This window comes from Macaca nemestrina, chromosome 16 (genome assembly GCF_043159975.1).
Source record: "Macaca nemestrina isolate mMacNem1 chromosome 16, mMacNem.hap1, whole genome shotgun sequence".
NCBI lineage: Eukaryota > Metazoa > Chordata > Mammalia > Primates > Cercopithecidae > Macaca > Macaca nemestrina.
The window spans coordinates 5,577,298-5,721,476 of record NC_092140.1 but is presented as its reverse complement, the minus strand read 5'-3'; the positions used below and the strand labels follow the sequence as shown (position 1 = coordinate 5,721,476).

Genomic DNA, 144,179 nt, shown 5'->3' with positions numbered 1-144,179 from the left:
TGAAGCTTAGTTTGACCAGATATGAAATTCTGGGTTGGAAATTCTTTTCTTTAAGAATATTGACTATTGGCCCCCAATCTCTTCTGGCTTGTAGGGTTTCTGCTGTTAGTTTGATGGACTTCCCTTTGTAGGTGACCTGATCTTTTTCTCTGGCTTCCCTTAACATTTTTTCCTTCATTTCCACCTTGGAGAATCTGATCATTAAGTGTCTTGGGGTTGATCTTCTTGTGGAGTATCTTACTGGAGTTCTCTGGATTTCCTGAATTTGAATATTGGCCTGTTGGGGAAGTTTCCTTGAATGATACCCTGAAGTATATTTTTCAACTTGCTTCCATTCTCCCTGTCTCTTTGAGGTACCACAATAAGTCGTAGACTCAGTCTTTTTACATAATCCCACAGTTCTTGGAGGTTTTGTTTGTTCCTTTTCATTCTTTCTTCCTTAATCTTGTCTGCCTGTCTTATTTCAGCAAGATAGTCTTTAAGCTCTGAGATTTTTGTCTCAATTTGGTCCATTTGGCTACTGACATTTGTGGTTGCATTGCGAAGCTCTTGTTTTTCTTGGCTCCATCAGGTCATTTATGTTCCTCTCTAAACTGGTTATTCTGGTTAACAGCTCCTGTAATGTTTTATCATGGTTCTTAGCTTCTTTGCATGGGCTAGAACATTCTCCTTTAGCTCAGCAAAGTTTGTTCTGAAGCCCACTTCTGTCAATTCATCCATCTCAACCTCCTCCCAATTCTGTGCCCCTGCTGGAGAGGTGTTGCAATCATTTAAAGAAGAAGAGGTACTCTGGCTTTTTGAGTTTTCAGCATTTTTTTGTTGATTCTTTCTCATCTTTGTGAGTTTACTTAACTTCAATCTTTGAGGCTGCTGACCTTTGGGTGGAGTTTTTCTGTGGGGACTTTTTTTTGTAGCTGCTGTTACTGCTTTCTGTTGTTTGTTTTTCTTTTAACAGTCAGGGTCCCTTTTCCAACAGTCTGAAGTGCTGGGGGTGCACTTCAGACCCTGTTCTCCTGGGTCCCTCTCACTCCTGGTGGTATCACCAGTGAAGACTGCAGAACAGCAAAGTTGGCCACCTGCTACTTTCTCTGGGATCTCTATCCCAGCGGAGCCCCAAACTGATGCCAGCAGGAACACTCCTATATAAGGCATCTGGTGACTCTGTTGGGGGATCTCACCCAGTCAGGAAGCACAGGATCAGGGACCTACTTAATGAGGTACTCTGGCAGCCCCTTGGTGGAGGGGGTGCACTGCTCTGGGGGGAATCCTACTTGGATGGACTGTCCAGATTCCTCAGATCCAGCAGGGGGAAAGACTAAATCTGCTGATCCAAGAAGACCACAGCTGCCCCTCTCCTCAGGGGCTCAGTCCCAGGGAGATCAGAGTTCGGCCCCCAAGTCCCTGTCTTGAGTTCCTAAAATTCCTGCAGGGAGGCTCCGCCCTGTGAGGAGGGATAGGTCAAGATTTGGCCTAAAGAGGCAGCCTGGCCACGATCTGCCACGGCTGCTGTGCTGCACTGTGGGTAATTCCTTATGGGTCCAAACTGTCCAGTTTCCCTGGCACCAGCAGGGGAAAAACAGCAGACTAGGGCTGCAGTGATGGCTGCTACCCTTGCCCACAGGAACTTGATAGTCTTAGGCAGTCTCCAGCCTAGTGGCCACGGAGAGTCTGCACAGCTCTGTGCTTGGGACCCAAGGCCCTGGTGGCCTGGGCTCATGAGGGGGATCTCCTGATCCACAGGTTGCAAAGATCCATACAGAAAGCATGATTTCCCAGGTGGGATAGCAAGATCTCTAACTGCCTTCCTTGGCTGGAGGTGGGAGCTCCCCTTGCCCTGGTGGCTCCCGGGTGGGCTGTCACACCACCCTGCTTTTCCTTCACCCAAGTGGACCGTCACACCACCCTACTTTTCCTTACTCTCTGCGGGTCGCACCAATCTTCTAGTCAGTCCCAGTGAGAGAACCTGGATGCCTCAGTTGCCAGTGCAGGATTCACTCACCATTTTCGTTCTGGGTGGGAGCCTCCAACCACAGCTTTTTCTAGCCAACCATCTTGGCCCCTCCCAGTAACTGTATTTACTATTTACATTGTGACACGCACAAAATGCACGTAACATCGAACTCCACCCTATAGCACTTTCTGGAGGTGAGGACCAGCCTCGGATATATGTGAACTAGGGAAGGCCACCCCTGCTTCTTCACTCTCACTTTGCCCTCTAAGTTGTGTTTTTATTCCACTCCAACTCATTCTCCCCACTTTGATAAAGAGAGGCTCAGCTGTGATAATGAAGAATCCCAAAAGGTTAATGGTGCCACACAACAAAAGCTTATTTATCAGTTTAAAAAAATGGCCTAAAATTGATATTCCCAGGCACCAGACATCTTTCCCTGATGTTAACTTAGGGTCCGGTTTCCTTGCATCTGTGGCTCCTCTAGGGAGCAGGAGAGAAAAGGAATCGAAAGTGAAGTCCGCTTCTAAAAGTCTTGGTTTGGAAATGCTACACACTCCCTCTGTTCACATTCTACTGGAAAGCTAGTGACATGGCCAAACCTGCAGGCTGAGGGGCTGGGAAGTGTAGACCATGGAGGGCAGCTGCCCCCAGCTACAACACTAAATGATGAATGGGTCATGAATGGCAGTGCAGCCAGCCATTCCTGCCACACCATCTGTTCATGCATCAAATCATCATAACGAAATATTAGAAGCTCAAAACTGTATATGATGGATTCCAAACTGGTAGTCACACTCTAAGTGTGAAATAAAAGTGTGAACATGCTAATAAAACCATAAAACCTTACAGTAGTTCACATTTAGTAATTGTATACAATAGAATTGCTTCGGTTTCCTATGTCAACAACTAGCTTATTCATCCTGTAATACTAAAGCTTAGAATATTAACACAGACACTTCAGGTTCCAAAGAAAATACCCCTTTCATCACAGTTATAGCCCAATTCTAATGAGCATGTAATTTTCTGTGATACAAGTGGGAGGAGAGTGCTATTGTGAGCCCTGAATGGGAAGCAAAGGTGGCCTTCAGATAATGCTGTTGCTCAGAACCACGTGCAAACATCCCAGCTCAGGGAGTCAAAACATCTTGGCCTACATTATACAAAAGGCAACAGAATGATAATCTCATATTGAACTACTCAGCTTTGAAGCTCATAACAAACAAGAACAAATTTCATTTGCTTTTGTGTCTTTCTTATTTTCATTCGTTGATATGAAAAACCTCACCTCAAATATGATTATTTAAAAGAAATGGAAAATTTTTAAAACACTAATTCCCCACAATGTGAATTTACAATCTGCACCTTATAAAACTCCATGATTAAATACCTTAAAAAGTCAGGCACACTGTGAATTTCAGTGGGCATCAGAGCTTTGTCTGATTTTTATTTGAATAACGGCAAGTTCTAAAGTCCAAGTAGTCTCAAGACTGCAATATTTATTATACAAAAGAACTTGTACAATATATTTTCCTTGAGTCATTTTTAAAAGTTTTAAAATACTTGCAAAATGTCTTTAACATCATATTTTAATGGCACTTTAAATATTTTCAGCAATAAAACAGGATCTAACTATGTGACATTTTCACTCTAAATATTCTGTGAGAAAGAACATTTTACTGGTACATGGTAATGTAAAACTGGAGTTTTCTCTTTCCTTATATCAGGGGTTAAAATTGTACATAATTGTACAGAGAACGTTTAAAAATACATAACCTTTGGACACAACCACTACTAAGGTCCCTTCCTCTGCTGCCTCCAAGTTGGGGAAGGAGAATAACACCGAGATCACACCAGAGCGGCAATGGGCAGCCGAGGAATGCTAAGCCGTGATCTACAGCCAGCACTCAATGGGGAGAGGAACCCACACTTTCCGAACATTGAGAGGGACCACAGCTGTAACTGTGAGGAAACAGAGGGAAGCCACGCAACTGAGCGAGAGTCTACCAACTGACCAGAACATCTAAGTGCCACCTACTGGATCACACCCGAAAGCTTCAACACCAAAAATAAACTAAGCATACACTACTCTGAAATCAAAGACAAGAAGTCAGCTTCAAATAAAGACTCTGTACATAGCCTCAGTCCTGTGAAAACATCTAGAAAACAAGTCTGTTGACTGCACTCAATCTACACTGCAGGTAAAGGAATGCCAATATGCAGAGATGAGAAAGAACCAACACAAGGACTACAGTAGCTCAAATGGCCAGAGTGCCACATGTCCTCCAAAGAACAAAACCAAGTCTCCAACAAGAGTTCTTACCCAGGCTGAGTGGGCTGGAATGACAGAAATAGAATTCATAACATGGATAGGGATGAAGCCCATTGAGATTACAGAGGATGGCAAAACTCAATCCAAGGAAAGTAAGAATCACAATTAAATGATAAAGGAGATGAAGGATGAAATAGCTGGTATAATAAAGAACCTAATGGATTTGATAGAGCTGAATAACACAATACAAGAATTTCACAATACAATCACAAGTATTAACAGCAGAATAAACCAAGATGAGAAAAAAAAAAAAACTCAGAACTTGAAGATTGGCTCTCTGAAATAAGACTGTCAGACAAAAATAAAGAAAAAATAATATAAAAGAATGAACAGAACCTCTGAGAAGTATGGGATAATGTAAAGAGGCCAAATTTATGAATCACTGGTATCCCTGAAAGGGAAGGGGAGAAAGCAAACAACTTGGAAAACATATTTCAGGATACCATCCATGAAAACTTCCTGAATTTTGCTAGGAGACCAACAGTCAAGTTTAGAAATAAAGAGAAATCCTGAAAGAGTCTATGCAAGATCATCCCTAAGACACGTATTGTCAGATATTTCAAGGTTAAAATGAAAGAATGTTAAAGGCAGCTACAGAGAGAGGGACAGTAACCTCCAAAGAGAATCCCTTTCATTTGAGAGGCTAACAGTGGACCTCTCAAATGAAACTCTATAAGCCAGAAAAAATTGGGGGCCATGTTCAATATTCTAAAACAAAAAAATCTTCAAGAATTTTATATTCAGCCAAACCAAGTTTCCTAAGTGAGGGATAAATAATAAGATTTTTTTCAGATAAGCAAATGTTGAGGAAGTTTGTTACCACAACACCTGCCCTACAAGAGTTCTTGAAAGGAGCACTAAACATAGAAAGGAAAAACTACTACCAGATACTACAAAAATGCACTTAAACACACAAACCAGTGTCACTAAACCACACAAACAAGCCAACATAATAACCAGGTCACAGCTCAATGACAGGAACAAATGCACACATATTAATACTAACCTTGAATATAAATGGGCTAAATGCCCTCACTTAAAAGGCACAGAGTGGCAAGCTAGATAAAAAAGCAAGCCCCAACAGTATGCTGTCTTCAAAAGACCCATCTCACATGTAATGATATTCACAGGCCCAAAATAAAGGGATGGAGGAAAATCTTCCAACAAAATGGAAGAGAGAAAAAAGCAGGAATTGAAATCCTTATTTCAGACAAAACAGACTTTACATTAATAAAAATTAGAAAAGACAAACAAGAGCATTACATAATGGTAAAGGGTTCAATGCAACAAGAAGACCTAACTATTCTAAATATATATGCACCCAACACAGGAGCATCCAGAAATAAAGCAAGTTCTTAGAGACCTACAAAAAGATATAGACTCACACACAATAAGAGTGAGAGACTTCAACACTCCACTGATAGTATTAGACCGATCGTCAAGGTAGAAAATAAACTGAGATATTCAGAACTTGAACTCAACATTGGAGTAAATGAATTTGATAGACCTCTGCAGATCTCTTCACCCAAAAACAACAGAATATACATTCTTTTCATCACCACATGAGATATACTCCAAAATCAACCACATAATTGGACCTAAAACAATCCTCAGCAAATGCAAAAACTCAAATCACATCAAACACGCTCTCAGACCACAGTGCAATAAAAATGGAAGTCAAGACCAAAAAAATTGCTCAAAACTATTCAATTACATGGAAATTAAACAACATACTCCTGCATGACTTTTGGGTAAATAATGAAACTAAGGAAGAAATCAAGATTTTTTTAAAAATGAATGAGAACAAAGATGCAACATACCAGAATCTCTGGGATACAGCTAAGACAATGTTAAGAGGGAAATTCATAGCAGTAAATACCCACATCAAAAAGGTAGAAAGATCTCAAATTAACAAGCTAACTCTACAACTTAAGAAATTAGAGAAGTACAAGCAAATCAACCCTAAAGCTAGCAGAAGACAAGAAATAACCAAAATCAGAGCTGAATTGAAGGAAATCAAGACATACAAAAACCATCAGAAAGATCAATGAATCCCGGAGTTGTTTTTTTAAATTAATAAGATAGATAGACTAGACTGCTAGTTACACTCATAAAGTAGAAAAGAGAGAAGATCCAAATAAACACAATTAGAAATGATGAAGGATACGTTTCCACTGACCGCACAGAATTAAAAATAACCATCAGAGACTACCACAAACACTTCTATGCACACAAACTAGAAAACCTAGAAGAAATGGATAAACTCCTGGACACATACACCCTCCCAAGAGTGAACAAAAAAGAAATTGATTCTCTGAACAGACCAATAATGAGCTTCAAACTCGAATCAGTAATATATAGCCTACCAAATGGTGCTGGGATAACTGGCTCTCCATAAGCAGAAGATTGAATCTGGACCCCTTCCTTACATCATCTACAAGAATCAACTCAAGATGAAATAAACACTTAAATGTAAAGCCCAAAACTATGAAAACCCAGAAAGACAACTAGTCAATACCATCCTGGACGTAGGAACAGGCCAAGATTTCATGACAAAGACACCAAAAACAATCACAACACAATAAAAAATTAACAGGTAGGATATAATTAAACTTAAGAGCTTCTGCACAGCAAAAGAAGCTATCAACAGAGTAAACAGACAACCTACAGAATGGGAGAAAATATTTGCAAATTATGCATCTGACAAAGGTCTGATATCCAGCATCTATAAAGAACTTAAACACATTTACAAGAGAAAAACAAATAATCCCATTAAAAAGTGGGCAAACGACATGAACAGACACTTTTCAAAAGAAAACGTACATGCAACCAACAAGCATATGAAAAAAAAGCTCAATATCACCGATCATTAGAGAAATGCAAATCAAAACCACAATGAAATACCATCTCACCACAGTCAGAATGGCTATCACTTAAAAGTCAAGAAACAATGATGCTGGTGAGGTTGCAGAGAAAAGGGAACTCTTATACACTGCTGATGGGAGTGTAAATTAGTTCAACCATTGTGGAAAGCAGGATGATGATTCCTCAAAGAGCTAAAAGCAGAACTACCATTTGATCCGGCAATCCTATTACTGCGTATACAGCCAGGAGAATATAAATTATTCTACCATAAAGACACATGCGTGTGAATGTTCATTGCAGCACTATTCACAATGGCAAAGACATGGAATCTACCTAAATGCCCATCAATGACAGATTGGATAAAGAAAATGAGGTACATATACATCATGGCATACTACATAGCCATAAAAAAGAATGAGATCATGTCATTTGGGGGAACATGGATGGAGTTGGAGGCTATTATCCTTAGCAAACTAAGGCAGGAACAGAAAACCAAATATTGCAAGTTCCCAGTTATAAGTGGCAGCTAAAGGATGAGACCTAATGAACACAAAGAAGGGAACAACTGACACTGGGGTCTACTTGAGGGTGGAGGGCAGAAGAATGGAGAGGAGCAGAAAAGATAACTATTGGGTACTTGACTTAATAATGGGTGATGAAATAATCTGCGCAACAAACCCCCACGACACGAGTTCACCTATGTGATAAATTTGCATATGTACCCCGAACCTAAAAGATTTTAAAGATGAAATAAATAAATATTTTTGAAAAATATATATATATCGCTCACTTTTAATTAACTGTTGTGAAGAAAAATCTCTTTGATGTTTTTAAAAATCTCTTCTGTGATTCACACTGAAACCACCGCCTTTGTGTTTCCTATAAACCTTATTACTTGATATCTTTATACCTCAATTTATGCAACTTATATAAGCCATACTTTCACAGATTATAATTATTTTTCCTGCTTGTTACTTTTCACTTACAAATGAGAACTGAATATTTAGTTCTCAGCACATGGAAATGTAACAAAAGTAAAACCTTTTTCTTGTAAATTACTGTGTTTTCATAGGAAAAGGGGCACTTCAGTGCAGCTTAGAGAAAGGAATAAAATACAAGGTTCATTTTGGGTGAATGGTGAATACAGATGTTGCTAGAAACAATAATATATCCAATGATATGGCAAAAATATAAGTTGAATTGTAACTTGGGCTTTCCCAGGCTATATGGAAGAACAACCCAAGACAGCAGGGCAAATACTCCTCTTTTCTGCCCCACAACCCTCATAGCCCTCAGAAAACAAGCCAAGATGGCTAGGGCATCCCTTTCCTTGGGGGAAGCCCATCTCCACTTAGCCTTGGGGAGCCTTCCTCACCCTGTGTTGTCAGTGGTGATGCTGTTGCTCCTACCTTCCAGTATGACCCTACTGCTAGTCTGTGATCTCACTCCAGCTTTCAATTTTCTCATTATTTGGTGAGTTCCACTCTTCCTGTCAGTCAGTGAACAACCAAACATCGACTGAGCTCTATGCCAATCACCAGGCTGTGGAAATGCAGTGAGAGGGAAATAAGGTGTGCCCGTTCTCACACACCTGTTCTCATTGGAGTAGGGAGCACCTTGTCTCCAACAGTTACAAATACATCATTGATGCCAATCATTCAGGTGGCCTGAATTCTTCTCTTCCCTACAGCCCCTCTCATAAAGACTCTGAATGGCCTGAAGCTGGATCACCTCCCAGGAGGTCACCAGATAATCTCCCTGCCATAGCTGAAGACCAACCTGTACCCCAGGGTCCATGCCACGCTCTCTACTCCTTTGTTCAGGGTGAGCTCTCCTCCCCCAGGAACCCATCGGGGAAACTGAGTTGCTTTGATCCTCGGTCCCATCCATGAGATTTAGCTTTGCTGAGTTATTGAGAGACAAACATATAACATCAATATTGAGGCCAGGTGCAGTGACTCAAGCCTGTAATGCCAGCACTTTGGGAGGCTGAGGCAGGTGGATAGCCTGAGGTCAGGAGCTCAAGACCAGCCTGGTCAACATGGTGAAACCTCGTCTCTACTAAAAATACAAAAATTAGCTGGGCATGGTGGTTCCCACCTGTAACCCCAGCTACTCAGGGTTACAAGTGATTCTCAGGCAGGAGAATCACTTGAACCCGGGAGGTGGAGGTTGCAGTGAGCTGAGATCATGCCATTGTACTCCAGCCTGGGCTACAGAACGAGACTCCATCTCCAAAACAAAAAAAAAAAGAAAAAGAAAAACAATATTGAAACAGCAAGACCAGAAGAAGGAATTTCATCCTCAGCCACGAGGTGACGACAGTGAGAAACTGTCAAAGAGAAGGCCTCTGCGCTTCCCCCACACCCCCACCGCCCTCCCATCTGTCACCAAAGTCACTTTCTTATGTTAATAAATTTAGGTATTCTTCTCTAGATGCCTTTTTCCACCACCAGAAACCAAAACTGGGTTAATTACTCCATATGTAATAATATTTATTTTGTATCTATTTCCCCACCAGCCTAAATTGTAAAAAACTGTATTTTCTAAGAACTGAAAAAATGGCTTTATATATTTTACTGACCTAATTAAGTCTAATGTAAATACATTTGTAATACATGCCGCAGTTTGAAAGTATGCTTTAGAATTCTTGAATGTTTGGGACTTGAAGAAACTCTGCCTGTAACGACTTAATATTGAAGGAAAACAAATTTATCTAAAAGTAGAAACTTTTATTGCCAAACAAGGAAGAGGAAAATGAATGTGAAGACTGTTCCTCCCACATTTGTTTATCAGCCTCCCACTGCTTCTAATAAAACTACCTAGACCAGGACTTCTCAAGGTCCACAGTGCTTAGGAATCACCAGAGGTCTTGTTAAAAGGAAGTTTCTGATGCACTGGGCCTGGAGCAGAGCCAGAGATCCTGTATTACTAACTAGCTCCCAGGTGAGGATAAGGGCACTGGACCACACACCACAACTTTAGCAGTAAGGACCTAGAGTACAATTATTTCCAGAATGTTAAGGACAAGAATAATCTGTGCCTATAAATTACTAGATGTCTGTTGGGCCCTGGTTGAATCTTAAGTAATTCTGAATTATACTTTGACCTAATATACTTAGCTGAGTTAGTATGTTGATTAATTTTTGTAAAAGCAGTCATTTCCTGAAATTAATGTTAGTTCTCTTCCTAAATTGATCCAAAGTATAATATTCTGATTATCTATTGTTGCATAACAAATGCTCCTAAAACTTAGTGGCTTCAAGCAACAATGCTTTTACTCTGTCACATGGTTCCATGGGCCAGAAATTCAGGCAGGCATTGACTGAGGTCACCCAGTGGTATGCAGCTGGCATCTCATCTGGTCTAGTGGGTCCCAGAGGGCTCATGTACCTGTCTGAAGAGTAGCGACTGGAAGATTGCACTCATCTGGGCCTCTCTTCATCCCACAATTATGGGGACTCACAAGATGGCCTCTCCATCAGGGCACTTGGATGTCTTACACAATGGTTCGGATCCTAATGAGATGTGAAGCCAGCTGGGCTTCTGGATCAGATGGGGACTTGGAGACCTTTTGTGTCTAGCTAAATGATTGTAAACACACCAATCAGCACTCTGTAAAATGGACCAATAAGCACTCTGTAAAATGGACCACTCACCGGAATGTGGACCGGGCCAAATAAGGGCATAAAAGCTGGCCACCCGAGCCAGCACTGGCAACCCGTTAGGGTACCCTTCCATGCTATGGCAGCTTTGTTCTTCCACTGTGGAAGCTTTGTTCTTTTGTTCTTCACAATAAATCTTGCCACTACTCATCTTTGGGTCTCCACTTCCTTTATGAGTTGTAACACTCACCACCAGGGTCTGCAGCTTCATTCCTTAAGTCAGCCAGACCACAAACCCACTGGGAGGAACAAACAACTACAGAGGCGCCATTTTTAAGAGCTGTAACACTCACTGTGAAGGTCTGCGGCTTCACTGCTGAAGTCAGGGAGATCACGAACCCACCAGAAGGAAGAAACTCCAGACACATCTGAAGGAACAAACTCTGGACACACCAGCTTTAAGAGCTGTAACACTCATCTCTACTTAAAAAACAAAAAAATACAAAAAACTAGCAGGGCGAGGTGGCATCTGTAGTCCCCAGCTACTCGGGAGGCTGAGGCAGGAGAATGGCGGGAACCCGGGAGGCGGGAACCCCGGAGGCGGAGCTTGCAGTGAGCCAAGACCGCGCCAGGGCACTCCAGCCCAGGCGACAGAGCCAGACTCCCTCTCAAAAAAAAAAAAAAAAAAAATACAAAAAACTAGCTGGGCGAGGTGGCGGGCATCTGTAGTCCCAGCTACTCGAGAGGCTGAGGCAGGAGAATGGCGGCAACCTGGGAGGCGGGAACCCGGGAGGCGGGAACCCGGGAGGCGGGAACCCGGGAGGCGGAGCTTGCAGTGAGCCAAGACCGCGCCACTGCACTCTAGCCCAGGCGACAGAGCCAGACTCCCTCTCAAAACAAACAAACAAACAAACAAACAAAAATACAAAAAACCAGCTGGGCGAGGTGGTGGGCATCTGTAGTCCCAGCTACTCGGGAGGCTGAGGCCCAAGAATGGCGGGAACCCGGGAGGCGGGAACCCGGGAGGCGGAGCTTGCAGTGAGCAAAGACCGCGCCAGGGCACTCCAGCCCGAGCGACAGAGCCAGACTCCGTCTCAAAACAAAACAAAACAAAAAAAAATACAAAAAACTAGCTGGGCGAGGTGGCGGGGATCTGTAGTCTCACCTACTCGGGAGGCTGAGGCAGGAGAATGGCGGGAACCCGGGAGGCGGGAACCCCGGAGGCGGAGCTTGCAGTGAGCCAAGACCGCGCCAGGGCACTCCAGCCCAGGCGACAGAGCCAGACTCCCTCTCAAAAAAAAAAAAAAAAAAAAAAAAAAACTAGCTGGGCGAGGTGGCGGGCATCTGTAGTCCCAGCTACTCGGGAGGCTGAGGCAGGAGAATGGCGGCAACCTGGGAGGCGGGAACCCGGGAGGCGAGCTTGCAGTGAGCCAAGACCTCGCCACTGCACTCTAGCCCGGGCGACAGAGCCAGACTCCCTCTCAAAAAAAACAAACAACAACAAAAAAAAAAATACAAAAAACCAGCTGGGCGAGGTGGTGGGCATCTGTAGTCCCAGCTACTCGGGATGCTGAGGCCCAAGAATGGCGGGAACCCGGGAGGCGGGAACCCGGGAGGCGGAGCTTGCAGTGAGCAAAGACCGCGCCAGGGCACTCCAGCCCGAGCGACAGAGCCAGACTCCGTCTCAAAACAAAACAAAACAAAAAAAAATACAAAAAACTAGCTGGGCGAGGTGGCGGGGATCTGTAGTCCCACCTACTCGGGAGGCTGAGGCAGGAGAATGGCGGGAACCCGGGAGGCGGAGCTTGCAGTGAGGTGAGACCGCGCCAGGGCACTCCAGCCCGGGCGACAGAGCCAGACTCCGTCTCAAAAAAAAACAAAAAAAAAATACAAAAAACTAGCTGGACGAGGTGGCGGGCATCTGTAGTCCCACCTACTCAGGAGGCTGAGGCAGGAGAATGGCGGGAACCCGGGAGGCGGAGCTTGCAGTGAGCCAAGACCCGCCAGGGCACTCCAGCCGCGGCGACCCAGCCAGACTCCGTCTCAAAAAAAAAAAAAAAAAAAAGCTGTAACACTCACCACGAGGGTCCACCGCTTCATTCTTGAAGTCAGCGAGACCAGGAACCCACCAGAAGGAATAAATTGCGGACACACTATGACCAAGCTGCTAGCCTTCTCACAGGTGAGCATAGAACTGAAATCATGTCCTTTGCAACATATTCTTAGTCAAAGCTATCATAGTCCAGCCAAGGTCCAGGGAAGGAGAGATGGACTTGGACTCTTCTCAACCGCAATGCCAAGGATGTGCAGCCGTCCTGAATCACCCACAGTGGTGGTAGGACAGCAAATCAGCTTCCCAGAACCTGCGCACATCTGGATACCTCTCGAGAAGAGAAGTAGCAAGGACTGGAATATTTATATTGATTGTTTTCCTTTAAAAATCTTCAAGTTGAATTTATTTCAATCTCTCTTCCTTTCACTTAGCTATTGTACTAATACTCTGAAACACGTTTGAGTTTGTAAATATGCTTGTTACTATTGAGAAATGTACATAATCTCTCAGGGTCTCAGGTTTCCTAGGTCTCTAGATTTTTTAATTTATTAAATTAAAAGTAAGAATATACCTGATTGCTAAGCCTCCCTAAAACTCCATGATTCCACCCAGGCGAAGTGGCTCATGCCTGTAATCCCAGCACTTTGGGAGGCCAAGGCGGGTGGATCATGAGGTCAGTAGATCAAGACCATCCTGGCTAACATGGTGAAACCCAGTCTCTACTAAAAATACAAAAAATTAGCTGGGAGTGGTGACACACGCCTGTAGTCCCAGCTACTTGGGAGGCTGATGCAGGATAATTGCTTGAACCAGGGAGGTGGAGGTTGCAGTGAACCCAGATTGTGCCACTGCACTCCAGTCTGGGCAACAGAGCCAGACTCCATCTCAAAAAAAAAAATCCATGATTCCAAGATGTTTAATCTATTCTATTATCTCTTGAGTAATAAATTTATAATTTTTAATATTAATATAGTTAATGTCTCAAAACTATACCAAAGAGTGTATATGTATATATACACATACAAATATATGTGTGCATGTATATGCTTATGTATACATATATAATTAGCAATTTATACCCTAACTTCCTGCCTCATCTTTATTTCCAGCAAGTTCCTCAAGAGATTCTGCATAATTTAATTGCTACTTATTTAAAGATTTACCACGATAATTATAGACATCCTTGCTCTTTCAAAATCCTTTAGATGTTTACAGAAACCTTATAGCTCATGGAAGCCCATGTAATTTATTTATATAACATAATTTTAAAGCTTATCTAAAACATTCCCAGTTCAAATTATTATTATTTTAAATCCTTTGACATTTTTGTATTTCCTAATAACATTCTCTTGCAGCTATAATTTCCAAGAAGTTAGAATCTCAGGACACAGCACCCACCTGAATCTTTGGATTCACCTGAGACCTAGGATTAGCAAGGAAAGGAAAAGTTTAGATTATCATAAAAATGTCATCAACATTTATAGGAGTGTTTTTAAAACTGCTAGTACATACTAACTTTTAAAAGAGGGTAAAATAACAAAAATCTGGTAGTAACTAAATGGTAACAGTCTCAAAAAGAAGAGGGCTAGGGTAAGGAAAGAACATTGTTAAGACACGTGCAGGGAAGGGCTGAGAATCCCAATGACAATAAAATAAGATGAGAGAGAAAAGCCTGTGTGCAGAAGGAAAGGAGAAAACACAGGGGTCTGAAGACGAGGGCTGAGCAGCCAGTGCCAGGCAGAGGCCCCAGGCGCCTTACAGGAAATGAAAAACAGGGCCTGAAACTTCAGTTAGGATTCCCACACAATTAGAGCTGCCAAAGTATCATCCATCCCTTTGAAAATGTAACATGGAATCATTCTTACATAAACATGGTTTTATTCCCAAATTTGGAAAGTACCTTTTGTGGGCTGAGTTGTGTATCTCCAAAATTCATATGTTGAACTTGACCCCCCTTCACACCTCAGAATGCATTTGAAGATAGAGTCTTTAAAGAGAGAGTGATGAGGTTAATATGAGTTAGTTAGGTTGGGCCCAACCCACTTGTAAGGACTTGTGTCCTTACAAGAAGGGGAAATGTGGACACAGAGACACCAGGATGCACGTGTAGAGGAAAGATCATGTGAGGACATGGTTAGAAGGCAGCCATCGGCAAGCCAAGGAGAGGTTTCAGGAGAAACCCAACCAGCCTATACCTAGGTCTCTGGCTGCTCTCCAGCCCCCAGAACCGTGAGAAAAGTTTCTGTGGTTAAGCCACTCAGTCTAGCATTTTTTTAGGGCACTAATACAGTAGCTTTGTATAATGCAAACACTATGAGTCTGAATGTCAATTCCCCCACATACTAACTAGGTTCTCTGGGGACAGATTTTCAAAAATAAACTTTTTAAAATTTTAGAAGTTTTTTTTTTTTTGAGACGGAGTCTCGCTCTGTCACCAGGCTGGAGTGCAGTGGTGCGATCTCGACTCTCTGCAACCTCTGCCTCCCAGGTTCAAGTGATTCTCCTGCCTCAGCCTCTCGAGTAGCTGGGACTACAGGTGCGCACCACCACGCTAATTTTTTGTATTTTAGTAGAGACAGGGTTTCACCGTGTTCACCAAGCTGGTCTTGCTCGCCTGGCCTCGTGATCTGCCCACCTCGGCCTCCCAAAGTGCTGGGATTACAGGGGTGAGCCACCGCACCTGGCCTAGAATAGTTTTATACTTACAGAAAAGGTGCAAAGACAGTAGAGTTCCCATAGCCCCATTCCCAGTATCCCCTACTATTAATGTTTTATATTAATATGGTACTATTGGAAATAGTATTGTCACAATTAACAAGCCAATATTGATGCATTGCTATCAACTAAAATTCATACTTCATTTGAATTTTCTTAGTTTTTCACCTAGGTAAATTTTCTGTTCTGGATCCCACCCAGAATGTCACATTACAGCTGTTCCTCGTGTCTCCTTACGCTCCTCTTGGCTATGACAGTTTCTCAGACTTCTCTTATTTTATGATGACCTTGACAGTTTTGAGACGTATTGGTCAGGTGTTTTGTAGAATGTCCCTCTATTTGGATTTGTCTCATGGTTTTTTCAAGATTACGCTTGGATTATGAATTTTGGGGGAGAAAAAAAACAGGAGTAGAGTGTTATTCTCACATATCATATCAAGGGTCCGTGCTATGAACACAGTTCATCACTGTTGAACTACTGTTGACCTTGACCATCGACCAAGGCAGAGTCTGCCAAATTTCTCTACCATAACATTAGTTATTTCCCACTTTCTTTTCTTTCTTTCTTTCTTTTTTTTTGTTTTTGAGATGGAGTTTCCCTCTGTCGCCCAGGCTGGAGTGCAATGGCACGATCTCGGATCACTGCAACCTCCACCTCCTGGGTTGAAGCAATTCTCTCACTTCAGCCTCCCGAGTAGCTGGGACTATACACCCGGCTAATTTTTGTATTTTTAGTAGAGATGGGATTTCACTATGTTGGCCAGACTGCTCTCGAACTCCTGACCTCAAGTGATCTGCCCGTCTTGGCCTCCCAAAGTGCTGGGGTTATAGGCATGAGCCACCACACCTGGCCTGTTTCCCATTTTCAATACAGTAAGGCAAGATTTTAACCTCCCCAAACTGCAATTCCTTCTTTTTGTAAAATAAAGATAAAACTACCTCAAAAAGTTTTGGGAGCAAAAATAAAGATAAAACTACCTCAAAAAGTTTTGGGAGCAATTCTACAAGCTGTTGTTCTTAAATAACTCTTCCCTGGATTGCTGAAGCCTTTAGTTAATTAACGGCATGCCAAAAAGGTTGATGTTGACAAGTTACCAGTGTTTACATAGCTTTGGGAGGGGAGGATGTTTGAGGTCTTTACTCAGCCTTTCTCAGTGATGTCACCTGATCTCATATCTAATTTTACATTCTTAATTTTTGAAAATTTTGTTATAGAAAGGCTGGGAAGTTGTATAAGTTTCAGGACTCACAAAAGTTTAACAGTCTGTGGTATCAAGCGGTTATTTTAAGTTCTTGACAGGTGTTAACACATTTAATCTTGACAACAGTCCCTTGAGGAAGATCCCATATTGTCACAATTTCACCTACTCGTACACCTAACCTCGGAGTTACTAACAGCCCCAAATCACACAGCTTTTTCTTAGTAAACTAATATCCCATTGTCACTCAGCCAGCAATATTACTCAGGCACGCTGGCTCCAGAGTCCAAGCATATAAACAACACTGCAACAACTTAAAATTGGTAGCAGGTGCATCCAGCTATTGCCAATACCCAGGCCCCACCCTAAACATGTTAAATCATTTAGTTTCTACAGTTTGTTTTTGGATATTTTCTAAAGTTAACTTTATTTCCTCCTCCACTTCTCCTTGTTAGCCCAGATATTTTTTTCCTTTGAAGTTAGACATTATTGACCTACCATGGAGCTTCTTTTTATCTAAATATTTATTAAAAATCAGCAGTCTCATAGAATATTTACTTACCAACCTGTTTTTGTGGAAACACTACTAAAACAAAAATACAAGCATAAAAGTTTAACAGAACAATAATATCTAGGCAATTTATTAATAGATATTTAATGTATACTATTATACTATAAGTTACAATTAAGGGAGAAAGCTAAAAATGTAGACAAAAGACTGAATTTCCCCCAAGAACTATTAAGACTATCTAGATAAAACAGAGAGTACCAAATTAAGTACCAAATTATATGTGTTATGCTAGACTCACAATAGGAGTTCCAAGAGGGGAAAGATTAGAGGGGTGAATGGAGCAGGTGAGACTAGGAATGAGCCATGCAAAATATTATGGACATTTGTAGGCAGAGAGGTGGGTCGGGGTGCTCCGGAATCTCTGTGAACATAGGCATTGATAAAAATGGTAATACATGTATATTTCCTGTATTTTTCCAGGAATGATTTATTGTAGACTGGTGAGAGACCTGGGCCAATGGAGAGCCTGATGATTAGAACAAGGATATCACGTTGAGAAATGGAAGCATAATTTGAGTGTTGAAGAGGAAGCAATGATGAATAGATAATGGGGATCATTAATGAGCATGAGGTGTCTTTCATTGCCAGGAAATGAGGTTCTCTGGTTTCTCAGCCCTAAGCCAGTTTTTAAAATTGTTCTGTCTGTCTCTTCTGATTTTTGTTTGTTGTTGTTAATAGGCACGGTCTTCAAGCAAGATTTATGATCTACATGGGGGTCAGGAATGCTAAACTGCACCAAATCATCAGGCTCATCCTAAAGGTTCCCTAGAGGAGACGGAAAACAGGTATCATATGATTTGGTTACAATGCATCTGATGTATGTTGCTACCTTCATGACTCATAGTTTCTATCATTTTCACAAGGAGCACCTGGTGAATGTTTACTTTTTGTCTCACTGTGTTCTGATATGTGGTGCTGCGAAATCAGTTATTTGTTTAAAGAAAGTAGGAAAAAGTATGTATTGTCTCATTCTCATGGAGTTCTTCTTTGTCGACCGGATCGCACCATCATTTTTATATTAGATTTTACAGCAGAGAAGAATAAGTGAAGCTCTGTGATATTCCAATTTCTGTTTGGTGTCAGCCATACTATCAATAAGTTACTAGATTATGCCTGACCACATACAATTAGAGAAAATATAACTCCTACTTTCTGGTTAATAAAAACATGAACTACATAAAGGAATTGTTAAAAAATTAAATCGCCAAAAATTAAACTTAATTTTTTAGTAAATTAACTTACTGAACCATTAAAATGAGCTAAGAGGAAAAAAGGATATATCTTAAGAATTCTACCTGGAGAACAAAATAAGATTTCTGATTTTGGTGTTTAGTTTCAGTACCCAGCATCATCTTTGAAGTTCATATCAGTTCCATTTATTTAGAACTTTTGCCTCTCTACAAAATTACTTGAAAAACTCAGAAAAACACAAAACAAAGAAAGCGCCCATAATTACATCACTTATATATAGTGTTCACATTTTGACACGATTACAGTTCTATTTTTCTATGCATTTAAAATATACTTTTAAATTACATACTATATCAGCTGCATTACATATATATATGTGACTACATCTTCCTCAATAGTTTCACAGGTATGTATCATATGAAGTGTTCTATTTTAATTAATTTGTTTAGATGGCCCCAGATTTTTTCCTAATGCAAATAATACTGTGATAAACATCCTTGCATATACTTCTTTCCGTATCTGTGGGATTTCATTTTAAAGAGTGGTGCTAACCAAGAACTAGATCACGAAAACTGCAATTCTCTCCCTCTTACTCGGTTCAAATAAATGAGTATAGTTAAAATGATGCATATCATCTCCACCTCTCCCATCAGGTATTCAGTAGTAACTGATAATTAGCAACTGCCTCTACAGTGACCTCATTTACATAATTAACAAAATCCAATAAGGCTGAAATTTATTGTCCTGTTCAGTGAATCATAATCTGGCAGCTGTTACTACCAAGGCAGGCATTTGTGCCTGGCTGTTCACAGATTGTCTGAAAAAGCATTTTGCTTGTGATATCCTCATGAACTTATTCTTAGGAGGCAATATGATAAGAAACACCTCACTAGATTTCTCTATTGAAAACAGTTCAAATTCATTTCACATTGGGGATTTCCATACGAAAAAAAAGACAACTCCTTCAATTAATAAATGAACGCTAAAGAAAACCAGTGTATTTGGAGAACTTCCATTTTGAGAGACACTCTAAAGGGGAAAGTATCTTACCCGAGTATCTCCTCTGTGACATTGATGAGAGAAAGATGACACTGCTGAGAGGAAACTGAACCCATTTGGCAAGTTCTTCAATTTCCCATCTCAGAGCCAATCTGGTGGATCCATTTTTCACACGCCAGGTCTTATCTTTTTATTTACATTTACAGTACAAGAACTAATGCCCAATTGTGTTCATTGTCAGTGCAGTAATAGCAAGAACAGAGAGCAGCGAATCTCTGTTGTGATTACACTAAGTTCTTAGAATTATTACTCATTCCTGAAAAATAAGACAAAACATAATTTGAATTTGACTTGTTCTGATGTCAAACATGAATGCCAGCTAAATGTAATCATTATAAAAACATGTCAAGAATATAGTCAAGTCTTCTTAATCTTGGCTGTTTCAGTTAGGTGACACACCTTCAACCCCAACAGAACTTCCAGGTGATTAAAATAGTTTTTTTGTTCATATTGTTTTTAATATTTTTAATAAACTTTTTTATTTTTAATTTCTACATATTAAAAAACCAAACTGATATAACTTCTCAATACTACAATTCATACAAAGATAACACTTTTATATTAGAAAGATGGTCACTGCACAAGTCACACAGGCAAGGGCAGTAATGTTTCCTGCACCTCTAAGCAGGCAACAGGACCTGTGTTTTGGAAACCTCAAAGGACAGCAGTGATTATAATTATTGGTGTAAATAGGTATTTCATTTGTTGGTCTTTTCTATTTTCAATAGATAATATATAAACATGGAACAAAATTTAGAGGGTACAAATGAGTGTGTAAAGAGAAAGGCTAAACCTCTTGTTCTCACCTCTGCCTCCCAAGATCCTCAGTTTCCTTCTTTGGAGGTGAAACTTTGACAGTTCCTGTGCACCTCTGAAGAGAGCTGATACCATGTGTGAGCACACTCGTTCATTCCTCTTTTATAAAACAGTGCAAATGGTGAAAGCCTCCACATAGTGTCTTACACCTTCTATTTTTTTCTACTTAATGTATCTTGAAGATCCTTTCATAGCAGTACACATCAAAATGCCTTATTCTTTTAAAATACAGTCATGTGTTGCTTAACGACAGGGATACATTCTGAGAAATGCACTGTTAGGCAATTTTGTCATTTTTGTGAATGCCATAAAGTGTATTACACAAACCCAGATGGTACAGCCTACTACATACCTAGGCCATTTGCTACAGCCTATTGCATTTAGGCTATAAACCTGTACAGCATGCTACTGTACTGAATACTGCAGGTAATTCCAACATAAAGGTATGCATTTGTGTATCTAAACATAGAAAGGGACAGTGAAACTAAAGTATTATAATCTCATGGGATCACTGTTGTACATGCAATTCTGTTGACTGAAATGTCATTATGCAACGCATGACTATGGTTGCATATTATTATTGCCTGATATATCATCATGTATTTAATAAAAATTCTGTTAGTTAACATTTAAATTAATTCCTCTTCAGCATTATAATTCTTCAGTAACTAACCTTGAAAATATCTGTTTGTACATGTGTAACTATATTTATGTGATAAATCTTTAGAAATTAAATTACTTCCTCCAAGCATAAATGTATTTTAAATTCTGATGATGGGCACTGCCGTGTGCCCCCCAATAGTGAATCAGAATCAACACATAATGTAAATATAAATGTTTCTGTCAAAAAAGGATGAGAGTATCTATTTTCTCACATCCTTACCAAACAAAGTATTATCAAAGTTTTGCTTTCCAAATTTGATAACAGTAAGAAAAATATGACTTTAGTTTGTCTTATTTTGTTATGGATGGTGTGGGTAACTTTTTATAAGTATTATAGTCATTTGTTTTCTTTAATCTATATTTTACGGTTTTGAATATTTTTATGTATACTTTTCTTTGTTGTTGTTTAGTTAATAGCCTTTCTTACAGATGCCCTTCCTGACATAAAGGAAATGTCATAAAGGAAAATGTCATTATTCTGCTATTTTAATACAAAATTTTTAATACAGAATTTTTCCTACTGCATCAACTCTTTTGATTTATTTATGGTGTTTACCACATAGCATTTTTGTGAAATTTATACATTAAATTCAGTCATCTTTTTTCCTCTGGGTTCTGTTTTTTGTTTTGTTTTATATATTTAATGCTTAAAATAGCCTTCCCTAAATTTATATTATTTGTATGACTTTGTTTTCTTTTAAATATCTGTTTTATCTAAAATGTACTTTGGTCTAAGCAATGAGAGAGGGTTCCAAATTTGCTGTCTGTTTTCTTGATGACTACAAAATTATCCTCAAACTACATATTAAATAATATGTGTTTTCCCCCATGACATGAAATGTTGCCTTCATCGTATACTGAAGCTCACACACAATTGGGTTTATTTCTGGAATTTCTAAGTCCTTGATCTGTTTGATCATGTAGCAAAACCACAGTGTTTTCCTTACTACAGCTTTATAGTTTACACTACCTTGCACTGTTTTCACTAATGGAAATCAATTTTGTAATCTGTGTAATATTCATTATTCATTAAAACAGACAGAGCAACTAGAATTACCAAAAAAACCTCCAATATGAACATTGTCAACAAAACTAGGAGGAAAGTCTCGCTACAAACTGTGGAATATAAGTGAATGGGGTTATGCCAATCAGAACAGCAAGAACTGTGTGGACATAGCAGCTGTATTACACAAAGAAGAAGGAAGACAAGGGGGACTTCTGATGGTTCTAACAAACTGGAAATTCAGAAATTACCAACACTCACTTTCAAAAAGAGGAGTCCCCACTGAGGGTGAAGAATCTGAAAACAGTGCTTAGAATTTGAAGGAAAATTTGAAAGCTTGAATGTCAGTGGAATGTTAGGGGCTGGGTTATGGAAGCCTAGGTCATTAGGGATCTCTGAAATTCTCAGAGAAGGACAGAGCCTCATACTGAGGGGGATCTGTGGAGGAACATGTCTCACATTTAACTGAACGGAAATGCTGGAAGTAAAGAAAACAGGAGGTGTCGTGATGGGGGAGACAAGAGGAGATGGATAGCTTAAAGTATTGGAGAGATGGCTACATAAAAAGGCTGCATTTTTAGTATGTTGCAGAAACAACAAGAGAGGAAACCCCACAAATATGAAGCTGGCAAGGTCACCCTGGCTCACCTCCAAATCTTGAACAACAGAAAATTCCTTCTAAACATACAGGAAAATCGATCTTACTTTACTATAATAGCACCATACAAGGTCTGCAGCCCAAATCCATACAAAGATGTTGGAAGAAAGATGAGGTAAAAAATATGAGTAACTATATTAGTCTGTTTTAATGCTGCTGATAAAGGCATACCCAAGGCTGAGTAATTTATAAACAAAAAGAGGTTTAATGGACTCACAGTTCCACATGGTTAGGGAGGCCTCACAATCACAGCAGAATGCAAAACGGATGTCTTACATGGCAGCAGACAAGCGAAAATGAGAACCAAGTGAAAGGGATTTCCCCTTATAAAACCATCAGATCTCGTGAGACTTATTCACTACCACAAACACAGTATGGGGGGACCACCCTCATGATTCAGTTATCTCCTACCAGGCACCTCCCACAACACATGGGAATTATGGGAGCTACAATTCAAGATGAGATTTGGGTGGGGGCATAGTCAAACCGTATCAGTGACATAAAAAATGAAGACACAGCTAAAGAATATAACCAAGAAAGAAAGAAAAACCTATAATCCATTATCTCAAAGAATGCCATAGTAAATTAAGAAAATAATTAAAGATATGCAGAAAAAGCAATATACATCAAAATTAGAAAACATCAGTAATGAGATATCTGAACAATAGGAGAACATTAAGAGAGAGTTGAGTATGCCCAGAAAATATTTTGAAATAAAAGAAAATGTTATTTCAGAAATTAAACCTAAACTGAAAGTAACATAAGAGCATAGAAATTATTGTAGGAGAAATGAAAATAGGAAATCAAAATTTGAAGAAAATGAACCATAAAGCAATGAAGTAAGAGATAAAAGGTATTCTAGAGAAAGTGAGAGAAATGGAAAATAAAGAGTAGTCAACATACATATAATGGGAGTCTCAAAGAAGAAAACTAAAGCAATATTGGAAAAAGTACTTAAGAATATAATCCAAGAAAGTATTTTGGATAATAAACGACTTGAACTTATATTTTAAAGAGGCATACAGTGTACCTGGAAGAACTAATTCTGAATGCTCAACACCAAAAACCATTCTAAGAAAATAACTGAAACATTTGAAAAATAAATTATTCTGGCATCTAGGGAAAATCCCTTCCTTAAAAGAAAAAGATACAAAGACTTTTGATAGCAATGCATTATGCCAGATGCAATGAAATAGTGAGTTAAGATATTTAAATGAAGAAAATGTGAGCCTTGGATTCCATTTCCTCTTAACTAAACTTTAGATATAAAAGTCATAGTAAAGCTATTATAAAAATGAAATAATTTGGGAAATTGTTTCCATAAGTATTACCTGATGAATCTGTAGAAAACAAGTGTCAGTCCGCCAAGAAATAATTATAGAAGTTTTGACACAAAAATATTCATTGAAACATTTTAAAACATGGACGTAAGAATGACAATACATATAATACTAGATACATACAATTATAAAAATGGAAAGAGAAGGGAAAGAATGTATAGAAAGTAGAAGGTCCTTCATTTTAGGGGCTAACTGAAAGTAAAGAATATTGAATCAAAATACAAGCCAGAGGAGACCAAAAAAAAAAAAAAAAAAGTCAGGGCTATATTTAATTACAATATAGCCCTAATAGAGAACTAAATAGCTAGTACATTTTAAAAATATAAGAGAAAAATAAAACATTAAAGGTGTTATTACATTTATTTGTAAAGTTCACTCATTGAAACCAAAACAAATATTTCCAATTGCCAAAAATAATTGTCGAGAGGCAGTTAAAACATGCAAAAACAAAATAAATCATTCTTTGAAAGGTTCAAACCACCTTAGACAAAATATTAAAATCCAACAATGCAGCAGGAGGCCTCTCTGATCCATCCTTATCAATTCCTCTCTATCCTTAAAGTACCAACTCAAGTGCCACTTTCTTTCCCGGATCATCTCAGAAAAAAGAATCTTCCAAATATGGACGCATCACATTTAATATCACTCTGCTTAGTTTCATATATGATCAAATATTGCAATCATATTTCTCCTTCTAAATTAAAAACTCTTCATGGATAAACATTTTCTAGTATCTGAACCCACACTGTGCCAAGCATCATGCCTTTGCACATAGAAGGTATATAATGAACCTATTCTGAGTTAATCTGTAAATGAAAGTGGGATTACATCACAACACTGAAACAGTGTAAATAAGCTAAGCTGATAGATGTAGAACTTTTCAGTGACTGGCCATAGAATTTAGAAGATCAAAAGCTGCCAGTTCCAGGTTGAGTCTGACCCAGAGTGAGAATTTCACTGATGGCTTTTGGCCAATCAGATGGTGCTTTTTCCAGACCCACCTGTGGTTGCCCATAGATCAGTCAGCACACACTTTCTCCATTTTGAGCATATAAAAACCCCAGACTCAGCCAAACTTAGAAACTCATTGGGATGACCTGCTTGTGGAAAGGAGCTACCAATTTTAGGTCTCCTGAGAGCTGTTTTGTTGCTCAATAAATCTCCTCTCTGCCTTGCTCACCCTCCAATCGTCCATGTTACCTCATTCTTCCTGGATGCAGGACAAGAACTTGAAACCTGCCAAATGGTGGGAGTGAAAGGTGCTGTAACTCATTCCTGGCTGGTCAGCTCACCAAGCTGCTGATATTAACATGCTCCTGGACTGCAGGAGTAAAGAGTGAGGACCTTTCTGGGGTCCCAGACCTCACGGTTCCCCAAGCCAGAATTGTTGTAGCACTATAGGCCTCCCACACTCCATTGGCTCCAGGCAGCCACCCCACACGATGGGAAGCAGCGGCAGGTCTGGCCAGCCCAGGAGCTATGGGCTTGGGTGGGGCAGTGGGAATGAAAGAGCTGCAACAGAAACAGGTTGAACCCCCACTGAAACACGCCCCTACCAATTGCCGCACTGTGGTCAGCAAGAAGGAGAGAAGAGCTGCAGCCTTTCTGGGGGCCCAAACCACAGGACTCCCTGAGCCTGGGCTGTAACATGCTATAACATCCTCTTTGGGGCTATGTGGTTCCTGACATCTCCAAGCTTTCAGGCGCCACTTTATTCACCAGTGCCTGCAGCAGAAGGCACTTGCAGTATGACTGGTTCAGCTGCAGCCTTACGTGGAGCCAGGTTGCTTGTGCCAGTGTCTAGAGCTGCCTGCCCCTCTGCAGCTGAAATGACTGGCTGTGCACAGTGGCCAGACCCTGTGCTCACTTACCCACACACCCCTTGCCACTCAACACCTGGCTTGCCCTTGGCAGGTGTGTGATCCAGGCCTGTCGTGCATGCTGAGCCCAGCCTGCCAAGCTGAGTGGGTAGAATGAGCCCAGTGGGCACAAGCAACACCCAAACAGAGGTGCCACCAGCCACAGAGGTTTCCAGCTGGCAAAGTGACACCCAAAGGATCATGTGACGCAATCAATAGAAAGGGGTATCTGGGTTAAGACAAACAGTTGTAGAGACCAGTGTTCTTATTACATAGATGAAGTCCCATAGATGTCTGCCCTTAGAGGCAATGGATGGCAAATGTTTCCTATTCAGACCTTTAAAAGGTGCTAGACTCTCAGCTAATCTCTTCAGAATGAGAAAGTAAAGGACTGGAAAGGGAAGGGGATTCACTATAGAATGTAAATTTCCTCCACAAGAGAGTTTTGCAGGGCCATTTCAAAATACATCAAAGAAATATATTTTGGGTAAAATTTCTTTCATGGTTTGCTATCTGTCATGTAATGCTATACTAGTGTCAGGATGCAATTTGGTATCTTATTGCTATGTATAATATGTTTTGTCAGTCTTAAGATCTCTGTTTTAATGTTAATGCTGGTCAATTCTGCCTGAATTCCAAAGGGAGGAGAGTATAATGAGGCATGTCTGAACCCCACTTCTCATCATGGCTTGAACTAGTTTTTCAAATTAACTTTGGAATGCCCTTAACTGAGAGGAGAGGTCCATTCAGTCAACTGGGGACTGAAATGTTAGTTTTGGTTTACATTGTCACCAACAAGTCCTTTGTCCAGATTGATACTGAGTTAAAAATAGGGCTGCAGGCATTTTAGCAGATCACAATGTAATTGCCATATGAATCTATAGGATTAAACTCTGCCCTAACAGGAAAATGTCATGATCATGAAGACCAAGAGCCATCTTAAAATGTAAAGATATTTATACAAAGTATAATATTATATTTACATGATATGATTTATACTTCATATCTAGAAAAAAATGTTATCATACCTAGTATCTTCTTTTAAGGTTTTTTTAAATCATTTTATTGTCTTAACAGACAGATACACTCCAAATAACATAGTGACTCATTGGCCAGAGAAAATCAGTTTGTAATATAAATAATATAAATGTATTTCTATAAATTATTTTTGCTTGTTTATAATTATTTAATTTTGTATTTTAGATTCTTGTTACCACCCTCTCTGACATATACTATTGCAAAATTGAAAGAAATCTACTCCAGTATGGCAAACATCCCAAATCAAAACCTATAGTTTTCTTGACCTTAATGAGCCAATTTATATACAGTCATATCCCAGCTATCTAAAATTGGCTTAGGTCCCTGATGTCTACCTTTCTCATTATAAATATTCTAACTTATCAAAAATAATTCAGCATTGCTCAGGTCTTTGAGACTTGGCTCTACTAGTGAACAAGTAGGGTCACAGTGCAGTTCTTCCAGAATGGTAATTAATAATAAGCAGTATTTACATAGGACTTTACATCTTCAAAGAAGTTTGCAAACACTAATTAACCTACATCCTAACTCCTTTGAAGGAAATAAGTAGGAATTAGCATTTGTTTTATGAATGGAACACTGATTTGCAATACAGCTGTAAATATGCATGGTCTAAAAGTATTACTAACAAGTAATATAATGTCTTTTCTCATGCATTGCAGAAGATTCTAGAATAAGTTTTCTCCACTTTAGTAATATTGGCATTTTAGTCTGGATAATTACTATTCGTGGGGGTTGTTCTGTTCATTGTAAGATATTTAATAGCATTCCTGGTCTCTGCTTACTAGACGCTAGTAGCACCATTCAGTCTTGACACCCCTCCAGGTGGCAACATCTGGATACTTTTTGATTGTCAGCTCCAGTTGTGAACCATTGTCTAGAAGAAAGAAGGGGTTTAGATCTTTGAGGCTATGAATAATTCTATGTGAATGAATCTTTTATGCTTCAGTGCCTCTTTTTGTTTACTGAATGTTTCATAAATATATTTGGAGTATGTCTACACAGTTTTTTCTCACCCCATTTCTTTTTGAAACTTTTCTTCTTTTGTTATCCATAGTATCACTGTTGTTTCTCAGAGATTAATACTGACATGTGTGAAATGATGTCCACTGCTGAAAACTTCTCTGCTTGAAAAAGAAAACACATGTGTAGCTCTGTGATAAAGAGTACAGACCCTAGAAATAACGAACCTGGATTTGAAATCTGGTTACTCTACTTGGGCAAGTTATACAATTTCCTATGGTTTAGTTTCCTCTTCTATAAAGTAGTAAAATAATGGTATCTATTTTATAGAGTTGTTTTTAGGACTAAATACACATGTGTGTGTATTAGGATGATGTTTAGAATGCTGTAGTGTATAATTAAATTTTGTACATGATGTGAGAAGGAAAAATAATAGATCCAGACATGATGCGATACATAGTAATAAAAGGAGGTGCGTTAGATAAAAAAATGCATTTGTCCTTTCTTGACTTGCTATGTTTTACCCTTTCCTCTATTTATTTATCCTGTTTCCTCTATTGAAATGCCTTCTTTGAGTGCATGCCATGGCAGTCCTCAAACTTCTAAAATCTATTATCTCTAAAGTCACAGATCATATGCCATTTTTGGTTCTTTTCTTTTCGTGAAGGAAAGCATATGTTTGCAGCTGAGTAGTTTTCTGAGACTGCTTCCCACCGGTAGAATTTTTATGGTCCCTCAGACTTCTTTTATTTTATAATGTCTCTGTTTCTTGTATTCCAAGCTGGTAGAGTTTATGCTAAAATAATTTTCTCAACAGTATTGACCCCTGAAGATTTTAATTGAGTTTATTCCACTAAACAAAAGCTACACAACAGATCAGTGCAATGTAAGTCTTCCTCCACTTCATCTTCCTGCAGAGATGGTGTATTAATCTGTTATCATGCTGCTAATAAAGACATACCCAAAACTGGGTATTTATTTTTAAGAGGGTTAATTGACTCACAGTTCCGCAGGGCTGGGGAGGCATCAGGAAACTCACAATCACGGAGGAAAGGGAAGCAAACACGTCCTTCTTCACATGGCAGCAGGAAGGAGAAGTGCCAAGCAAAAGGGGAAAAGTCCCTTATAAAACCATCAGATCTTGTGAGAACTCACTCACTATCATGAAAACAGCACGAGTGTACCCGCCTCCATGATTAAATTACCTCCCACCGGATCCCTCCCACAACATACTGGGATTATGAGAACTACAAGTTGAAATTTGGGTGGGGACACAGCCAAACCATATCAGATGGCTAAAAGACAACATGCTTAACCTTCCTATGGGCACCATAGCTTGCTCGTGAAGATCTAAAAGGATCTCTTGAAAGGACTCTGTGAAATTGAATTATCTGATCTTTAGGTATATCTGAGCTTTGAGCAAAGTTTGCATAATCATACCTTTGGAATTTTCTGCATACCATATTTTTGGAGCAATTTCTTAATTTCAGCAGTTTTTGCTTTCTGGAGATGCTGAGAATTTTCAAAATCATCAACTTCTAGTTCTTTTTTGTTTAAAAGACAAAAACAGATTTGTTTAAATCTTACCGTATTTTATAAGCAACAAGAAACCAGCACCTTGCTTGAAAATCTCTTTGGCTCTATAACTGAGTTTGTCACCTACAAGTTCTGATTTTTACATAATTACAGGAGACAATTTGCCTAAGGATTTTAGCACTATATAACAATGATCCCTCTTCCCCCACTTTCCAATAATATGTTCCTTGCTTCCTTTTGAGACTTTACTGCCAGTGACCTTGAAATCCAGGCTTCTAATAACAATCTGCTCAGTAACTTACACTTCTTGTGTTATTCACCTCAATTTTTCTTCTGACTCTACCGTTTACTCTTTTCCCAAGTCACTTTTTAGGTATTTGTTAAGCAGCACCCCACTTCTTGGACTAAAAATCTACATTAGTTTTCTACTGTTGCTTTCTCTTCTGAAGGATAAACTAGGGGACTATCACTTCCCTACTCTCATGACTGTTGCTTGAACAATTCTTAGAGGCCGTGAGATCCATGTTCTGTCACGTCTTCAAAGCCAGCAAGAGATGAGAAGAAAGTTACACCCAGCTAAGTCCCCAGACATAATAGAACCATGTAAGACATACCTACTGTGAACAAACTTAATACCTGACCATAATTAAAATGTCTTTTTATACCACTAAATTTTCAATCCACTTGCTGTGTAATAATAGTAACTGGAACAATATTCGTAAGTCCAATTTTTGTTTCTTTAATAAGTAAATTCAGTTGAATTCTCTTTAAATAAATTATTAAAGTAGCCATGATTTGTTGGAAAAATTATAAAATAGCATACTATATCCCCTTGCATATTTAAATATATGCTAAAAATTAACTATATGTTTCAGCGCCAAGAATATATTAAAATACTTTAATTTTCTGATTTTTAATTTTTGCAAATTGGACTTCCAAAAAGTCAAGTGGATTAGATTTTTGAAAATGGTCATGGATTTTCTCTAAGTGGCTAGAAAAAGAGAATGTTTGGAGTTCTTTGCAAACACAACTGTACAAATAAATACATTGAGGTTATGAATAGTGTTCTATTATTAACAAGTAAAAGGTAAACTGGATATGATTACCAACCTAGTTTCTCCTTTGTGTAACATTGCTTTTGGAACTGCTAGGAAAAATTTGATATGATATATAGGAATTTTGATCAGGTGAATAAAATTTATTAATCTGGTTACAATTATCTCGATATGTTTTTGTAATATTCTTATGTTCCTGCTCTTCATTAACTTGTGTTATCTTAATGTACCTTATTTTTCCTTCTTTTATTAAAGATACATTATGAGACAAATTAAGTTGTATATGATTAGGAATAAAAACAATTCAAAACTGAATAATGGCCATAACCTCTTTGTCAGCATGGGATGTTCTGCTGAATGATGAAATGATTCAGTAAATGAGTCATTCGCCACTTGTCATCCTCAACTATTACAAGTGCTTACTGAATTCCTACTCAGAGGCTTTCAACTTACTCAATTTTAAAGGAAACTTTAGTTATTTATCAATTTATATAAAAAGCCAAATATATTAAAATCATTACTAACTTTATATGGAAACATCTTTGTACACCTTGAGATTCCCAAACTATCTGTTGAAAAATGATGCTCTACCCCAAAGCCAGACACACTATAAATAGCTTGTTGTTACTTACGACTAAATTACATAACTCCCAGCATCCTCTACAGCTATTAACAATGCCAACTTTCCAGCAGAAAGGAAATAATTAACAGAATGAAATGGAAAAAAAATCAGTACACTTCTTTTGGTAATTTAGTTTCAGAAACCCCAAAAGTCTTGCTCCAATAATTGTAGAAACCCCTGTTAGAGTCATAAAGAAAAGAATGTACCTTACTGCCTTAAATTATATAGAGTATGAATTTCAGGAATTCATAGTGCTGAATGATATTTTTGTCCTTAAATACTCCCTTTTTTATTTAAATTATTTTTGTTTTTATTGCTTAAAAGCTTTTGAATTTCATATACCAATTTTTTATTGCCGCATTTAATCTATTAATACAGCCACATGCCATAATATATATTTAATATTGTATTATCCTCACATTTCTTAAAATACTGGAAATATTTTCTTGTTCTTCTAACTGCAATATTAATTAAAAATGCATTATTGGGATGTTTTATATATGTAACTATACAATCAATAGTTGTTTCAAATATTTAAATAATTTTTTGAAGTACAATTAACTCAGAGTAAGATGAGCAAATCACATGTTTAAGAGTCTCAAAGTAGGTATATCACTATAAAAATTGCCAGTTTTCCAAAGTGGCACCATTGCATGTTCCCACTAGCAACATATGAAAGTTCTGGTCGCTCCACATTCTATGCTATTTTTGATAGAGGGAGATATAAAGATTACTAAGCCCTAATAAATGATTTTGGAAGGCTTCCATGTTTTTTCTATGCTCCAAAATTTTTCAAATATCAAAGGAAGCATGTGTTCCATCTAAGACAACCTCTCCATGATGTCTATCAGTCAGAATCACTAATGCTTATTTGGTTCATCTAGCTGACTAGTTGGGTGGATTATCTTCTTCCTTCAATGTTCACTCCAAATACATAACTTCAGAACATGATTATCGTTTCTTCCTGGTGAACGCTATGTAAGTGCCTGTGTTCCTTTAATGGAACACCCAACAAGCTCTTAACATTTATGGGGTGTATCAGTGAAGAGGTCAAAGACTTTGTTAGAACATTATATATGTAATTTTAAGAGTGAAAAGCCAGAAAGTGAAACTAGAAGTTTAGACAATTCTTAGAAATGCTCATGTGTGAAAAGAAGCATCAGCCAAAAAATACGTGGTTTTGAAATGCTGAGGGCAATAGCCTCCAAAGAGGGAGAGTCAGAGAGAGAAGGAAACATGAATTTTTCTCTTTCCTCTCTTTTCCACTAAAATGTAAACTCAACGAAGGCAGGAATTTCTGCCCACTTTGATTACTGTTGTTTGTCCGGGACTAGGACAAAGCCTAGAATTCAAGAGGCACTCATATTTGTGTATCATTAAGTAACAGAAGGCACGGTGGGGACTCGGTCAATAAATACTGGGGAAGAAGATAACTTTTGAAGCTAACGGATAACTTTATGGCCTGAATGTGGTGGTCTCACAAGGTGTATACTTAACTCCAAACTCATCCAGTTGTATACTTCAAATATGTACTGCCTCTTGTATGTTTATCATACTTTAAGAAAATGGTCTAATAAACAACAAAAAAAATGAAATTAAAAAAAAAAAAAGCCCTACACGAGAGGCTAAAATATCTTGCTTACAATTCTTTATGCATTTATCTTGAGCACAGGATACAGTCCATATTCTGTAGTGTGGCATTTCAGACCTTTCAAAATCTACCCTAGCCTACTTTAACCTGTCTCTCTCCCTCACCCCGAAATCTCAATGCTTTACAAATATCTCCACACACTTTTGTATCCCCTATGGCTCTATTTATAATCTCTCCTCCGCCAGGAAAAACCTTCCATACCACTATGCCCGATGAAAACTCATTTTCCCCCAGTTACTCACTTACTAACCTGGGTGTGGGTAAGAATAGCAGGTAAAATCTAGAGTCCTTAGTATGTGCTGGGAGCTATGTTTCTGTCCTCAAACATTCTGGTAAGACAGGTGTCATTTGCATTTGAAACTTGAGAAACTAAGTTTCAAAGAAGTTGTGATTGCTCAAAATAACAGATAATTGGTGGCTGAACTGTAATTGAGCCCCGAATGACTTGATTCTAAAGCTTGTGCTCTTTCCCCTACACCATATGACTTTCCAGGACAATCCATCATTCCTTTAACTAGGAATACACTTACCTTTTGTATTCAAATTATCTTTATCTGTCAATACACTGTGAATTCTTTGAGGGCAGGGATTACTTTATGCCTCTTTTTACCCAAAGCCTACTAATGAGAGTAAGAACTTATTTTATTGAATTAAAGTGAATTGTAGTGTTGTTTATAGGATAGATTCTAGGGCTCAAAGAATTCCATGCTAAACATTTTAAACACAATATATTGTCCCAAAAGTGGGAATTCCAAGGGGCCAAAGCCACCCTGTTCACATAGATCCCAGATCAAACACATGAGTATAAGGCTGACTTTCAAAGAAGTTGCCATCAGCCTGAAATGAACTCCTTGAGGTTACTTCTAAGTCATCACAGATATAGAATAGGGTGGAGTTCTTGGTAAATCTGCTGTCTTGTTTTCTGGCAAGAAACCATAGCCTTGGAGAATTAAGAGCCAAGTGTGTTTTTCAGTTGGCTTCAGAATATTTATCCTGCAAATAGTTGACCTAGTGCCTTTATTCATGTACTTTATTCTAGTGGCGCCTGTAATCCCAGCTATTTGGGAGGCTGAGGTGGGAGAATAGCTTGAACTTAGGAGGTGGAGGCTGCAGTGAGCCAAGATCACACCACTGCACTCCAGCCTGGGCAACAGAGTGAGACTCTGTCGGGGAAAAAAAAAAAAAAAAAAGTAAAGGAAAAAAAAGGTGTAGGTGACACGGTGAAAAAGTGTAAAATTTGAACAATAATGGGCTACATTACAGGGCAATGAACTATTGCACAACAATTTAAAATGATGGAGCTATATTTTAGTGAATTGTAAATATTTTCAAAATTCATTGAGGAAAGCTGATTAAATGAAGCATACACTTTGCTTTATACATGTGTTACACTAAATATTTATTTTGTACGTTAAGTTTAAAATTTTTAATACAGCTCATTGGTAATGTGAAATACAAAGGCTTTTAAAGAGGAAATAGATTGGCACCAGTCAAAAATTTTACTGACACCGGGTCAGGCGCGGTGGCTCACAACTGTAATCCCAGCACCTTGGGAGGCTGAGGCGGGCGGATCACGAGGTCTGGAGATCGAGACCATCCTGGCTAATAGAGTGAAATCCCGTCTCTACTAAATACAAAAAATTAGCCGGGCATGGTGGCAGGCGCCTGTAGTCCCAGCTACTTGGGAGGCTGAGGCAGGAGAATGGTGTGAACCTGGGAGGCGGAAGTTGCAGTGAGCCGGGATTGGACCACTGCACTCCAGCCTGGGCAACAGAGCAAGACTCTGCCTCAAAAAAAAAAAAAAAAAATTTTCCTGACACCAGAAACTCTGTGTGATACAACTATTATGAATTGTTTTAAAAAGAATAGAACATAAGAAATTATTTTAATAGTACATTGAACATTTTATTTAAATTAAGAAGTATAACAAAATCACACACATTTGTTCCACGGTTTGGATAAAATTTCCAATTACTTTCAAATAATGCACACATAGTATCTCACGGATCAAATTTCATACATTTCAATATGGTCATGAGATAGATTGTATTCTAAAATTCAGTATATAAATCCATACATTATACTATATATATTGACTTTAAATAATCTAACTATAAAAGTCATTTTTAAAAGTCAAAGCAATTTATTTCTAATGAAAGTTACAATGTGCATACCATATTGACACCTATTCAATAGATAAAATCTACAAAAATCTCTTTTTTGTGAATACTATTTATACTGGAATGCAAATTCACATAAAAATACTTCCTTTAAAGCATGTTCTTTTTAACGCAAGAAATTAAATGTAAGCTACTTTTAAAATTGCAAGCTTTATTTTTAATCAAACCAATTCAATTTTAAGTTTTTAGATCATTAAGTCTCATACAACTTCCTCTAATTTACCTAAAACCATCATTCACAGGGTTTTATTATTACACTTGGCCTTAACCTTAAAAAACAATTTTGTTTACATTTCACATTTAAAAGGGACATTTTAAACCCTAAAAAGACATATTTTTACAAGTCCAATTATAACAATTCTACCCTATTTTCTTGCAATGCTTTTATTAGATAAAAACTATTATTAAAGTTTTGATTTTTTAGAAAATACTGTTTAGAAGGTTAATGCTTTTCATGACTTTAAAAGTTTCTAAATGTATCTTATTAGTATCTTGAAGTAAAAATTCTTATTTCTATATGGATATTATAAAACACCTCTTCTTTAGACTGTTTAATTATTTCACCTTAATCATAAAAAATGATCAACTACTACACTCTTAAGATAATTTTTCTTTCTTGGCTTTGGGCTTTTCAATCTTAAAAGTTAAAATTATTGTTTTCCTATATCTAATGATACTTTTTAGGCATAGATTTTTAAGATACAAAAATGCAATGTAGTTTAGTATTTTATCATTACCACCTTCTGCAATGAGTCTGCCAGATCAGAGGCTTTCCTCACTAGGAAACCTAGCTTTAAATCAAATACTGGTTTTCTTCTTGTAATTCACACCTATCTATTGAATCAGTTACCCAACTTTCTTTTAGGATTTTAAACTTTCTCTTAAAAGTTCTTCTAAAAGCTTTAAAATCTGCAACACGACTATGATCTTCCCCAATGATTACATGAGATACTCCCTCAGCTAAACAAGAAACTACCTTTGCTCCATGAAACCGAAGCTCCAAGGCTTTAATAGCTAACCTTGTCCCCTCAGTTTTGGTACTCAGGTCATTAATAACAACATACAAGTCCAAATAAACGGTGTGGCGTCGAAACATACTGAGAGGAGAGCAATCCCAGGAATATCGATATTCTAAATCAGCAATCAAAGAAGCCATTTCTTCAGAAGTCTGCTCGTAAGAATTTTTAATTCCTGAGAATACTTCCTTCAGTTGGTTCAAGTCTGTATCAACGAAATAACTATCACCATAGCAATCATATTCACGGGCAAAATGTTCTTTGGTTGATGGGCACATATGAATCATAAAGCGAGGCTGCCATGGCACAAAGCTTTTGGTCTTAAAACATTCTAAAAGCCATGCAGGCTTGACAACATCATGTTTATTTGACAAAATTATGTTTTTCACTCTGATGTTCTTAGACCCTGCAATTACACAGTATGTGTCTGGGCCTGGATTTTGCACTATATAACCACCAAGTTCTGCAATTCTGTTCTCCAGGTCAGGCTTTGGCTGGCTATCTGTTCCACTCATAACACAAAACTCCACATCTTCAAATATATTAGAAATTTTGTTAACGTTAGTAAGGTTAGGTGCTTTTAAGTGCTCAATAATTCCAATAACTTTCTTCATCTTTGGAGCAGCTTTTCGCTTTTTTTCTTGTGGTCCATCATCACCACCTACATAAAGGTGTTTAGATGCGAGCTTACCAGATGCTTTCCCCCTAAGTTGTTCTAGGTCGTCCAGGGTCATGCACTCATGCCACTCTTTGTCTTCTCTTATCTTCTCAATTCGTGGAAAACGCAAGGTGCAGCCAGTTTTATACATATCACTGGGTACGATCTCTGCTGCCTTAATCTGAACAATGACAGAATTACAAGGTTCAATGTACACTTCTGGCTTCTCTGTTCCACATAAAATGCTACTTGGTGGAGCTTTTTTATGAAAAGGCTTCCAATACTTGGCCAATTTCAAACCCAGATCATACAGTTCTTTCATGGTGCAGCCAGAGCCAACACGAGAGAGAGTATGAAACACAGATGGCTTCTCACCAGGAGGGGGCTTCTCTGCTACTGCACACAAAAAATGAGACATCATTCCACCCCGTGATCCTTTACCCCAATATCCTCCAACAATTAAAATGTCCAATTCATCCATTAGTCCAGTGACATACTCTGGTTTAATCTTTAACCACCCTTCACCTCTTTTGTCTGGCTTGTAGATGGATAGAGGTTGTTTTATCATGATTCCCTCTTCTCTTTTATCTATTGCTTCATTCAGTGCATCAATTACTTCATTCTTAGTATGAGCTTGTGTTTTCTGCACTACTTCTATTCTACCTGGAATTGGTGTAAAAATACTACTAAGAATTTCATACCTCTTTCTCAGAGTCTCATGCCCTAGTTTTTTATTATTAACCATCAATACATCAAAAACACAATAACAAGTTTGCAGATCAGAATCTTCTACCATTCTTTTAATATCAAACTTAATTCCCTTTTGCATGAAAGTTTGTGTATTAGGATTATAGGCCATCATCTCACCATCAAGAATACAGATTTGTATATCTGTTTTGAATGCATTATGAATGAATGGGGTAAGAGAACCTTCAGTAGGAGAAGCACCAAACTGATCAGTATAGTTATATCCATTTCGGGAGAAGTATTTATATACATCTCCATCTTTGTGCATTTGCATACGTTCACCATCTAGCTTGGTTTCTATGTAGAAACTCTGATGTTTCATATCCTTCTCAATGTGCTCAATATCTGCAATAGCAGCTAGCATTGGTTTAAAGGCAGAAAATAAAGTGATAGAAATATCACTGAGTCCTACAGAAGGATCATGCAGTTGCCTACAGACTTTTTCCAGATCTGTAGTGACATTATGCAACTCAACAGCATCATTATGAAAAACAGAAAAGATAGTTTGCTGACTAACACCAAGCTTTAAATCCTTTATGATCATCCGTATAAGCCACTTTTGCTCAAGTGCTGAACTCTGAGTTATAAGTTGAAGTAGGCTCTTTTTTATCAGGTCTTTTCTTTTAGCAGAATTATTGCTGGCAACTGAGTCTAAAAGGTCGTTTACTTGCTGTATAGTTAAACTTCCTTTCTGTAAACATCTTGGCTTCAACACAAAATATGCAATCAATGCAAAGTCTCCAGCATCTCCATGAGTTCCAGTGGGTGTTCTGTAGTTTAAAAGTTTGAGGGCATCTTTTCCATCTCTAGGTAAATTAAGCAACTCAATATAAAGCTTAGCAAGCATAGTTTCTTTAATTCCATAGGCCATTCTCTCTCTTTCTAGCTGAGGAAGAATTAGTCTCATTGCTGGATAAAAAGAGTCTGTGACATCTTTTTGGTTCTTATGAAGAGCATCATGAAATTTTCTCCAAGAATCTAAAAATTCCCTGAAGTGTCTGATTTTTTCTGCACGTCCTCTACTTTTCTGTATTCGTTCTAAAGTTGAACACAAATCTGCAAAAGGAACGTGAGATGCAACAGTTTGTGAAGTTGGTGAGGCAGCCATCAAATCGGTGATGAATCTTCTCGTTTAACTAGTAAAGCAAAAAGAGAATAACTTTAAGTAAAAGATAAGATTCAACTAAATATTTAATGTAAAGACCTTACAATGATCACCGAGATCACAATAAATGTTTATTGTTTGCTAAATAGATCAATGCTCTAAATGATGTATCTTTTCAACCTCTACATTTAATAACAACTATTTTGTTTCAACCCTAATTTGAAATTACTATGAAAAGTATCATCAGCTGTATAGCTATTTCCTGTATTTATAATACAGAAATCACTTCAATTTTCTCCTTAAATTCCAATTATTCTATATATTAATTATTTAGCACATAATACAAACAAATATTGCTAATAATGGTGACAAAAAACCTCATCAGGCTTAATTCACTTCACTTCTGAGCTTCTGAGGGAAGGCCCCTCACGTATTTCTCTTCTTTACCTGTCAGACTACCACATGGCACCAGAAATGAACTTCTTCAAACAGATGTTTATAACAAATCACTCGTTTGCTGAATTGAAATTTGACTTCCTAGAAATCCTAATCATAGGCAGGGCCCTTGACCAAAAAACAAAACAAAGGGAAACACAGGTACCCTCTTCTTCCAGCCAAGCAAAGCCTATGTCTATGTTTCCTTTCACTTCTTCACTGCTAGCTATGCCAAATCACACCAGCATTCAATCCCAACTCAAAATGCCCTACCCACAAAATCCTCACTTTATCTATTTTACCATAGTTACTGTCTTATAAGTATAAATTTATTAGTATGCTTATTTTTTTCATATTTCCAGGCCAGTTATTCCCTAAGTATTTAATGACTACATGTGAGATGTGCTACGTACACCGTGCCAGGGGAAAATACCGCAGGTTTCTGTTTTAAAAGAACATATATTCTGTAAAAAAAAAAAAAAAGAAAGAAAAAAAAGGTTGGAGGGAGTGCAATGGAAACTGAGTATAATAAAATGCCAAGTGCTCAAGTGCTTTAACAAAATAAAACAAACGTAAAATGTCCTGAGGGGAGAGCTTTTCCCTAAAGTGTCTGCTAAAGTCGGAGAAGAAATAATGGGCACCTTGCTGAACTAGGGCAAGAATATTTCCTAAAATTTCACAAGTGTAAATTTCTTTAGTTTTAAATATTCATACAAGTTCTACTGGAAGATAAATATATTAATTTTAATATGGTTTAAACTATGTAATGTTAAAATAACTTTTCCAAAAAAAGATTTCAAGTAAAATGTATGCTCCATAAATAGAAACTATGTTTTATCCTGTGGTTTCAGACACCTCCTGGCACACCATGTATCTCAGGCAGTGGAGTCAGAGTTTTACTGGGAGTGGGGAGATCTATTACAGCGCAGAGAACATGTGACTCCCCATCTTCCAATTCTCCATCACAGCAAACAAATAAGCCACACACACATGCACAAGGCTACATTATCTAGTATCCAGTAAAATAAATCAAATGGCTAATTACAATACTACATTTACTATACTGTCAGTCTCTAGAGGCTGGAAATTGTGCTGTAATTTGTGCTACTAGTGGCAGACATGTAGGAGGTTTGCTGAATGAATTACTGAACACCTAGAGTTGACTCCTGGATAAGCACACTAGGGAAAGCTATGGTCTGGTTACATACCACACACTCACACACACACGCAGATGCACAGTGGGTGAGATTCAGTTTGGTTAAAAATATTCAGTACCTCTGACTGCCCTGGCAATGGTTCACAACAGCCATTTGGTGGCCTATAGAGAAAAAAGCTGCACTTCTCAGTCTAATTTCTGACAAAAGAAACCCAACTTCTACTGAGTGGGTTAGATCAAGGGATAAACCTGTGAGAGACCACTTTTCTGAAACTTTTATCTTTGAATATACTGTTGTTTCCTCTCTCTGAATCTGGTTTGCATAACTGACTGTAACACCTGGTTATGTATGTTCACTGCCCTGTCTCTCAAAATATGCTCCCTCAAGGGAGTACATCATGGTACACAATGCTAGATTTACAATTTCTTTATAAACTATGTAAAATGAAGTAGGTTAATATTTCTTTAATGTTCAAATATTGGTATTTAGTTTCTACAGATATATCTATAGATTCTATATGGTCTCAAAGTTGAAGTTTCGCTCAACAAATCCCAGGCAAGGACTTAAATTACTTTATAATGACAAAATGTAGGTAATGGTGTGGATACACATGTATCCTAAAATGGCTACACAGATAACAAGGATTCCAAAAATGCTATAAACTAGCATAAGTATTTTTGCTCATTACAATGGCATACACAGTCAAAGATTAGGCCTTGCATTCATTTTTACATGCTAATTTTATTTTTTGGATTCTGAGGATTTTAGCTGATTCATTCCATTTGCAATAAGACAAATGAGGAGGTTCCTGGTTAGGGCTCAGGTTTTGGACTCTAATAAATCTGAGTTCAAATGTGGATAGTAACATTTAACAGCTGTGTGATACTGGGAAATTACTTAATTTCTCTAAGCTTCTGTTTCCTAAAGTATAAAATGGGGTTAAAAACTATGTAGAAATTAGAATGAAGATACAATCAGATAACCTACAAAATGTGCTTTAAAAAGTAGTAAGTCTTGATAATTTTAATACTATAATGCTTGCTGATCCAAGCAACATTTAAAATATAAATATTGTAAAATAGTAAGGAGATAAAAAGGTGGGAAGAAGCTTCACTCTTTAACAATAAGCAAAGCTTTCAGGAGAATGAATGCAAGCAATTAGTACACAATAATGATTCATCATTCATTCAGTTGCTGACTACATTGTCCTGAAGTGACACATGAAAACAAACCGGCAGGTTTTACTCAGAAGTAAGAGACTATGGAAGGTGATTAAGTGCTATGTTATTGCACTTTAAAAAGGCAGAGGAAAAAAAGGAGAAAGTGACTAATACAACTGAAGTATCCTTCACGCAACCCTTGACAAGCTGTGTTTCCCTAGGAAACAAAGGGTTTACAGTTGTCTATCTTCCACAGCACTTAGTGACAATTTGGGATAATCTCAGCAGAAAGAAATGAGCGGACAAAGAGGCTAGAAGGGCTCTGGGATCCCAAAAGTTAAAGAAAAACCAAGTGTAAGAAGAGAAATAAAGTAATTCCCTCCAAGCCTAAAGTCTCTCCCGCTCCAATGCCCCCTGTACCCCCTCGGAAAATGGAAAATCCCGAGGGAATCTACATCATTCCTCTGCCAGTTTCCCCTACTCTCCCCCAACACTTCAATGGATTCCCAGTGAATACCTGGTCTCCGGCAAGCTCCGTTACCTCTGTGAACCAGGGAATCCCAGCTGTAAAATGAGATCTGGATGGTTTCCTGCGGGATTGCCATGAGAAAGCATCAGCATGGAAGCAGGTAAAGCAGGCAACACAGTTTCAGGGAGTCAAAAATGGGAGAAATCGTCCCACGACCTGGGGCTTGGGTCTAGATAAGAGCACAGCATCAAGAGGCCAGGCTTCTAATGCGGAGCAGTCTATAGCGCCGTGAACTCGGCAACCCCCATCACCTGCCGCTGCACAAACGCCCTGCTTGCCGCTCCATAGACCGACCCCCGCCTCAAGCCCCTAGACCTCCTGCCTGACGACCCCCAGACACCCCGCCTGACGTCCCAGGCACCCCCCACCTGACCCCCAATCTGACGCCCCACATCCCCTTCACTTGACTCCCCACACAACCCCCGCCTGACGCCCCCCAGAAGCCCCGCCTGACACCCCCCACCTGGTCCCCCAGACCCCCAACCTGACGCCCTATACACCCCACTTGACTCCCCACACACCCCACACCTGCCACCCCACACAACCCCCGCGTGACGCGCCACAGACCACAAACTGACGCCCCACAGACCCCCTGCCTGACTCCCCACAGACCTCCCCCTCCTCCTGCCGCCACACACACCCCAAACCCCGCCCCGAACACCCCCCACCTGCCGCCCCACAGATCTCCCGCCTGACGCACCACAGACCCACAACCTGACACCCTACAGACTTGCCCCCGGTCTGCTGCCCCACAGCCTTTCCGCCGCCTGCTGGACCACACCCCCCGCTTGACTCCCTCCACACCCTCAACCTGCCACACCTCATCCCCCCACCCCCATGCCAACTCCCCCCTCAAGCCCCACCTGCCACCCCACACACTTCCCACCTAACGTCAAGCCTGAGCCTCAGCTGTTAAGCCGGAAGCTGGCGCCAGAAGATGCCGGTTCCGGCAGCTGCTGGCCGCGCAGGCGCAGGGCAGACCCGAGGCCGTGCCGTCACTGGGCTCTAGGACGCCGGCGCAGCCAGGCTCGCGATGGGAGGTGGGAGGGCCGGCAGCCTCACGGGGCAGGGGAGGCGGGACCTGAAGCATCCTGGTTAGGGTCTTGAGTACACACGGCTCCTATTGACCTCAGTAGCAGATGCTCTTTGCAAGCAGTTGATCCGCACGCCAGTGGATTTTGTCTTGAGGGAGACCTAAGATCACTTTGTGCCCTGGCTAGTGATAGCCTCTAATTCTTGTTCTCTGTACGTAAAACAGTGGTAACTATACTATTTCGCTGCTTGTGAAAGCTCCCAAGAGAGAACAGGGCATCCCACCTCAAAAAGTCGGTTGTTTCATTTAAACTTTTAAAAAATAGGCTTTTGCAAACTATATAGAGCTTTTTTTTTTTTTTCATGATGTTTGCTACTGATAACAATACATAATTTACAATACAGAATTAAACCGTTGCATGACCAGAAATTAACTACGGACTCTTCTAGAATCTGTTTAAGGATTAAAAATAAAGTTATTTACAAACCTTTATTGAGCACCTATTATTATATAGTAATGGTGCTAGATATTCAGGGTGGAGAGATTAAAAACAATCCCAGTTTTTATGTTCCAGGAGCTGTTAGTTTCCACCAAATTTTTTGCTGTGGTCCGTCCTCTTTCGCCATGGAGAAGTGAGAAGTTATTCATAAAGAGTGGTGGGAACAACTTTTAGAACTATTTTATTTTAGCATAAAATACTGCTTTACGATAAAACAAATTTTGCTGCAATGGGCCCTGATAAAACATATCAGAGCAGTTAAGTGCCTTAGAGGTGGTGTAATGTATAAAAACCTCGTTTTTCAAAACTGACACACTTAATTCAGTGCTAGTTTGTAGTGGAGCTAGAACTTCGGGTTCAGTTATTTACTTTGTATGTCTAATTGACCTAAGTAGCCTGAATATATAAACTCATCTGTGATGTTCTAAAGTCTCATGATACTGTTTTGTGAGTATCTACTCTTCAATTTAGTTATCAATTTATTTTGGAGGAAAAATGAATGGTGTTAAGGTAGAGGAGCCTCCATTTGCCCATCTTATGAGAGTGTACCTATTCGTGTACATCTGTACCTTGTTCAACCTCTACTGAGTTCCTACAATGTCAGAAGCTGGACTCTGTATTAGTTACATGAGAGGAATTATGAAACCAGGCAAACTCCAAATTGATTCAAAGCCCAGTCTCCATTTTATCATGTTATTTTAGTTGCTTGGTTCAAAGACAATCAAGGGTTTTTTTCACTAAGTATCTTCTAGAGTTGCCATGATTATTAATTTACTTATGTAGATGGTATACTTTAGTGCTTGGCACTTACTCGGTAATTGACATTAGGAAGCTATGAATCAAGAACCCAGCTTTGACCTGGAGCTCTCGATCTGGTAGCAAGACACCTATGTTCAACAAAACACCACCACAGGCCGGGTCGGTGGCTCATGCCTGTAATCCCAGCACTTTAAGAGGCTGAGGTGAGCGGATCACTTGAGGTCAGGAGTTCGACACTAGCCTGGCCAACATGGTGAACCCCCGTCTCTACTAAAAACACAATATTAGGCCGGGCGCGGTGGCTCACGCCTGTAATCCCAGCACTTTGGGAGGCCGAGGAGGGCGGATCACCTGAGGTCGGGAGTTCCAGATCAGCCTGGCCAACATGGTGAACCCCCGCCTCTACTAAAGAAAAATACAAAATTAGCCAGGCGTGGTGCACGTGCCTATCATCCCAGCTACTCAGAGGCTGAGGCAGGAGAATCGCTTGAACTCGGGAGGCGGAGGTTGCGGTGAGCCGAGATCTTGCCATTGCACTCCAGCCTGGGCAACAAGAGCGAAACTCCGTCTCAAAACAACAATAACAAAACAAAAACAAAAATTAGCCGCGCGTGGTGGCGGGCTCCTGTAATCCCAGCTACTTGAGGGGCTGAGGCGAGAGAATCGCTTGAACCTGGGAGGCGGAGGTTGCCGTGAGCCGAGATCACACCAGTGCACTCCAGCCTGGGCGACAAGAGCGAGGCTCCGTCTCAAAAGGGGGAAAAAAAAAGAAACCCACAAATTTATGAAATATCCTCTGTATATACAAAATAGGGGACACAGAATAAGGAAAGCCCAAGGGAGGGGGAGGCACACATCTGTAAACAAACAAGTGTATACACTTCAGTGCACAGGGGGGTTGACAGTGAAGCTAATGAAGCCGAAGTTTCAAAAGCCCATTTTTGTGGTGAACACTTCCAAGGCCTTGAGAGGGGCCCTAACGAGGTGTTCCCATGGTCGTGTACCTCAGTAAAATTTGCAAAAATAAGATAATTTTACATTATTTTTCTTTAAAAGGGCCCTCCAAACGGCACAAGTTTCAGGCCTCACAAAACCTGCATTCGCCCTTGACAGTCTCCACTCTGGTAGGGGTAAAAGGAGAAAAACAGAAGCGCTTTAAATCCTGGACCTCATTGCGACACCCTTAACAACCCTATTAGGCAGAACAAATTCCTCCGCAAACCTACGGTTTGCAGAGCGATGGTGGACTCCCGAGCTCATCGGGTCAGGCACCTCTTCACCGCGGAGGCCTGGGGTACGTAACTGGAGGGACTCCTGGTGCTCGGAGGAGGGTTGAAGGCCAAGATCCCCAGGTCGTGGAACAGGGAGCCGGGCCCACGCCGCCGAGGTATCTTTTCCGTCCCGGCCACCGTCGCGGGGGCTCCCCGGGCAGCGGCTTCTGCGCATGCTCGGGAGAGCGGGCAGGGTTCCCACTCCGGGAGCGGAGACGGAGGACAGGTTATGTGGGAGCCGGCGGGGGCATTTGCCGGCGACACCCGAGCGGGGGCCGGAAGTGGGGCTACAGCGCACCGCAGGAGCTCCGGGCTAGACCGTGGCGACGGCAGCGGCCCCTGGGCTGGAGGAGGATGATGAGGAGCGACGGAAGCGACGCGGGGGTACGCTGCTGCGCGGCGCCCGGTTTCGTGCCCGCGGCCGACTGCGCAGCCTGTCCGCGAGTCTGAGTAAGTGCGGCTTGGGGACCCCGAGCCCGCGGGGCCCGAGCGCCGGTCCGCGCCTTCTAGGAGGGTCGTGGGGAGCCGCCGGCTCCTCAAGGCAGGCGCGAAACCCTCCCGGGAGGCCGTGGGGGGAGCCCCGGGGCCAGTGCGGCTTCCCGGGGGGGTCGTGAGGGGGCCGAGCGCCGGGGGCTGTGGAGGACCAGCCCGGGGCGCCGTGCCGGTCCGGGCTGCAGCCCTGCCGGCCGCCCCTACTCCGCTCACCCCTCACCAGGGGCAGCAAACTGAAGCCACCTACCTGTTTTTGGAAACTAAGGTGCGCGCATTGCCAGAGGCTCGCCGGGTGTCGTTTTGTAATTGGAACCGAAAACGTATCTTAGTGTTCTGTGTCAATTGCATTTCCAGTAATGTGTACAAACCTGCGATCTTTAAAATCCAACCCTCGTCTCCCCCACAGACATGAAAAGTAAAATAGAATAATTCCAGCTACTAGGTTGGAGAAAGGGAGAGTCCCGATCTAATCACGCCAGTAACAGGTTTAGACCTGTGAATATCAGGGCAGGAAGTTCTGGGGTATTCAGGAAACATCAAAAAAGCACCCCATGCAATCGAAGTCAATTTTGCTGTAGATTTTAGTCAACATTTCAGTAAAATGAATTACTAGTATTACTGCCCAAGGTATCAAAACCAAAAAAAAGTCCATCCCCATTTAACAACTCTTATTTATGTTTACTATGTGATAGTAACTGGATAGAGAGAGATGAGTATATTGGCTTTGTGTGTTGGTATTGGATTTTCACTGATCTCTTTTGATGGGAGAGGGTTCGTGGATCAATACTTATTGGTATGCATGCTTAGGGAAATCACTCGTCTTTGACTAAAATATCAAATTTTATTTTACTGTGTAAGATTTCGTGATTGCCCATTTAGTGTTAACGCCATGATATCCTACCTAAGACATCAGCTGCTCAATTAAATAGTTGTTAATAGAGGCCCACTATGCATCAGGCACTGCTGCATACTAAAAATGTAGGCTTGGATAGGATGAGGTCTCTGTCATCAAGGAACTCACAGCCTGTGTAAGCAGGTTAATTACGCTGTAGTAGTAACTTCTGCCACGTAAGTTTGCACAAACTACAGAATATGGAATGGATGGCAGGAGGGAGTAGGGGTCCAAGGAAAGCTTTTTGAAGGATCTACTACCTGAGTTTGGTTTTAACAGAAAAAGAGTGCATTGCTCTGATTACTTCCTGTGTTCGGATACGGTAGCCTCTAGGGAATCATATCCATTATTTAATCCAGGACTAATAGGACTTCTAGTTGTCCTTACTTTCACATACTCTGCTATAGTAGATAATTAATTTAAATTTTGTCTCATAGAAGTAGCTGCACTTAACACACTGTTACATTTTATCTCAACAGTATTTCAATTTAATCTTTCATCCTCCTTTTACATATGAGGAAATATATATTTAGAGAGGCTAAGTGAGTTGGCAAAACCTACCTATCTATTAACAGACCATGACCCAAAACACTGTCTCCTTTCCATTGCACCACACTGCACTGCCTCCGATTGATAGTTAACTTGGAATGATGAAAGCAAGCCAGGTACCTACAGGTAGCTCTTGGCACACTGCCCTCTTCTTGGGCACATCAAAGGCCTCTTGGCATGTGAATAAGAGGGTTTACTAACCAAATTGCCTTGGGCTAACAATATAACTTAGTGATAGGTGCAGGAAGCTGTTGGACTAACATTTTCCCATGATCTGTCCTCATAACTTATCTCAGGGGAATCTATTTCTGTTTCTCTGTTCAATGTATTACTCAGATTTTGAAATCTTTCTAATCCTTGTTTAGTTGCGTCAGGAAAGTCTTAAGACCTTTAAACAGCCTTTTTTTGTGTGTGTGTAGACTTAAAAAACGCTCCAGTTCTTCTAATGAAGATAGTTTTCCTCAAATGACAGATTTTGTAATCCATTATTACATTTTATGTTTCTATTTCACACGGTGTTAACTTCTACAACAGTGCATTCTGCTGAAATCCCTTGCAAAGATGTAGTATTTCCAGTACATGGACTACAGGCATTGATGAGCTAGCCTGAGAATCTCGATACTTCTAGTAAGGCTTCTAGTTGTACTTACTTTCACATACTTAATGTTGCATAACACTGGTTTTATACAAAACAAATATTCTGAGTTTCATCCATCTAGTTTATAGGTAAAGTTTTAGAACATTGCCCATTTATAAATTGGAAACTTTGTGAATTTCATTATCAGTCTAACATCACTACAGTTTTAGGCTTGTGGATTTTTTTTAAACATTTCAGATATTTATAATCTCAGAACAAATTGTGGTTGGCTTCCATAGTAACAATAATCTCTCATTTTACTTCTGCCAGAGTTGACTCTATTTGCCAAGATTTTCAAGCACGAAAAAGCTACTAAGTTGCTGCCTGGTATAATTTTTGAGCTATTTGCTCATACAGATTTAAATCCTAGTTAAAAATGCTGTCTGAACTATCCAGATATTATCCAGCATCTCCATAGGCAGTTACTGTTCATTTGTCCCGTAGGACTATCAATACACACTTTTTCATTATTGATGGCATGTGGGTAACCATTAGGGAAATAGATAATTCATTCTGTGGTGTCTCCAACACCTTGATAGCAGCTATTTGTGTTTCCATTTTAGCTGTGCAGCTGGCATGGTTTCTTAACTTCCCAATGCTTAACAGAAGAGGAGAGAGATTGATGTAACAATACTGAATCTGAGTTCCACATTACTTCACATGTGATTGGAAGCTGTGATTCACCCAGAGTCATTAATGAGCACCATGGGGTGTGGGGTCCTCATTCTCTGCTGGGATGTGGATGTTGGCATTGACACATGAACTCGCTTTCCACTTTTTACAGTTTTCACTTGAACCTGCACATTGTTCTTTCCACTTGTAGGCATCTTTTTTTTTTTTAATGTATAAACTGTTTTTATTTTTAAACACGCTGTTCCCAAAATTATCAATTTAGGATGGACTTAAAGACCTTTAAAGAAGTAATAGTACATTTATGACTTAGGACTTTTTAATTGTATTTGAAATCGTTTAGCCTTTTGCCAAATTGTTTTTGGGAAATTCATTGTAATTCACCTATGGGTAATGCACTTTTTTGTATTTTTAAAAGACCATTTGCTAGTGGCAGAATCCGTAACTCGATATACAACATGCAATACAATGTACACTTTTTTTTTTTGAGACGGAGTCTCACTGCGTCACCCAGGTTGGAGTGTAGTGGCACGATCTCAGCTTGCTGCAACCCCGACTCCTGGGGTCAAGTGATTCTCGTGCCTCAGTCTCCCTAGTAGCTGGGATTACAGGCACGTGCCACCATGCCCGGCTAATTTTTTGTAATTTTTAGTAAAGACAGTGTTTTACCATGTTGCCCGTACTAGTCTCAAACTGCTGGGCTTAGTCGGTCCACCTGCCTTGGCTTCCTAAAGCGCTAGGATTACACGCATGAGCCACACGCCTGGCCCAATGTACACTTTTTAATTAAAAGTAATTAAAATAACTAGAATTTAATTTGTAGAGCAGTTCTGACCTTCATTAAAATATAATTTTTATTGTAAAATGTTATCTATGATATAGTAGATTTTGTCTAGTTTACTCTCCTACTGACCTTACGGCAATAATTAAAATGTATTACTATACTTTTGAATTCAGTTCTTGATATATTTAAGTTTTTATTTACTTTTAATTTTTGGAGAAAATATTACTGGGTAAAAACCTTAAATATATTTACGTATGTTATAATGCAGAAAGGGTTTAGATAAATGTAATATATCTTTCTTAATTTGAAGAGGGCAAGTCTTGGGGCATAAGGCAATAAAGTTATATGGTTAAATAGTGTGGAACAGTGGTTCTCAAGCTTTTTGGTCTCAGACCCCTTTACATTTTAGAAATGTAAAGATCCCAAAGATTTTTTTTTGTATGTATGTGGATTATATAGATATTTATTGTGTTAGAAATTAAACCTGGAAATTTAATAAAGTGTATACATTAAAACTGGAAGTTTTAATTCATTTAAAAATAGCAGTAGTAAGTTCATTACATACTCACATAAATAAAATTTTATATAAAACAATTTTAATTACAAAAAGTAGAGGTGTGGGATTATATTTTTGTAATTTAATTTCTGCCTCATAGAAGGCAGGCGGATTATTGGGCTCTTTAAGTGAAACATGAAGGAAGTGAGGCTCACACAAATTTGTCGTTGTAAAGGGAAGAGTATTGTAATAGAGAACTGTGGATACTCTTTGGTGTGACTGACTCCATCACTCAACAGGAGGCACTTCCTTAGAGGTCAGTTACATCATGCCATCTGAAACCTACATCAGAGAAATTTTTGTCCCTTGTTACATCAAAATCTATTGATTTGTAGTGAATTTTTTACTCATGTTTGCTTGATTTTGTGACACCATTCACTGGTCATTTGGAATATATTGGTTTATTGAGTTATGCAGATTCTTCCCAATATTAATAGATTACCACAGTGCCAGCAAAAAGGTCTTTTAAGTGTCGCGGAGCTATTGGCAACCTCATTCATTTTCTAGTAAATATCTGCCAAACCTCTAAGTCTAAACAGCCATAGTTTGTCAGTTGTCTTTTTAAATAAAAATGTTGTCACCTGAACAAAGCAGCTAGTTCAGCTCACAATTCAAATGTATTTCAATACATAGCACAAAATGCTTTATGTGCACTTCCAATTTTGTCACCCATTTATCACACAATGTGTTAAAAAGATGTGTACTTGTTAGTTGAGATAAAATAATTTTTACTACTTCTTTGACATTCTTAAGTGAACTGGATTATTCCCTCATTTACTGTGAGCTCATGGTGGTAAAGAATACAGTGACTCCAACATGTGAGGCCACTACCTTGATTCTTGTAAAGTCACCAGCAATTTTCCCCATCATTGCTTATGCACCAGTAGTGCACACGTCAAACAGTGAGAAAGGTAAATGACATTTTAGTATTATTATGAGCATAATATTGATCTTGTGGACCCCATTAGAGGGTCTTGGGGACTCTCAGGTTTCTGACCACCTTTTGAGAACCACTGGCATAGAAAGATCTCAGATTTAATAGAACCCTCAAAGTTCATCCAGTTTAACAGCTCTAAATTCCTCTATGCTATCCTTGCCAAGTATTTATTTAGATTATGCTGAATAGTTGCAGTTTCTGTGAATAATTGTGCTAAATGAATAAAAATAAGTGTCACAGACAGCTGTTTGATGGAAAGTAAAAGAGATTCTTAGTTCTGGAGTTATGCTTTGTCCTGCTTTTAAAACATTGCGTAAGTTTCACTTGGTTTCTCTAAGTAATCAACCTTGATGAAATCCAGAGACTACTAAAATTATGTTGTGAAGGAAAGATATAGCTAAGGTTTTGATTTTCCTTTGCTGTTTGTAAGGACAATTGTCATTTTTCTTTGATTTTTTTTTGTCTGCTCTATAATTAAATGAACTTATGTTAGATGTATGTAGTTATCTATATCCATATCTGTCTCCTGAGTAGCTCAAGAGTTGCTTGAACATTACTGAGTAGATCACAAGCTACTTGAGAGCAAGGGCTGTATAGTATACTAGGATGCATTGGAATCTGATGACCATCTCTTCTGGAAGAGGCTGGGAAATCAACTATAGGCCTGCTTCAGTGGTGCATGCTGGATTTTATAGCTTCCCTGGGAGCCTGCAGTGATATTCTGAGGACTCATTCCATTCATGGTGGGCATGACTTCAATATTGATCTCTTTTTTTAAAGCATCAGTTTATAAAATAATTATTTAAATTAAATAATTTTCCTTAAAAATGGAACCGTTTGTGATCCTCCAGGTACCTGTATGAACACAGGAGATGATTAGTAGACATCAGATAAGCGTGGCCATCACTCATGCCATTAGCTGACTTACCATTCAGCTAACACTGTTAGCCAGCAAGGTGGTGTGAGAGCGTTACAGTTCTAGACTGCTCTTATTTTTAGTCTCAAATTGTTTATTATATACCCATAATGGACTTAAATTTAGAGACAGTAAGTAGGGAGCACTAGAGGTGACTACAACAAGCCAATTAGGACCGTAAATCCTCAAGGTGAGCACCATATCTTAAACTGCCTCAGATGATCAAACTACTTATGTAGTATAGCAGGATGTCACTAATACGACAAAACCATTCTTTTAAAAGGAAAACAATCATATCTAATTTATACCGTACATGATAATAAAGATTAGTCATACTTTCAGTAGATTATTTTTTGAGACACACTCACTAATGTCAATGTGACACTTCAAACCACTTCATTTAGAAAGCACAAAAGTTATTTCTAAGGTTGATTTTTTTTTCATTCAAATACAAGACTGGTACAGGTTATAATAAACTGTAACACTTAAATCTTAGCTACATATCCTGGGTTTTTTAAAAATACATTTGTTTACACATCATGCTTTTTTGTGTGCATAATTAGCATAAAGCCTGCAAAACGTTGGGAAGGGAGCAGGATACGTTTAGTTTTGGATAAGTTTGAAATATCAGTGAAGCATCAGGTACATGAGGAACAGGTAAGTTAAGATTGTAGATGAAGAGTAGACTTGTAGATTGGGAATAATTCATACACAGGTGTGATAATTGGAGCCATGAAAAGGAATGAAATCAGTGAGGGAAAGAACATAATAACATAAAAGAGTGGAGAAGACCTTGGAAAATGTCTGCTTTTCGGGGTATAGGGCAGAGAGAAACAGCAATTTGGGTATAGAGGAGAAGCCAACAGCAGATGACACTTTGGGGGTCTGGTGTTGCAGTGTGGATTGAGAAAAATCCACTAGATTTATTTTAAAGTGAAGTTTGCATTTTATGAGAGATCATTATGAGAACTCAGCAAGTTCTCAGATAGTAAATGGTTAAGGAGTTACTGGGGGTGATTAAAACCACAGATTGGTGGGTTTTGGAAATGTTTGACATGTAATACCAGATCTGATAACACAGCAAACAGAAAATTGAGTAATGGGACTGTCATGTATTCATTTAAGATGTAGACACAAGGTTAAAAATACATACAATAATGATGTAAAAGAAGACTGGAAGATGAGAAGTTATTGATTATCTACATTTCTGTATTCTACGTAGAACAGATCTGATGGGCTCTCCCACTCAGCAGCCGTTCTAATTGATATAAGTTTGAGTGTATTACATGCATCCTTTTTTCTGATTTTTATGATGCTAAGATCTCAGCAAATGGATTTCACATGCAGAAGAACCTGACAAATAATACGTCTCTTCCGAAGACACATTTTATAAGTGTTTTACCACATAGGACATACTTGATTGCCTCACTCATTCTTCATGACTAGTAGCAGTGGTCTTGGGGTCAGCTGGACATTGATGCTTACAAGACCCAGTAGACCGTAGTGAACCGTACTATGCATCAGCCTCTCTGCTTTTTTGAAAACCCAACATGTCAGTGTTAGGTATATTGTTCCCAGATGATAGCTCAGGTCTAGTGGAAAATGACACAAGTGTGGGAGTGAGCGCCACCCCGGCTTAGCTGCTTCATGCTCCACAGGAAACAGTGTCTTTTTGTAACAGCATATGAGTATAGCATCCAGGACTAAGCAAATGGCAAGCCAATTACAAGTCATATTCGATTCAGAAAAGCCCCTGTTTATACTTCCCACTGGGCATGTTTAGCCCTGCTCACTGTCCTCTCAATCCAGATGTAGCTCATCAGTAGGAGCCATTTTTACTACACTGTTGCTTAGAAACACAACTGATATCCTACCTTTATCAGGTTTCCAGGGAAACAGTGCAGGAAGGTTAAGGAGAGGTCATTTTTTATCTGAAGAGGGAGAAAGGTTTTGTTAACCCTTTACTCACACTAATTTATTGACAAAATAAATAGAAAACATAATGCTGGCTGTAGGATCCATGCAGTCAACTTTAATTATTAGAGGCAGTGTTTGTTTTTAGTGACTGTCATAACATCTGGGTATGAAGTTGTTTTTACATCTCAGCAGATGGTGCATGGTAATTGTGCTTTGCTGATACTTTTCAGCAAATTCAGTAAATTAAAAATCCTTCCTGATATTGTTCACTTGTCCTGATTCCTTTAAGATCATCTTTGAGATGGAAATATCATACAGACTAGGGAACAGAGATTATTAGCAAGCGGGGTTAGGTAAAAATAAGGCAATCTGTGAGTGGAGTTCTTACTCTAAACCACCAATGTAAGAATATCTTAAAGAGAAAACACACCCATACCCACGCACTCCACCACCCCAGAGCAATTTTTATTAACCTGTTCTTAACAATGACTTCCATTTGATATTACTCAAGATGAATTGACTTTTATTCTGACTTCTGTAGTCCAAGAATTCATTGTAAGATTATGATTGTTTATCACAAAACAGTTTAGTTAATGTGACTTTTCAGGAATGTTTTGTGGCAAACTGTAAGTTTATCCCTTATTATTCCTAGCCAGTAAAAGACCCAAACAAATATGCCCCTTTTTCTGATGTTGTTTTAAACATATATGCCCACTGCTAAGAATACTTTTATTTTTTAAAATAAATTTAATAATTTGTATATGTAATTAGATTATTTAAAAAATGTTTTAGTCATAAGTATATGTAAAGTGCTGTACTAGACATTAGAGATACAATAGTGAAAAAAGAGAAATACACTTCCTAGCATTATAAATTTTAATTCAGTATTGTTTGCTAAAATTAGATGTTAGAGGCTACTAAAACGCAAATAACTTTTCAAAGTTCATAAGTTGAACATTTATGTAAATTGATACAAATGTAAATGTAAAATTCACATTTTAAATTATGCTTTATTCATATATTTGGAGCTATTTTATCTGGTTTTATAATAATTTTTTAAGTAAGAACTAATTTGAGCAGAACACATTAAGAAAGTAGAGCCAGAAATAGTAGTCACAAAAGCAAATACAGTTAACGTGTCTATAACATTTATGAATGATCTTATTATTAATCTTACTTGATACTAATGACCAGCCTTATAGGTAAGCATTTAAAAAACTCTCATTCTACTGAAAAGGCAGTTGAGACGAGATAGGTGATAAGTAGTTATTCAGGGAGGATATGATACTGTAATAAAACTTGCTACCACTGGGTGGCAGTGTTGATTTCTGGGAAATCAGAGAAAAATGGTTTATGTTCAAAAAGGTTCAGTTCATTTGAATAATAATTCAAATGTAATATGTAACAAACCTGCACGTTATGCACATGTACCCTAGAACTTAAAGTATAATGATAATAATAAATAAATAAATTTTAAAATAATAATAATAATTCAAATGTAAAAGTCTATGTTTAGTGAAATAATAGTAAAAAATCAAATTTGTTAAATCATCCAACTCATTATTTGTATAATCAGTCTATAACTTCTTTATAGCAGTTCGGTTAGTGAGAAAGAAGGAAATGTATTTTAAAAAATTCAGTAAATAAGCATAAGTAGATGAATAGTATATAAGAAAATTTGTAACATACCTCAATTCTTTTGCCTTTTTAAGACAACATGTATAAACCTTTTGAAAACAAAAATTCTCTTTTAATAGTTTTTCTTTACTTTCTTTGTATCAGTTACATATTTTAGTAATCTTTTTAAAAATTGTTCTCCAATGAGTCATTTTACTTTATTTATCTCTGGTTCTCAGAGGATTTCTGTGTATTTGTTTCACACTGAACCCTCAAGTATTTATTGCCTTATCAATACATTTTAGCAATCTATTGACCCCAGGATGTGAAACTTCAATAAAGAGTATATAAAAGATACTGCCAATCTCATGACACTAGGAATATGATATTTATTTTTAATTAGATATGAAAGATAAATCATTAATCATTTTCTTAAAAATAATACAACATTAGAATCTAGTGTTTAAGTAGATTATTTAAGTTTAGTATTAAAACTTCGAGGTAAAGGGGGGATACTTTTATTCTTTCTTTCCCTAGTTGTTTTTTTAAATTTTGTTTTGTTTTGCCCAACGCCTTATCCTAGTTTCTTTAGTTTTTGCTACAGTATATGAAAAAAATTGACAAAGTATATTAGATTGGTCTTGCTATGTTAGAATTTCTGAACTGCCTCTTCAGTTCAATTTGCCCTGGACATACCTAACCTAACAGTAAATGTACCACTTGTTTGCCTCCCAGCTCATCTACATTGAGAGCCAGATGATGGCCAGTCTACTTATGCCCCTGAGCTTGTTTTCTCATTTAAAAAAAAAAAAAATGACACTATTGCATCAACTTTTTTGGGGGTCAAATCAGTGAAAACATATAAATGAAGGTAGCTGGCCGTAAATAAGCACTTTTTAAAAATAAATTAATTTGAAGAATACTAGTGTTTCATAAATAGGACAGTGGAGGAATATGGTAAAACATATGAGAACAGAAAGGACAAGGGAAATTACAGCAGCTACTTTTGTGGATGGACTATACCTATTACCATATTTAACAATTACATGTGGCCTAGTACCATAGTTTATTATATTATTGATTTTTAAAAAATAATAGATACATGTTGAATTATTAATATTCTCCCTCTCTCTCTCTAGGATACTTACAGAGAGCTACAATGGAAAAGTCCTGGATGCTGTGGAACTTTGTTGAAAGATGGCTAATAGCCTTGGCTTCATGGTCTTGGGCTCTCTGCCGTATTTCTCTTTTACCTTTAATAGTGACTTTTCATCTGTATGGAGGCATTATCTTACTTTTGTTAATATTCATATCAATCGCAGGTATTCTGTATAAATTCCAGGATGTATTGCTTTATTTTCCAGAACAGCCATCCTCTTCACGTCTTTATGTTCCCATGCCCACTGGCATTCCACATGAAAATATTTTCATCAGAACCAAAGATGGAATACGTCTGAATCTTATTTTGATACGATACACTGGAGACAATTCACCCTATTCCCCAACTATAATTTATTTTCATGGGAATGCAGGCAACATAGGTCACAGGTTGCCAAATGCATTACTTATGTTGGTTAACCTCAAAGTTAACCTTTTGCTGGTTGATTATCGAGGATATGGAAAAAGTGAAGGAGAAGCAAGTGAAGAAGGACTCTACTTAGATTCTGAAGCTGTGTTAGACTATGTGATGACTAGACCTGACCTTGATAAAACAAAAATTTTTCTTTTTGGTCGTTCCTTGGGTGGAGCAGTGGCTATTCATTTGGCTTCTGAAAATTCACATAGGATTTCAGCCATTATGGTGGAGAACACATTTTTAAGCATACCACATATGGCCAGCACTTTATTTTCATTCTTTCCAATGCGTTACCTTCCTTTATGGTGCTACAAAAATAAATTTTTGTCCTACAGAAAAATCTCTCAGTGTAGAATGCCTTCTCTTTTCATCTCTGGACTCTCAGATCAATTAATTCCTCCAGTAATGATGAAACAACTTTATGAACTCTCCCCATCTCGGACTAAGAGATTAGCCATTTTTCCAGATGGGACTCACAATGATACATGGCAGTGCCAAGGCTATTTCACTGCACTGGAACAGTTCATCAAAGAAGTCGTAAAGAGCCATTCTCCTGAAGAAATGGCAAAAACTTCATCAAATGTAACAATTATATAATGTTTCCCTTTTTGATTATTGCATTGTATTTTGATTTGTGCAGAATGATAAAGAATGTTCCTTTTAGAAGTGTGTTATGTCTGTACTGTCTGAAGAGTGACATTAAACTTTGAAAGGACTTCACTGCTCCTTTATGATATTCCAAATAGTTTTTTACATTTGAAAAACTATAATTCTTGGGATTATTTCATACATTTTCATCAAAACTTTCAATGTGGTTATGTATTCATATCTTTAGTTTAATATGTCAGTATATTAGATATTGTTCAAAAGTTTCTTGTTGCTAAAGTGGTGTAATCTGTTACACAGATGAATAGCTAGATGTGGAAAGAGATATGTAAACAAGAAACCTTTGGGTATTATTTCTTAAGTAAATATTGGGACAATCATGGTAAGCAAACTTAGTTCTGTAACTGCATTTTTCACCTTAAAAGTTAAATGAAATGCATGATGGTATTTTATTCCTTGAATTATGCAATGCAGCATTTTACATGTAAATAGCACTGGTCATATACTGATGTATATGGTTATCTGGGTTATATCTATTTTTATGTAAACTCTATTTTGTTTTTGGCAAGAAGTGAAATTGAGACCTGTGTGCAGGTCGCCATTGAATTTTGCTCTGGTGAATGCTGAGATCCAGCTTTTTCTTACAAATAAATGGGACCCTGTTTTCCAATATAAATGTACCGTGTTTTTGTTAGGTACAGTCTGGATCATGGCATGTAGAAATAGAAATTTAGAATTTTACTGCAGCTTTGATGTGCATATTTCAACTTTTTAACATTTGTAACTTTGGTGGCAAAGAGAATTTTAGCTTCTATCGATTTTGTAAGTCTTCAGCTGAACCACTCATAGCAGTCATAATGAAGATTAGCACTAGTTAGAATTAAATGAGGAAGTCTTTTATCTTTACAGGATTGTACATACTACTTTTAAAAAATTCTCACATTTGATTTTAAGTCCCAGTACCTAGTTATATCTATCCTATCAAAGGCAAGATATCATTTATTGAACTTCTTGAAAATAAAAGTTACACAATCCAACAACAACAACAATAAAAAACAATGTTCTTGGTTTAATGTTGTGAAATAGAACTCCTACAATCAAAAGATAGTTTTAGGAAGTCTTATTTATTTATTTTAAAAGTTTTACATGTAGGAGTGTGGGAATGAAGGAATTCTGGAGCTTTTTGACACAAAACCTATTACCACATTTAGCAGTTAAATAGCTATAGGTGGGAAGTAGGATTTAGATGCATAGAAAAGTAAGAAAATCTTAGAAAAAAGTCCCTTAAAACTTGCAGGATATACCTTAATAAAAATACACGCTCTGAGTCATAATTGTGCCAAGTTATTTCATGCAGTCCTCAAAAATTAGATGTAATTGAGCTTTGTGTAATATTATGTCAGCTTTAACATATAATATTTTGAATATTTTAGCTGTATTTAGTGGCTTTCTGCAAGCAACTAGAACAGAGAAATAATGGGTCAATAATGTTGACCTCAATTTAAAACTTTCAATGGAGATAGGGCTAGAAATACTTTTGCCAAATAGCATTCTTACTCACTTTATGCCAGTGTTTAGAAAAAATAAATTATAGCAAGTATGATTTCTAAGAATAATGTTTTTCTATAAATTATTAATTGTAAAAAGTCTTGCTTTTTAAAACAAGTTGGTAATGCATATCATGGAAGGCATATTTTGTATGTATAAATTCACCACAATTAAAGGCTACTTTTCTTGTCGGTCCTTGCTATGTAGAATGACTATTCTAAATATAAATGTATTAAAAAGAAAATACAACAAAATGTATATTTAGACACGAGCTTACATGGCATACCTTATATTTGTATCATTCTTTAAAGTTTACAAAAAAACACCTTATGTTTTTATGTAATCAGTCATTACACTATGGAGAAATTTATCAGCTTTAGTTCTAAATATGCTGATGAGGTATAAAAGCTGTTTCTTCATCAGTATTTTGCTTTTATGCTGCTTTTTCTTTTTGATATTCCAGGTTTATAAACTATCTTTTTAAATTTTAAGCCAGGACTTCAAAAATTGTAGAGTACTTGTTTGCCGTCCCCTACCTTCATTGTCTTCGTAGGGTTAAGGAGCCTTTCTTTCTGCAGCTAAGGGCAGAGGCTGTGCCTGGGGCTGTACCACATCTTTCTCCACTAGCATCTGTATTTGAGACTGTTTCCTTAGATGAGTAAGAGGTGGAAAACAAACTTAGTATCAGGGTCCATGAAGCCCATGGCATCATTTTTGAAAATATTTCTAGTTTTGTAGCCAAAGCAATTGGTCCTGGTAAAATGAGACTTCTTCAGGAGTCACTCCCTCACTTTGGACCCATAGCTTAGTGAATGGAAGTATATGTACCTATCTTGTTTATTAACTTCTGACTTATTTATGCAAGAGCAGCTATAGGAGTTTACAAAAGAACTCTAAGTTATTAAGTTACTATAAATTTGGGGATCCTAGAGTGATCTTAAATATGGCAAGATACAGCTCATTTAGAATAAAATCTCACATTATTTTAAAGGGAACGATTGGGGGGGAAAAACTGGTGAAAAAAATATTTAAAAGGATCCTAAAAAGAATTCTGCAAAATAAGAGAAAAAATAATTTGTGACACGTAATAGAATACTAGTAGGATAGAAACAACTAGAAAGAAAAGTGTGACACAATTTTTACATTTAGATAGGGAAAATAATGAGATTGGTGAAAGGAAATAGTGCAAAACATTTGGACGCAAAGCATTTCTAACAAAAAGTGGCTGTGGCACTTGACATTGCAACTACCCTGTTACTGCAATGTTTTTGACTGTTAAAATTGATATTTTCATAAAAATGGTGTTCTGAATTTTGCTACAGGGCTGCTGAAATTTATGATTACCTGTAGACACTTGATAATTACATAGATTACAGCTTTGGTAATATGTCACTGGAGTAATTATGCTATAATATCTGTTGAGAATTCATACCATCTGATGCTTACATATTTCTTACATTTGTAAGATTCGGCTTGGTGGGAATAGGTTTGGGGGAATTAAAGAGTGAAGGCCATATTTCATTTTTTGTAAATTATCTTTCAAGCTCAGATAGCTTAAGAGCAGTTTAGATTAAGGAGACCCTTTTCTCCTTGAGGATAGGGATAGGTAAGGTAAACTGTAAAAAGAATGTCACAGAAGTCACTTTTTAATTTAAGTCACGATTGAGATACTGAAATCTTCCACTGATTCTTCTCCTTTCCCTTTTTCCTATTATGTTTGATAATTATATATATTTTTTAAAACTGTGAGAGGAAAAATTAGTCATAAGTAACCCTTTTGGATTATCCACTTAAATTTATGTATTTTCATATTACTCAGGTAAAGATGGAAATGACAGAGCACAGACATTTATTTTTTAAATTGATAGGGTAGAAAATGAAATGTACATCTGTTTATTCTTAATACTATATATATATACACACATCGTTTTAGCAAATTGGAAATAATATATTCATTTGTATGGCAAGACAAATGCAGTCATCTTAATACTAGTCTACACATTTTTGCCAAATGGCACAAATATACCTCCATTTATATTTTGTATCTTAAAATGTAGGTTAAACACAGGAGTATGTATGAGACACTTTTTTACAAAAAGTGCCGTATATACATATGTAACAGGTGAGTGTGTGTTTACCATAATTTATAATGATTTCTGTCAGTACAGCGTATATGGAAAATTCAAGTTGTTTTTAACATATTCAAGTATGTTCAGTATAAAATAAGTTAATCCCATTTCATAATGTAAATCATTTTTGTTATTTGCCATATTTTATTTGAAGTAATAAAATTTTATAACTCAAATTTGAATGTCATAGTACATTGTGTGCTAACCATGGCAAGCAAACATTTACATTTGTTTTTTACAATAAATTTCTTTTAAAATATACTTTCTATTTTTCTGTACTGACATATGCAATAAATTGGTACATTAAAAATTTGACTAATGTCTTCAGATAGTTTGTATTCAGTCTTTTAAAAATTGTTAATCTAGAATTTTATGGTAGGACATTAAAGTTTTCTCAATGGTTATGTAAAATTCCTTAATTTGTACTGAAATTAATGAATTTTATTCTAGTAATGGTATGGATAAAAAATAGAAGTTAGATTTATATTTCATTCCCCAGAGAGTATTATCCTCTTACATTTAATTTAGGCTCATATTAAAACTATACATGAACCACTGGTGAATGACTAATCCCTAATGCATTTCTTTAGTTAATTGAATCTAGGAATGAATACATTTTAACTTCATAATTATTATGTTACCTTCAGATTTCATAAAATGCTTTTTAAAAATATTCTGCTTTTTTTCCCCTCTTGTTTGTATTTTAGTTAATGGTTTTTAATGATCAAAAAGTGGCCTGATACTAAGCCTTTAGGGGCCTATACCTTGCTTTTCCTAACAAGAAATGTGCACGCTTGAATATATCAGAATGAGTTGGATAATAGGATGTGTATGATGAATCTTAAATGGTCCCCTGAAAGGGAAGATGAAGAATTCACATATTGGAGCCCATCTTTGTATGGGTAGATCTGGTGGGAGCTAGGGTCTCTCATGTACTACCCTGAAAGATCACCAACTTGAATCCCAGGGTGAAGTCGTTTTTAGATTACTGTTTCTTAATTTTGCAAGATAAGCTTTTTCACATTGCCATTTCACTCTCCAGCTCTTTCCTTACATTCCATTACATAACTAAAAAGCATGAACAATTAGATCTGGCTAGAGACTATAGCTCCTATTTCACTAAGGGCAGAGGAAGGTAAAGAAATTTTTTGAGGATCTTCAAATATAAGGCCCAGGTGTTGAATGTGTTAATTGAATCTTCACAACAAACCTTAGAGTGATTTGTAGTCCCATTTTATAAGAAATAGACTCAGAGTGGTTCAGTAACATGCGCAAGGTTACCTAGAGTGAACCAAGATGTCAGTCCAGGTCTCTGATTCTAAATCGAGGACAGCTATTCATTTGCTAATTTACCCAAACAATTTGAAAATTTTGTTCATGTTGGAATAGATTAGAAATGTTGAAATGGGTTACAAGTTGATCAGTTATTCAGGAATCCAAAAGAATTGACTGTGAATTGAAATAAGTATTATACAGTAACGTACATGTTTTCAAAGTCACTAAATGGGTGTTTCTGTAGGAAAATCTAGATGTTAGTCTCATAAGAGTTATCCTCTCAAAAAATCTTGAAGTTGTGCCGGGCGCGGTGGCTCAAGCCTGTAATCCCAGCACTTTGGGAGGCCGAGACGGGCGGATCACGAGGTCAGGAGATCGAGACCATCCTGGCTAACACGGTGAAACCCCGTCTCTACTAAAAATACAAAAAGAAATTAGCCGGGCGAGGTGGCGGGCGCCTGTAGTCCCAGCTACTCAGGAGGCTGAGGCAGGAGAATGGCGTAAATCCGGGAGGCGGAGCTTGCAGTGAGCCGAGATCCGGCCACTGCACTCCAGCCTGGGCGACAGAGCGAGACTCCGCCTCAAAAAAAAAAAAAAAAATCTTGAAGTTGTCTTTTTATTCCTGATATTTTGAAACACATCTTGCTGTTTTTCCAATAAGATTTATTTTCCCAACATTTCCACTACTACCATACCAGTCCCTCAAATTATTTCATAGTAGTCAACATTTTTATTGGGTGCTTTTTGTGTTCCAAGTATTGTTCTGAGTCCTTTTTGTCATTTATTCTTAATAACTGAATATGAACTGGATCATTGCCCTATTCTTTCTAACTTACCAGAAAAACTCTCTTATCATTCCCTATCCAGTGGTTTTCAGTGGCTGCATTTCTCAGTAGATCAAAGTCAGAGCTTTCATTCTGTAGGGTCCTTTACAAACTAAACCTTGTAAAAGGTATCTGTTCTTTCTCTTTCTTGAATCAAACTTACTCTTCTTCTGTTTGTTTATTTATATCTGGTGCTTTAACCTCTAGATCCAGTACCTCCCTCCCACCTCTCTATGTCCCTGAGTCCCTGACCGAATTTATGGTAGCTCTACCAATAGTTTTTTTTTTTTTTTTTTTTTTCTTTTTCTGAACACCCATTGCACTCAAAGCATTTTGTATTTTGATACTTGATTATATTCAATTCATTTCTTTATAATATATTGTCTTTTGATCTGACAGGAGTGTCATGTGATTCCTGTCTTACATAGCACCTGGCACAGTGCTGAGCATGTTGTAGTACTAAATACATTTTCTGTATAGAATGTGCACACTGATTATAAAGTTTGTCCAAACTTTTCCATCTTTAAGACGAAAAACACGAAGGCCATTACTTTAATACTTCACATTTCTTAAAGGTTTAGACTTAAAATAGCAACAAACCTGGAAGTTACACACGCACCCCAAAGTAATAAAGTAGAAACATTGGAAGTTACCCGTGTAATTACAGCAGTCTACAGAAAATAAGAGGGGCAATAATTGTGCAGGTTGTATGTTCCTTGAGGGCTCCATCTTAAGGAGAGCAGAAGAGACTGGTAACTAAGCTCAGGAAAGAGAGGAGCAAAGAGTACAGGTAGTGGATGTGGAACAGAGATCAGTGGAGATCAACAAGTGTGGCAGTATCAAGTAGATCTGGTGTTGGATAAGACAGGAAGAACCAGAAAGTCAGGTGGGCACATTAGTGGAAGGCCAAAGAAGCCCTTGTCATGGGACATCCAGTTTGGGTGATAGTCTCTGTGCCAGTTTTGATTTTTTTCCGTCGTTTTTTAACCCTGTAGCCATGGTTCCCTTATTAAAAATTCATCATCACGATTACTTTTAAAACAAATGAAATGACGCAGACACTTGAATTAATGTGACACTGGCATTTTTCTTAGTCTTTTGTTCTAGAGCATATTTCTTGAGGTATAAGTGAGTTCCAGGCTCCTCTGCAAAGAGCATGCACTCCTCAAAACACAGGACAGACTGCATAAGGGAGGATGTGGGAAGGGCAGAATCTCTGGAAACAGTAAATATTATGGACTATTTGTGCTCTCCCAAAATTCATGTGTGAGACCCTAATCCCCAAAGTGATGGTATTAGGAGGTGGGGATTTGCGAGGCAGTGACCTTATGAATGTGGAGAAATGAGGGCCCTCATGAAGAGAGCTACTCCTACCTCTCTCTGCCATGTGAGGATACAAGGAGATAGCTGTCTGCCAACCAGGAAGAGTGCCCTTACCAGACATAGGGTCTGCCAGCACCTTGACCTTGGACTTTCTAGCTTCCAGAAATGTGAGAAATACATTTCTGTTTAAGCCATTTAGTCTATGATACTTGTTACAGCAGCCCAAAGTGAGTAAGACAATAAACAGTTCTAATTCTTTCTTAAAAGTGGCCCTGGAGATGAATGAGAGCTGATTTAATAATTTTTCAAGGCTGCCATCCCTCCTAGTCTATTACTGTATTTCACCATTACCTGTATTTGAATATCCTGCCATTAGTCATTAACTAGTCATTAACACCTTGAGTTATAGACACACAGACACCAAGTATAGAGTTTCACCCAATAGATTATAAATTTTGTGAAGGTGGGCACAACACTCACTCCTCAATGGAGAGACCAATGCCTTTGACACATAGCTGACATTCAATAAACATTTAATGAATGAAAACATTCCTGCCATACAGAAAATCTTCCACTACCTAATGATATTGATGGAAAATATATTAACATTTAAATACATTTGCAGGCAGAGTCACTTTTTGCGAGAGTGGAAAGCTCTAGAACTTTCAGTAGTCTCCATTTGCATCACTGTGCACCCCACAAGCTTGTAAAGGCTGCAATATGCAGTTGGATTAATCTGGGCATTAAACTCAAGGTAATCATAAAGGTGGTAATGGAGTACAAGGTGATGGTTACACTTATCATTAAAACACAATCATGTAATTAAAATCATGTTAATTAAAACACAATCCTTAGAGGTTGGTTTACGTGACATTTTGTTTACTGGAATACAAGGTAGTTGGGGTAGGTGGCCAAAATAATGTTTTATGCTGTTTTGCACTTAAAAGAAAAACAATAGAAGGCTTTTTTGAAGGGAAGGAGAATGTAAATTTTTCCATGTGCAAATTTTACCTCATATTTGGAATATATATGTTTATAACAATTATTTGTGTTCCATTTTATAAGGGGAGTAGCTAATCTAAAATATAAACCATTTTTGTTCTAATAGTGCAGTTTATTTCCCTTATTAGAATAATTGATACTTAGAGCCTCAAATTCAAGAAAACATATTAATGAATAATTCATTGACTTCTAATTCTTATTTATGTGAGTAAAGCTGGAAGAGATAAAAGGCAAATCATGGGGAATTTTTCAGAAGAAGGTCAGTTTAGCAAAATGTACTATCTCCTAGTAAGAGATGGAAAAAAAATGCAAGGGAGTAGGAATACTGGAATGTGAGAAAAATATACGCTTAGATTACAATGTAGCTCAGAAAAGAGCACACTTTTTGATCTGCCTTGAGATTAAACAGTCCTATATCATTTTGTTGAATTTCCCTTTCTGCTTGAACCTCTCACTTCTTCCTCTGGAGGTATTAGTAGTCCCTCAATCCGGTCCCTTTTCTTTCTTTTTTCTCCATTCACATTTTTATTGTATTATTGTTTTCAATCACAAACTTACAGAAGGTTGGAAGTACAGTAAAATAATTATTTTTAAATCATTGAAAATAAGTCCCTGAACTAATGCACCATCACCTGTGAATATTTCCATGTGTATTTATTTAAAATATTCTACACATTCACAATGCAACCATTACAGTCAAGAAATTAACCAATAATTTACTACCACTGAATTCTCAGATCCCTTTCAAGTCTGGCTAATTATCTCAATAATGTCCTTTATATTAACAGAATTGAGTTTCAAACCACAAGTTGCATTTAGTTATGAAATCTCTTTAGTTTCTGTATTGGCTGGATAACGGCTCCAAAGTTAGCTGGTTCTAATCCCTGCAATCTGTACATGTTACCTTGTAAGGAAAAAGTTTTTGCAGATGTGATTAAATTAAGGTTCTTGACTTGGGAAGATTATCCTGGACTATCTGCGTAGGCTCTTAATCCAATCATAACTGCCATAAAAGAGAGGCAGAGGGAGATTTGACACACAAAGAGAGAAGGATATGTGAAGATGGGGGTGGAGACTGCAGTGACGAGACCATGAGACAAGGAGGCCTAGGAACACTAGCAGCCACAGAAACTAGAAGCAAGGGAAGACTCCTCCCCAGAAGCCTTTGGAGGGGGTGGTCCTGCTGGCGCTTAATTTCAGACTGGTGGCCTCCAGAATGATCAGAGAATGAATTCCCATTGTTTTAATCTTCCAAGATTTTGGTAATTTATTATGGCTTTCATAGGAAGATAATACAGATTTTGGTAGAGGAAATGGGGAAATAGCTTTGGAGTTAGATAGTGAATAAGGCTAGAAGAATTTTGAGAAATGTACTACAAAAAGTGTAGATTGCCTTAAAAAGACTGTTGGTAGCAATGTGGACATTAACTGGGCTTCTGGTGAGGATTCAGAAAGAAGTGAGGGGCATGGTAAGAGCACCTCGATCATCAGCATTTTGGAGAAAGCTGAGGCCTGTAGTCCGTCCGGTAACATTACATGGTTCCTTTTTAATATCACTGGACTCTTTCAGGAAAGGTGCTGTGCTTCTTAGGTCCAATAAGAGGAAGACGAGCTGAATATTAGATTAGAATTACCTTATTATAAGATGTCAACAAGTATACTTTACACATCAGAGGAGCCCTGAAATTAAAGAGCCTGCAGTCTAATCTTCACTGTTCCACATATAAAATGAGAAATTTAAATAGAATATGTGGTGAATCAGCCTTATATTTTCCTCCTTCCTTTCGGATTGTCAAAATAGTGATGCGGTTAACAATTTAATGTCAAGCTATATAAAATGTTTTATTTTTTGCCTACAAATGTGGTTTATATTTCTATCAAATGTCACAGTTTTCTCATAAAAAGTATCATTTTATTTAATGAGCTTGTAAATATGATTGAACTGCTATTGAAAGAGATTCTTCTATATAAAAAGTTGTGTGACCTTGGGATGATATATCACCTTTCAGGGCCTTGTGAAAAGTGGCTGTTTGGCTCAGTTGGTTCCAGTGGCCGCATCTAGCAAGGGCTTTCTTTTTTTTTTTTTTTGAGACGAAGTCTCCCTCTCTCCCCCAGGCTGGAGGTCAGTGGCACGATCTCGGCTCATTGCAAGCTCTGCCTCCCAGGTTCATGCCATTCTCCTGTCTCAGCCTCCCAAGTAGCTGGGACTACAGGCACCCGTCACCATGCCTGGCTAATTTCTTGTATTTTTAGTAGAGATGGGGTTTCACCATGTTAGCCAGGATGGTCTCCATCTCCTGACTTCATGATTTGCCTGCCTCGGCCTCCCAAAGTGCTGGGATTACAGGCGTGAGCCACCGCGCCCAGCCTAGCAAGGGCTTTCTGTGATTCTGAGTATATAGAAATCAAAAGCTATTCTAGATTTCCATAAGGTTGATCAAAACCAAAGGATGTTTTCTTTAAAATATATGAATTTACTTTGAAAAAGAATGCTCATTGTAGTACATTATGGATAAATGCAAATTCTACATTTGTTTACCTGGTTCTTTATCCAGTCATAAGGAAAAAAAGACAATTTGTCAGCAATGTTTAAATGTATGTGTCTTGAATCAATTTAAATGCTATAGATACTCTGGTTTTACAGTCATATTCTAGAGCAAAGTAAACACTTGGAAGATGGCTATGGCATGGGATAATTCCCTTTTTGTAAAACCAGTTTTTACATCAAACTGTTTTACATCAAACTGTCTCCGTCTCATCAGAGAAGTATCAAAAGAGATAGAAATTATTTTAAATAATGAACTAACTGGAAATTCTGATGTCGAAATGCACAGTCACTGAAATGAAAAATTCACTAGACAGGCTTAACAGCAGAATCAAACTGGCAGAAGTAATCAGCAAACTTGAATATCGACTTCATAAAGTTTACGTAAACTTGATCAAGACTAGGCAATCTGAAACACAGAGGGCAAAGAAGAATGAAGAAGAATAAGCAGAGCCTCAGAGAACTGCACCAACATATGCATAATGGTAGTGCCAGAAAGAGAGGAGAGAAAAGAGCAGAGAAAATATCCAAAGAAATAATGACCAAAAATTCCCCCAATTTGATAAAAAGCATCAATCTATACACCCAAGATCAAGGAACTCCAAGCAGGATGAGCACAAAGTGATCCATACCTAGAAACAGCATAGGAAAAGTGCTGAAAAACAAGAGAGAAAACATTGAATGCAGCAAGAGTAGAACAACTCATCATGTATAAGGAAATCCCCGATAAGATTAACAGCTGACTAATCTTCAGAATTGATTAGTGGAAGACAGAAAGTAATGGTATTAAATATTCCAAGTGCTGAAAGAGAGCTGTCAAACAAGATCTTATATTCAACAAAACTTTCAGAAATGAACATGAAGCAAAATATTCCTAGAAACAAAAACATAATTTTTGTGAGCAGACCCACCATGTGAGAAATACTAAAGGAAGTCATTCACACTGAAAGTAAGTAATCATACATGGTAATTTGAATCCACTCACAAAAAAACAAAAAGCACTGGTAAAGATAATTATGTAATTAGAAAAGACAGTATACATGCATATTTCTTCTCCTTTTCTTAAATTATGGAAATAACTTGCATAAAATATATATGCATAATTGTATTATTCAGTCTACAACAAATAAATATGTAATTTGATAATAAAAACAAAGGAAGTGGGTAGGAGCAAAGCTGCCATGGAATAATGAAATGATGTCAGATAGTAACTTGAATCCTCAGGGGAAAAAAGTGGACCTAAAATGGTAAGTAAGAAGACTATTATAACAAACTCTATAAATATACTTGCTTTGCTTTTATCCCTAAGTCTCCTTAGTAAATATAAAATTTTATAAAGTAAAATTATAAGAATTTATTTTGGTTTTGGTTTTATAACATGCATAGATGTTTATATGTATAACAGTATCAAAAGAGGAAAGAGGGTAGAGAGCTATATAGAAGTTACATTTCTGTATCTCACTGAAATTAAGTTAGTATAAATTTGAAGTAGATTGTGATAAACTATGATAAGTATAGTAAGTCTTAGAGAAACCAATAAGGAAATCACTTAAAAATATATTGTGAGGTCAGGTGTGGTAGCTCCTCTAACCCTTTGAGAGGCTAAGGCAAGACGGTGAATTGAGGCCAGGAGTTTGAGAAAAACTTGGGCAATAACAAGTCCCCATTTTCTACAAAAAAAAAAAAATTAAAATTTGCTAGGCGTGGTGGTAGTCCAAGCTACTCCTGTAATCCAACCTACTCAGGAGGCTGAAGCAAGAGGATGGCTTGAGCTCAGGAATTTGAGGCTGCAGTGAGCAATGATTGTGCCACTGTCCTCCAGCTTGGGCAACCCTGTTTAAATATATATGTATATTAATATAGTAAATATAGTGAAAAAATATATACATAGTGAAAAAAATATTAAAGGAATTGAATTAAATAATGCTACACTCAAAAACATTAATGCAAAGTAAAGCAACTAAAATGGCAGATATAAATATAACTATACCAAATGATAACATTAAATGCAAATGGATTAAATAGTCCAATTTAAAGTCAGAGATTGCTGACAATCAATTGGGGTGGGAAATAGGATTCAGCAATGTACTCTCTAGAGGACATACTTTATATTGAAAGATACAAATAAGTTTAAAGTAGAATAATGGTAAATGATATAACAAATGCAAACAGTAACTATAAGAAAACTTAAGTGGCTATATTTCTATCAGACACTGTGGTAGGATGACTGAATATTCCCCAGATGAGATGGAGAGATTTTGCTGGATTATCAAGTGAGTTTCATGTAGTAACAAGTCATTATGAGGGTACCAGGATGTCAAAGTGATAAGTTGGAGATATGACAACAGAAGCAAGAGATTGTAGAGATATGAGGAAGAAATTACAAACCAAGAAATGCAGGCAGTTACTAGAAGTTTAAAAAAGGCAAGTAAACTAATTCTCTCAGAGTTTGCAGGGGAACCAGCCTACCAACATCTTGAATTTAGCTCATGAAACTGATTTTTGATTTCCGACTGCAGACAAGTAAGAGAAGTAAGAGAATGAATTGATATTTTAAGCCACAAATCTTTAAAAATGTGTCATAATACCAATATAAAATTAAGACAGGCAGTTTAGATTGTAAAAATAAAATCTTACCAAAGATAAAGAGGATTATTTTATATTGATAAAGGGTCAATCCATCAGAAAGATATAACAATTGTAAACATGTACACCTAACCATAGAGCCCTATAATACACAAAAGAAAAACTGACAAAAGTGAAAGAAAAAAATAGACAATTCAACGTGTCATAGACTTCAGTACTACACATTCAATAATGGATAGAACAAATCAGCAGAAGACCAACAAGAAAATATAAAACTTATACAAACTATAAACTGAATAGACTTCACATACACAGATAGAATACTCTACACAAAAGCAGCAGAATACATATTCTTTTCAAGTGCACATGGAAGATCTTTCAGGATTCCATAGGCTAGGTTATAAAATCAATCTTAGAAAATTTAAAAGGATAGAAATAACAAAGCACATTCACCAAACAGAATAGGGTGAAACTAGAATTCAATGACAGAAAGAAATTTGAGAAACTCGCAAATATGTTGAAATTCAAGAACACACTGCTAAATAACCAGTGGGTAAAAGAAGAAATCACAAGGAGACTTAGAAAATGCTTTAAGATAAATGAAAATAAATATAAAACACACCAAAACTTAGTATGCAGCTAAAAACAGGCATACAGCTTAGTGGGAAATTTGTAAGTGTAAAATACTGTATTTTTAAAAAATTCTTTACTTGATAGACCAATATTCCATCTTGAGACACTAAAAGAAGAGCAAATTGAACACAAAGCAAGCAGATTAAAAATAATAAATATTAGTGTTCAAATTAATGAAATAAAGAATAGTAAAACAATAGATAAAAATCAGTGAAACAGAAAGTTGGTTCTTTGAAAAAGACCAATAAGATTGAAGAACCTTTTACTAGACTGATGAAACAAAGAGAGAGAGAGAGAGAAAGAGAAGAATTATGTTAATAACATCAAGAATGGAGGAGACATTACTGCTGAAATTAAAAGATTTAAAGAAATGTAGTAGTAACGACTTATCTGTGGGAGATATGTTCCAAAATCCCAAGTGGATGCTTGAAACCACAGATAATATTGAACTCTTTATGTACTGTATTTTTTCCTTATACGTACCTGTGATTTACCAATTTGGCTCAGCACGAGATTAACAATAACTAATAAAAACAGAATAATTATAGAAATACACTGTAACAAAAATATGCAAATATAGTCTGTTTCTCTCTCTCTCGAAATATCTTATTGTACTGTACTTGCCTTTATTCTTCTTGTGATAATGCAAGATGATGAGCTGCCTACCCACTGAGAGAAAACGAGGTGAATGACTTGTGTGTTGTGGTGTGGCACAGTGTTAGGCTACTACTGATCCTCTGGTAATGTTAGGAGGACCATGTGTTTTGGGTGATCTCAGATCATTGAGCCGTGATAATATCAATGGTTGGATGTTAGGATGATCTGATAAGCAAGACAACTACTAATTGACTAATGTGTGGGTATAATATGCAGCACAGGGGATGATTTATGTCCTAGGATCAACTAGGTGTGACACACATTTGTAGTCCCAGCCACTGGGGAGGCTCAGGTGGTAGAATCACTTGAGTCCAATAGTTCAAGGCTGCAGTGAGTTATGATTGCACCACTGCACTCCAGTGAGACCCTGTCTCTATTTAAAAAAAAAAGTGAGGCAGGATGACATGAGATTTTATCACACTACTTAGAATGGTGTGCAATTTAAAACTTATGAATTGTTTATTTCTGGCATTTAATATTTTTGGACTGCAGTTTACTGCAGGTAACTGGAACTATGGAAAGTGAAATGACAAGTAAGGGCAGGACTGCTGTACCATGAACAAACAACAAATTAGATAATTTAGATCAAGTGGGACAAAATGTATAGAAAGATACAAGCTCTCAAAACTGATGGAAGAAGAAATAAAAAATCAGAATAGACCTGAAACAAGTAAAGAGACTGAATAATCAAAATTCATCCAACAAGTAAAGAGACTGAATAATCAAAATCCATCCAACAAAGAAAATTCTAATTCCAGATCCTTCATTAGTGAATTGTTCCAAACCTTTAAAGAAGAATTAACAGCAATCCTACGCAAACTGTTCCAAAAAATAAAAGATGAGTGAACATATTCCAAGTTGTTCTATGAGGTTAGTGTTACTCTGATACCAAACCCAGACAAAGAAATTACAAGACAGAAAACTAAAGATCAAGCTACCCATATAAATATAGGTACAAAATCCTCATAACATATCAGCCAACTGAATCCAGCAATATATAAAAGAATCAATTGCCATGACCAAGTGGCATTTATTACAGGAATGCAAAGATGGTTTAAACTCTAAGTATTAACTAATGCAATACACCATATGTTTTAGTCCACTCTGGCTGACATGACAAAATACCACAGACTGATTCACTTAAAAAACAGACATTTATTTTCTCACAGTTCTGAAAGCTAAAAGTCCATGATCAAGGTGCCAACAAATTCAGTTTCTGATGAGGGCTCTCCTCCTGACTTGTAGTTGATCACCTTCTCACTGTATTCTCACATGACTTTTCCTCTGTGTATGCACAGAGAGAGAGAGAGAGAGAGATTTCTACTGTCTCTTCCTCTTAGAAGGACACCAGTACTGTGGGTTTACAACCCTACCCTTATGCCTTCATTAACCTTAATTACCTCCTTAAAGGCTCTATCTCCTTAAAAAAGAAAGAAAAAAAAAAAACAGTTTAAAAAAACTAGAAATAGACAGGAACTGACTCAATATCATAATAAGCATTTACAAAATACAGCCAACATCAGACCCAATGATGAAAGACTGAAATCTTCCCCCTAAGATCAGGAGCAAGACAAGAATATATACTCTTGTCACTTCTATTCCACATTTTACTTGAGGTTCTATTCTGGACAATTAGGAAAGAAAATAAAATAACAAAGCATATAGATAAGAAAGGAGGAAGTAAAACTATATTAGCAGATCACATGATCTTGTTCATAGAAGATCATAAAGAAATCCACTAAAAAACACTGGAGCTATCATGCATATTCAATATGGATGCAGGATTGAAGATCAAGATGGAAAATTAATTTTATTTCTATATATTATTAATAAAATCCAATATGATTGGAATTATTGAGAGTTGATTTGTGTATGACAAAAATGATATACTGAAATTCTAATTTCTGGAACCTATGCATGTGACCATATATGGAACTGGGGTCTTTGAAAATATAAAAATATAATTAAAATGTAAGTTAAGATCCTGCTGAAGAAGGATGAGCCCTTAATTCAATATAACTGGTGTCCTTATAAATAAGAGTAGAAGAGACATGGATATATACACACATAAACAGTGAAACACCACATGAAGACACATAGACACGTGCACACACACACACACACGATTGCCATGTGACAATGGAGGCAGAGATTGGAGTTGTGCAGCTTCACACCCAGGAACTCCAAACATTCCCATGAATCATTTAGAAACTACCAGCGAAAGTATGACCCTGTTTACACCTTGATTTCAGACTTCTGTTATTTAGGACTGTGAGAGAATAAATTTCTGTGGTTTTAAGTCTCTCAGTTTTGGTTGTTTATTATGGCAGCCCTAATACAGATAAGGGAAGACTACTGTACTCTCCAAAGATAGATCAACATGTTCCCCTATCAAAATCTAAGCTGGTGCTTTGTTATTTTTCTAGAAATGGACAAGCTGATCCTCAAATTTATACACAAATGCAAGGGACCCAGAATAGCCAGAATGATCTTAAAAAAGAATAACAAAATTAGAGATCTTATCTATGCTTATTTTGAAACCTACTGCAAAGCTACAATAATCAAGACATGCAGGCATAAGAATAGACATAAATCAATGGACTAGGGTTGAAATCCTACAAACAAACCTATATTTACATTCAGCTGATGTTCTGGCAAGAGTTCCAGGACAATTCAATGGGGAAAGGGAAGTCTTTGCAATAAATAGTGGTAATGTTAACATTCATGCAAAAGAATGAATCTATACTTCTACGTTATGCCATCCAAAAAAGTGAATCAAAATGGAGCAAAGACCTAAATTTAAAGCTAAAACGATGAAACTCTTTGAGGATAACATAGGCATCACTTTGTGACCTTAGGTTAGACAATGGTTTCTTTGATATCATGACAAAAACATAAGTGATGAAAACAAAACAAACAAAGAAAAACATAAATTGGACTTGATTTAAAAATTATGCTTCAAAGGACAGTATCAAAAGTGTGAAAAGACAACCTACAGTTTAGGAGAAAATGTGTGCAAATTATATATCTGATAAGAGACTTGTTTGTAGAATATATAAAGAGCACCTACAACTCAATAATATAAAGGCAAACACACCAATTTAAAAATGGACCAAGGATTTGAATACACATTATCCAAACAAGATCTACAGTTGGCCAGTAAACACACAGAAGATGTACAATGTCATCAGTCATAAGGAAATGAGAATCAAAACAATGAGATGCTGTTTTTATACCTATTGGGATGGCCATAATAAAAAAATGACCAGCAAAAAGCAACTGTCAGTGAAGAAGTGGACACATTTTGAACACTCATGCACTGCTGGTAAAAGTGTAAAATGGAGCAGCCACTTTGGAAAACAGTTTATCAGTTCATAAAATCTTAAAAATGCAGTTAACGTGTGACCCAGGATTTATACTCCAGAACTGCAACATATGTCCACACAAAAACTTATACCTGAATATTCATAGCAGCATTATTTGTAAGAGCAAAAAGTAGAAACAACCCAAATGCCCACTAACTGATAATTGGATAAATTAAATATGGTAGATTCATATGATGTAATGTTATTTAGCAATGAAAATGGAGTAATGATAGAGGCTGCAACATGCATGAACGTTTGAAACATTATGCCAGGTGAAAGAAGCCAGTCCCAAAAGACCCATACTGTATGATACCAATGATTCAAAATGTCCATAATAGGTGACTCTACTGAGACAGAAAGTAGATCAGTGGTTACTTAGAACTAGGGGCATCAGGAGAAATGAGGAATGACTGTTAATGGACAAAAAGTTTCTTTCTGGGGTGATGAGAATGTTCTAAAATGAACTGTTGTGATGGTTGCACAACTCTCTGAAAATACCAAATATTGAATTGTACCTTGAAAAGATTAAATGTATTGCATGTAAACTGTATTTCAATAAGGGTGTTATAATGAATGAGACCATTTAGGGATATTCTAGGTTAAAAAAAAGTTGAATTCAAATGATAGTAGTGGATCTGGAGAGGCGTAGAAAGATTCAAGATATACTTGGAATGTAACTGATTGGGAGTGGTGCAGGAAAGTATAAAATTAATGCTTCTATATTTCTGCCTAGGAGAACACAAGGATTTGGGAGAAAGATGAGAAGTTCAAGTCAGGTTTATGATGATTTTGAAGTGCCTATAAAACAAGGTATTGAACTTTTTTGTTATTTGAATGGTCAATTCTTGTCCTCTGCTTTGGCAATTATTCCACATAATGGGCCAGAGCCCATCTCCCACTATGGGATGCCCCTGTCACAGATAAGGCCCAAGTTTCATACATGACCTAGATTTTTTATTAACTTTCATTTCAGGTTCAGGGATAAATGTGCAGGTTTGTTATATAGGCAAATTGCATGTCACAAGGGTTTGATTTACAGATTATTTTGCTACCCAAATAATAAGTGTAGTGCCCAATAAGTAGTTTTTTGATCCTCACCCATCTCCCTCCCTTTACCATCAAGCAGGCCCAAGCACCTGTTGTTCCCTTCTTTGTGTGCACATGTACTCAGTTTTTAGCTCCCATTTATAAGTAAGAACATGTGGTATTTGGCTTTCTGTTTCTGTTCTAGTTGGCTTAGGATAATGGCCTCCAGCTCTATCCATGTTGCTACAAAGGATATCATCTCATTCTTCTTTATGGCTGCATAGTATTTCATAGTGTATATGTACCACATTTTCTTTATCCAGTCTATAGTTGATGGACATTTAGGTTGATTCCATGTCTTTGCTATTGTGAATACTGCTGTGATGAACATGCATGTGCATATCTCTTTATGGTAGAATGATTTATATTTCTTTGGGTATATACTGAATAATGGAATTGCTAGGTAGAATGGTAATTCTGCTTTGAGTTCTTTGAGAAATTGCCAAACTGTTTTCCACATTTGCTGAACTAATTTGAATTCCCACTAGCAGTGTATAAGTGTTCCCTTTTTTCCCACAACTTCACTAGCATCTGTTATTTTTTGACTTTTTAATGATAGCCATTCTGACTAGCATGAGAGAGTATCTCATTGTGGTTTTGACTTGCATTTTGCTAATGATTACTAATGTGGAGCATTTTTTTCATACGCTTGTTGGCTATGTATCTCTTCTCTTCCAGGGTTTTTATAATTTTAGGTTGTTCATTTAAGCCTTTAATCCATCTTGAATTAATTTTGGGTTATAGTGTAAGGAAGGGGTCCAGATTCAATATTCTGCATATGTCTAGTCAATTATCCCAGCACCATTCATTGAGTAGAGAGGCCTTTTTCCCATTGATTGTTTTGTTGACTGTCAAAAATCAGATGGTTTTCAGTGTGGGGCATTTTTTCTGGCCTCTCCATTGTGTTCCATTAGTCTATATGTCTGTTTTGCAACAGTACCATGCTGTTTTGGTTACTGTAGCCTTGTACTGTAGTTTGAAGCCAGGTAATGTGATGCCTCCTGCTTTGTTCTTTTTGCTTAGGATTGCCTTGGCTATTCAGGCTTTCTTTTGGTACCATATGAATTTTAAAACAATTTTTTTTCTAATTCCGTGAATAATTTCATTGGTAATTTGATAGGAATATCACTGAATCTGCAATTGCTTTGAGCAGTATGGCCATTTAAAAAATATTGATTCTTCCTATCCATGAGCATGGGAAGTTTTTTTATTTGTTTGTGTCATCTTCGATTTTTTGTGCAGTGTTTTGCATTTCTCATTGTAGAGATTTTTTTTTTCCTCCCTGGTTAGCTGTATTCCTAGGTATTTTATTCTTTTTGTGGGTAAAGTGAGTCAGATTACATTCTTGATTTAGCTCTCAGCTTAGATGTTGTTGGTGTATAGGAATGCAATTGATTTTTGTATGTTGGTTTTGTGTCCTGAAACTTCATGGAAGCGGTTTATCAGATCTCAGAGCTTTCACACAGAGACTGTGGGTTTTTCTAGGTATAGAATCATATTGTCTGAAAACAGGGATAGTTTGATTTCCTCTCTTCTTATTTGGATGCCTTTTATTTTTTTATTTCTCTTGCCTGATTGTTCTGGCCAGGACTTTCAGCACTGTATCAAATAGGAGTGGTGACAGAAAGTATCTTTGTCTTATTCTGATTTTTAAGGAGAATGCTTCTAGGTTTTTTTCATTCAGCATAATGTTGGCTGTGGGGTTGTCATAGATGGCCCTTATTATTTGAGGTATAGTCCTTCAGTACCTAATTTATTGAGAATTTTTAACATGAAGAGATGTTGAATTTTATCAAAAATCTTTTCTGCACCTATTGAGATAATTATGTAATTTTTGTTTTTAGTTCTTTTTATGTCATTAATCACATTTACTGATTTGCATATGCTGAACCAACATTGCATCCCAGGGATAAAGCCTACTTGATTGTCATGAATTAACTTTTTGATGTGCTGCTGGATATGGATTGCTAGTATTTTGTTGAAGATTGTTTCATTTATGTTCATTGAGTTTTCTCTTTTATATTAAATTTCTATTGTCTGAAGTTGTCTGTTTTTCATTGTGTCTCTGCCAGATTTGATGACAGCATGATTCTGGCCTCACAGAATGAATTAGAGAGGAGTCTCTTCTCCTCAAATTTTTGGAATACTTTGAGTAGGTATGGTTCCAACTCTTCTTTATACATCTGATAGTATTTGGCTCTGAACCTGCCTAGTCCAGGGCTTTCCTGATTGGCAGACTTATTACTGATTCAATTTCAGAACTTGTTATTGATATGTTCAGGGTTTCATCCCTCTTGGTTGAACCTTGGGAGGTGTATATTTCCAGAAGTTTATTGATTTCTTCTAGGTTTTCTAGTTTGTGTGCATAGAGATATCATAGTATACCCCGAGGGGTTTTTGTATGTCTTTGTGGTCAGTGGTAACATGTGCTTTGTCATTTCTGATTGTGTTTATTTGGTTTTTCTCTCTTTTTTCTTTATTATTCTAGCTAATGGTCTATCTTTCTCATTACTTCTTTCAAAGAACAAATTCCTGGATTCATTGGTCTTTTTTTTTTTCACATCTCAATTTCCTTCAGTTCTTCTCTGATTTTGTTTATTTCTTATCTTCTGCTAGCTTCGGGGTTGGCTTCCTCTTGTTTCTCTAGTTCCTCTAGTTCTGATGTTAGGTTATTAAATTGAGATCTTTCTAACTTTTTGATGTAGACATTTAGTGTTATAAACTTCCCTCCTACAATGTGTTAGCTGTGTCCCAGATTTTCTAGTATGTTGTATATCTGTTCTCACTAGTTTCAAAGAATTTCTTGATTTATGCCTTAATTTTATTATTTACCCAGAAGTCATTCATAAGCAGGTTGTTTAATTTCCATGTAATTGTATGGTTTTGCATTTGTTTAAATGCAAATATAATTGTATGGTATAAAAATCAATACTGTTAGTAGTATTGTACTGTGGTCTGAGAGTGTGCATGGTGTGGTTTTAGTTTTTTAAAAACTTTGCTAAGAAGTATTTTATGTCCAGTCATGTGGTGAGTTTTAAAGTATGCGGATGTGCAGATGAGAATAACGTATATTCTGTTGTTTTGGGGTGGAGAGTTCTGTAGGTATTTATTAGGTCCATTAGGTCAAATGTCGAGCTCAGGTTCTGAATGTGTTAGTTTTCTGCCTCCATGATCTGTTAATAATGTCAGTGGGGTGTTGAAGTCTTCCACTACTGTTATATGGTTATCTAAGTTTCTTTGTAGGTCTCTAAGAACTTGTTTTATAAATCTGAGTGCATCAGTCCTGGGTGCATATACATTTAGGATAGTTAGGTCTTGTTAAATTAAGCCCTTTACAATTAAATCATACCCTTCTTTTTCTTTTTTGATCTTTGTTTAGAGTCTGTTTTGTCTAAAATTAGAATAGCAACCCCTACTTTTTTCTGTGTTCCATTTGCTTGGTAGGATTTTCTCTATCCTTTTACTTGAGTCTAAGAGTGTCATACAGGTGAGATGGGTCTCTTAAAGACAGCATATGTCTTTATCCAACTTGCCACCCTATGTTTTTTAATTGGGGCATTTAGCCTGTTTACATTCAAGGTTAGTATTGGTAAGTGAGGATTTGATCCTGTCATATTGTTAGCTGACTACTATGCAGACTTGTTTGTGTGTTTGCTTTGTAGTGTCACTAGTCTATGTACTTAACTGTGTTTTCAAGTAGCTGGTAGTTGTCCTTCCTTTCCATATTTAGCACTCCATTTAGGATCATTTGTAAGGCAGGTCTGGTATTAACACATTCCCTTAGCATTTGCTTGTCTTTAAAGGATCTTATTTCTCCTTCATTATGAAACTTAGTTTGGCTGGATATGAAATTCTCTTTTGGAAATTCTTTCTTTAACAATGCTGAATATAGATCCCTAATCTCTTCTGGCTTGTAGAGTATCTGCTAAAAAGTCCACTGTTAGCCTAATGGAGTTCCTTTTGTAGGTTGCCTGCCTCTTCTTTCTAACTGTCTTTAACCTTTTTTCTTTCATTTCGACCTTAGAGAATCTGATGACTGTTTGTCTTGGGCATGGCATTCTTGTTAAGTATTTTACAGAGGTTCTGTGCATTTCCTCAATTTAAATGTTGGCCTCTCTAGTGAGGTTGTGGAAATTTTCACAGACTATAGCCTGAAATACTTGTTCCAAGTTGCTTGCTTTCTCCCTGTCTTTCAGGAATTCCAATGAGTTATAGATTTTATCTCTTTATACAATCTCATATTTCTCAGAGATTTTGTTCATTCTTTATTTTTTAATTTTTGTTTGAGTGAATTATTTCAGAGAACTGACTTCTTAGCTTTGAGATTCTTTCCTCAGCTTGGTTAATTTTGCTCTCAATACTTGTGATGGTATTCTGAAATTCTTGCAGTGAATTTTTCAGCTCTATAAGATCAGTTTGGTTTTCTTACAATGGCCATTTCGTCTTTCGTCTCCTGTATTGTTTTATTGTATTTCTTAGAATCATTGGATTGGATTTCAACTTTCTTCTGAATCTCCATGATCTTCATGCTTATTAATATCCTAAATTATATTTCTGTCATTTCAGCCATTTCAGCCTGATTAAGAACTATGTCTGGGAACTAGTGTGGTTAATTGAAAATAAGAAGACACTCTGACTTTTTGAGTTGCCAAAGTTATTGCACTGGCTCTTTCTCATCCATGAGTAGATGTTCCTTCAGTTCTTGAAGTTGCTGGCCTTTGGATGTATTTTTTTTCTTTTATCTTCTTTGACATCCTTGGGGATTTGATTGTGATATAAGGTGGGTTCAGGAGCCTGGCTTCATTTCTTGAAGATTTCAGGGGGCCAAGTCTAAGCTCAACACTGCTTGTAAGGGTCCTCTAAATCTTGGGGGCTGGTATCAGGCCCCCAGCTTTGTTCTCTGGCCCCTTGAGGTTAGAAACCTGCTACGCTGGAGGGATTAAGGTGTTTCTGGACCACTGTCCAAACCATGACAATGGGTGTTGCCAGACAAAGTGCTTTGTTGGGTGGTGGTAGCGGGACTTATGCTTGTTCACTTGTGCCAGCAGTTGCAGCAGCACAGTGTGGTGCATGCTCATAGGCTGGGTCTGGGCTGCTGGCAGGCACAGGGCTTCTGGTGGCTGTGAGGTTTTTCACAGCACCAGCAGTTGTAGTCCATCAGGGCGCTGTTGAGGGCAGGCACCCAGTGTCCATGTGCATGTTTGCACTGGTGGCAGTGTTGGTGCAGCATTGGGGAGCTGACCAGTGTGGGGCTGGTGGCCTCTGTGCATGCATTCACACTGGCAGTGGTGGTGGTGTGGGGCCAGGGGGTGGGCCATTGGTGCATGACCTAGATTTTAGCAGTCAGAGACACTTGCTCTGGAATTTGAGAAGGAAACTGGTGACATGCAGAAGGAAGGCTACATGAAGTCTATGTTGAGGCAAGCAGTAGCCATGAGCAACAGCAGAAGTTGGATCTGGATTACAGAGCCTCTGACTCCTGAAGGTTCAGCAATAGGTCTCCAGAGGTATGAATGCAAATGGTGGTACAAACTGAAGGATCTGTGCCTAGTGATAACAGCTGTGGTATTTTTATAGGCTCACCTTTGCACTGTGATTGGGAAAGACTTCTTTGTAATAATTGTGTCATCTTGGAGCATGCATCTCCAGTCCTTTCAAGAGATTCTGAGCATCACCCCAAATCCCCTGAATAAAATATTTTTCTATTTAAATTAGGGAGATATAGTTTATGTTGCTTTCACCCATGAGAAAGCCGAATGATACAATATCCAATAAGAGATGCTGAATAGACTAATAGATTTTGGGAGAGAGACCTAGGCTGAAGATTGGTTTTCAGTAGTTATCAATGACACCACAAGAATGGATGGGTACACAACAATATGAATATTCTTAATACTACTGAATTATATTTTGAAAAGTGGTTAAAATGGTAAGTACTATAGTGTGTGTGTGTGTGTGCACATGTCTGTGTGTATTTCCACAATCATAGGGAAAAGAATGCATAGGAAAGTTGAAGGCAACAGTATGAAAGGAAAGGATAATATAAGAAATAACCTAAACATTTGAGCCTTAAAGGGTAAAAGAACAGAAGAAGATGTTCCTAAAGGGGAATGAAAATAACACATTATATTTAACTCTTCACACAGTAATTGGCACTTGATAGTTTGGATCAAGTAAACTACATATTTACTTTACATGCCACCAAAAGCAATTGACTACTTTCTGAAACACTTCCGTTAACATACATCTATTAACATACAATTTAATTCAATTTTTTTTTCTTTCAAGTAAGATTTGTTATTTTGGATGATGGATTTTGGTCATGTTTATTGATAGGTATTATCAACAACCTTTAGTACTATTGGATTTCTTCACCTTTATTTACTTAATAATGTCAACTCCGCTAGGTTAAAAATAAAAATAGCAACAGACTTGATCTTTATGTTTTTTTCATTACCTTTGCTTGATCCTTAGAAGTGGCAGAGGTGAACATATTTATGATAAAGATAAAGATTAAGCTAGAGAGGGGTTATGGCATTTATAGTTAGACTTTCTGTTACTTTTAATTTTTTTAGACTTGGAATTATAATCACTAATTGTGACAGAATAGCCTAAAATGTCATATACATAGAGTCATATATATATACTATGTATACTGTTATATATAGTTTATACATAATATATAGTATATATACTATATATTAATATTTTATATGTAATATATAGTATAGTATATATACAGTATAATACAATATACTATATATTATATAGACACTATATATCCAATAGTACTAATATATTATATATAATACATATGCAACATGTATATATGTATACATATATATACTACGGCATGTGTTATATAGTTATATACCATATATATTACATATGCTATAGTGTATATACTATACATACATACACTCTATAGTGTATACATACTATATATAGACTATATAGTATATATAGAACATATACAATTATATATTACATAGTGTATATGTACATTATATATTATATACATTATATATAATATAGTATATAGAATACATAGTGTGTGTATGCATATATTATACACATACACACACAGACAAAAACATGAGTGAACTTCAAGAAGTTCGTGGAAAATGGAATTTAGAGATAAAATTTTAAAAATGTAAACTATATTTTTAAACATAAATTCCATCAAGAACATTTTTGTAAGCTATGATTACCAGTCATTTAATCCATTCCTAAAAAGCTGAGGGTCCTTGGAATTTAACCATTTCAATAGAATCTTTTTTACATTATTAAGAAGAAAAATCGGTGCTCTTTCCAGTATTAAGAAGAAAAATCGGTGCTCTTTCCAGAATTTTTTAGATTAGAAAACAAAAAGGAAGCCAAAAAGTGCCAAATCAGGACTGTAAAATGAATGCCTAATGATTTTTCACTGAAACTCTTGCAAAATAGCCCTTGTTTGATGAGAGGAACGAACAGGAGCATTGCTGTGTTGGAGGAAGACTCTGGTGTTTTTATGCTAAAGCTTTGGCTAACTTTTTCAAAAACTGTCCTAATAACCAGATGCTATTGTTTTTTTATCCTTCAGAAAGTAAACGAGCAAAATGTCTTGAGTACCCATCAAAACTGTTGCCATGACTTTTGCTCTTTATTGGTGTCCTTTTGCTCTGAGTGGACCACTTCTACCTCTTAGTAACCATTGCTTTGATTGTGTTTTGTCTTCAGGATTTTACTGGCAAAGCAATGCTTTATCTACTTTTACAGTTCCTCAGAGGAGTGCTTTAGGATCTTGATCCTGCTTGCCTAAAATTTTCATTGTAAGCTCTGCTGTTGTCTGCAGCTGATCTGGGAATAACAGTTTGAGTACCCGTCGAGTGGAAAGTTTGCTCAACTTTAATTTTTTACTTATAATTTTGTAAGCTGAACCCTTTAAAATGTCTATGATTTCTGCTGTAATCATCAGTTCTCTTCAATTAGAGCATAAACTTTTTTTTTAATACTCACAAATTCATGTAAATAGTCTGCCATAGCAGGCTTCATCTTCAACATTATCTTGTCCCTTGTTAAAGTGAGTTATCTATTTGTAAACCACTGATTTCTTTGGGGCATTGTATTAGTCCATTCTCACACTGCTAATGAAGACACACCCAAGACTGGATAAATTTATAAAGGAAAGAGGTGTTTTCTTTCTTTGTTGTTGTTGTTGTTGTTGTTTTGTTTTGAGATGGAGTCTTGCTCTGTTGGCCAGGCTGGAGTGCAGTGGTGTGATCTTGGCTCACTGCAATCGCCATCTCCTGGTTTCAAGTGATTCTCCTGCCTCAGCCTCCTGAGTAGCTGGGATTATAGGTGTCTGCACCAAACCTGGCTAATTTTGGTATTTTTAGTAGAGATGGGGTTTTTACCATTTTGGCCAGGCTGGTCTTGAACTCCTGACCTCAGGTGATCTGTTTGCCTCAGCCTCTTAACGTGCTGGGATTACAGGTGTGAGCCACTTCTCCCAGCTGGAAAGAGGTTTAATTGACTCACATTTCAGCAGGGCTAGGAGGGCCTCAGGAAATTTAGAATCATGGTGGAAGGGGAAGCCAACATGCCCTTCTTCACATGGCAGCAGCAAGGAGAAGTGCAGACTGAAGTGGAAGAAAGGCCCTTAAAAAAACCATCAGATCTCATGAGAACTCACTCACTATTACAAGAAGAGCATGGAGTTTACCACCCCCATTATTCAATTACCTCCAACTGGGTCCCTCCCATGACACATGGAGATTATGGGAACTACAATTCAAGATGACATTTGGGTGGGGACACAGCCAAACCATATAATCCCACCCCTGGCCCCTCTCAAATCTCATGTCCTCACATTTCAAAACACAAACATGCCTTCCCAACAGTTCCCCAAACTCTTAACTCATTTCAGCATTAACTCAAAAGTCCAAGTCCAAAGTCTCATCTGAGATAAGGCAAGTCCCTTATACCTATAAGCCTGTAAACTCAAAAGCAAGTTAGTTACTTCCTAGATACAGTGAGGATACAGGTATGGGTTAAATACACCCATTCAAAATGGGGAAATCGACCAAAACAAAGGGGCTACAGGCCCCATGCAAGTCCAAAATCAAATAGGGCAGTCATTAAACCTTAATGTTCCAGAATGATCTCCTTTGATTCTGTGTCTCACATCCAGGTCATGCTGATGCAAGAAGTGGGCTCCCATGGCCTTGGACAGCTCCACCCCTGTGACATAGCACCCCCGGCTGCCTTCATGACTAGAGTTGAGTGTCTGCTGCTTTTCCAGGTACATGGCACAAGCTGCTGGTAGATCTACTGTTCTGGGGTTTGGAGCTCTTTTCACAGTTCCACTAGGCAGTGCCATAGTGGGGACTATGTAGGGAGGCCCCAACCCCACATTTCTCTTCTGCACTGCCCTAGGAGAGGTTCTCCATGAAGACCCTGCCTGGTCATCCAGGCATTTCCATACATTCTCTGAAATCTAGGCAGAGGTTTCCAAACTTCATTTCTTGACTTTCGTGTACCTTTAGGCTCAACACCACATGGAAGGTGCCAGGGCTTGGGGCTTGCACCCTCTGAAGCCATGGTCTGAACTGTACTTTAGCTCCTTTTACCCATGCTGGAGCAGCTGAGATGCAGGGCACCAAGTCCCTAGGCTGCACACAGCATAGGGGTCCTAGGCCCAGCCCAGAAAACCATTTTTTCCTCCTAGGCTTCTGGGCCTATGATGGGAGAGGCTGCCATGAAGGTCTCTGATATGCCCTGGAGACATTTTCCCCATTGTCTTGGTGATTAACATTCATCTCCTTGTTACTTATGCAAATATCTGTAGCAGGCTTGAATTTCTTCTCAGAAAAATTTTTTTTTTCTTTTTTATTGAATCATCAGGCTGCACATTTTCTGAACTTTTATGTTTTACTTCCCTTTTAAAGATAAGTTCAAATTCCAAACCATATCTTTGTAAATAGATAAAACTATATGCTTTCAGTGCACTCAAGTTACCTCTTGAATGCTTTGCTGCTTAGAAATTTCTTCCACCAGATACACTGAATTATCTCTCTCAAGTTCAAATTTCCGCAGATCTCTAGGGCAGGGGGAAAAAATGCCACCACTCTCTTTGCTAAAACACAGCAAGAGTCACCTTTATTCTATTTTCCAGCAATTTCCTCATCTCCATCTGAGACCACATCATCCTGGACTTCTTTGTCCATATCACAATCAGTATGTTGTTGAAAGCCATTCAACAAGTCTCTAGGAAGTTCCACACTTCCCCACATCTTCCTGTCTTCTTCTGAGCCCTCCAACCTATTCCAACCTCTGCCTGTTACCCAGTCCTAAAGTCACTTCTGCATTTTTGGGTATCTTTACAGCAGTGCCCCCTCTCTATGGCACCAATTGAGTGTTCTCATGCTGCTAATAAAGACATAACCAGGACTGAGTAATTTATAAAGGAAAGAGGTTTAAGTGACTCACAGTTCAGCAGGGCTGAGGAGACCTCAGGAAACTTACAATCATGGTGGAAGGGGAAGCAAACACATCCTTCTTCACATGGCAGCAGCAATGAGAAGTGCAGAACAAAGCGGGGTCAACACCCCTTATAAAACTATCAGATCTCATGAGAACTCACTATCATAAGAACAATGTGGAAGTAACTGCCCCCATGATTCAATTACCTCTCACAGGGTCCCTCCCATGACATGTGGGGATCATGGGAACTGCAGTTCGAGATGAGATTCGGCTGGGGACACAGCCCAAATCATATCAGGCATTGTCCCCATAAACTTTTCATAAAACGTCATCAATGATTTCACCATTTTTCCAAAACATCAGTGATTTCACCATTCTTCCACCCAAGCTTCACCAGAAATTTGATGTTTGTTCTTGCTTCAGTTTATAGAATTCTTGTTGCTCTGATTGAGCTCTTTTCAAACTGATGTCATATTCTTCTCAGTGCCTCAAACTGGATCTTGTTTAGACATATTATAACAAGTTAGCATAAGTTTATTTTGATACAAAAGAAATTTGAAATCCATGTAGTTTTAATATGCATTTTTTGGAAACAGGATATTCATCTGGTTTGTACATTGCATTTCAGTTTTATATTTTATTTTATAATACTAGTTATAATAGATTATATCTATGCAAAATCACCTTAAAAAGTAGAATAGTTCATGAAACAAGAATAACAAATCCAAAGAAAAGATCATGTATTAATTAGAGTGCGAATTGGTCAGTAAAAGTGGCTTAGTAAACAAAAATCAGATTGACAGAATATTTTACCATGTTCTTGTGGAGGAATTAGGTTTATCAGGATAGCTTGGTTGATGATAACTAGGAAATTAATCCAACTAAATCCCCTGGTCAACTCAGCAAGCTTGTACTTCTAATTTTACCCCACTAGTATATTTGCCCATGAATCAGCATATTTGAGAAAATTTGCTGATCAGTGAACAAGAACTTGTTTTTGTATATAAAGTCTACAGCTTTATTTTACATTGTAGATAAAGTAGCATTTGTATTGTACTTAAAGAAAAAATTTAAACATTGTTTCTTTAAATGTCATGATTACTCACTGATTATTAGGGAAAATACAAATCAAAACCACAATGCACTATCACCTCAAAACCATTAGGATGGCAAACATAAAAAAAAATAACAAATGTTAGTAAGAATGTGGAAGAAATTAAAACTCTTGTGAATTTTTGATGGGAGTGCTAAATGATGTAGCCACTGTGAAAGACAGTATAGCAGTTTCTCAAAATATTAAAAATAGAATTACCATATGTTTCAGCAATTATACCTCTGGGTATATATCCAAAAGAATTGAAAGCAGAGCCTCAAAGAGATATTTGCATACTCATGTTCATAACAGCATTATTCACAATAGCCAAAAGGTGGAGGTCACCCAAGTGAACATTGATGAATGGATGAACGAAATAAGATAGAATTTTCCAGAGAAAAAGAAAAAGCTGGAGATATATATATACACACACACACACGTATATATATACACACACACACGTATATATATACACACGTGTATATATGTATGTATGGGGAGTTGCTCGTTCAGTGGGCATAGAGTTTCATTCTTGAAAGCTAAAAAGGTTCTGGAGATTGATTGCACAGCAATGTAAATATACTTTAAACTACTGAACTGTACACTTAAAAATGGTTAAGATGGTATCTTTTAAAGTTTTGTTTTTTTAAATCACATTTTAAAAATCCAGGGCTGGAAGAGACATTGTAAGCAAAGAAGACAGTCCTGGAAATCCAAACACCTTTCTCTGCCATCAGTTAGAGTGGAAAAGACCTTACAGAAAAGATAACATCTTTTCACAAAGAATAAATAGATAAGACTCAAGAGTCAAAAGACTAAATGTAGTTGAACAACTGAACCAGAACCCATTTTTTTCTGAGTGCTAGTCCAGGACTTTGTTTCACACACTGCTGTCCTCTTAAGCCTTCAATAATACACAGATCCTCTTTGAGGTGCAAAATTCATGACCTACAGAAGTTTACAAAATGTAATAGGTTCCCTTGTTTGGGACAGAGTGAGAATTATAAATTCACAAGTCAATGATATTAAAGAGAAATTGCAGAGTGACTTTAAAAATAATGAAGATGGTAAATTGTATAATATATGTGTGTTTTACCACATTTTTAAAAGTCAAAACATGCTTTTGATAAAGGATTGAAGATTAGTGTTCTGAAATGCTGAATTTTTAATAGTCACTAGTAGAGTACAGTTTATACTTATTTGTTTTGACTTGTTATCCTTGGTTAATTGTTGCTAGTGTTGGTGGTTGATAGTGATAATGAGATTTTCACATGAATTTTACACTGCGCCACTTGTCCTGAGTGTGGAAATATCAACATTGGTCTGGATTGTGTTTAAATTTTGAAACTGTTGAAAGCTCATTATTCAATTTAAAGTATGTAAACAGCTGTTGCCATGAGATAACAGATTATGCTTTTGGTTAAAATTCTGGGAATCACCCACCAGTTTTTGTTTACTTTTTAATAACCAGAGGCTTATATTTAAAATAGACAAAAAATTAGCAAGTGCATTTTAAATTTAGTAAATTTAGAAGTAACCAACGACAAGTACAATTATGAACTCATACTGTCTCCACTACTAGACATGTTTTATGACTGTCTGAAAGTATCTAAAACAGATTTTGGGAGTTTTCATATAAATTATGTTTCTGTTTTAGCAATCAGTCATGGTAATAAAACAATTTGAGGACAAGAGTATTTATATTTGAGTAGCAGAAAAACACAAGAGAAATCTTTGAACCCTCATAGAGTACTAAACAAAATAGAATTTAATTTTACTTGACATCATGTACACACACACATACAAACACACATACACACACACACTTTTTCTATTGTGTTTTTTTTTTCACCATGGATACCATGGATAAATGCTCAGTAGTAAGACTGTTGAGTTGAAGTGTAGATATGTTTTTAATATTTCTAGTATCATTAGATTGGCTTCCAAAACAACCTTATTATTTTACATTTTCAAGCAAACCACCATGGCATGTGTATACCTGTGTAACAAAACTGCACGTTCTGTACATGTAAACCAGAACTTAAAGTATGTATATGTATGTATGTATATATATATATATAAAAAATAATCTTTGCTCACATTTTAACTAACAATATATAATTAATCATCAGTGTTAACTATCTTTATTTAATTTCATTACCTGGATTATTTTGGCTTATTCCTTTTTAAATTTCTTTGGATGATTATTAATTCTTTTGAACATCATTGTGTTTATATTATAGCTTTGTTTTCAATGCTGTAACTTTTTAATGAGTACTACTTTGGCTCATATGTTTGGTATAAGTTGTTTTCCCTTTTGTGACTTTCTAGGTAATTTCTAACCGCAGTTTTGCATACTTCTTTGATACAAACTTGACCTGTGAATGTAGTTTTACATTTTCAAGTAAGCAACTCTTTGATCATCTTTTTGTAATGATTTCTATTTTTATGAGATTATTTCAATAAATGGGATATATCACTTAGGTATTACTAAGTAATAAACCACTCTACTTTAGTGTCCTATAACAGCTCCCCTTTATTATTTCTGTAATTCTGTGAGTTTTTCAGGTGGCTCTGGGGCCAGCTCCGCCTGAGTTCATGTGTGTGGCAGCACGCCTGTGACAGCCAGGCTGGCTGGAAGTTGTCCATTTTGATTAAAATTTTAAGTATCAGGCCAGGCGCGGTGGCTCACGCCTGTAATCCCAGCACTTTGGGAGGCTGAGGCGGGCGGATCACAAGGTCAGGAGATCGAGACCACGGTGAAACCCCGTCTCTACTAAAAATACAAAAATTAGCCGGGCGCGGTGGCGGGTGCCTGTGGTCCCAGCTACTCAGGAGGCTGAGGCAGGAGAATGGCGGGAACCCGGGAGGCGGAGCTTGCAGTGAGCCGAGATCGCGCCACTGCACTCTAGCCTGGGCAACACAGCGAGACTCTGTCTCAAAAAAAAAAAAATAAATAAAAAATAAAAAAAATTTAAGTATTCCTTGTACATTTGGGGAAAAGTTATCTTTTTGATAAACAGAATTTATTATCTCCCTCTCATTTTTGATTATCTTTGCACTGAATGTTATAATGCTAAATAATATAGTTTCATTAACCATAAAACTAAAACTACAAGAAAAACAATTGGAAATACACAGGAAAAAACAGTAGATATGGGAAATTTTACTCATCTGTATTATTCTATGACATCATATAAACAAAAATGGAGATATTGTAGACTAAAATAATAAAATTATTAAGGATATCCCTTCTTTTCAAGTAGCTATGTTGTATTCACACAAATGACAATACTATTAATCCCTAAAGAAACTCTGATTAAACTTTGTAAATAGAAATAGTGAGAGAAAATAATCTGAATGCAATATAATAAAATAGAAGTTAGTGAGAAAAATGAAAAAAAATTCTGGAAATTAAAACAAATTAACAAATATCTCTTAAATAACTTTTAAGTCAAATTGGAAATCCAAAGAAAATTTTTAGATTAATTTATATTATTAATATTTTCTAGAAAATAAGCACAATATATAAAAAACAATAAAACACAATACATACCTGATATCATTAAATTTTACTAAGCAATGCTCATAGGAATTTTAATAGCCTATCAACAAATAAGAAAGGAAATGAATGTTTGAACACTCAACTGAAGAAGTCAGACTAAAGAAAACAACAAAACAAACTTAAGTAGAATGAGACAAATCATAATGATAATAGAACCATCTGCTGATTACTTACATGACAGTAACAAAGCAGATAAGTTTTAGCTATTCTTTCAAGAATAAAAGGAGAAATCATATGCATACAATTTTTTTAAATGTGTAACCACAGATACAAAAGAAATGAAAAACCAGATGAGAAACTATTTTGTATAAATTTATCAAGTAAAAACTGAAATCGTTTAAAATGATCTTATACAATAGAATTTAACTCCATGACACAGGAGTTTTCTTTTTTCTTTCTGACTTTTTTTCTCCCTGTTTTAATTTTTGTATGCCTAGTACCTAGAACAATACTGAAAGAGTGAATGGTGAATATCCTTCCTCTGCAATTGGTTTACCTACTTTGTTATTTCATTTTTTTTTGTACTCAAGAGAAATGCATGTATACTTCAATTTCCCCTTAATTTTACTGCACAAATTTATACATAATATCCTCTTACCTGTTTAGGATGTAATAGCTCTAAAATGTCCCTCTTTTAAAATTTCTGTTATTAAATTTCATACTTTCTCTTTTTACTTTGTCTTACTACAAATTATTCATTTTCTTTGTTATTTCAAATAACCAATTTTTAATTCTCTTTATTGTATAGTTATTATTTATTTCACTAATCTCTTTTATATTTTTTACTCCTATCTTTTAGCTTAATTTGTTTTCACCTTTTAACTTGTTAGGGCTTTGTGAACTGTATGCTCAGATTATTTCTTTCCGTTCTTCTTTTTAAACCATGCCATTAAAGATACCATTTTTTTCTCATAAAAATAGCTTTAAATGCATTTTATAAGATTTTATATACTTTATTTTCATCATATCCCAACAACTCTTTCTATATTCAGTAATACCATCAGACATTACCTGGGTGGATTTTTCTCAGCACTTTTCCCTCCCTCCCTCCCTCCCTCCCTCCCTCTCTTCCTTCCTTCCTTTCTTCCTTCCTTCCTTCCTTCCCTTCCTTTTTCTTTCCAAAAGGCTACCCATACAGATTTTCTCAGCATTTTAACCTATGACTTGATAAGCACTTTCAAACTGTAGTTTCAGGTCTTTCATAGATTAAGAAGCATTATTATTTTCTCCTGTAAGTTTTTATGTCATTGCCTCTGTTTAATCTATATCCTCTCCCTCCTTTTATGTTCCCATTTTTCTTGCATGTGAGTTGCAAAACACTCTGAGTTTTGAGATTTTAATTCTGTTTGAGCCTACAGGCCAGTAACTCAGTGCTCAAAAGTGACCATCCTTTTCTTCAATGCATATATTAAATTGTTTAATTGAAAACTATAGAGAGATTTTTTAGTTCCTAAAAAATTTATTCAGTTTAATCTTAAATCCTCTATTAGTTTTTAAAATTCAAGTTGTCTCCATCCCTTTGTGTTGTGTGCAGGCTGGGATGTTCTGTGCTCTCCTTCTTTGATGGCTTATCTCTCTTAAACACCTCCTGTGTTTGATTTGATGGCTCAGCTGGGGCAGTCTAGCCTCAGGAGGTGAGAAATCAAGTCCTGTCTAACCCATGAGTCAGGACTGGACTAGCAGGGAACCTTCTAGTCTACTCTGAGGCATTTGGGGAGACTTTTGTTTCTTGTGATCCTCTGATAGTCTCTCAGCTTTAGGGACATGGAGGACTAACCCTAAACACTTACTTCCTTTGTGGGTGCTCAGAGGCCTAGGAAACTTGGCATATTCCTGTGAGGCTGATGTAGTCACTGCCTGGGGCCCACAGATTTCTGCTCAATCATTCTATCTAAGACCCATTGAGACTTGGGTCTCAGATATAGTACTACAAATACTCTTGAGAAATAAACCTCAAAACATTATTTTTCTCTATCTAGGGCCAATTAGAGCAAAAAGTCCCTCACTAACACCCAATTACCTCTAAGTTCTACTGCAATATGGCTCAGAGAAGAAAGATAATTTACAACTGTCAGTAAAGGAGAAGAAAGATGCATTCATGTTGCAGTTTTCTCAGAATACACTATATCTCTCTTATTTTTTTCTTAGTTTGAAATTATTCCCTTCTTACATGGAGATGCACAAATTCTGATTTTGCGGTTTTTTTTCTGAAAGAGGTGACTACATTTATTTTGGTTCCACATGGAAAAGACAGATTCATTAAATACATCTTCACATAATAGTACTTTTTCTTAAGATTCCTAACATATTAAAGAGCTTAAATTATTTAAAAATAACTTTATATTAAAACTGGATATAAGACTCTTCTTAATAAATGAATTAGTTTTTCTAGCTTGTGGGTGTTGACCTTTTCTCTTTACACCACAGTTTCAAAAAGTGGACATTTGGAAAAATTCTGAAAGAACATTTAAAACTCTCTTATACAAAGTTCTTTGGTTGTATAAGATTACAATTCTTAAAACTAGCAGAATTAGGATGTCTTTGGATCCTAATCAAACTGCTAATCTAACTAGCAGATTTAGGATGTCTTTGGATGAATTAACACCTAATCTTGTCTCACATTGGCATAAACAGTTAGGAAATAGTATGATCCAAATAACAAGTGTGAAGAGTTGAGTAATCCAGCAGGACAATTATGTCCTAACAGAGCCAGCTTCCCTCCAGAATCATGTTCTCGTCAACAGTGTTTCAGTCTGGGCCTGACGGCAGTTGCAAGATGCCAGTTCGCGGTGATCACGGGCAGGCTTGTAATGTCTACTGGGAGAACAGCATCTCTTTCTTGTCAATCTCTTTAAGAATGAGGAACTGTCTCCTAGCAGTTCCCCCCAGGAGACCACCTCACAACCAACTGTAAAAAGCCTGTCTCATTTGTCCACCCTTAGCAATCAGTGGTGATGTGGATGGAGTCATCGTGAGTAGATTTCATGATTAGGACTTCCCTAAAGTGTGAGATTATGTCAGCATCCCACAGAGATAGAGATCTAAACAAAGTCGGCTTCTAGATTTAGGGCAAGAAAGATTCTGTTAAGATGGTGAAGCAAAAGTGGGCATACAGACGCTTCTTCTGGCTTCAGAGCCTACACTCTTAACCCCATCCTCTTCTCAAAAGTTAATAAGCAAAATTTAAAATAAATCATTAAAATATTTACAGTCCATTTATTAAATTTAAATTTAAATTTATTTGTTTTATTGATACAAAACAGATGCACATATTTTCAGGATATATGTGAAAATTTGATACATCATATAATATGTAAAGAACAATTCAGGGTAACTGGGATATTAATCACCTTGAATATTTATCTTTTTGTTTTGTGGGAACATTAAAATGATTCTCTTCTAGCTATTTTGAAATGTACAACAGGTTAATGCTAACTATAGTTGCCCTACTAATCTATCAAGCATTAGGTTTTATTTTTTCTAACGTTAATCAATCTCTCTTCATCCCTCCACCCTTCTCCCTACTCTTCCTGGCCACTGGTAAGCACCTATCAACTCTCTATATTCATAAGAACTACCTTTTTAGCTCCCACATATGAATGAGAACATGTGATATATGTCTTTTTATGCTTGGCTTATTTCACTTAGCATAATGACCTCTACCTGGTGAGAATGTGGAGAAAGGGAACGCTGGTGCACTGTTAATGGGAATATAAATTTAGTACAGCCACTATGGAAAACAGTATGGAGGTTCCTCAAAAAACTAAAAATAGAACTACCATGCTTGGGCAATTCCATCACTAGGTCTATAAAGAAAGCAATCAGTGTATCAAAGAAATATCCCCATGTTGATTCAGCACTATTCACAATAGCCAAAATATGGAATCAACCTAAGTGCCCATCAGTAGATGAATGAATTTTTTAAATGTGGTATAACACAGTGGACTACTATTCAGCCATAAAAAATAAAATCCTCTCATTTGTAGCCACCCGGATGAACCTGGAGGGCATTATATTAAGTGAAATAAGCTAGGCACAGAGAGACAAATACTGTGTAATCTCACTTACATGTACAATCTTAAAAAGTTGATTTTATAGAAGTAGAGAGTAGGAGAGTGGTTACCAGAGGTATTGGGGTGGAGGTTTGTCACCTGGTACAAAGTCAGGGTTAGATAGGAAGAACGATTTTCAGTATTCCGTTGTACAGTAGGGCGGCTATTGTTAACAATAATATATTACATATTTCAATAGAGCTAGAAGACAGGATTTTCAATGTTCTCACCAGATAGAAATGATAAATGTCTAAGGTGATGGATATGTTAATTTTCCTAATTTGATCGTTACACATTGTATACATATATCAAAACATAACACTGTATCTCATATGTAATATGTGAATTAAATTTTTTTTAATTAAAAATTGTATACAGTGATTAACATTTGCCTTTTAAATCAAGTTTAACTATATAATAACTTACTGCACATACTCTCTCTCCATTATATATAGTGTGTATATCTGTACATTTTTATATATATTATTTTATGTATATATGTATAATATTTCTACCAGAAAACAGCATATTTTCCTGAAATGCAATACTTAACCTATATCATGCTATTTTCCATATTCTGAGTGCTTTAGGATGCCAATTTTATCTAGATATACTTTTAGGTACATTTACAGATCTAAAAGAGCTGTTGTCGCCATGCTTGACTGGTCTAAATCCTTGTTAAAAACACCCTTTTCCTCAAAGAAAAGGGGCATAGGAGAGATTCCTCAAACCTGTAATTCTTTATAGCACTATTTAGCCAGAAATTTATAATTCATTTTTAAAAATATTTTTGAGGTTGTCAGTGTAAGAACGTAGTCAGAGAGTGAATGTTTATTTTCTGCTGTTTCTGACTCCCGGACAAACTCACAAGTTATATTCTTTTCAACCCCATCTGCCTATTTCTGAGTGGATAGAACAGTTTCATCAATCACAAAGCACTAGTATCTCAGTTTGTTGATTGAATGACAGAAGAATGCTTTACACTTACATTGAGAAAAAGATGTGTGTAAAAAGCAGCTAAACACTGTCAGTAAACACTGAATATAGTATAAGAAGATCGCTGCACAATCTGGCTCAGATACCGTGGTCTTTTGTCCCTGAATAAACTTGTGATGTGGTGTATTATTCAATGAACGTGAATATACTTCTTGTTTAACAGAATTTCTGTTAAATTATTGCCAAACCATTTCCTCTTCAGGAAACAGATTCTCGATTTATGGAGTAATAACTTCCTTTTGTTCATCGAATAAGAGATTGAAGAGTCATGAATGTCACTTCGTTTTCTACCTGTCTTTAGAGAAAATGCAACTGTCAGATCCCTGTGGAGGACGTGCACATTGCCATCCCTGCTTGCTGTCCCTCTGGCCAGAGGGACACCACGGCTGCCCTTCGTGGAAGAAGCACTCGCCCATTTTATGCATGGTACTGCTTGTTGCCGCAACAAACATTGGCCACTGGTTTAAAAATGGCTGAGTGTAGGCTGTCCAGTGACTTTCTTTTGAGATGGTCAGGCATGAAAGTCTCTGCCCAACAGAGTGACGAAGGCAGAGAGAATTCCCTAAAGCAGTCAAATCATTCCCTGTCTTCAAAATTTTCTCTGAGGGATATGGAGGGGAATGACTCGCCAGAAGTGGGAGAATGTCAACCGGACGGAGAGAAGCAGTGGCTACAGGAAACCCTGAGCGAAACGCAGAGAGAAGTTGCTTTCTAGCACTGCCTTGCATCCTTTCATTTCTGCATGTATTTAGGTCATAAGAATACACAAACACATAATCTGAAGGATCTCAATTACTTTCAGTAAGAAGGCCTTCATACAATCTTCATACGAATTCCATTTTTTATGGCAAGGTTGCTCCGTATGACTTACCCTAATTGATCTGGAACAAGAACTGACAGAAAATAATTGTACTGTGTCATGCCTGATGCAAAAGCGTTTACAAACATCCTTATAAAAGAAGACTTCCACCTGGAAGATGGAAGGACCTCTTGTCTATGTACCTGTTAGACTGGGGCACAGTCACCTTATTGTGGGAGTTATAGGTAAGAGAAATTAGAGAGCAGCCTATTTTTGAGGCCAGGATAATGATAATAACGAGTTATTTTAAAAAGATCTTGGAAACTTGCAGATGCAAAGGAAAAAAAAGAACAGTCCTAATGGTAAAAACAAGTAAGTCTGACTGCGTCATTTTGTAGTGAGACAATGAGGAAATGGGAACTCATCAGAGGGTAACTGGGTGGCGCCTGTAAAAGTGAAGATGTGCTTATCCCTCAGCAGACATTTGCTGGGAAACCCTTGCAGATGTTACAAGCACACTTGTAGAAAATGTCTATTAGAGCACTGTTTGTAACTGAAAAATGTTTCATTCATACTTTGAATGTAAAGAATAAAAGTGAATGAAAAACTGGAAGCATCACACCGTGCTTTTGATTTGCATTTCCCCAATCATTTAGTACAACCACCGTGAAAAACAGTGTGGAGATTCCTTAAATAACTAAAAGTAGAACTACCATTTGATCCAGCAGTCCCACTACTGGGTATCTACCCAGAAGAAAATAAGTCGTTATATGAAAAACATACTTGCACACACATATATATGGCAGCACAATTCACAATTGCAAAAATGTAGAACCAGCCCAAGAGCCCGTCAGTCAATGAGTGGATAAAGAAACTGTGGTACATATATATGATGGAATACTACTCACCCATAAAAAGGAATGAATTAATGGCGTTCACATCAGCCTGGATGGGATTGGAGACTATTATTCCAAGTGAAGTAACTCAGGAATGGAAAACCAAACATTGCATGTTCTAACTCATAGTGGGAGCTCAATTGCAAGGATGCAAAGGCATAAGAATGATATAATGGACTTTACGGACTCAGGGGAAAGGGTGGGAGGGGTGTGAGGAATAAAAGACTAAAAATTGGGCTCAAAGTCTACACTGCTCGGGTGATGGGTGCACCAAAATTTCACAAATCACCACTAAATAACTTAATCATGTAATCAAATACCACCTATTCCCCCAAAACTGTGGAAATAATTTTTTTTTTAAATGGAAGCATCCAAAGTGTAATTTGTTTCCACATTCTTGTAAGCCTCATTACGTATCTCAGGGACAGTTAATACCGTCATACGAATTCAGAGGTGAGGAAATGGAATCACAGAGAGTTTAAGTACTTTGCCTAAGGAGAGTGAGGGGTGAGGCAGGATTTGCAGTCTAGAAGCCTGGGTCTAGAGTTCTCCACTCTGCACTATGTTATTTCTGTAAATTTCTTACTGAAGACTGTATGGAAATGTAGAGTGAGACAGAACTAAAGCTCACCAGTCTTAGTCCATAGGGGAGTAGTGACTACCCAGGGCTTCCTAAGTGCTCAGTAATGTTAATTGAAAGATGAATCAATATTTCAATGCTGGGGCAAAGAGTGAGAAACTGGGGAATGTCCAGGAACCAGCTATCAGGATAAGGCAGGACTAGAATTAATGCAATAGTCCTCACAGGTCCCCAAGTCAACAACAGAAAAATCAAAAGCTAAGGTGGCTCTTGTTTGATCAAGGACCTCTTGTATACCGACCTGTTAGGCTGCCGCACAGTCAACATGGGAGTTGTAGAAAAGCTACTTGAGAGTGGTTGATGGTAGCAGTCAGGCATTTGGAGCTGGAGAGAAGGCTGATTCTCCTCAACTAGTATCAGACTGAGTAGGGACTTAAAGCTTCAGAAGTCTGAGCAGCAAAGCTGAGACCAGGCTCCTCGGGACAGGCCATTCATATGCATGATAGAGTTTCAGTGATGAGTCTCAGAAGAAAAAAGTTTATGCATGTTTTCCTTAAAAATATGTTCACTTATATTTAGGGAATCCTTCAGATAGCTAATCTAAATATGTCTGTAAAATTTAGTCTCATTCTTTTTATGACATTATTAGTATAATAATATGAATATTTCCCAGTGGACTTACTTCCACACTTCCTTCAAGGATTCTCCATTTTATTTCATACTTGAAGACTGTTAATAAATCACTCTCTAGCTAAGAACAAGTCAATGCTAAAGCACTTAGCTTATGTGACCTTCACATTAATTATTTTTATGACAGCAGCAGGAACGTTCAGCTGCTTTTCCCCCTTCCTTATGAAGCCACGTGGCCCCAAGCAGACACAGTTCCCTTACTATGCTTAATGGTGGGCTTCTTAGACCTGTGCATATCTTAAAAGCTTTCCCTTGAAGGTGCCAATCCAAACTCCAAGTTTCCCCAGCAGATTTAAGGGGCTTTAAATCTACTTGAGCGTGAGTGTTGTGAGATGACTTTGAAATTCTTACAAAAACTGAAAGTGAAATGAGGAAGACAGATTGAGCAATCCAATTGGAGGGTAAATGCCAGCAAACCTACTGTACAGTAGGGGTAGAGATGCAGAAAGGCAGAAAGAAGAAAATTCAGGAGAACTCTCCTGAGGGGTGAGCCAAGCCCTGCCATGTAGTGCACACAGGACATCAACAAACACAGATAACAGGAAATGATCCATTCCCTGTGGTCACTTATTCTAAAGGCCCCAACCTTCAAAGTTCAAGTAGTGATATGGATGACTCCACAGAAAGGGAGCAGTCACGCCTTACTTCTTGCCTTAAGAAAAGAGAAGAAATGAAACTGAAGGAGTGTGTTTCCATCCTCCCACAGAAGGAAAGCCCCTCTGTTCGATCCTCCAAAGACAGAAAGCTGCTGGCTGCAGCCTTGCTGCTGGCACTGCTGTCTTGCTGCCTCATGGTGGTGTCTTTCTACCAGGTGGCCGCCCTGCAAGGGGACCTGGCCAGCCTCCGGGCAGAGCTGCAGGGCCACCACGCGGAGAAGCTGCCAGCAAGAGCAAGAGCCCCCAAGGCCGGTCTGGGGGAAGCTCCAGCTGTCACCGCGGGACTGAAAGTGAGTTTGCAGCAGCTGCAAGCCTCAGGCAAGATCCTGCCTACACTGCTGCCTCTCCCTCGCCTCAGCTGTCTTTCCAATAATGTGGAATTTTTCTGTTCATAGATCTTTGAACCACCAGCTCCAGGAGAAGGCAACTCCAGTCAGAGCAGCAGAAATAAGCGTGCTATTCAGGGTGCAGAAGAAACAGGTATGTTTTGGGCGCAGACACTCCCTTAGGAGTCAGGGATTAGAGAAAAACATCTAGTGTGGGGGAGCTAGAGGTGAGTATCCCCTCTATGAACCTATTAAAGAGAGACTATAAAATTTGCCATCCAAAGCAGACATTGCTTTAGAGCAAAGCCCCAGCACTGGCAAATGTAATAGGCTACATGGGTGTGCTTTTTCCTCCAATGAGCAGATGGTGTGAGTGGAAGCATTTCTCTGTGCATGTGTAAGTATTTATCTGTGCATTAAGCACAGAGGAGGTAAAAGGGCCATATGTGTTTCCTCAAGTAGATAATGCCCTCCCATGTGAGAAGCATTATTCATCGTTCCAGAAAAATCAAAAAAAGCCCTACGTGTTAGATTTAGACTTTGCTTATCTCGGTCATAGAAAGTGATAGACATCTATTTTCTGAATGTGCATTACATGTTGTGAAACCAGGTAAAGGTTGTAATGAAAGGCCCTGTATGTTGTGCTTTAATTTTGTTTATTTGTTAAAAAGGTTATTTTACACACACATACGCGCGCACACACACACACAGATTTTAAAGCTTTTCTTTAAGGTATGCTTTTCCATGCATTTATCATCTTCTTATCATCATCCTTTAGTGATTTCTGACTTTCTTCATGTTCTGCTCATTCCCCAGAACTCTACAGAGTTGGTAGGGCCTACCAAAATTATCAGCTCTAGTTCTTTCATTTGAAGGTGAAGAAAAGAGTCTTTGTATTACATTTATTAAATTATAATGTAACAACTTCTTGATATTATTGTCCTTCTATTAAATATATTGAAAGAATATTTTTGAACACCTGGAACGTATCGTACAGCTATAGACCAGAATAGGCATTTTCAAACATACTATTTTGTTTAACCTTCACAGTGGCTCTATGAAGTCCACAGAATACTTGCAATAATTTATGTGTATTTTCACTTCTGGAGAGAATTACATAAGAAACGTAGTGAGAGATAGACCAGGGACCCTTCCATCTCTGTCTCTCTCTCTCTCTCTCTCTCACACACACACACACGTGTGAGGTACCCTGACTATAAATTTATTTTTTGACTATATGCTTTATTCATAAAAAAATTATTTCTTATTTTATAAAACCGTAATTTTTGGTATCTGGTTATTATATCTTTGTACCAGTGATCAGGAATAACTGGGCTTAAACTAGGAAACATGCACATTTTTATTATTTTAACACATCAATTATTTTTATTGTTTGCACTTTATAATCTATATTTCTGACATAATTGAAAATAATATGAAATATATACTATGACATTTTTTGTTTTGACTTATACAATAAGGATTTTTCCTATTTCTAAGTATTTTTCATATATCTGTATAAATTTATCTAACAATTGTTTTAGTTATTTCTATTCTCTTTGTTATAATAAAATGTGCAAAAGTTTTGTACAGAATTCTTTTATTTCTGTGAAATTATATATTCCATATAAAATCCATATAGTGAAATAGCTGAGCTAGGGAGAAGAAACATCTTCATCTCCCTTGTTTCCAACTGCCATATTGTTTTCCAAATGAGTTACACATGCAATCAAAAATGTGGTGTACCAGTTCTCCACATTCTTGCTAGCATGTTATTTTTAAAATGTATTTTGACTAGTTTAGTAGTTGTAAAACAGTATCTCACATTTATTTTGATGTGTTGCTTGTTTACTAATATGAATAAACTTTCTGCATATTGTGATTATTTATAGTTTTATCTTTTGCAAATTTTTATTTATAACTGTCTCCAGTTGTCTGTCCCATGTTTTTATAATTTTGGATAAGCTCTTCCTAATTAGATATATTGATTATTGATCAAAATTTTGATGTAAATATTTAAACGGTTTTGCTGCTTTTTTTACTTGAACATTTTGCATTTCTTTATAGTAAAGCGATAATCTTTAAAAATTTTTCCCTAATATTAAAGCTAAAAATACATTTGTTCATGATTTGTTAAGTAGTTGACTCCCCGCCACTTTGACTTTTTGATAGTTGAGTGTTTTGTTTGAACTCATTAGTCCATCTGTTGTTTATTTTGATGAATCATCTTGCATTGGCTTTAACTTCCCCCTCTCTCTTTCTTCCTTCCAAACTGCTATCGCAACCAAATGTATTAAATAGTTCTTTGTAACTCCTTGGTGTTGAAAAGCTTACTGTGTTTCATTCAGTTCCTCATAAGAGTTGAATCTATGTGAGACTCTTTTTTTTCATTGATTAATTATTCTATTTATATGCTTTAAATAATCTTTTTAAGGTCATTTGTATTATAAGAGGCTTCAATAACTAGTAGGGTCAGGATTCTTCAATCTCCTTAACCTTCACTGCTAGTATCCTCCTGTTTCTAAATACTAGTTTTAAAAATAAACTTTAACTTTACAATTTAAAAAAAGGTGTAGACTCATTTCAGCAGATTGAAGAAGGAAAAAAATAATAGAGTAGGAAAGAAATATCTTCTTGGGTCACATTGTCCCAAAATTCTCCTATTAATACTTTCATGTATTTGTGTTTTAATGGTATCCAGGAATAGTATACTGATGAGAATCTCTCACCAAATGATTTGCAATTTGTAGATTCAAACAAAGTGAAAAAACATGTACCCAGTTTTCCACAGCCCAGAAGTAGTTACTATAATTATTTCATGGTTTGTCCTAGACTTTTTAATAAAGCTTGATACAGTGTGCATATAGGTATATATTGCACGCAGTTGAGACTTGAACAACGCAAGTTTTAACAGCATGGGTACACTTACAGGTGGATTTTTTTTTCAATAAACCTATTGGAAAATTGTTTGTAGATTTGCAATAACTTGAAAAAACTCATGGAAGAACTGCGTATCCTTGAAATGTTGAAAATATTAAGATTAATTAGCCATGTCATGAATGGATAAAATATATGTAGATACTAGTGTATTTTCTTATTACTATCATAAAATATACACAACAGTTAAAAATTCTCAAAACATATGCATACAAACAGACTGTACATGGCGCCATTTGTAGTCTAGAGAAATGGAAACAAACATAAACATGCAGTATTAAGTCATAACTGCATAAAATTAACTGTGGTACATATTGTACTACTGTAATAATTTCATAGCCACCTCCTGTTGCTACTGCAGTGAGCTCAAGTGGTGTATCTGCTTAAAACACCATGTGATGCTCATCATCTCTGCATGAGCCAGTTGTATCTCCAATAAATTGGGAATTGCAGTAAGAATGATTTCTCATTATTTGTGTGTATTTTTCATCTTGCTTAATGCAATATCATAAACCTTGAATAACACCATGAGACCTATGGAAAGTGTGACTAATGATGCTGGAAATGCTCCCAAGAAGCAAAGAAGGGTCATGACATTATAGCTGACCCTTGAACAACACAGGTTTGAACTGCGAGGGTCCACTTATATGTGGATATTCTTCCACTTTTCACCCTTGAGACAACAAGACTACCCCCTCCTTTCCCTCCTCCCCCTTAGCTCACTCAATGTGAAGAATGAAGAACTCTCTAATGATCCACTTCCACTTAATGAATGGTAAATGCCTTTTCTCTTCCTTATGATTTTTTAAGTAACATTTTCTTTTCTCTAGCTTACTTTATTGTAAGAATACACTACATAATACATACAATTTATGAAATACGTATTGATTGAGTTTTTGTTATCAGAAAGGCTTCTTTCTGGTCAACAGTGGGCTGTTCGTAGTTAAGATTTTGGGAGTCAAAAGTTAAGCACAAATTTTTGACTGCATGGGATCAGTGACCCTAACTCCTGTGTTGTTCAAGGATCAACTGTATTTGTTCATATATATATATGAACAAATATATATATTTATACAAATATATTTACATAAATATATATTCACACAAATATATATACATAAATATATATTCATACATATATACACAAATATATATATGTGTGTGTGTATATATATAGTGTGTGTGTTATGTGTATATACTCAAATAGGACATAGTATGGACACTCATAACATTCATAAATCCAAGGTGGAAGGTTTGAAGATAAGAATCTTAATGACAGGTGATGTCTACTATTCCTTGTTAATAAAATTATGAAATTCATTTTAATGTTGCTCTAGATACTATTCTTTGGTGGAGGGAAAATTTATTTTGTTTAGCATACTCCAAAATTAATGTTTATATTCCCAAAAAAGTTGTAACACAAGGACTTTTTTTAGTAGAAATTTTTTGGCATTGAGAAAATTCTATGCAGCTTTCTTTGATTTTTGTTTTCATTCAAGTTCTGATTTATTTTCAATAGGACTCAAAACCGTAAGTTGTCCTTTTTACTTTTAAAGTGTTTATTTATGTTCATGTTTATTAATTGTCTACATGTTTTAGAACCAAGTATTTTTATTGGAACTTCACACAAACTGTAGATGAAGGGAGGGGAATTACCATCAGCCAACATGTCCCAGTGATACTCTCTTCCAGGCATCCCATGGGTAAACAGTGATTTTACTTAATTTCTTAATTTTAGAATTTAGTACTTTGGCTTTAGTTTTGTTTTTCTTAATTACTTTGTGTTTCAAACCAAAATCTCATTAAGCTTAATGCATTTCATAATACCATTTTTGATTGTAGTATAATAAACAGAAATGTGGGGAAATCCAGGATTAAAAAATTGCCAAATAGCTCATATTAGCCAAAAATTCACTTTTAAGCCCATAACTCTGTTTGGAGATATTCCCAATTTAAAAAATAACTAAAACAATATGGCTTTGAAAATATTACATAATAAAATTTATTTACAAATGGAATCATGAAGATCCACATTTTGAACATCACTTAACTATAATTTTATTAATTTTAAGAACCTAAAGATAAACGTCTTTAGAGTCTGTCAAGAAAGTGAATTGTTTCGAATGGGTTATCACTGACCTAAAAAGGTTTATTGTTAAAATTAGGTAACCTTTGTATTTTCTTTCCTGTTAATTAATAACTATTGGAAATTTATGTGTTTTAGGTTACAGAAAGACAAAATTATTTTTATTGATAATGTTTATTATAATTGTCTCAATTATAATAATAAAATAATGGTAAAAACATGAACAATTCAAAGTAATGTAAAGCAAGAATAGAAAAAATTGTCCATAGTTTACCCTCCAAATAATTATTGTGAGATTTTGGTCAATCTACTTTAAGTTATATTTTTCTTCATTTTTAAGTGAGCTTGGGATTGTGTAAGAATTACACACAGCTTGCAAAGAGTACAGAGTGTTGGCATGTACCCCATCCAGCTTCCCTAATCCTAACATCTTATATGACTGTGGTATTTCATTACAAAAAGGAAACCAACATTGAGACTTAACTATTAGCTAAATTCTACACTTAATTTGAATTTCACGAGTGTTTCCACTAATGATTTTATGTTTTAGGATCCATCAGGATATCACACTGTATTTACCATTTTTTAAATTAAAATTTTGAATGTAGCATATATAAACAAACACCTAATATTATAAGTTAAGTTTTCTATAGGATAAACCTTTCTAGTTGCTAAAAGTAAAGATATCAATACTATTTTTGAGTCTTCTTTTTTGAAATCCAAAGTCCAACTCCTTTGCAAGGAAAGATGAGATGTCTGACCAGTCTGTAATGTCCAGTCTTTGCCTGGTTGGCATTTCTGGCTTAGCTGTGAGTTCCAGGCTGTGACATGAGTGTTGGAAGCATGCAGTGTAGAACTTGACCATCCAGCCCTTATCAAAATTAGTCTAACTTGAGCCTCTTACCCAGCAAGGGTGTGTTCCTTCGTGGAACAGAACCAGCTGGCTGCTGCTTAGGCGATCTTTGACCAGAGCTTTCCCTGAGAGTTTTCTTTTCCCCTGCTTCAATACTGAGACTTTTTTTCAATGTTGCAAGAACTGTCTTCTGCTCAATTTCTGGAAAAGTATTTAAAATTGAAAACACTGACCTTCCAACCAAATCTTTGACCTGTTCTTGTTAAGCTTGAGATTTTGGGAAACGGAAGAGCTAGGAAACAAATCATTCCACACAGCCACATGTGATATTATGTCTCTTTTACACAATCTTACATTATCGTGAGTTGAAGAGAAACAGAAAAATGATAGTACATATAGTTAATTAGCAAATTAAAATACCAAAACATGGTAAATATGTTGAAAACGTTAAATGGTTAGGGCCAGGTAATGGGTATCAGGAATGTGAAGGGTGAGGAAGGGAAAGAAGTGTGGCTCCATTTTGAATGGAGAGGCCAGGTTAATTAAGCCCTTCTGTCTCTTCTTGAAAGCTCAATAATTCTTTATACTTTTGACTTATTTTTTTTTTAACATTGCAGACATGGGTAGGTGATTTTTTAAATAAATTCAAAATGTTTATGCCTGTGTTGTTTTTATCAATACTTCCATGTGAATGGAAAATGTTAGTTTTAATGCTTATTCTTTTTATAGATCAACTCCTACTTAAAAGAACTGCATTGAGCAGCTGCATTTTTGTCGTGGCGATATATTTTTTTAAAAGACACTAACGTTTCTGAAGAGTTAGAGAAAGAGAAGGTTTCTCTTCGAATAGATTTGTCACCCACTGTTTCTGCAAATATCTGAGGTAGGCACTCCATAATATACAGAGAAGAGGAGAGCAATGTAACAATTATTAAGCATGTTTCAGGTGCAAGCACTGTGTTGGGCTCTGGGAATGTATATCATTTAACTTCTGAACAACTCTGTTAGCTGGGCATTATTGTTTTCGTTTTAGATGAGAAAACTGCAACCCAGAAAATAAATTGCCTCTCTCAGCAAGCTAATTAATAGTTGGAGAAGTTAAGCCAAATTGATGCAAAATTTAAAAGAACAATAAAATAGATGTTACTTACAATTCATAAAACACATCTAAATTATGACTTCAGTCTATTTTCGCAACAGTATGAAATGGATATTGCTATTCCCATTGTTACAGGACCCAAAACTTACCCAAAGTTAATCTTTGGGTCGAGGGTTTCTGTACTATGGTCCCTTCTGTGGTTACCAGAGAAATGTTACAGGAAAGGAGTCCCGATCCGGACTCCCAGAGAGGGTTCTTGGATCTCATGCAAGAAAGAATTCAGGGCAAATCCACAGAGTGAAAGCAAGTTTATTAGGAAAGTAAAGGACTAAAAGAATGCCTACTCCATAGACAGAGCAGCCCCGAGGGCTGCTAGTTGCCCATTTTTATGGCTATTTCTTGATGATATGCTAAACAAGGGGTGGATTATTCATGCCTCCCCTTTTTAGACCATATAGGGTAACTTCCTGACGTTGCCATGGCATCTGTAAACGATCATGACGCTGGTGGGAGTGTGGCAGTGAGAACCACCAGAGGTCACTCCTCACCATCTTGGTTTTGGTGGGTTTTGACTGGCTTCTTTACTGCAATCTGTTTTGTCAGCAACGTCTTTATGACCTGTATTTTGTGCTGACCTCCTATCTCATTCTGTGACTTAGAATGCCTCAACCATCTGGCAATGCAGCCCACTAGGTCTCAGTTATTTTACCCAGCTCCTATTCAAGATGGAGTTGCTCTGGTTCACATGTCTCTGACGTCACTATACAGATTTAAAATGCTTCAAAATTAAGTGTCACTAATTGATTGGAGAGGTAAGATTTGAATTCATTATCTATTGACTGTAAATTCTGATTTTTTTCAATGATAATAGCTGTACATGCTTAATTTTCAAATGTGACACCAGATTTGAGAAAAAGTATTGGGTCTGACAAGCTCCAGGGTATTACGATTATTGCCAGTGAGAGAGACATCAAGTTGAGGAATCAGAGAATGCTGTTAGTGGTAGAGATCACAGACTGCGAGATTATCTAGACTGTGGTCAAGAGAGCTGAAGTGGGTTTGAAGATGGAGCAAACTTGGGTAAGAGGACAGAATATCTGAGGTTATGAGGACAAGATAGAAATAGGAAACAGAAATAATTCAAGAAAAGGTCTTGTTTTAGTAGGCATACTAAATTTAGTAGGCATGCAAACATCTTTATATTATCCCTTTCCTCTTCTAAATTTGTAAATTTTTGCAAGTGCTGATCTGTTTAAGAGGTTTTTGCAAATTCGAGCTTTCTTCCTCCCCACTCCTCTCCTCCACCTCTGCTCCTCTCCTCTCCTCCGCCTCTGCTCCTCTCCTCTCCTCCGCCTCTGCTCCTCTCTTCCTCTTCTTCCTCCTCCTCCCCTTCTTTTCCTCCTCCTCCCCTTCTTTTCCTCCTCCTCCCCTTCTCTTCTTCCTCCTCTACCTCCTCTCTGTTCTCCTCCCCTCCTCTCCCTCCTCCTCCCCTTCTCTTCCTCCTACCTTTCTCTTCCTTCTCCTCTTCCTCCTGCCCTTCCCTTCCTCCTCCTCCCCTTCCTCCTCCCCTCTCTTCCTCCTCCTCCTCCCCTTTTCTTCCTCCTCCTCCCCTTCTCTTCTTCCTCCTCCCCTTCTCTTCCTTCTCCTTTTCCTCCTCCTCCCCTTCTCTTCCTCCTCCTCCCCTTCTCTTCCTCCTCTTCCCCTTCCTCCTCCTCCCTTTCTCTTTGTCCTCCTTCTCTCCTCCTCTCCTCTTCCCATTCCTCCTCCTCCCCTCCTCCCCTTCCTCCTCCTCCCCTCCTCTTCCTCCTCCTCCTCCCCTTCTCTTCCTCTTCCACCTCCTCCTCATCAGGCTGTTTGACACAGGGAAGGGTAAGAGAAAGGGGAATAACTGTGCTGTGACAGCTCCTGACAGCAGCTATGAAGTCTCACTTTCAGGCCTTTTTCTCTTCTGTCTGCCCCACTGAAGCCTCTGGAAATTACAAATTAAGACATTTTAGGAAAATGGTGCACAACCACTTACTTTAAAAATATTATAGAGTGCTACACTTCTGTGGATAGAGATTCAAAAATGTATTACTAAGATTTTCTCTTCGGAAAGTGTTTGCTACATAACTGAGGGTTCAAAGTCTATTATGAGAGGGTCCACAATTCATGGAAATTGTTTTGTTTTATGGAACCCCTTTTCCCTCAAGCATTGACTTAATTTGATTTAACATGTTTTATAAAGCTGGATTTAGTGACTGGTTTTTAAGAATTGTTTGGAAAAATTCAGTACTATTTTTCATGTAAATATTGTTTCGTATATTATTCCACGGATTTTTTTTAAAGTCTGCTGTAAATCAGACACTGAAAATTTGTGAATGATTGTCCTTAATATCAAGTGATTCACAATCTAGGGAGAGAAACAGTTACAGAAACGATCGTGTGTATAGTAACATGTATTTCAATAGATGATATGTAAAGTATAGTGGGATGAAATATGTAGCTTAAAGGATTGTAGAAAAAGTTTGTATTTGATTTGAGTACTGAAGGATGAATGGAGTTCCACTGGATAGAAGGTAAAGTATATTTAGTAGGAGGGAACAGCAGACATACAGTCGTGGAAGCACGGAAGATGACCTGTCATTCTGAGGTGTGTTTAAGTACAACTGGGTGTGGGTGGGTGACATGCATGAGACTGAATGTTGACTGGGCCAGGGCGTGGAGGAACTGGTTTGTATTCCAGGGAGATGCAGTGAGTGAATTGTAAGCATTCGAATGAGAAGAACAAATTTGCACTTAGAAATATAATTCAGGAGGAAATGCAAATGATGGACTAGGAATTGTGGAAAAGAGAGCCACAACTTGGTAGGCTAATGGAGTTGTCAGGAATGGTGAGGTAGGGATCCGAATTTGGGCTGCTATGCTCCTCATCTTCCTCCTTCTCTCTCTGTGTCCCTCCTAACATCACCCTCTGCATAGATTTATGAACTGTTAATTTTGTCCGTGATGCTCCTATTGCTCCTCTTTTTTTCTGGTTTTAGTTGAAGTGTCACCTCCCAGAGAAGCCTTCCTGATTGGATCAAATGCCCGGCCCGGGCACCAGGAATTAAAGTTGAAACTTTAATTCTGTCCGTGTGATGATGAGTAATACCCATTTCTTCCACTGGATTGTAAACTCCCTGGGGGCAGGGATGGCATCCGCTTTTTTTTTTTTTTTTTTTTTTCTATTCTCAGCACAACACCTGATGTAGATTAAGTCCTCAGTAAATTTGTTAAAATGAAGTGGATAAGAGATGGAATCTAAATTGAACAAAAGTTAAAAATTTAAACCATTCAAACTTCATTATTAGTTGAACTCCAAGACTGAGAAGGGAGAAATCAGGCATGTTTATAAAGTTGGTAACTTGGACAACTCAGAGGATAGTTATATATCCACTCAGAGAGAAAATAAGTATGCATGAGAAAGGTAAAGCATTATATTTGAGACGTTGAATTTGAAGCATCACTAAGGCATCCAAATGGAAATGTCCAAGGGGAAGGTGAAGACTTAATTGCTGATTGTGCAATTCATTAGTAACTTTATACAGGTGTTCATCTGTTTATATTTTTGGCTTTATCTTACTTGACATCAGGTTGGTTTACATGTGATATCATGAAGCTACTGTTCTTCACTGGCAAGATCCTGATATTCAGTGCATTCTGAGAATATATTATTAATAAATTGAAATATTCTAACATAATTCAGTGAAGTCGTGGAGAAACACAGATGATGATATAAGTATAAAATTATCAATTTAAAATTAAAATATTAGATAAATAGTAAACTGAAGCAACATTAAGTGATGATAATGCTTTTTTTTTTTTTTTTACTCTTAGTGCCTATGAGGCAATGCAAAAGGCCTGCAATTTTACATCTCCTATATTGCTTTAAGCATAAAACATAGTTAAAATATGAGTGGATACATGACAATGATCAATTAGTGCTTAAGATTCTGTCTATACAAACACACACACACACACACACACACACACACACACGTTATAGAAAATTATCATTTGAGGCCGGGTGTGGTAGCTCACACCTGTAACCCCAGCAATTCAGGAGGCTGAGGCGGGTGGATCACCTGAGGTCAGGAGTTCAAGACCAGCCCGACCAACACAGAGAAACTCTGTCTCCACCAAAAATACAAAATTATCCAGGTGTGGTGGCGCAAGCCTGTAATCCCAGCTACTCAGAAGACTGAGACGGGAGAATCATGTCAACCTGGGAGGCGGAGTTTGCAGTGAGCCAAGATTGTGCCATTGCACTCCAGCCTGGGCAACAAGGGCAGAACCCTGTCTCAAAAAAAAAAAAAGAAAAAGGAAAAGAAAAAAAGAAAAGAAAGTTATCATTTGAAATATCTATCATTACTCTATCAGCTGTGGTTATTTCTATTCTATCAACTCCTTTCCCACACCCCCTTCCAAAAAATACCCAGCACCCCTTTCTTACTTTCTCTGGAGCACTATAGTGCTATTATCTTTCTGAATTCTCCAAAATTAAAAACTTATTTTTATTATAAATGTTTAATTCTCCTTCAAACACACATGACTATTGGTCATGACTTCAATTTTTCTTCACAATGTATCTTAGATGCTGCATTTGCATAACTGCATTTGAGGGCAAACCATCCTCACCCTATGTCTTTTCCCTGTCAATCACTGAGACCTTTGCTGTCACCCTCCCTTCACAGGAGCTCACTTCACACACACACGAACATGATTTTCCTCAAGCACAAGGTCTGTCAGGCAGACCCCTCCCAAGACTGAGAATTCTTACAAGGATTTCTAGTAGGCCAATATATACTTCTCAATCTAGTTCTCTCAAAATTCAAAGTTCTCAAATTTTATTACTTTTTAAAGTAAGCAGCCAAAGCACACTGCTTATCGATGGTCAAATAACACCTTATAAACTAATTCATGTATTTTCATTTCATCCTCTAAATTCATGTATTTTCATTTCAGTGAAAGTGTTACTTTAATATCATGCTTTCCCCATTTTCTTCATAAGTCTACGTCAAATATTAGATCAATATTGAGATCTTTAGTGGTTTTCTCTAGTTAACATTTTTCTGCCACTGATTATTCGAAGCTAGTTCAAGAAAAATTAAACTGCTACATTCATCATAACTTATATCTACCAAATGATAAGTTATGCAGAAATGAAAGTGAGGCATTGCCATCCAAGATCCTCCTTCTTTAATGATGTATGGTGTAATAAATAAGATGACAGGAAAAGAAAAACCACAAAGAGATAAAGGAAGACACAGGACTGTGCACATCTCATCCAGACTGAAAGCTGGAGGAGGCTTATTGAATGAGATGAATGAGAAGCACTATGAAGAATCCGTGGGTGCAGGTGGTACGGATGGGATAAACGTAATGGGAATGCTGTGTGTGTAATGTTTTTCTCTTTTTCATGGGAGCCACACACAATCTGCAATAATTGCATTATTTATGGTAGTTCATATTAGATTTAGCTCTGTTGAAATAATGTATAATAAACCAGTTTCAAGTTTTAATGGATTCATTCCAGTACAGAAAATAGTATAACAGATAGTAACAATTATCTAAACTTTCAAATCACTTTTTCTGATTAAATGGTATTTAGACATTATGCTTCAAAAGGTGGCCTTTCAAACTGTAAAAATGTTTCCCATATGGATAGTATTTAAATTACACTCTAATTGTGAAGTATTGAATTTTATTGTGTCAAATATTGATCAATAGCAAATTATTTTTGTCCTTAAAGTTCTTATTTTCGCAATTTTATTTTGTAAACATTTTTGTCATTACAATATTTTGTTTTTAGAAATATTTTATGTGAAGTTTATTATGATGAGTAAATTTTCTTATGCTGTAAAATGGTATTTTATAAGATTACGTATTTTATACATTATTACATCATAATCCCCAGAAACGTATATTCAGAAATGTATCTCCATAGGCTCAGAAAGGTTTTAATGTATATTATTGCCTTGCTTAGTTCAAAGAAAAAAAAAAATAACAAACATAAAAAATCTATTCTTAACCTCTTGTGTAATTCCTTTCAATTGCAGTAGAGGGAGAGATGTGTAAAAGGCATTTGAGAACCAAACAATAATCAATTAATATGACAATTGTTATCAAATTGTGTTTCTTATGTTAGACTATGCGTTTTCAAAACTCTTGTGGTTAGATATCTATGCTACTGGAAGACATTAAAAATAATATCGCCTTTTTTGCTCCTTTCTTTGTGAGACAAATCTTCAGCTGAGTGCTAATTTCCAGCCTAAGACCAGATCTATGTTGAATGAGAAAGAAAGTCTTAAAAGACTGAATAGGAGATAAGTTGATAATAGCTGAAACAGTTGAAATTTGATAATAGCTATCAAATTTCCTAAAGCGAGTTGTCTTGGAAAAAAAGCTAAGTAACTTTCTCTGGAACAAGGACAATTGTTCATTCTGTATACATTCTGCAACCCTAGGCAATTTTATCATTGTTCAAACATCAGAGCATACTTACACAACTTCAGTGGCTATAATTTACACCTCATTATTGAAACGTCAATTTTATATCTTATTTTCTCTTCTGAAGAACAGTTCTTGAAATAAACTTTTCTCTTTAAAGCACATTTTCTGCTAAATGTTAGATTTCTGCTACTACATGAGAGAATAGAACACTGTTTTTCAACGTGTAGGTTGTGGCCAAGTTTTAACTGGGCTGTGGAGACTAAAATGGAGACATTTTCATAGTGTCAAGGCATTACTTATTAGGTAAACTTCTCTCTGACTACACAGAGTATCTAAATCTGCTTTAGTTCATTCAAGGCTGTTGTAACAAACTACCATAGACTGGGTGGCTTATAAACAGTAGAGATTTATTTCTCCTAGTTCAGGGGGCCGGAAGTCCAAGACCAAGATGGCTGAAGATTTTGGTATCTGATGAGGACTTGCTTCCTGGGCTTGTAGATGATGCCTCCTCACTGGGTTCTCATGTGGGAAAAAAGGGCAAGCTGGCTCTCTGGGATCTCTTTTATAAGGATACTAATTCCATTCATGAGTGCTCTGCCCTCAAGGCATAATCACCTCCCCAAAGCTTTACTTCCTAATACCATCACCTCAGCAGTTAGGTTTAAACATAGGAATCTGGGGGCAACACAGACATTCAGACCATAGCCATCTCTTACTGAAGCTTTTGGGAAACAGGGAAAGGATGACTTGAAATAGGAAGTCATGGCCGGGCGCGGTGGCTCACGCCTGTAATCCCAGCACTTTGGGAGGCCGAGGCGGGCGAATCACCAAGTCAGGAGATGGAGACCATCCTGGCTAACATGGTGAAACCCCGTCTCCACTAAAAATACAAAAAACTAGCCGGGTGTGGTGGCGGGCGCCTGTAGTCCCAGCTACTCCGGAGGCTGTATGCATTGAGAATCATCTTCATAAAGTATTATTTTAACTCTGAGTAAAATATTTGCTAGATAAAAAACTAAACTAATATTTTCTTAATCTAAAACATGCAAGCTTAGATTTATGTTTCATATTTTTCACAGATGTTTACTACTTTATTGTATCTTCCCTACACCTTCCAGCAGGTGTCCTTAATTTGCTTTTGCCTAAAGGCATTTCTCCTTATTTAACGCAATGTTAGTTTCTTAAATATTGACTGAAATATTCAATATGTAATATATGATGTTAATTGATGTTTTCAGGAAGCTTTACTGATTATATGCAGTCTCATGGAAGTCTTGCATTTTATTTGTAAAAGATGTTCTATCTCTCTTTCTCTCTTTGGTCCAGTATATTTTACCAAAAGCTTGACTTTGGATCCAGAGTGAAACAGGTGGGGTTTAAATTCTGGTCCCATCACTTTCTGTCTCTGAGTTCCTGAACAAGCTGTTTACACTTTCCAAGCCTTAGTTTCCAATCTCTAATTTTTAGGATTCCTGTGAGAATAAATGGAAGTGATATATACTAAGTCTTGGTACACTGTCTGCACTTAAATCTGTTCAATAAATATTAGCATTTTTTAACTTTCAGAAGTGTCAGAAATAGTATTTTCTGTGGTAATAAGTCACGATTTCATGTTAGATTTTTTAAAGCAAAAGACTAGAATGATCTTATAAGGTTAACTGTTTCATGTATTTGGTAGATGTGCTAAACAAATGATTAAACTTGCTTTCTCTTCAGCCACTTTTCAAAGCAAATTAGGTTAAACTGTACAGGTGATATACCTATTATATTTTAACAGCACATAGAGCTTTTCTGAAATGTCATGAATTTCATAGATATATGATATATATAAATATATATATATAAATCAATGGGCAAATATCATAAAGTAACTTTAAGAATAATATTATGCAATCAATGTAAAAAGTGTAATTGATTTAGTGTTTCTGGAAGAATGGGTTTGTAGCTTTGTGTTCTCAGTTCATTTCTTTATTATTTCTACTCAAGTAACTAAAATGATAAATTTTTGCTTTTTAGTCATTCAAGACTGCTTGCAACTGATTGCAGACAGTGAAACACCAACTATACAAAAAGGTAATAAAATATCCCCAGTACTTTTTCTACTTAGAATTCAGTCCACTCCAAATATTTGTAAGTTTCAAGTCTAAAGACTATATTTGAATTGCATCTAAAGTCAATCATCCCTCTCAAAACTTCTTATAACCAAATAAAAAATAATAAACTTACATTTATTCAAAATGACTTGGGAATAAATAATAATTAAGGCTTAAGTAATGATCTAATAAGGAGAATGACCTTAGAGGCACTAATACTTAGAAATGTTAAATAATTAACATTACAATAAAATAAAAATCAATACTAAATCAAATTTAATTTTTATTATTTAGACAGCATTTTGTCTTTTAGAATGAGTCAAGAACATCTTCACAAACACAAATTCTCCTGTTATATTCAGTTGTAAAAATCATAGAAAGAGGAAAATAAAACTGAACAGATTATTAAAAAACTGTATTTTTAAAATAAATTTCCAATGTCAAATTATTGCTTGATAATTTACCATTTTCTCACAGAGATAGAATGTTTTACATTTTTCAGTTATTTGAAGCTTTTTTAAGTTTTAATTTTAGACAAGTGTTTTCTGTAATAGTGGCCTGAATTCAGGTTCACAAAGAAACAACTTTTAATGTCATTTCCCAATATGTATCACCCAGAATATTAATGCAGAGAAATGGTCCTTGAAATAAGAGTTTCAGTGTCAAATAAATTTGGAAACATAGCATCTTATATATTTTTCTTTGGGTCACAAGGCACATTAGCAAGTTATTGAATCTAAGTAGTCCTACTTTAATAAAAAAATGTTTGTTTAACTTTGTTTCATCCAGTTTTCACAAATTTTTGTGACTATGCCACTTTATGATGTATCGACCTCTCTCCGAAAAGAAATGGAAATTGCTGCTCTATAGTAACGTTTGTTTATGTAAGATAACTAAGGAACAAAAATGTTCTAAAAAAGAACCATTTGTTCACTCACACATTCGTTGATTCATTTATTTTACATTTATTGATTAAGAACATACAATTTCTAATTACTTTATGTTCACTGGGGGTATCAGTGATTAAAATATGTACAAATGCTCCTCGGCTTACGATGGAGTTATGTCCTGATAAACCCACCCTAAGCTGAAAATAACGTACATTGAAAAAAGCAGTTAGGACATCTAACTTACCAAATATCATAGCTTAGTCTCGCCTATCATAAACATGCTCCGAACACTTACATTTGCCTGCAATTGGACAAAATCGTCTCACACGAAGCCCATTTTATAGGAAAGTATTGAGTAACTCATATTATGTTTTGAATACCGGACTGAAGTATGATTTCTCCTGAATGTATGTGGCTTTCATACCTTCGTAAAGTTGAAAAGTCTAAGCCAAACCATCACAAGTCCATATATGTGGTTTTCTACTTTGAAAGAGCTTACCTCTTGATGAGGAGAAAACAAACAAAAGACCCAACAGCCCTCAAATGAACAGGTAAAATATAGATGAGATGAAATGCTGTGGAGGGCAGCAAAGCAGGCAGGGGCAGGAGGAAGTTTTGTGTTGTGAACCAACTACAAGTTCAGGAGTATCTGGAGGTTAAGCTAGGCAATGAGGAATGGGCAAAACAAAACAAGCACAGATAATGAATGTGAGTTGGCCCTGGTAATGATTCCCAGGCATGCTCTTTTCATCTGTGTTTTTTTTCTGTGTGACTTTAATTGTCCTAGATACAACACAAGTACTAAACTACTTGTAAATCTATTATTTATTGCTCAACATTTTCCCAAATCATGTTTGCAACTTTTAATAAGCAGCACACTGTTTCCTAAGAAGGAAAAGAAAGCCAGGAGATCTTAAGGGCCAAAGTTACAGTTTTAAAAAGTTCCTTGGAAAAGGTTTACTTTACACATTTTCCCCTACCCCCCAAAATGCTATAAATTGCACCAAATGATGCAGCTGCTATACTCCAATGTGCTTGTGAATTGGACAGTATGCTGTGGTCTTCCTGGAGTGGTGACCTCTTCCCACAGATCCAGGGGTGCTGAACTGGGATGCTTACCTGGGATGCTTGCTTGCAGTGCTCCAACATTTAGGATGAAGAGGTTGCCCTTGTGATGTCAGCAAACCCTTGACCAGTATATAAATGTTAGTGTGCATGGACATTTAGCAGGGAGATAGAGGCAGGTTGCATTTTGTTAAAAAAGGTTGTACTCAATGAAGCATTTTACTTGCACAGTAAAATAAGAAGTCTTCTGGGAATAGATAATAATATATTATTAGTATTATTAGCATATAATATATAATTATACATTATATAATATATAATGTATTATAATATGTATAATAAAATTAACATATTATTATCTTCTGGGGAAACAATGTATTATTATTAGCATATTATATATTATAATATTATTAGCATATTCTATATATTATCCTATTGTATTATACATAACATCAGGTCGTGAGATGAAATCATGTTATGTATTCCGGGGATATGGAAGTTCAAAGGAGCAGGGCTACGTCCATCTGTTATTTTGAGTTCCTATGCTTGCTCTCCCCCGTACTGTTGTCCAGACAGTGAGGGCAGAGGTAAACTTCACAAAACAGAAGAAGACAAGAGGGGTTTATCAGAATGTAGTCTCATGTCTTTTCTGTTCATTTGTTTTTTTGAATTTTAATCTAAATTTTGAATAGGTAATGCATTCACATGTTGCAAAAAATAAAAAAGCACAAAGAGTGTGGATTGCTCTTTTTCCCATCTGTTCCTGCCCACACTCACCTCACTTTTAGTTTCCTATGTAGACTTCAGACTCTCTCTATGTTAACACAAACAAATGCAAATGTAGTTCTGCTTTCCTCCTTTCCTATAGTAAACACTTAAAAACCATATTTGCAATACGTATGATTTGAAAATGAGATTATAACCTGCATTCTTTACTTAACAATGTATATTGCAGATATTTTGTTGCCTGTGTACAGAGTTGCTCATATTAAAAAAAATGCATAGTATTCCATTGTATGAATTTAATGTATTTAATCATTCTCCTACCAATAGACTTCTTGGTGTCCATCTTTTGCAATGCAGGTGCTGCAAAAAATAATTGTGTGCATCCGTAACTTCTCATATGTCAGCCTATGTGTGGGACAGACTTTGAATTTTGACAGTTATTGCTAAGTGGTTCTATAGGGATTATAAAATGTGATTCTATCGCTGGCAGCAAAAGAACATCAGGTGAAAAATAGCATCTCTTAGCTTTCTTTAAGCCATTATTTTATATGTTTTAAGAACCATTTGTATTTCTGTCTTTACATTCTTCCAATTTTTCATTTCTATTTTTATTTTTTGTGAGCCATCTGTTCATATTTTTTTTCCATTTTTTTCATTGGACTTTGGTCATTTTTAATTTGATTTCTGTGAGCTCCTTATATCTCAAGCAGATTAATTCTTTATATTACAAATTGCAAGCATTTCCTCCCATGCTGTCATTTGTCTTAATTCTGCATAAAGATTTTTTCTGTCAAATTTATCCGTTCTTTTAAAGGATTCTGGATTTGGGGTTGTGATTAGAAAGGCCTTTTACATTTAAACGTGTTAAGGAAAGATCTCACGTTCTTCTGAAACCTTTATAGTTATTTTCTACCTTTAAATAATGTATCTATTTGCAATTTATCCTAGTATAAGATGTGAGGTATGCAACCAACTTAATTTTCCCCCGTGAGGGCATCACAAGATTTTTTAATCGTCCATCTTTTCCATACTGCTTGAAGATATTAACTTTAACTTTTATTAAATTCCCGTGTTTAGTCTATGTTTTTTTCACTTTTAAAATACTTTTCTGTTATATCATGTTGACTGAATGTCTGTTTATGCACCCCAATAAAATGGCATTTTGGTTCCTAAGGCTTTGTTTTATTTTCTGGTAAATTTAATTCGCTCATTTTTTTCTTTTCACTTCTAGAATTTTTCCGTTTTTTAAATTAAATATAGGAACTATAAAATCAGCTAGGTAATTTACCTAGTTAAAAGGAAAAAGAAAAATGCCTGCTGGTTTTTTTTTTTTTTTTGGATTTCATATTTATAAATTAAGAAAAATACCCTCATGATGTACAAATCAAATCCAATCCAAGAACAGGATATATATTTATATTTGTTTAGTCTCCTTTTGTTTCTTTTAATATGTTTTGAAATTTTCTTCAAGAAGTTCTTGTGTATTTCTTATTAATATCATTACAAGGTATTCTACCTTTTCAAATGCTATGATAAATAGAAACATTTTCTTTCTTTATATTTTCCAGCTGGTTCTTTTTGTGTATAAAAACCTTGAATTCCATGATATGTCTTTTCAATATTAAGGTTAAAATGTTTTCTTTTTATTTTTGGATTGCATTTCCCTAGCATGACTTTGCCCAAAATTTTACTTTTAACTTCTCTGAAATAATTTTTCTGTGTTTCCCATGTATGCAAAACAGAGTTGCTCTTTGTTTTCTTATCTCATCTTAAAATAATTTTCATTTATTGGGTGATATAAATCAATTTAGGTTTACTTATTTCAGAAATGTATTTGGCTTTCGTTCATGATATTGTGCTATACCGTGTATTGTTTTTCACGTTAACAAAAGAGTTTCTATTTTATAGTTTTGAAGAGGTTGCTTACTACGTAGGCTATTTGCTTTGCTTTTTCTGTTAGTGTAGACTTCTAAATGCTAAATGATCGGGGTATCTACCTTTTCAGTTATATCTTTTTTATTGAAATTAAATTCATATACCATAAAATTAAATGCACAATTCATTCTTATGTAGTATTCACAATATTTTACAACCATCAACTCTCTCTGGTTCCAAAATATTTTCTTCAGCCCCAGAGAAAATCATGTATCCATTAAGCAGTCAATCACCATTTCGCTGTCTCCCCACGCCCCTGTAACCAGCAATCTGCTTTCCGTCTCTGTGGATTCACCTATTTCAGATGGTTTATACAAATGCAATCATACAACACGTGACTTTTAATTCCTGACTTCTTTCACTTAGCATAATGTTTTGAGGTTCACCCACATTCTAACATGTATTCATACTTCATTCCTCTGTATGAATGTATATTTTTCTATTACATGTAAGCCATAATTTTATGAATGGGCATTTGGTTTGTTACCCCCTTTTGGCTATTGTGAGTAGTGATCCTGTGAACATTTGCATAAAGTACTTCCTGAGTGCCTCTTTTCAATTATTTGGAGTATACATCGATGAGTAGAATTGCTGAGAAAATGTCAGCCTGTTCTCTACAGTGCTGCACAATTTTGCATTCCCCCCAGCAATGTACAAGTGTTCTAATTTTTCCACATCCTCACCAACACATCTTATTTTCAATGTTTTTATTATTATTGCCTTCCTAGTGGGTGTGAAGCCATATCTCATTTTGGTATTTATTTGCATTTTCCTTATGACCGATGATGTTGAGCATCTTTTCATGTACTTTTCGGTTTTTGTATATCTTCTTTGGAAAAATATCTATCCAAGTACATTGTTCATTTTTTAATTGAGTTGTTTGTCTTTTTGTTGTTGAGTTGTAAAACTTCCTTATATATTATGGATACAAGACCCTTATCAAGTATCTGATTTGCAAGTATTGTCTCCTATTTTGTGGATTGTCTTTTACTTTCTCAAGAATGTCATTTGAGGCACAAGAGTATTGTGCATTAGATAAATGAAGTAAAACTTATCTTTTTTTTGTTTCTTGTGATTTTAGTGTCATCATTGAAGAACTCATGCCAAATTCAACATCATGATTCACCCATATGTTTTCTTCTAAGAGTCTTGTAGCTTTATGTCTTATCTTTAGGCAGTTGATCTGTTTTAATTCATTTTTGTATATGGTGTGAAGCAGAGGTCCAAAATCATCTTTTAGCATGAGGATATCTAGTTGTCCCAACATCATTTGTTGAAGAAGATGATTTCTTCCACATTGAATGGTCTTGGCACACTTGTTAAAAATCAGTTGGACATAGATGCATGGGTTTATTTCTGTACTCTCAATTTTATTTTGTTTGTTTATATGCTTTGCCTTATGCTGGACCACCATATTATTTGGATTACTGTTAAAGTTATAGTAAACTTTGAAATTTAGAATAGTGAATCTTTCAATTTTGTTATTTATTTTTAAGATTGTTTTGGCTATTTGATACTCTTTTGCAATAACAAATGAATTGTAAGGCTGGCTTTTTCATTTTGGAAAATAAAAGGTCACTGAAATTTGTATATGGATTAGACTGAATCTGTACATAATATTGGGTATTACTGCCATCTTAACAAAACTAAATCTATCAATCCATGAACACAAGATATCTTCTCTTTTATTTATATGTCCTATCATTTCTTATAGCAATCTTTTGTAGTGTTTAGTGTTAAAGTGTTTTATGTCCTTGGGTAAATTTACTCTTAGGTGTTACGTTCTTTTGAATGCTGTTTAGTCAGTTCAGTTTGCTATAACAAATTCCAGTAGACTGAGTGGCTTAAACAATAGTAATGTATTTCTCACACTTCTGGAGGCTGGAAAATTCAAGATTAAGGTGCCAACAGATTTGGTTTGTGAATGGTGGTCTTTTCATTGTGTTTTCACATGGCTGAGAACAGAGACAAAAGCAAGTTCTTATGTCTTTTCGTGTAAGTACACTAACCCATCATAAAGACTGTGCCACCATGACCTGATTATTTCCCAAAGGCACCATCCCCTAATAGCATCACATTGGAAGTTAAAATTTCAACATATCAATTTTGGGTGACAGAAATATTCAGTCCATAACAGATGCTACTCTAAATAGGATTCTTTTTTAAAATTTCATTTTTAGATTATTCATTCCTGGTTATTGAAACACAACAGATTTTTGAGTGTTGATCTTGTACCCTGCAACTTAACTGAATTCATTGATTAGTTTTAGTAGATTTTTTTGTAAATTCATGGATTTTTTTTTTTTTTTTTAACATGGAGTTTCGCTCCGTTGCCTAGGCTGGAGTGCAATGGCATGATCTGGGCTCACAGCAACCTCTGCCTCCAGGGTTCAAGTGATTCTTGTACCTCAGCCTCCCAAGTAGCTGGGATTACAGGGGCGCGCCACCACACCTGGCTAATTTTTGTATTTTCAGTAGAAACAGGGTTTCACCATGTTTGGCTAGGCAGATCTCAAACTTCTGACCTCAAGAGATCTGCCTGCCTCAGCCTCCCAATAAGTGTTACCAATAAGTAATACCAGTAAGTGTTGATATTACAGGCGTGAGCCACCACACCTGGCTGAAAATTTTCTACATATAGGATTATGATATTTGCAAATAGAGATCGTTTTACTACTCTCCTTGCATTTGGATTTTTTTAAAATTTCCGGTATATGTTGAATAGCAGTGGTAAATGCAGGCATAGTCTTGTTTCTGATGTTAGGGTAGTCTTGAGGATTATTACATTTATATTCATGATTGATTGTGGCCTGTAGTTTTTTGTGGTGTCTTTGTCTGGCATTGGTATCAGTGTAATTCTAGATGTACAGAACAAGTTAGGAATTGTTCCCTTCTCTTTTATTGTTTTGTGGAAGAGTTTGAGAAGATTGATGTTAATTTTTCTTTAAATGTCTAGTAAAATTCACCAATAAAGTCATCTAGTTATGAATTTTGAGGGAAGACTTGGATTAATTTAAACTCTATACTGGTTATAGGTCTGTTTAGATTTTTAAATTTATTTTTTGAGTCAATTTTGGTAGTTTGTGTGTTTCCAGGAATTTGTCCCTTTCATCTACATTATCTAATTTGTTGGAGTACAATTATTATAAATAATAAAAAGGTATAAACATTTTATTTCTAATAGGCCATTAACAATGCCTCCGTTTCTTTAGTGATTTTATTAATTGGAGTCTTTTTTATTGGTCAATGTAGCTATATGATTGTCATCTTTGTTCATATTTTTCAAAAAACCAATGTTCAGTGTTACTGTTTCCAGTCTTTTCCTGTTCTTTTTTTTTTTTTTTTTTTGAGATGGAGTATCTATCACCCAGGTTGGAGTGCAATGGTGCGATCTCGGCTCACTGCAACTTTCGCCTCCCAGGTTCAAGTGATTCTCCTGCCTCAGACTCCCAAGTAGCTGGGACTACAGGCATGTGCCACCACACCTAGCTAATTTTTTTTTTTTTTTGTATTTATAGTAGAGACAGGGTTTCACCATGTTGGTCAGGCTAGTCTCCAACTCCTTACCTCAAATAATTCACCCGCCTTGGCCTCTCAAAGTGCTGGGATTACAGGTGTGAGCCACCACACCCAGCCCTTTTTCCATTGTTTATTCCATCTACTTTCTTTATTATTACCTTCTTTATTATATTATCTGATCTTTATTATTTTCTTCATTCTGTCAATTTTGGGTTTAGTTTCCTCTTCTATTTCTATTTCCTTAAGCTGAACTTAGAATATTGAGTTGAGATATTTTTTGACATAGGCATTTACAGTTGTACGTTTCTTTCTGAGTGCTACTTTCACTGCTTCCTATGAATATTGCTATGTTGTGTTTTTATTTTCAATCATCTCAAAGTATTTTCTATTTTCCTCTAGGATTTATTCATAGATCAATTTGTTGTTTAAGAATTTGTTCAATTTTCACTTAGTTGTGAGTTTTCCAATTTTCCTTATGTTATTGAAGGTAGCTAGAATGAATGCTTACCAGAGATTCATTTCAGACGGAAAAACATAAACAGGTTTCAAGGTCAAAGGATGAAAAGCATATCTTTTTAAAATAAAAGATATGCTTTTGTAGAATTTAAATATTTTAAAATTTAAATTTGTAGAATTTAAATATTTTAAAATCTAATGAGAATTATTCTGTTGCACAACATGGTCTATCTTGGTGAATGTTCATGTGCACTTGAGAATATGTATTCTGCTGATTTTGGGTGGAGTGTTTTCTATATGTCTGTTAGGTTCAGTTAGTTTACAATGTTGTTGAAGTTCACTGTTGCCTTATTGATCTCTTCCCTAGATGGTCTAGCTATTACTTCAGGTGAGACACTGAAATCTTCAGCTGTTACTGTAGAAATGTCTATTTCTCCTTTCAGTTCAGCCAATATCTGCTTATATCTTGAGGTTCTGTTGAGTGATGTTTATAATTATTAGGTATTCTTGATAAATTAACTCTATTATCAATATTTAATACTCTCTTTGTCTCATAAAAATTTTTGACTTAACATGTATTTATTCTGATATCAGTATTAGCCATCCCTGTTCCCTTTGGCTGCTATTTGCAAGGAGGCATATTTGTCATCCTTTGATCTTGAAACCTTGAAACACAAAAACCTGTTGGTGTTTTTGAATCTGAAGTGAGTCTCTAGTAGGCAGAATATAATTAGATCATGAGTTTGGGCTTTTAAAAATTTTTTTTGCCAATCTCTGTATTTTAATTGCCAAATTTAAATTCAGTTCATTTATATTTAAAGTGATTACTGATAAGGAAAGAACTACTATGTTGCTGTTTGTTTTTTTATAAGTTTTGTTCCTCAATTCCTTTATTTCTTCTTTATTTTGTTTTTAATATACCTTTATAAGTACACCATTTTGTTTTTCTCTTAATTTCTTTTTGTGCATCTTAAGAAGTTATTATCATGGTTGTTATTCTGGTGATTACAATAAACATCCTAAATTTATAACACTGTGGTTTGAATTGATAACAACTTAGCTTCTCTCTTATGTTGTTATTGTCACAAAATATACCCTTAAACACTGTAAGCCCTTAACATAAATTAATAATTATTATTTTATGTATTTGTCTTTTAAATAGTATAGGAAACAAAAGAGAAGTTAAAAACTAAAAATACACTTACAATGGCTTTTATATTTACCTACGTATGTACCTTTACTTCTATTCTTTATTTCTTCATATATCTTTCAGTTCTCACTTAGTGTTTTGTTTTGGTTTTTTTGTTTGTTTTTTTTTTTTTAATTTCTATCTACTTTAGCGTTTCTCACAGGGTAAGTCTGCTACCAATGAACTCCCTCAGTTTTTCTTTATTTGAGAATAACTTAATTTTTCTTCACATTTTAAGGATATTTTCCCACATATGGAATACAGGGTAGACAGTGTTTTTCATTCAGTACTTTAAATATGTAATTCCCCTGCCTTCTGGCCTCCATGGTTTTTGATGACAAATCAGCTTTTAATCTTATTGAGCATATTTTATATTTGATGAATTGCCTCTCTGCTTTCAAGATCTCCTCCTTGTCATTATCTTTTAATTGCTTGATTTTAATAAGTCTTGGTAGGAATCTTTTGTGTTTACCCTTCTTGGAGTTCACTGAATTTTTTTAGATGTGTACATTTATGACTTTCTTCAACATTGGAAAGAGTTTGGCCATTATTTCTGCAAATATTCCTTTTTCGTATTTTCTCTCTCTTCTCCTTCTGTAACTCTCGTAATGCATATATTCATCTGCTTAATGTATCCTGGGGGTCTCTTATAATCTGTTCACCTTTCTTTATTCTTTTCTATTTTAACTTTATCTTTAGAGCCATTTTAGATTCACAGAAAAATTGAGAGGAAGGTAGAGAGATATCTCATCAACCTCATATTCCCTACTGGTGCATATCCTCCCCCATTATCAAATCCCCCACCACAGTGATACATTTGTTACAACTGATAAACCTACACTAATATATCATTATCATCCAGAGTCCAGGGTTTACATTAGGGTTCACCTTAGTGTTGTACTTTCTATAGATTAGCACAAATGTGTAATGGTATGTATTCACCATTGTAGTATTAGAGTATTTTCACTGTCCTGAAAATTCTTTGTGCTTCACTCCAACTACCTTTCCTTTTCCGCTGTTTATCCCCTGGAAGTGGCATTTTTAAAATGTCTCTATAGTTTTAACTTTTCCAGAGTGCCATGTAGTTGGAATTGCACAGTATGTAACATTTTTATTTTCACTTCTTTTTTTTTTTTTTTAGTAATAGAAATTTAAATTTCCTCCATGATATATCAGTGTAGGTTTATCAACTGTAACAAATGTACCACTCTGGTGGGGGATTTTGATAATGGAGGAGGATATACATTTGTAGGGAGTGTGAGGTCTATGAGATATCACTGTACCTTCCTCTCAGTTTTTCTGTGAATTTAAAATGGCTCTAAAAATGAAGTTAAAAAAGAATAAAGAAAAATGAACAGATTATAAGAGACCCCCCAGGATACATTAAACATAAGCATTATGAGAGTCACAGAAGGAGAAGAGAGATAAAATTTGAAAAAAGAATATTTGGAGAAATAATGGCCAAACTCTTTCCAATGTTGAAGAAAGTCATAAATTTACACATCTAAAAAGTTCAGTAAACTTCAAGGAGGGTAAAGGCAAAAAGATTCCAAATCTTATTAAAATCAATGTGTGTGTTTCAATTTATTTATTTATTTTTAACATGTGGATGTTCAGTTGTGCTGGTGCTATTTTAAAAAAAAAAAAAAAACTATCTTCTCTTTATCATATTGCCTTTGCCCTTTGTCAATGATCTGTTGATTATATGTGAGTCTAGTTTTAGGCTCTTTATATTGTTTCGATAATCTGTTTTTCTCTTCTTTCAATAATACCACATTGTCTCGATTACTGTAGGTTTATAGTAAGTCTTGAAGTAGAGTAGTGTTAGTTCTCCCACTTTGTTCTTATCTTTTAATATTATGTTGGCATTTCTATCTTTTGCTTCTCCATATATTCTTTAGACTCAGTTTGTTGATATTCAACTTGCTTTGATTTTGATTAAGATTGCATTGAGTCGCCCGGACACAGTGGCTCATGCCTGTAATCCCAGCACTTTGGGAGGCCAAGGCGGGATCATGAGGTCAGGAGTTTGAGACCAGCCTGGCCAATGTGGTGAAACCTCCTCTCTACTAAAAATACAAAAATTAGCCAGCCGGGCATGGTGGTGCATGCCTGTAGTCTCAGCTACTCCGGAGGCTGAGGCAGGAGAATCACTTGAACCCAGGAGGCGGAAGGTGCAGTAAGCCAAGATCGTGCCCCTGTCTCCAGCCTGGGTGACAGAGCAAGACTCAGAAAACAAAAACAAAAACAAAAACAAAACAAAAAAAAACCACCATTGCATTGAATCTACAGGAAGAACTGATGACACCTTGACAATATTAAGTCTTCCTATTTATGAACATGGAGTATCTCTCCATTTATTTAGTTATTTAAATCTTTTACATATTTTGTTGGATTATTCCTAAGTATTTCATTTTTTGAGGTAATCATCTAAATGCCATTATATTTTTAATTTCAAATTCCACTTGTTTATTACTGGTAGAAAAGTGTTAGATCACTGGTAGAAAAGTGATTCCCTATTGAGTATTAATCTTGTAATAATGACTTTATTCTTTTGGTCCACTGAGTAGTTAATAATTTTCTTTATTTGTATGCTTTGAAGTTTCTTCTTGAAAATTGGACAGTTTGGATGTTACAATGTAGCAAATCTGGAACTCAAAATTACTCCCATCCTCAGGGTTTTCTGTTGTTAATTGATGTGGACTGCAGTTGTTCTCTTGTTTAGTAATTTTTCCAAAGTACTTTTTTTTTTTTTTTTTTTTTGCCTAGACTCTATTCCTTGTCCTGTGTGGACACAGGAGTCTTTCTTCTATTATCTGTTTTCTTGGCCTGATAGAGATTATTTTATTGCTAATCCTTATCCTGACAGAGATTTTGCTAAACATTAGAAGTCGAAAAACAAAAATAAAAATCTCTCTTGGTGTTTACAAACAGCCTCTGAACCGGGGTATTTCTTCAACCCTTCACTAGGCTGTCTGCGGTTAACCTTAGTCTTTATCTCCTGTTTGCAGAGAGCCCAGGTAAGTATGTGGTTGTGCATATGTGTGTGTGTGGATGTGGGAGGAATAAAGACAATAACTAAAAATAAAAATAAGTAAACATGTTCTCTATCACTTTAATAAGATTATTGCCAGAAGAGATGATAAAATGCCTAAATAAAATATTAAGAGACATTAAGAATAGAGACCTACTATGTACTTGTTTTATTTTCTATGCTGACAATACACCAGTGACATTTACTAAGAAGTGGGTCTTTAATTATATAGATATTAGTTGAATGTAAAAAAATCTAAGAAATCAATCTAAATTATTATGAAAATTTTAGTAAACAACTATCTCTAGCCAGATGTAAACAAGTGGTTTTAGAAATTTGTATTTTACTTCAATTTAAGAGAATATACTAGCTCTATGATGGAAGGTATTTCATTACAAGAATTTCAGTAACTTGGTAGTAAAATGCTTTAAAAAACAATTGAATACTTGTGATTAATTTTTACAGTACATTGCTATTTTGAATTATATTTTGTTTAAATTTGAATTAATTAATAAATATTTGCTGCATGTCTACAGTGGGTCAGTCATGATGTTAGGCCCTGGGAAAATGACGGAACCAAACACAAATGGCCCTTTAGCTCAGAAAATTTAGTATCTATCAAGTGTATTATTTTTTTAACATCTCTCTCACTCCAAGCATCAAATGAATATCATTAAGCTATGAAAGCAACTGCCTTGGTGAAGTCATCAGTTTGTGTTTTACAATATCGACAGTAACTGTATTAACTCTTCCTCATTTTTCAGCACTCCAAAAAGTGCTTGGCAGACATTATGTCATTTAAACAAAGTTAAAAACTATTTTATGATAATCTTTTCACTGAAATTATATCATAAAAGAGGCGATGATGATTTTGCATTTGTAATTTGTCATTGAGGTGATCTTGTGTTAACTATTACTATACAAGAGGGCTTTTCTTTTAAGGAGAATGTTCCCTTCTTTGGGAAAAGCCAATTAGGGTGATGAGACCTGCCCATATCAGGGCACATTCACCCTTGGTGAGAAACAGTGATGGACGTGGCTCCTGGGAGTGAGCAAGAAGCGCAGGTCGACAAGAGCATGTGCTGAAGAAGACCTGGGAAGTTTCTTGATCCACTCATAGATCCTCCATCCTTCCTCCCCACTCTCCCTGACATCTTTCCTCCCTCTGTCTGTGGTAATAGGAACTCAAAGGTCTGACTAAGGAAATGTTATTTATTTCAACTTGAATTTACAATGTAGTTTGTTTTGTTGTCACCTAGGATTCTTACTCCTTAGAAACAATCAGAAATATGTGGTTCTGATTTTACATTCTTCCCTCAAGAATCTTATTTGGACTGGGAATATAAATTAGTATAGCCATTATGGAAAATAGTATAAAAGTTTCTTTAAAAATTAAAAGTGAAATACTATACGATCCATCAATCCCACTACCAAGTATATATCCAAAGAAAATGAAATCAGTGTGTCAAAGAGATATCTCTCATCCAAGGACTAACCATGCCCCACCCTGCTTAGCTCCTGAGGTCAGACAAGATACAGTACATTCAGAGTGATGTGACCATAGATGAGATATCTGTACTTCAATGTTTATTGCAGAATTATTCACAATAGCCAAGATACTAAATCAACCTAAGTATCCATCTGCAGATGAACGGATGAGGAAAATGTGCGATATATGCACAGTGGAATACTATTCAGCATAAAAAGAAGGAAACCTTGTTGTTTTCAGTAACATGGATGAACTTGGAGGACATTAGAACAAGTGAAATAAGCACAGAAAGACAAATACTACATGATCTGATGTATATGTGGAATCTAAAAAAAGTCAACTTCAAAGAAGTAGAGGGTAGAATGGTGTTGACTAGTGGCTGGGTGGTGGGGGTGGGGGTGAAAAGATGTTGGTCAAAGGTTACAAAATTCCAGTTAGACTGGAGGAATATGTTCAAGAGATCTCCTGTACAACATGGTGACTACAGTTAATGAAATGTATTCTTGAAAAATGCTAAATGAGTAGATATTGTGTTCTCACCACAAAAATGCCAACTATACGAGGTAACATATATTTTAATATGCTTGACTCAGTCATTGCACAATGCCTACATATTACAAGACATCATGTTGTACATGACAAATATGTACAATTTTATCTGTCAATTAAAACATAAGATCAAAAAAATTTTATTTGGAAAAAGTTTAAATATACTTGGTTTGCCTTGGAAACACTATGTGAAGAAGGCACGTACACTTGGCAGTTGTATGTACGGAATGTGAGCACGTCGTTAACTACCACATCATCCTGTGCCCCTCATGAAAACCCACAGGAAAAAAATGCTCTTTAATCTCAATTCTAGAAAAATTGTTATCTTCTTTGGCTTCTAGCCTATTGTCTGTTGTGGACTCTGAATTTTATTATCAATTTTGTTTTCATTTTTGCTATGATCAGGATGAAATTTGGACACAGGTATGGTCCACCATTACCAATTATACAGGGACATTTAAAGTATGATTCTAGACTAACTTCCACAGCTCTGTTTTACTATTTTATCCTTATATTACAGTCCATCTAATCTTCTTTTTATTCATTTTACATCACTTAATTTACACTCCCCAAATTTCCCAACCTCTAGCCTTAGGGCTCACCCTTTACTCAGATAGTCACATGACACACCCATGAGAAATCCAGGGAATGTAAAGTATGAATTCACAGGAAAGGAGTGTCTCTGCTCTCTTAATGGGTTTTGATGTCCGAATGCACTTACAGATTCTGGCTCAGCAATGTAGTCCCCCATGTGCCTATTCACTGATGGCTACTGTCTTCCCTCTGTCCCTTTCATCTCACCCTTGAGCACAGCAGCCTCCTTGTCACTCCCCAAGTGATTTTTGATGGGTAATAGAGGAGAATTATCAGTGAACTGAGCAGAAGCCATTGAAACTCAAATATCATAGATCATTGTTACAAAGTTCCTTGACTGTTCTTAGTAAAGGTTGTGTCTTAGTCACTTTCTTCTTTCTCCATAGGCTCCCTTTTGTTGCCACATTTGGGCCAAGGAATGGAGAGATTTCTTCCTCCGGAAACCTTTTGCCAAACTCTTCACATACTCTTTCCTCTCTGAGAATCAAAGGAAAATCTCTACTAGTGTGTTATTCAGAGAAATTTTGTCCACTTTTTGCTTCAAACTCTCTTATCCAGACCAGCCTTTATTATGAAATAGCCGAAATATAGACCAATAAAGGGAAAACCCAGACATTCATATAAAGGGTTAGCTCTTGGGTTCTTGTATCTGATATATTAACCCAGGTTAATATATAAGTGCTGGCAAAGAATCCAATGCAGTAATGTGACTTGTCTTCTTCTTCTTCTTCTTCTGTTGTTGTTTTTTTTTTTTTTTTTAGGATGGAATTATCTTCTAAGTTTCAGAGGTAGCTTAACAACTAAATGGAGGTGGAGGTGAAAACTGCCTTTCTTGGTTTCTTTCCTTATAAATGATTCTCTTCATTGCAGGATCTTACACATTTGTTCCATGGCTTCTCAGCTTTAAAAGGGGAAGTGCCCTAGAAGAAAAAGAGAATAAAATATTGGTCAAAGAAACTGGTTACTTTTTTATATATGGTCAGGTAGGTTCAAACCCTAATTCTGATGTTACTGTCTGAAGCCTCCCATTTTGTGTTCATTTCTGACAAAGTTTTTTGGTTTGTTTCTCAGGTTTTATACACTGATAAGACCTATGCCATGGGACATCTAATTCAGAGGAAAAAAGTCCATGTCTTTGGGGATGAATTGAGTCTGGTGACTTTGTTTCGATGTATTCAAAATATGCCTGAAACACTACCCAATAATTCCTGCTATTCAGCTGGTAAATAATAGTTCTCACACCCTGCTAACTGTGAAATGAAGAGAGTTTGATGAAAAATCTGAGCTGCAAAATGCGAAAATGAAAGGATGGTGCCCTAAAATATGAATAGACAGAAAGGCATTCCTCAATATATTGTGTTTTTTAAATCTTGAATGATAAGCTAGTCTGTTTTAATTGAGAAAGATGGAATTATTACTAATAACTTTACCATCTTTATATACATTTAGAAAGGGTAGTAACTTCATAGCAACTTCTGCATTGTACATAGTACTTCTACATAGTAACTTCTACGCTGAGAAAAATTCAAATATATTTTCTTCAACCCTTAATAACAACAATAATAATATCTGACAATGATAGAGTGATTACCACTGGCCAGGCACTCTTTTCTGCATTTTATATATGCATGCTTATTTAATCTTCCCATTTAAGAGAGTGAGGATCTAGACACAGAGAGGTAACGTAACTTGTCCCAGGTTACACAGCTACTAATTTTTAGACTCAGTTTAAACCAGCCAGTCTGATTCCACACGGGGAGCAACCAAACCTCTTCTTGCATGCTGTGGAAGAAATGCCCCGGCCGGGTTTGAGGGTAAGGGAAAGTTGTACAATGGCTTCTTTCTCACACAGGTGACATCTTGTGTCAGTGGACACCAGACAGGTGACTTAGGAATGTGAAAGTGTAGAAGCAAACCTACCTTTGCACCCAGGTGCAGTGAGAGGCAGAGAGCAGGGCAGATCTTGTAAACCTCAGGTCTGTTTCAGCTGTAATTGCTAACATTTCCTTCATTTTATTTTTCAAGGGTGATTTAAAATTAATCCAGGCTGGTTTTAAAGAAAAATATTTACCTTAAAGACATTTATTTTCTCTGTTGATTTTGTAAAAATCCAGAACCCTGAGGAATGGCTTCAGTTCCAGATGTTTACTATGAATGACTGTGTGACACACAGGAACGGAGACTGGCTATGCATTTTGAAATACTGTATTTCAAAGGCATTTACAAACAAATGCCCAATAAGGCAGTTAGAAACTAAGGCAAATAGTTTCTAATAATGAAAATGATGTCATTCCGGATCTGCAGCCACAGATAGCATTGGTGGGGAGATGAGGAAGTTTATAAAATTAAAATTCCCTAATTTTCATAAAGAGATATTTCCCTTCACCCAGTGCTGACTAGTAGTTTGGAGTTGCAAAATATTTATAAATGGTGAGACTACTCCAATCTGTTATTTATTTATATTCATTAATACTAACAATTTTATAAATAACTCTTTAAAACATTTTTCTAATCATCTGTTCCTCTTACACTTTCTTGCTATTAGAGGGGTCTGCTAGATTTCTTAAGTTGTCTTACTTTAAGAATAATTCACCTGACTTTAAAAATATTTTTCATTACTAGTAGCTTACTGTTGTATATGAGTCCTGTCCCCTAGGAAGTTTCAGGCTTGCAATTTTAATCTGTTTTAGGGCAAATTTATTTAAAGCCATTTAAAACTACACATTAGAGTGTAAGTACATAAAATGTTTCCATAGTAACCTGAAAAGATGTGAATGGCCAACTTAAGAAACCCAACATAATATCAAAGAACCACTTACATACATAAAGCTGAATCTTATTACTTATTGTGTTAATAAAATGTTTATTAGAAAAATTATACCTGATTGCTGTAATCTGGAAGAATTGAAATAGCCAATAACTTAGTGTTAAAATGTTAAATAGACTCTATAGTTGTTCACACCCACCTAATCTTTAGAGTTAATATTACTTAATGCTTTGTGAGCTATGATCTTTGTCAAAATGATAGCTCATTTCCAATCTCTATGATAATGACAAGTCTGTTCAACAAATACATCTCAATCATTTTATTCTTACTGCTTAAGGTAGTCCACAAATGTTTTGTCAATTCTAGAAAGTGTACACATAACCTGTAATAAGTCCTAAAAAACTTTATTTTGTTTGTAGTCTGTCTTTGCCCATTACAAAAAAAGCATACCCAGGGGGGACAGAAATTTTGTCATCCTTGATCACTACTGTAGGTTTTTCCAGAAGGGTACCTGGTACATAGTAAATGTTCAATAAATAAACTCCCCCTGGCTGCTGCCTGAGCAAATCTGCATGCTTTGGGCTTTAGGTTAGAATAGACATGAACATACATGTGTTTATGTAGGTACATTTTCACTATGCTAATGAAACAATGCAACTTTTCTAAAAATAGTAAGCCACAATTATTGACAATTCAGCTGACAGTTTTATTGTTTGTTCATTTCTTTATTTCTTTTTCTTCCCCTTATTCCTCCTCTTTCTTCTCCTTCACATTTTTCTTTTGATACATTGAGTGTAGTCCCTGAATGTATTTTGTATTACCAATTCACAGATGCATTTGTCCTTGTAAATTAGTCACACACAGATTTATTGGTCATTTTTGAAGAGTTAATTTCATTGTTGTTTTTGATTATGAAGACAAATGTGGTTATGTAATAAAACAAAATATAAGAGGTTGTGAAAAATAATCCAGATAATGCTTAAACCCATAGTCTGAACTCTCAAGAAAAACTATATTAATAAATGTGGTATCTTAAGAAATGGTGTTTTCTTCACTTTTTAATATTTATGCTTTTCATATGTATGTTTAAAATATAATTAGGAATATCTAGTATATATATGTGTGTGTAATTTTTCATGTTTTTATTTAACATTATAAAAACTTTCCTTGTCAACAAAATTAAATAAAAATCATCACTAATCATTTAATATTCTATCAAGGGATGTGCCATGATTTGCCTAATTTTTTAAAAAGTTATATATTGGGCTTCTTTTGGGGAACTCCATTTTTTAAAGAGTAGGTGATAAATTCATACATATCTGTTGTAACTCCTTTTGCTTATTTCTTCTAAATTTTTTTAGGCTAAGATAATTGCAATGGTTTAGAAGCCAACTGGTATATTCTGAAGTGTGGATGCCTATGTTAACATTTTTTTTTTACAGAACAAAATAGTTTTATTTAGGTTTTTTTCTTTTCTGTTGTATAACCACTTATAGTTCTTGTAAATCGTTTTTTCCTAGGCATTGCAAAACTGGAAGAAGGAGATGAACTTCAACTTGCAATACCACGAGAAAATGCACAAATATCACTGGATGGAGATGTCACATTTTTTGGTGCATTGAAACTGCTGTGACCTACTTATACCATGTCTGTAACTATTTTCTTCCCTTTCTCTGTACCTCTAAGAAGAAAGAATCTAACTGGATATACCAAAAAAAAAAAAAAAAAGTAGTTACCGTTGGCTTTTCTGTGAGCTATTTGTTTTGGTTTGCTGAAACTAGTCCAAAACAGGAAATTTAACAGACAGCCACAGCCAAAGAGTGTCATGTGAATTACAAGAAACCAGAGCCCATTTAGGGAAAGATAGAACTAGAAAGGCTTTTCACTATAATTCCATGCTGAACAATTGAGTCATAGCTTCTTATCTTGGAGGAAGGACACAATTCAAAGGGGCAGTAAGGATTTTGTAAAATGTGGCATCCATAATTTACTATGGAACCAGTGCCCACATCTCTAGGACATTAAGACATTTATGAGAAATCTCAGGATTCATTTTCTATTTTTATGTTAAATGCACTCCCTCCTTTTTGGTCAACATTACAAAAAGTAAAAAATAAAAATTTTAGAAATCTTGCAGTAGTTACATGAAATAACTAAAAGTTTAAATTTAAATATGAAACAACTTGGCTGAAAATAGTATCCATGTACTATTTAAGTATTTTATGGTTATTTCAAGTATGCGATTTCTATCTATGATGTAATATATTACCCACACATTTTTTCACGGGAGAGAGAGAATATCCTCATCTGTTTATGCTCATGTGTATTTCCTATAATGAATTTCAGAAACATTTAATATCAGGTAATTTCAATTTATGCATGTAAAGCATTGAATGAAAAATAACTATAATTGTTCATATATAACAACATAATCTCCAACAGAAGTTACTGAATACATTTATACTAATGTAATGTAATTTCTCTTTATTTCTTCCTCTTCTGTTTCAAACTGCTGCTATTGTAGTTTACATATCCCAACCTTTAAAAATATTCCTCTTATTAGTTTTATATTCACTTTATAGAGGTTGAGTTTTAATTAAAATTCTTGGCATCCTGAAGTATGTCACGTACCATGTACTCCTTATAAATATGTTGATATCTCAGAAGACGTCATCCCGGTTTTCATTTTATAAAGTACCATACTTAAGAATGCTGTAATACTTATCTTTTATAACATGTTTCCTTTGCTTTGCTTGTCTTTTATGTCATTAGTTTTAACTGTTTACTTCATTTAACAGTTTACATCATTCAACAGTTTACTTCATTAAACAGTAGGTGGAAAAGTAGATGCCAGTCTATGAAAATGTTCCCATCTATATCAAAATACTTTTCAAGGATATACTTTTCAAAACAAAGAAAACCATTTACATTTTATGTTTAAAATCTAAACTTTAAGTTTAAACTTTGTTTAGATATCTGGTTCCTATGATTTCGACTTCAGTAAGTTCAAATAAAATATATTTTGCAGTTCATTTTGTTTTACATTGTAATTTAAAAAGAAGAAGCGATAAGTGGAGTCAGAGTTTCAATGCTAGGAGGGGTGGTTAATGATTTTTCTGGTGTTGCTGCTAATATGGATTAACAAATAAAAACCTTCATTGCCTTTTGCCTCATTGACTGAGTTTGTCTAGCAACACCCACCTTTTGCATTCTCACTGTATAATTAAATGTTATTTTTAAAATCAGGTGAAACATGATAAATTAATTTGTGTTAGGATACGATAGTTTGGAAATGTGAATATTTTCCATATCTGAAAAAGGATCTGTTCACATCTGCATCTGTCTAACTACTTAATTTTAAACTATTTAGAAGGAGACATCAGTTATATTATTACCTTTAGAGTTGAATTTATCCAACAGTACAGTATATTTTGTGGGATTTTTAGTACAATATTAAGTATATATTATTGGTATAATATTGAGTATTAATATATATACTTATAATATTACGTAGATGTATAACTGAGAAAAGCTAATACCAGGCCAAGCATTCTTCTCCTGAGGAACTGACTATGAGGTGGTAAAATTCAACCAGGACAAGCATCTTGTAGGGATCACAAAAGGCATCACTGAGGGCAATCTCATTGGCAGCAACCTCTTATCACATATTGGGCCCAACCCCCGCTCTGCTGTAATTAGAAGGTTGTATTAGTCTGTTTTCACACTGCTGATAAAGACATACTCAAGATTGGGTAATTTATAAAGAAAAACGGTTTAATGGATTCACAGATCCACATAGCTGGGGAGGCCTCACAATTATGGTGGAAGGCAAAAGGCACATCTTACATGGTGGCAGGCAAAGAGTGAATCAGAGCCAAGTGGAGGAGGAAACCCCTTATAAAACCATCAGATCTCATGACACTTATTCACTAACACAAGGACAGTATTGGGGAAACTGCCACCATGATTCAATTATCTCCCACCCAGTCCCTCCCACAACACATGGGAATTATGGGAGCTACAATTCAAGATGAGATTCGGGTGAGGATACAGCTAAACCATATCAAAGGTGCAATGTAGAATTCATAATCCTCACCATTTGAGGTTTGATGATGGTGATGAAAGGAAGACAACAGGTGGGATTATAGATATGAGAGAAGGGAGGAAATTCTTTAGCATTGAGCTAATCACTTTACATGTTTTTAAAACTTTTTGACTTTTTGTTTTGAAATAATTTCAGACTTTTAAAAATATGGGAAAGAAAAGTGCAATGAAACCCTTATATTCTTCACTTATATTCGCAGTGTTAACATCTTACAGCACAAGGGCAAAAGTCAAGACACTAACATTAATACAGCAACTAATGCACAGACCCTGTGAAGACTGACCACGTGCTAAGTTATAAAGTAAAATTCAGCACATTTTAAATATTTGGCTTTATAACAATTACAGTTCCTCTATGGCATCTTTAGTAAAAGAAATCAGTGATTAAAAAGTAAGGAAAATATGTACTTGGAAATTAAAGTGGAAAGAAATCACTTCTAAATAATTTATGGCTTAAACAGAAAGCATACAGAAATCAGAAAATGTTTACAACTAGATGACAAAATACTTCACAAGAAACCCTGGAGTGTAGGAAAATCAGTGCATACATAGAGTTTATAAACGTACATGCTTATATTATATGAGAAAAATGACTGAAAGTTATGAGCTAAGCACCAACAGCAAGAAAAATACAAAAACAAGACAAAACAAAAGCAAGATAAAAACAAAATAAACAAAAAAAACCCCTAGGCCAAAGGAATAGAAGAAAGCAATGAAACATAAGAGCAGAAATTCAGAAACAGGAAAAGACAGGCAATTAAAAAGGTCAATAAGGCCAAAAAATTTATATAGAGATAAATACATATAAATATAGAGATAAATATAATAAGGTACTTTTATCATAAAAGTAAAGTATTTTTATTTTATCACATATAAACCTCAAGGTTTCTTGTGAAATATTTCATTATCAATATTTTCAAACAAAAATACAGCAAGCCAGCATAAACAATATTAGAACTGAATATGGGGACAAATGTATAGATGCCAAAGAGAAAAATGAAAAAAAAAAACACTAAGAATGTTTTGTCAATAAACTTTAACAAGTTAGATTAGAGATAAATTCCTAAATATAAATTGACAAAAACTGATCAGTATAAAAGAGACAAAAATGAATCCATTAGAGATGTTGAAGTAGTTTACAATTTAAACACACAAAAAAATGGTCAGGCCCAGATGGGAAAATTTTCTCAAGTATTCAAGGGGCAGACTATTTCTATATTATGTAAATTATTTTAGAGAACAAGAAAGAGAGAATACTCTCAAGTTCAACTGATATTTTCCTCTATAATCTTGATACCAAAACATTCTGAGAGCAGAATTACAAGTAAAAATTACAAGCCAATCTTACTCATGAATATAGATGCAAACGTCATAAAACACTAGCGAACTGAACTCAGCAGTATATTTAAAAAGAGCATGCATAATAACCAAGTTGGATTTGATCCATATTTGCAAATTTATATCTATATTAATAACAGATGTAAGTGATTATAATAAAATATTAAAGGAGAATATCATATGATCACCTCAGTAAATCCAAGAAAGAAAGTACAATTCAATATTTATGGTAAACACTTTTAGCAAAGTGAGAATAAAGAAAACTTTAAAAATCTTGTAAACTTGGCAAGAAACCAGAACAAGATAATTATCCCTGGATTGTTATTACCACTTCTACATTATACTAAAGAGTCTAGACATTTTAACATTTTTTCAAATAATATTTATTAAATGTCTAATATTTATAAAGCAATATTCCTGGTAATTATTTAGTGGGAAGGGGGCAAAAAATAAACAAGCAGAACATATGGGTTGCTAGATGAGGACAAACACTATGGAGTCCAGTAAAGTAGCAGACATAAGGCATTACTGGAGGAAGATGTGGTGCATACTTTAATAACAATCACAAATATTTATTAAGTATTTATATCGTGTGAGAGACTCTTCCAGGTGTTAATTTATTTCAATTTTCCAGAAACTCCAAAAGATCAAGCCACTATTAATTTCCTTATTTCATAGATGAGAGTTATTTCATAAACTCAGTTTATTTCATGGACTTATTTCATAAACTGAGAGGTTATGTAAATTGCCTAACCCTTTGCTGTAAATGGCAAGGCAAGATCTGAACCCAGGTCCTTTAGTTGTAAGTCCATCAACCTCAGCACTACACCATACAGCCTGTCAGTCAGGGAAGGCCTCACTGAAGAAGGGCATGGAGAAGGTAATGTAAATGATTTGGTTTGGCTGTGTCCCCACCCAAATCTCATCCTGAATTCCCATGTGTTGTGGTAGATAATTGAATGAGAGATAATTGAATCAAGGGGGTAGTCTTTCCCATGCTGTTCTTGTGATAGTGAATAAGTCTCATGAGATCTGATTGTTTTAAAAAGAGGAGTTCCTCTGCACAAGCTCTCTCTCTCTTTGCCTGCTGCCATCCATGTAAGACATAACTTGCTCCTCCTTGCCTTCTGCCATGATTGTGAGGCTTCCCCAGCCATGTGGAACTATAAGTCTAATTAAACCCCTGTCTTTTGTAAATTGCCCAGTCTTGGGTATGTCTTCATCAGCAGTGTGAAGACAGACTAATACAGTAAGAGTTATGGGGAAGAGTATTTGAGAGAGAGGAAAGCGAGAGCAAAACCCCTTCAGTGTGTTTGTCGAGGACAGTGGTCCTCGACAGTGGTCCCAGGGTGCCTGGACCACAGTGATCCATGGAGAAAGTAGAAAATGAAGCTAGAGAGGTAGGGAGGGGAGGGCACTGAGACTACAAGACCTTGCTGAGCATTGGGAGGGAATTGCTTTTAGTCTGAGTGAGAAAAGAAACCCTAGAAAGTTCTGAGCAGAGAAGTGATGTGATCTGACTTACTTGTAAAAGAATCACTGTGAATTCTGTACTGTTTAGTCTACATAGGAGAACAGGTGAAAGCAGGAGATTAACAGGGGTTTGTAGCCATAATCCAGGCAAGGAATCATGGTAGCTTTGACTAGGGTGGCTGAATTGTGTGTTCTGTGTTGAATAAAATATTCAAGGATAATATCACATGATCACTTCAGTAGATCCAGGAGGGGAAAAGTACAATTCAATATTTACTTATGGTAAACACTTTCAACAAAGCAGGAATAAAGAAAACTATTTAAATCTAATAAACTTTGCAACCAGGAAAAGATAGTTATCACTGGATCATTATTACTACTTCTATATTTCCCCAAAATATTTGCTAAAGTCCCAACTCCTGGTACCTGTAAAGGTGACCTTATTTGGAAATAAGGTCTTTGCAGATATAGTTAAGATGTAACTTAAGTGAAGTCATACTGGAGTAGGGTAGGCCCCTAAATCTAATGGCTGGTGTCTTCATAAGAGGAAGAGAAGAAACAGAGACATGCACACAGGGAGAAGGCCACGTGAGTATCAAGGCAGAGATGAGATGGGTGCTTTTACCAGCTAAGAAACACCAAGGATTACCAGCAACCACCAAATGCTAAAAGAGGCAAGGAAAGATTCTCACCTAGATCTTTCCGAGGAAGCAAAGACCTCCCAACACCTTGACCTCAGACTTCTAGCTTCCAGAACAGTGAGAAGTACTTGTTTTCAACCATCCAGTTTGTGACACTTTGTTATGACAGGTCTAATAATCAAACACAGGTGTTGACAATGAGAATATTGAAAATGGTCATATTCTGTATAATATCTTTAAAAGTGTAGCCCACAATATTTGTTTATTCTTTAAACATGGGGGCAAGAAGATAAAAAGAGAGGCATGAAGGATAACTCCCAAGCCTTAGCCAGAGTAACATGAATAATAAACATCCTCTAACAGGATGAGGAAGACTAGAAGAAGCAGCTTTAGAGTGGGCAGGAAGGGAGTTCAATTTTGAACATATTAAATTTTCGTTGAAAAGTGAACATCAAAACGGAGACACCGTCTACGTAGGTGGGAATAGAAACCCTGCATGAGATCACCAGGGGTATAAGCCCAAAGAGCAGAGAAGACAGTGAAAGAATGGATTCTGAATGTCAACATTCAGGAGTCCATGAGATGAGGAAGAATAAGCAAGGGAGACTAAAAAGAAATTACCATTAAGAAAAAGTAAAAACAAGGAGTCCTGAAGCCAAGCCAAAAAAAAAAATCATGAGAGAAGTTGCACTCAGACTGTTAGTGCTGTTAAATTGCACGAAAGAGGGTGGGGAGGGCATGTTCGGGGAGCAGACTGCAATTTGCATGAGGCCAGGAAACACCCAGATGGGAAAGTGGCCTATATACAAATACTCGACGATATGATTTGGCTGTGTCCCCCCCAAATCTCATCCTGAACTGTAGTTCCCACAATCCCCCTGTGTTGTGGGAATGACTTGGTGAAAGGTAATTGAATCATGGGGCTGGTTACCCTCATGCTGTTCTTGTGATAGTGAGTGAGTTCTCACAAGATCTGTTGGTTTTTAAAGGGGCTTTCCCCCTTTTGCTTGACACTTCTCCTTGCTGGTGCCAAGTGAAGAAGGATGTATTTGCTTCCCCTTCCACCATGATTATAAGTTTGCTGAGGCCTTCTCAGCCATGCAGAACGCTGAATCCATTAAACCTCTTTCCTTTATAAATTACCCAGTCTCAGGTATGTCTTTATTGGCAGCTTGAGAATAGACTAATACACTTGAGGATGAGGGTGCAACTTCATTAGAGACCTCCCTTACCCTAGGGCCACAGAGATAAATTGTGAGAGATGGTCAGGTTCTGTATGCATTTTGAAGGTAAAACAAGCTATCTTCTAACATGAGGTGTGAGATTCACTTTCAAGTTTTTGGATTCATCAACTGAAAAGGCATTATTGACTGAGATGAGGATGGTAAGAATTGGAGAAGAACAAAACATAGATTGTTCTAGTAGGTTTAATTTGGAGATGGCTGTTAGCCATCTGATGGAAACATTGGGCAAATAGATGTTTGGCCATGGATATTGGTATTGTTTCTTTTTCCCTTTACAATAAATACTCCTATACACATTCTTGTACTTGTGTCCCTGTGTGAATATTTAATTCATTCCAGTTCTTACCACTCCTGGGAACATGGTAGAATGATACAGTCTTGTCACTGAATGTGGCCATGTGACTATTTCTGACTAATCCATTGTGAACTGAGCCCTATAGAATACTTTTTTCTCTCTGATCCATGATCAAAAAATTTCAAAACAGTGTGTGTTGTTCCATCAGCCTAGATCCCTCAGAAACTATATTGATCAGAGAACTCCCTCATCCAGCCACTTGCTCTGTGAGATTCACGATGGAAAAGCAATGTGAACAACAAATAAATTTCTATTGCCCAAAGTCACTGACATTATAGGCATGTTTGTTTCTGCAGTGTAATTGAGCCCATCTTGACTGATGCTTTCCAGAATTAATTTTATTGTGCCGTACTCATTCAACCTCCTATGACTCCCATAAAACAAACACAGTCAGGGCATAAGCCCATGTATCAATTTCCCCTTAGATAGCCCATTGCCATGCTCTTCTTTGACAACCTTGACATTATCTTCCATATCAGATACAGCTGATCTGAGCTTTGTTCTCAGTGCCCTTGGGCACTGTGTTCTCCTGGCCAGACTATACCCCTCCTCCTCAGGGACAGCTTTATCTGCCCATGCCCTGCTGCCTGAATGAGCCAAATTACAGTAAAGCTCATCCTGTCTTAGGTGTAATAATTCCCTGACTTCCACTCTAGCCACACACATACAAACAAAATATACAATTAGAAAGGAATGTTTGAAGACACAGCTGGCTTCTTGGCATGCCCCCTATGTCCAAGGACCCACACTCAGAGAGGCTCTGTGCTTTAATACTCCAC

General features: G+C 36.6%; 3 protein-coding genes across 12 annotated transcripts; 2 read left to right on the top strand and 1 right to left on the bottom strand.

The window, feature by feature from the left end:
- Positions 1-34,625: 34,625 nt before the first annotated feature.
- Positions 34,626-45,427, bottom strand: LOC105485319 (DNA ligase 4). Of its 8 annotated transcripts, none has more exons than XM_011747608.2 (3): positions 45,243-45,427; positions 41,718-41,790; positions 34,626-38,479 (listed from the first exon to the last, which is right to left on the bottom strand). In XM_011747608.2, the coding sequence occupies exon 3, from the start codon at positions 38,449-38,451 to the stop codon at positions 35,716-35,718; it is 2,736 nt and encodes a 911-aa protein (XP_011745910.1). In that variant the 5' UTR covers positions 38,452-38,479; positions 41,718-41,790; positions 45,243-45,427; the 3' UTR covers positions 34,626-35,715. The 8 variants fall into 8 exon arrangements, with proteins under 8 accessions (XP_011745910.1, XP_011745909.1, XP_011745908.1 ...); XM_011747607.3 differs by having other exon boundaries at positions 45,247-45,427; XM_011747606.3 differs by lacking the exon at positions 45,243-45,427 and adding an exon at positions 42,616-42,713.
- Positions 45,428-45,609: 182 nt separating this feature from the next.
- LOC105485321 (abhydrolase domain containing 13) lies at positions 45,610-57,510 on the top strand. The gene is made up of 2 exons (XM_011747613.2): positions 45,610-45,741; positions 56,358-57,510. Exon 2 carries the CDS (start codon positions 56,378-56,380, stop codon positions 57,389-57,391), a length of 1,014 nt encoding a protein of 337 aa, XP_011745915.1. The 5' UTR covers positions 45,610-45,741; positions 56,358-56,377; the 3' UTR covers positions 57,392-57,510.
- Positions 57,511-63,474: 5,964 nt separating this feature from the next.
- Positions 63,475-137,426, top strand: LOC105485318 (TNF superfamily member 13b). 3 transcript variants are annotated; one of them, XM_011747603.3, is made up of 8 exons: positions 63,475-76,097; positions 85,546-85,656; positions 100,320-100,454; positions 100,560-100,644; positions 115,956-116,012; positions 132,349-132,461; positions 132,550-132,700; positions 135,766-137,426. In XM_011747603.3, the coding sequence occupies exons 2-8, from the start codon at positions 85,549-85,551 to the stop codon at positions 135,876-135,878; spliced, it is 762 nt and encodes a 253-aa protein (XP_011745905.1). In that variant the 5' UTR covers positions 63,475-76,097; positions 85,546-85,548; the 3' UTR covers positions 135,879-137,426. The 3 variants fall into 3 exon arrangements, with proteins under 3 accessions (XP_011745905.1, XP_070937159.1, XP_011745904.1); XM_071081058.1 differs by lacking the exon at positions 63,475-76,097 and having other exon boundaries at positions 83,477-85,656; XM_011747602.3 differs by lacking the exons at positions 63,475-76,097; positions 85,546-85,656 and having other exon boundaries at positions 99,462-100,454.
- Positions 137,427-144,179: the final 6,753 nt, after the last annotated feature.

Bases quoted from the DNA above. Each gene is read 5' to 3' on its own strand.
- LOC105485319 (XM_024793958.2), bottom strand. From the start codon at position 41,805: ATGGCAATCCCGCAGGAAACCATCCAGATCTCATTTTACAGCTGGGAT. The intron at 38,400-41,717 runs GTATTCACTGGG...TTCCTTTTGCAG, and splicing joins CGGAGCTTGCCGGAGACCAG to ATTTGTGTTCAACTTTAGAA.
- LOC105485321 (XM_011747613.2), top strand. From the start codon at position 56,378: ATGGAAAAGTCCTGGATGCTGTGGAACTTTGTTGAAAGATGGCTAATA.
- LOC105485318 (XM_011747602.3), top strand. From the start codon at position 100,116: ATGGATGACTCCACAGAAAGGGAGCAGTCACGCCTTACTTCTTGCCTT. The intron at 100,455-100,559 runs GTGAGTTTGCAG...TTCTGTTCATAG, and splicing joins CTGTCACCGCGGGACTGAAA to ATCTTTGAACCACCAGCTCC. The intron at 100,645-115,955 runs GTATGTTTTGGG...TTTGCTTTTTAG, and splicing joins TCAGGGTGCAGAAGAAACAG to TCATTCAAGACTGCTTGCAA.